The sequence below is a fragment of the Leptonotus elevatus genome, chromosome 15 (genome assembly GCF_054856555.1).
Source record: "Leptonotus elevatus isolate MCC_2025b chromosome 15, RoL_Lele_1.0, whole genome shotgun sequence".
Lineage (NCBI taxonomy): Eukaryota > Metazoa > Chordata > Actinopteri > Syngnathiformes > Syngnathidae > Leptonotus > Leptonotus elevatus.
The window spans coordinates 11,323,160-11,424,616 of record NC_141253.1 but is presented as its reverse complement, the minus strand read 5'-3'; the positions used below and the strand labels follow the sequence as shown (position 1 = coordinate 11,424,616).

At 40.0% G+C, this 101,457-nt stretch overlaps 3 protein-coding genes across 8 annotated transcripts; 1 reads left to right on the top strand and 2 right to left on the bottom strand.

Annotated features, from left to right (window-relative positions):
- Nucleotides 1-27,408: 27,408 nt before the first annotated feature.
- On the top strand, nt 27,409-33,852 carry klf4 (Kruppel like factor 4). The gene is made up of 5 exons (XM_086097613.1): nt 27,409-27,761; nt 27,865-27,973; nt 29,840-30,662; nt 31,030-31,200; nt 33,068-33,852. The coding sequence occupies exons 1-5, from the start codon at nt 27,757-27,759 to the stop codon at nt 33,241-33,243; spliced, it is 1,284 nt and encodes a 427-aa protein (XP_085953739.1). The 5' UTR covers nt 27,409-27,756; the 3' UTR covers nt 33,244-33,852.
- A 509-nt stretch (nt 33,853-34,361) lies between these two features.
- Nucleotides 34,362-43,607, bottom strand: LOC147161916 (lysine-specific demethylase RAD23B-like). Of its 3 annotated transcripts, none has more exons than XM_086097616.1 (10): nt 43,178-43,607; nt 42,514-42,595; nt 40,912-40,991; nt 40,401-40,594; nt 40,281-40,330; nt 37,630-37,757; nt 36,736-36,856; nt 36,532-36,659; nt 35,847-36,023; nt 34,362-34,878 (listed from the first exon to the last, which is right to left on the bottom strand). In XM_086097616.1, the coding sequence occupies exons 1-10, from the start codon at nt 43,241-43,243 to the stop codon at nt 34,765-34,767; spliced, it is 1,140 nt and encodes a 379-aa protein (XP_085953742.1). In that variant the 5' UTR covers nt 43,244-43,607; the 3' UTR covers nt 34,362-34,764. The 3 variants fall into 3 exon arrangements, with proteins under 3 accessions (XP_085953742.1, XP_085953741.1, XP_085953740.1); XM_086097615.1 differs by having other exon boundaries at nt 36,742-36,856; nt 40,401-40,621; nt 43,178-43,603; XM_086097614.1 differs by having other exon boundaries at nt 40,401-40,621; nt 43,178-43,596.
- Nucleotides 43,608-44,840: 1,233 nt separating this feature from the next.
- Nucleotides 44,841-95,223, bottom strand: znf462 (zinc finger protein 462). Of its 4 annotated transcripts, none has more exons than XM_086097610.1 (13): nt 95,076-95,223; nt 67,663-67,958; nt 61,752-66,838; nt 60,897-61,031; nt 57,096-57,466; nt 55,659-55,777; nt 54,311-54,511; nt 51,732-51,960; nt 51,510-51,664; nt 50,897-51,117; nt 49,318-49,690; nt 49,095-49,230; nt 44,841-48,229 (listed from the first exon to the last, which is right to left on the bottom strand). In XM_086097610.1, exons 2-13 carry the CDS (start codon nt 67,916-67,918, stop codon nt 48,013-48,015), a joined length of 7,500 nt encoding a protein of 2,499 aa, XP_085953736.1. In that variant the 5' UTR covers nt 67,919-67,958; nt 95,076-95,223; the 3' UTR covers nt 44,841-48,012. The 4 variants fall into 4 exon arrangements, with proteins under 4 accessions (XP_085953736.1, XP_085953738.1, XP_085953735.1 ...); XM_086097612.1 differs by lacking the exon at nt 95,076-95,223 and adding an exon at nt 90,971-91,430 and having other exon boundaries at nt 57,096-57,463; XM_086097609.1 differs by lacking the exon at nt 95,076-95,223 and adding an exon at nt 90,971-91,429.
- Between the last annotated feature and the right edge of the window lie 6,234 nt (nt 95,224-101,457).

Genomic DNA, 101,457 nt, shown 5'->3' with positions numbered 1-101,457 from the left:
TTTATAGACGTGTAATTGACTTTTATAAGCCCCCGCTTTAGGAGCCCAGCGTCAAAGAAAGAAAAATAACTGCCATTATTGGCGCGGAGCACTAGAACAACGGCTGGGCGGCACCGGCACAATGGTAAAAAGCTCATGTGAGAGTGAGACAGTCTCGCCAGTGTGAGTCTGCAGATTAAAACTTGTGTGTGTGTGTGTGTGTTTTTTTTCTGGAATCTCATGTGCGCCATCAAAAAAAGCAAGAAAGTGATATGTTACAGTAAACGGGACTAGTTTGCTGATACAGTTCAGACTGTATGTATTTGTACAGTGACGGTGATTCCCATTGTTTGGACTGCTCTCCATCACCTGGAATGAAGACTATGAGGGCGAATGTGGATTATGCTCTATGAACCAGGACTAGGAAGGCTAGTAGACGGTTGTAAAGCAAGGCGAAGTACAGTTAACTGCAAGTCTCAAGTTGTAACCTTCAATTCTCAAATCACTGTGGTAAAAAAAAATAAAAAAAATAAAAAATAAAAATAAAAAGTCGAGTCACCGCCAAATTTTATCGGAGTCAAGTCATTAATTGGTTCAATCAAATTAAAGGCCAAGTCAGAAAATCTTAATCATTTTTGACCAATGATAACTTAATGTTTCACACTGTTACTGTGATGACAAATCACGAGGCAGCCGTGGCCAAGCAATTAAGAATGCCACCTGCTATCGTGGGTCCCCACCTTAGCATCCCCCGGACACATAGCTGCAAGTGTCTTTGAGCAACACGCTGATACCCTGTACTTTTACTCCATGATGATTTCATATTGAAATATGTTGAATGTGGCACAGGACATTTATAATGATCCGATTTTAAAACGACATCATTTAAGTTGATTTTGGTGCTAATATGCTTCCCATAATCTAGTGTGTGTAAATGGGAGAAGTTGACGTGCGTTAATTTACGGAGGCACTGTCACATCAAATATGGCGAACCCACTAAAGGCCAAAAAAGTACTCAAAGTGGAGTATTTTTTAAATAATAAACACTTTAACTCATTCACTGCCATTGACGGTTATAGACGTTAAATATTCTATTAGTTTAACATTTTTTTTCCACTTTTGTTAACAAGAGTATGAAAACCTAGAATTTTTTTTTATTGTACATTTAGAACAGATATAATATTTGTGATTAATCGTGAGTTAACTTGTGAGTTAACTCATGCAATTAATGATGATTTTAATTGCCCGACTCTCCTAATTTTTAATTGTAATTAATCGCATTAATCGATTAATCATAAATTTGATATCTGTTCTAAATGTACAATATTTTTTTTTCTAGGTTTTCATACTCATGTTAACAAAAGTGGAAAAAAAAATAATCTTTTCTTTTTTTAAATAATCTTTTTTTCAAAAAAAAAATTCAAAAAAGAAAAGATGATCAAAAATTAGGGCGTCAGACGATAATTTTTTTTATTGGAATTAATCGCATGACTTTAATAGTTAACTCATGATTAATCACAAATGGTTATATCTGGTCTAAATGTACAATCTTTTTTTTGTAGGTTTTCATACTCAACAAAATGTTATAGAAATAGAAAACTAATAGAAATAGTTCAAATGAATTGTTGACGTCAATAGCCGTCAATGGCAGTGAATGAGTTAATAATGGCATAGTTCCAAGATTACACTCTTCATGTTTTCTAATCTATCGTTTTATTGTCTTCTCAATTAAACGCATAACCGACATCAATTTAAGTTAATATTTGACCAGCTGTCGGTGAGCTAAGATGTCGAGGTAACCTCGCTAGCTTCATCAAAGGAGGGATCCAGATGCACCTTAAAATTTTTCAGAAGTACATTGAAGCAAAACGAGGAAGGTCTCAACATATTTTGGGTCAATTTAGGACTTAGCCCAGGAGCTGAAATGAAGCCACTACCAGGGTTCTAATCTGCCGCTCCCTCCCTTTCTGCTTTCCTTCCTGCCAATTCCGATCCAAACTGTGGCCCGTTCCTCAGGTCTTCAAGTCTTCCATTATCATTTAATATTTTTTCTAGAAACCACTGAACTGCACTTGCAGTTTTCAGAATGTGCAGTCGACTGTTAGTTAAGCGAAGTAAAAGTGAGCTCAGAGAAACGTCTGCGAAAACAACACGCTGAAGGTCAAACATCAATTTGAGACGAAAGAGGGGTGAGGGGTGGTGGGGGTCGTGGGTTGCTCAGCCTGTGCTCACATTAAACTGACAATGACAGACTTTTTTAGGCAAGGCGGCAGTGTTGAACCTGTGCCAGACACTAATGAACACACACATCCCTCGCCAGCCGCACGTCAAACCTTTTGGCAATGGCCGCCGCATCCCGCCGCGGCTGGACGGACGGCGTGCTGTCTGGCAGTCCGGTGCCCAGAGCAGTCAGGGAACTTTAACAAGGGCACACGTACTTGAGAGACATTTTGAAGACGGGACGTCGAGGTGAGGTAAAGACATTCGGATATTCAGTATGCGACCTGGCACGATCTTCTACCCCAACTTCCTTGTCGCAGTAATTGCCTTTATGGCTCGACCAAGCCGCACCTCGGCTTTCGGCAGGTAAACAAGACATGCTCGCCAAAGTTACCTGTTTGGCGGCAGTCACAAGGAGTAATTTGAGGTAAGTTGAAAAGCTAGAAGGACGAGGCCAATCAGGGAAACAGAAAGCATAACAACATTTACTTTCACTTCTCTTTGTTTATTGTCTTCCTTTGGACCGACAGAAGGCAATTCACTCGTCAAGCTCTATTTCTGTACCTCGAAGGTAGCCATTGGACATCGATTCTTTTTCTCCAGTTTCTCTCACTAAGACTCTACATTTCCTTGATATACTTCTTCGATGTTCTGATTTCGAGATCATAGCAGAGAAATCACAGCCACCGTCTGCCAGGGACTCAAACCCCAGACTGTTAAGAAAAGCAGATTTCCCCTTCCACTGATTGGTGGAAGAGGATAGATAACATGCGGAGAGGAAGATCACGTAATACTTTGAGGCAGATCAGTTCCGTGGTGGGTTCTCAGGGTTCCCTCAGGAAGTACCTCCAGACGTTAACAAGCACATCAGCTTCCAGTCCCTACAGACTTGAAATAGTGCAGCACCAAACTTGTGTGAACCAGGATCAAACCGTTTTTGACCAAAATCCTAACCACTACAGTATGCAGACTAAGGCCACCACCCTTTAAGACTGCAAGAAACCTTGGATGCAAGTCTTGTGGTGGTTCCTACTACCGCAAGAAGTCCCTCCAGAATGAAAAAATAACCCAGTATCCAATATCAAGTAGCCAATCTACTTACAGTAGCACTAAAGCTAATGTGAAGCGATTCAAACCCGTGTTGTTGCACGACAATCAAGACCTCTACCCATGGGGAATCCAAACTGGGTGACACTTGCCAGATTATCCTTGAACAAGAAAAAGAGTCCAGCATAAAACCCCGTCGTAATATCTGACCTGTGTCCACGAGAAACGTTGGATATGGTGAGGACCGTTCGTTCCACGGCAGGAATTTTCACTTCTTTCAAGAAAACTTTTATTAGCAGAGGTGGACATACCGTCAATATTGATGGAAGGTACACTTCAAATGACGGATGTTTTTTTTTATTTTTTTTTGCTGACATGACAGATTGACGATTATAATACGGTTTGTCTTGAAATATTGACGGTGACAGAAGGGTGTCCCAACTGTCGACGATTGACGGATTCTCAAAACTCAATGACGCGGCCTCCTCTTTTAATTAGTAGCAAGTTACTGCTGCACCACAACCCCCCCCCCCCCCCCCCCAAAAAAACCGCTGAGACAAAAACGCACAGTGCTAATTAAATCAACACTACCTAACAATTAACTTAATGGTGCATGACAACTAAGAAACTGAACTAGACAAATCCATCGTACCCGTTCAGGCAGTGGTCCCCCAATCCCTGGGTTGCAGATCGGTACCCGTCCATGGTCCTTTTGGTATTATATTTTATTGATCATTAAACTCTGAAATAGTGTTAATTTCATTAATGAAAACGAAACAAAAATATTTTTGTCGCCGCACAATTTTCACCAAAACCTATTAATTAATAAACAATAAGTGGGACGAAATCATTATGCATTTTCATCGACGGATGAAGACGAGACGAAAATGTACTTCACTTAATAAAAACTGGACTAAAATCTATGGACATTTTAGTTCATGAACAAAGACGACATGAAAATGATAATGATTTTGGAAAATCCGGTCTCCGCTAATCTGTCACTGACACTGTCATGTGACATAGTGACACACACCCTTTTCAAATCTGCAGCTAACGAGTGCAACATGCACAAACACATGGGACAGAACGCAAGTGGAATCACGGTGAAAGGTATAATTAAAAACAAATAAATAAGTAAACTATAGTTATAATGTAACATTAATCCGACGGCTATAACGTTCCAACAATAATGTTAAACCGACTGCTAACTAATGCTAGCTAATTTACTAGCTTGTAGCATGGAGCCATAGTAGCCACTGTAATTGTGTGTGAAGTTGTTTTTCATTAAAAAGGTGAGGACATTTTATGTGAAATCGTTTTAGAATCAAAATGTTTAACAATAAACGCTGACAAGAAAATATACAGGGGTAAAATGATTGTCCCAACTAAAATGTTGACAGTTTTTGTTGACTAAAACTAGATGAATAAAATTGACAAAAATGCTAGATTTATTGTCTACTAAATAAAAATGGAGTGAGGTTGACTAACTATGATAAAAACTAACAAATATGATTGAAACTGGACTAAAACTGGGACTAAATTTAAAAATGGCGGATAAAATTAACACGACCCTGAAAGCAGTTTTATTCTGAAAATCAGGAGAATTCGCCGGTGCCTCCATACACATCAAAGTGTGATACAAAGATTTTTATTTCACTGCCGGTCCATCAAAATATTCGTTTACGTGAAACCGATCCGCGGTTTAAAAAAGGCTGGGGAGTGCCGCGTCGAGATGCAGGACGCGGTGAAAAGTCAAGAGGCTAAAATAAAACGTGCCAGCGTTCTTATCCGTCGCTCCCTTCCCCTCCGCTTTCCTTCCTGCTAATTCAGATCCGAGCTGCGACCTGTCTAAACAGCCCGCCCTCCCCCGCGAGAGGGAGACGGGGAGATGCGTCTGTCCTCGGCGCTTCCTCGCCAACCGGGGAACCGGCTTACATAACGTCGGTTTTGAAGGGGACGCCGCCCCCTGCGAGGTCACCCAACTCCCGCCTCAATAAGCGGCGTGAGCCGACTGGGCTCAATCTCCAGCCGGCTCCTCCCTTCCTGAGTGCATCCTGTGATACGGAGTGAAAGTAGGTTAACATTTTTTGGGCCCTGGTTTACCTAAAAGTCACAATTTATTTGCTTTTTTTAAACAAATAAACTAAAATGTTTAGGTTCGCGGAGAACAAGCCTCTCTTGACCTATATCTTGAGTCTCTCAAGGTTCAGATGAGAAAGTACAATATAATCCACAAAAGCGGCCTCTATCCCCGGACACGTTTGCCTCTGTTGGAATGGGTGCCAGCAATTACCGAAGATATAAACTCTATCTTTGTGCTTATCACTCAACACAACAGGAAATGGTCGTATAATGAGCACACTGGGCCGGTACGCCACGTAGCGAGTCAATTAGCCGCCACCGCCGACCACGATGATTATGCGCCTGTGTGTATTTTTTCAAGTGGACCTTTACACAGCGGGTACACAAGTTGGCTTTGAGAAGCTACGAAAGGTGCATTTTTTCCTTTTTTTTTGTCACTGTGGCGCTTTTACGAGTTTATCTGATTATCCGTGCGAGCGTCGTGAGGGCCTAGCTGACTAAATGGCCGTGTTTTTGTGACGTCGTTGGAACGAGTGGCGCAGGAACACGGCGATAAACATCTAATTGGTCCCGAGGATGACAAATACTAGTTTTCTTAATGTTTCGAGACACGCGGAAGAAAATAAAAACAGTAACACAGCATTTTTCCAGCTAAGCTAAATTAGGGATTTTGTTGTTGTTGTTGTTGCTTTTAGCTGGGAATGACAATGCTGTGTACTTTTGGAATCAACCTTTTTTATTTTATTTATTTATTATTATTTTTTTTACAAATGTACCTCATTTAAGAAAAAAAAACAAACATGGAACATAAAAATAAAAAAAATAGAATACATTTTGCAATTTAGATTATTTTTACTATATTTTTGTGTATTTTTTTTTCTGTTTTTCCTGAATATTTTTTTCTGTTTTACTAAATATTTTTTTCCCTTGTCATTAAAAAAATATTCCGAAAAATGTGGTGACAAATATTCTGAAAAACAGGAGGAAAAATTACTCAGAAAAACAGAAAAAAAATATCAGAAAACGGGGTGAAATTATTTAAAAAAAACAGGGGGGAAAATTTACACGAAAAACAGAAGCTGGTGCTCTGTTTTTCGAAAAAAAAAGTTTTCCTGTTTTTAAAAAATATTTCTTCCCTGTTTTTCTGAATAATTTTTTCCGCATTTTTCTGAATATTTTTTCAGAATATATTTTTATGACAGAAAAAAATGTGCAGCACACCAAAAATATTAGTAAAAAAACAAATGCTATACGCTTGTGTAAGTTTACAACGGTTTAATAAAGTTGTATAATTTTACCCTTATTAATTTATCAATGTATAATGTGTTACCATTCCTGCCTATATTGGTTTTTATATTGTATTTGATCAAAAATCATCAAAATCACAACTAAGATGTTTATTTGAACAAGTATGGGACGATAGTTAATGGGATGAAAAACTTGAATCTTTTAATGTCCGTTATGTAGGTTTTTTTTGTGGCACTTTTTACATGTTTTTAATACAGATGATTTATCAACTAAAAAGCCACTTTTTACTCAGCATTTGGCCATCGAATGAATAATTATGGGGGACATCGTCGAGCCTGTTGCTTTATATACACAAGTTTAATGTATAAGTGGAGCGTTTTCATTTTTTATTTGTATTGGACTTTGTATTGTAGTTTTTTGTTTTACACTGGGGTTTGAGAATAAATTAGCGTGAAAAAGCATGAAACTCACTTCCTTGTTTTGACAACTTCATCAGTCTCTTTAGTAAAAAGGCAATGAAATGGTACAAAAAAAAAGGCAACTTTGCACCAGCTATCATTAGCGCTACTTGGCTACTAATAAATAAGGAGTTCTTCGAGGTATGATATGATTTCAATGCACTATGGGTGATAAGAGTGACTTTCTAGGTTACTCCGGAAGTGACGGGAAGCGAGTCAAGTGTTCGGAATACTGACGTGTTGACATTTTCGGACTCTTAGCTGAATGTGAGCTCAAACGAAAACATATTCGTCTTTGAAAGTACTTGACCAGCGTCAAATCCCACATTCGGATTTAGAATGCTTTGTCGTACTGTATTGCTGGCACGAGTGCAGCGTGATGTTATAATGGAGCTAACACCCTGTTTGCCGGCTTAATAGGGCTGCAGGGGTGACATAATACTACAGAGACCCAAGCACTCAAGCAGCCCTTCAACCGACGACCAAACGCAACATTATTCGTCTTTCTCCTCCCAACGCATGCTTCTCTTTGGGCCAATGTGCCGATCTTGTTCAAAAAGTAAATGTGAGTCAAGAATCCAAAGTGAGCCAAGCTTTACAGCAGCCTGGCGGCGCGGTGACGATAAATACGCAGCGGCATCATAATGGCACGAGCAGTGGAATACTACTCCGGCTTGCTTACGCACACATCACAATGACTCACGCAGGGAGGGGAGGGTGCACCCCCTTACGCACACGCACACACACAAGGGCTCTCCCGCCCTTCTGCAACTTTGCGGTGACGCATTAAAATAAAATAGGAGAGGAAGAAGAAAAAAAAAAAAGAGGTTCGACAGGCAGTTACACAAGCCGGGTCCAAGCGTGGGATGCATGTGTAAAGTTTCTTTAGATAGAATTGATTAAATGGGCCAAAGAAGCTCTCAGTGTATTTAGCAATACAGCAGAACCTCTAAGATTGCAATCCAGGGTTTTCCCATAGGAAGTTAGGGAAACTGAAATAATACGTCAGTGTGTGAAAATGTTGCCGTCAAAACCTTTAGAAACATTTGTGTAAAAAAAATGACAGAACCGCTGGTTGGAGTCAAAACCACTTGAAATCGGCGGATTTGTCGCATTCGCTCGCCACAGATATTTTAAACAAAATTCCTCACCTACGACATCAAAAATATTCATATCCACAGGAATGATTGCCATTAAAAGGATGCAAATCATGAAACTTTGTTTTGGACACTTAAAAGTTTCAAAATAGTTTGAATTTTTAACTGCCAATAATTTAAATACTCATAACATGAAAAATGAGTTTAAAAAAAGAAATGACTTTTTACTTTTATGCATTAATTATTATTATTTTTTAATGAAATGGCTGAATCGTAACAAAGTCAATTCAAGGTCAAGGGCCATTCAAATACAATTCTAAACAATCGAGTCCTACTGGAATGACAGTCTACTCTTAACTGTTTTGAAAAATAAATCCACTTAAGAGGTTCAATTCTGCGATTTGGGTGCAACGAACTGCAGCGCTTGATCACCTTTTGTTTTTAATCTTGTTTTCAGGGACATCGGGGCATCGAGTAAGCCCCAGTGAGCTAACCAGGACTACAAAATGACACCAAATATGGCGGAACCATCGATGTCTCTGTAAGTTGTAATGAATACAAAAACAAACACAGAGCTACTGCAAGGACACGAATAGCAACCATTTTGATTTGAAGCAGCCACTTCAGAGCTCAAATATGAGCATTGCATCAAAGTTTGACAATTTTGAGTATTCTCTAAAAGTAAAAAAAAAAAAAAAAAAAAAAAAAAAAGCCTGTGACACCGGTTTCACCAAATTGGTGCGTTGATCATAACGGGATAAAAACAAAAGTAGCTTCTGTTTGAAGCCGCAATTTTGGGATGAATTCTTAAACTTGTACAATGAAGAATCGTCTGCTAGGAAATTGATTCAATTGAACCTCACGCAGAAACGACGACGTAGATGGGCAACGCAAATAACTTTTTGCTCACATCTAATGAGGGCGGAGCATGGCGTCAAAGTGAGATGATTATTTTGAGAATTCTCGTAAAGTTACCACAAGGTAACCCCCAACACGAATTTGGGTCTATCATAACAGAATGTACGAAAAAGTCTCAAAGACCCATGCCCAAAATTATACCACGTCAAATTTTGATGATCATTTTGAGGAGTCGCCAGGAAAAAGGGGGTGTGGTCATCACTACTCACAGTTCTAATTATTATTATTATGTATTTTTAAATTCATCATGTGCCAACACTGCAATGTTGAAGGGGGTTGTGTGAAAAGTGTCAAGACTGAGATGACGTATTAAGCAGATTTTTTTTTGTCTAAATATAGCCTTGGAAGGTCTTTGAAGTGGAAGCATACAAGGAAACTGTCATAATTAAGGTGGCACAACACAGGTGGTGAAAACGACACTTTTTTTTTTTTTTACCAGCACACGAATCGTTTGCAATGCCCAAACTCCTGGAGTCAATCACAAGCAAACAAGCCCAAAGACGCTCATTGTGCCCGAATAAAAGGCAGCCGCGAATAAAAGCCTCCATTGATAGCGCGTCCGGTGCTTGAAATAGCCGCCTTCGTTTTTTCTCTGCCCCGAACCCGGTGACAGCGGCACTCGTAGCGTCCAACACAAACAACAAGTTGTATTTTTCCCCTGGCGGCACACAGAGCCAGAGTGTTTTTACGCTAACGCGCCGCTAGCACACATCCCCGCGACGTCACTTTTTCCTCCGAAGACGTCTGACGAGGACGTGAGCTTGCATACGACCGAGTGCAACAAGGTCATGTCGTCACATTTAGAAGTCAGGTGCATTTTTTTTTTTTAATAGTAACATGAGAAAACATTGGATGTGTTCCGTTGTAATTATCCTCATTTATGTGTCACTCCAACTGAAACCTTAATAGGTCTTTAAAAACATATTTTAGGAGTAAAAGCTACAGTGAAGTAGTTTTCAAGCTTATTGCAAAATCACAACTTAAAATCATTTTAATTGTCTGTAATCACCAATGATACTAGTCCTCTTGTTTTGCTTAAGCGCTAATGTGAGAGCTAACGTAACTACAGTCATTTGCTAAAAGGCAAAATTGCTTAAGTATTAGCATCAGAGCTAACATAAGTATTTACAAGCTTTGATGATGGATACTGAAATGAATAAGGTACAGTTTAGGACATTTTCTTAAACAACTTTCAAAAGGTTGCGTAAACTGTCCAATAAAGAAGAATCTAAAAAGCTAATTACAAAGTTACAAAAGGACAACATATGGCGGTTAGTGGTTCTTTTGTGTTGTTTTAGCATTAGCGTTGGAGCTAACGTAACGTTGGCTTTGATCAAACCTTGCAGCATACTGAAATGATCAGTAAACATTAAAGTCATGCATTAAAAAAATAAAATAAAATCAGATAAGTAAATTTCACTTAACAACGATGATTTGTTGGTACAAGTAACAACTGAGTCAACAGAACAACAGAACACATTTTCTTGCTTACTGAAATGACATATGAAATGAATATTTTTTAAATAACTTTTTTAGAAACTAAAAATTCTGAATGTGTTGGTTCAAACAAAACATTTTAAAGGGTAGTAACGGCTTCTTGGAATTCATAAAATGTATTTGATTGCAGTGATTTGTTGGCTCAAATAATAATAATAAAAAAATGTCATTACCACTTCGATGCTAGCAGTCTTCTTGTGTTGCTAACTATTGTGCTCATACAAATTGTGTATAATGACCGGAAACAGGAATTAATAAGCTTTGGCTTCATCCCGTCAGCCCTTTGTCCTTTCGCGTATAATTGTATGTGAAAAGTGAATGTTGTATATTGTTATGATTGTCCGACAAAACAAAAACAAAAACAAAAACAATGACACATACTGTTTTAAACTTTTTGTTACAATGCAACTTTTTTTCATTGCCGGTCCTTCCTATTCCTTTGGAATGACCTTTGGTTAAATGTTAGGCATGCCCCCTCTCGGTCCATTTTTGAGACTCAGCATTGTTCTAGTGTTTATGACCCTTACGGTTTTTGTGTTATTAACGGTCTTTGTTATTCTATGACTCATTTTTACTTATTGTATGCGGTGGACAGTTGTTTTAAAGCACTTTATTAATAAAGTTGACTTGAGATTCAAACGCAGAACCTGAGCACTGTGAGGCAGACGTGCTAACTGTGCTGCACATGTACACTGTTTTTTTCCCTTTATAAATAAGACATCGTCTGTCCTGCAACTGCTCTGATTTTGATTTCAACAAAGGATGCAATAACCGCTCTTGTGTGATGCCTCAGAGCAATAAACTTTATATACTATGACTGAATGTCTACGAATCAAGCCAATTTATTAAAAAAAAAAAAAAAAAACAGTCCAAAAACAAGTTCAATATATTTACACGCCTTGTTCACTTACTGACGTCGTATACACTTGTTGCATCAGTTTCTGTGATCTGAATAATAATTACGAACGTCTCCAATTCTAGTGTGAATAATATATATATATATATATTTTGTACATCTTCCAAGGGTCGTCATGACCTTCCCGCTAAAGATGAATTGGATTATTATTATTTTTTTCATTTTTGCAGTTGGCCAACTAATGGTAGCCTAGGGTTTGTCGTGTTTTATGGACCTTTATGAGCGAGGGAATTTCTACTGTAATTGACTGCTGGATTACACTTCTATTGATTAGTGTTCAGATCCTTCCAACTGTTTGAATTTTGATGGTATTTGCAAATTCAGTGCTAATGATTCCCATGTGAACCTTTTAATTTATTTCATATCCAAAAGTCAGTAGCCCTGGTTTGACGTTTTTTGGCATGAGCGATAGCTCTAAATGAAAAGATTGATGATTTGTTGTTAGCTTAGCCTAGCATCAGCATCGCAAAACATGGCAGCCGCGTAGCAAAAAGCCGTCAAAGCCTCTGAGCACATAAAATGCAGTTTTCCAAATTAGCTACGACAACGCTGGTGACTTTTCTGGGCAGTTTTGGTTTGTTTGTGGTCTGGAGCCGCCGCGCCAAACGCTAAGCTAGGCGACCGAGTTGCTGGCTAGAGTTGGAGATTTAGCATGCAAATGATATAAGAGAGATGTCATGTCACATTTCCCGAAGGCACTGGCCACAAGGCGGTGCATCAGATGCGCCGCTACGACCCATCTTTAATTTATTATCAGCTGCTAACTGCTACCCACAAACCACCTTGGCCTGTTTGCTGAGCTAAAGTTGTTTTTTCGTTTATTTTTTTTATGAAAAAAGAACCCCTGCTTAAAATAGACTACACTGGAACATAAACCTGAGGTTGTGAGTACTCTGGAGCAGGTTTTCATCCAGGATGTCTCTGTACATTGCTACATTCATCTTTTCCTCATTCCTGATTAGTCTTCCACTTTTTACCGCTGAAAATCATCCGCGTGTCATGATGTCGCCACCGCCATGTTTCACTGTAGTGAAGATATTGGTCAGGTGACGGACAGTTCCTGGTTGCCTCCAAAAAAATCACGCCAAAGGGTTAAATTTTAAAGTAAAGGTAGAGCTACTCTTTTGGTGTTGCCGGCGTTAGCTTAGCATAACATTGATCCAGTTGGTAGTCCGTTTATTTGCTACGCTAACAACCAGGTGATGTTAGACTGCTTTGTTCATACACGTACGGTCAATATATTTCTATTTGTGAACATCATCATGTTTAACTTTCTTGCTAATTGTACATGTTATTTTTAGTCATTAATAGCAAAGCTCCAAATGAGTACAATCATTATGAATTGGGTCAACAAATGCCAATTTTATGTAATTTAAGTATTTCTTTGAGCGACGATGCTGCGACATCTGGTTTGAGTAACGACATGTTGGCTTGGCTTTGTTAACTTTTGCTGCATAGCTAAAGTAAGTGATCGTTGAAAATGTTTCATTATCACGCAGTCAAATCATTATTTTGAGGCTGTGCAATGGAAAGCTATCGGCAAATGTTCTTATGCTTTAAAGATGAAATGTACGGCTGACTGCTTTTAGTACATTTGTTAACTTTTGCGCAACAAATATTTTGGTGTTGAATGAAATGGATGCACGTATCACGTGTTTCTGTTAAGAAACGAAAAATTTTATAATCAACAGTGGCTAAATGTGCTTTACCTGGAGCTACATTAAATTGCGATTCACATATTTCACAACGGAAATATGTTTACATTTTGCTGGATTCCAAATCAATTTTTCCCATTCAATACAGCTGCAATTTGATTGATTTATTTATTTTTGTTTTTAAGCTTTATAATCAACATTGACTGAAAAAGACAATACAACCGAGTACTTTGGGCATGGATATGAATGCATATATAAATATATATAAATATAAATAGGCATATACATAATGTCATGGAAAGGATCAGGACGCTTTGACATTGAAACTTTCTCACCAGCTTGACCGTTTTTGCAGCTATTGGAAAGTTACCAAATACTTACAAGCGGTATAAATCGGGCCGCAAAAGGTCTACTTTACGACATTGTATTCCATGTTTAAGTATTTGTTTGAGCCAAAACGCTGCGACACCACGAGTGAGTTCACTAGCTGGTGGCCCATCTGGTTTGAGTAAACCCCCCCCACCCCCAAAACTCCCCTTTCCTCCTCCTCCGCATGATGTCAATAAAACGTCAAAGCGGAGACGCGATCATTTAAATTGGGCCTGTCAAGCGATGGCTTTTTTTGCTCAGCATTCCGGCGGGGACCATCCGTCTTGAGATGATTTGTAGTTTGATTAAGGTTACCACAAAACGCCATGTCCTATTATGAACAAAGTGAGCTCGCTAGCCCTTTACCGAAGGTATACTCGGCTGTAATAAATATGGAGCGGAGGAATGAAAAGTGAAGATTTGGACATCAGATTTATGTCGAAACGTTAAACTTTATACTTTGGCGGTTTGAAGAAATATTGTAGACGTTTCGCCTCTCTTATTGCCCCTCGGATTTATTGCGGAGCTTAAAATGTGGATCTTTCTGCAGCATCAACACATTAAAGGAGACAGAGTATTTATTTCAGCCATTTTTCTACAATTTAAAGCAGTTCCTTCGTGTCGTAATAAAATCTGACTGTGACATGCTTTGGGCTAAATAACCCAACAAGCGAAAGTTATATCCCCCACCGTCCCAGTAAAACACTTCGCCCAATTATCGCAAATGTCAAAAGCTGATAAACGTTGTAGTCGCGCTAATCTGTGCAGCCAACAACAATGCATCTCACATTAGTGTTTTATTTATATACATACATATTTTGTCATATTTTTTTAAGACAGGGATCCTATAGCACAAAAAAAACATGAAGTGATAAGAGAACAACTGAGAACAGTTTTGGATTGCGCACACAAAAATTTGTTTAAAACGGTGGTCAGACCTAACTCAACAAAAATTGTGTTCCCCAGCGTAATTGATGTTTGTCACTACAATACTTATCAGAAACTTTGATCTTTTTCATCTTAAATTGAGTGCAGTCTGAGTAAGAAAAACAGCAGATCAATCTTCACCAAGGTAGCTACAAAGTTCTTGGGTGCCAAAATTTGAGATTTTGCTGTCTGCTGAATGGCTTGCTTATTTATTTATTTAATGAAGGTTTTGGAGAGGCCAAGTCTAAGTCTGGACTTGAGATGCTGTGGTATCATCTTATACCAGAGGTCTGGAGCCACATGCGGCTCGAAAGTCCCTCTCCCGGGGATCTAAACATATTTATTTTACATTTTTAAGTGAATGAATGATTTAGATTAAAAATGAATAAATACATATCCTAATTTGTAAGTTGTCAGAAAAAGAGATGAAAGGTAGTAAAAAACAAAAAAACTGAAAATCTAAAGTCCAAAGAGAAGAAAAAGTCCAAAGAGAAGAAAAAGCTGAAAATTACCATACAATGTCTTTAGAATTACCCCCAAAAAGTCAGACAATTAATTAGAAAATTTATTTTTTAAAGGCAGAAAAAAACATTAAAAAGTAAATAAAAGTAAGTAGCTTATAAAATGTCCAAAATGACTATAAATGATCACAAAATTGCTAAAAATGTCAGAAAATTTATAGCAAAAAAGAGAGGCAAAAACAAATGCCAAAAAATAGTCATAAAATGTCCAAAAAGGAAGAAGAGAGGCAGAAAATGACCACAATATGTCCATAAAATATCAGAAATTTAACAAAAAGGCAGAAACGTTTTTTTTTTTTTTTCTAATTATGAAAAACTAAGCCTAAAAAATTACACACACAAAAAACGGAAAACGAAAGGTAGAAGAAAATGAATCTTAAAGTATTAGATGCTGCATATTTTCTGTTATGGTGCATCTCTAATTCGCTCTTGGCCTCTCACTACATTAGACTAACACTAACAAACTGTTCCGTTCATGTTTAGCGGCTCCAGAGAGATATTTTTTGTGTGTGTTATTTATCTGGCCTAAAATGGCTCTTTTGACAGGAAAGGTTGCTGACCCGTCTTAAACGGACAGTTCATGCATGAGAACCCTAAAATATGACCGAGTTAAATTAATTCCATGAAGGCGAGTTTGCCTAAACTCATCAGCAGTTATTGCAAAGCTTAATTTCTTGATTTCTTGTGGTTGGGTCTCACGTCACAATAGTATTTGTCATCAGAAATATTGACCAGGTTGAACAATTTACACACAAAAAAACCAGAGGAAAAATAACTGTTACAGCCCACAGTCGATAATCACTCCGGATCGAGAACAGAGAAATCCGATAATGCTGACATATGTGCTCACTAAAGACTGACTTCACTGTGTAATTCCAAACCTGATGGGTGGGCAGGCACTCCGGAGACACAACTATTTGTATACAAGCAATTAAGGAGTCACATGTCCCCTTATATGTTTCCACGATTGTTGTTGTTATCGTTAGCAGTTCACCTCGTGGCTAAGAGCGGTTGCCCCCAATCTGCCGGCACGTTTCCAGGCAAACCTGAACCAAAATGGTGGATACATGGAAAAGGTCACACATTCCCAAGCGCTCCCAGTGGGGAAACATGCGAGTCCGCCGCGCCTGCTCTGGAACGTGGAAGGCCGCGTACGCACGCCGCAATCTGACAACAATTACCGCAGGGATGTCAGCATATCATAATGCCACTTGGAGATGGACCGCAGATGATTTGGAGCTGGAAAAGCCATCCAGAATTCCAACGTCTCCGATCCATCAAGCCAAAACGTAACAGCCGAGCCGCATCGGGAGAACGTCGACACCTGATTAGCTCGCCTGTGGATCTGGGAATACTTGTGATCTCTCGCAGAAACACAACTTGAATCCTCGTATGTTTCCATAGGAACCTCGCTAACGTCGTAAAGCTGTGGTCTCGCATTACTGGCAAGCTTTAACATCGCTTTTTTTTTTCTCAAATTAGATTGTTCGTATGTAGCTCTGGAAGAAACTTTTTTTTTTTTTTTTCATGAAAGCATGCAACGCAGGCCCTGGGAATAATAATGGCAACATGTAGGGAACGATAACCGCTTGCTGGCTTCAGGCGCAGCTCATTGAGTTGCCGGCAAGCCAAGTCACATGGCGGGATATGTTATGAGAGGCCTCTTGTGATTGTCTCGTTTTCTGTTTATGTCATTAGCAGATGACTTCAACTGGCCGGAGACGCCATTGACGAGCTTGTGAAGCAGCATTTGTTTAGTGGGTTTAGAGTTTTGTTCACGTGGAGGCGGATGGACCAAGATTTTGCATGGAAATCAGAATGTGCCTCAGTTAAGTTTTTTTTTTTAAGAAACACTTTGTCTATAAATATAAAACAATCCATTAAAAGACTAACTGAGCATACTACGTCTTTATTAGCTCAAAATGAAACAAACGTCTATTACAAACCTACGGTAAACCCAGGAGTAATGTTAATAATTACAATAAATATTTGTATGAAAAACACTTCTAGGTCATAATGATTACAAATAACAAAACAAAATATAGTACAGTAGAGAGAGTGAGAAACATGACTGTACAGTGTTGGGAAAGTTCACATAAAAAGTCATAATACCGAACACAAATGGTCATCTGTGGTTAACAATGTTCAGCTCCAGTCTTGTCGGGAGCGATAATGCACATTGTACATAAATTGGAGTTCTCAAATGATTGACAACATTAAAATACATTATGGTCTTCTTCGGCTTTGTCCTAACTGAAAAAGTAAACAAAATAAATCCTGATTTTCAAAACAGGAGCTAGCATAGGCTAGCTAGATGCGATGCTAGCAAGGCTAAAATCGGTATTGATTTTTACCCAATAGGAGCCAAAATGTATCATGTGCTACTCTAACTATAAAAGGAATTACTACAATTTTTGGATCGCTGATCATGTGACATATAAGTGAAATGACGTCGATACCAGTACATTGGACTTAACTTTTCCTCATGTTAGTCAAAAGTTTTTGCCCAGTGTCCTATGCTAAGTTTGAGTTCGGCTAGCAATGTTTTTTTGGCATCTTTTTTTTTTAGTAGTATATACCGATTTTGTCCAGTACAACTGCATCAAAGTGTCTATCACAGCAATATATTTTTTTATTCATTCCCTTTATACTTAAAGACTACGATACAACATTCTGGCTCCTTTTGGGTAAAAATCAATACCAATTTTAGCCTGAACCAAACAGGTGTTGGTCCTAGTACCTCAAAATAAAAACCGGGACACTTCAATTTCACTGAAAATCAAATATACAATAAAATTATCACCAGGAACTACTTACAACAAATTTAATTGCTTATCAATCTGGTGACCAGTGGAGATTGTTTTATTACTTTCGCTAATGCTAAATGTTACCTTGATTGACAATTCAACAATGCTAAACAAGAAAATTCACTCACCAATATCCAACCTTTTTTGCTCGACCCCGGAAACTATTGGAAGCTGGCCCTGTTCCATATTGTAACATTGGAAACGCGATGCCAGAATCGCTCAGCTGGCGTTTATAAATTCGTACGTAAATGCAGTATTAGGCTAGTAGGACTACATTTCCCATGATTCTTAGACATAGAAGCAGGAAGTAGTTGTAATTCCGGTATGATGAAAACATGCCCGTTAGCGATTAGATGCGGATGAGAATGAGAACACAAATGTGACATCATCAGGTGTAACATCAACTATTGTATAACACGCCACACCACAGGATAATCGCTCAGGGTAATCTTTTAGTGACATCGGACCGCCGCTGGGTTCCACGAGGGCGGAAAAATGCTAAAATTCTGCCCAATTACTGGTGTGCATATACATAGCCTGTTGAAAGAAGCTTATTTATGTAGCAGCGATGTCAGTGCAGAACTGCGCCCAGAATGGCGTGAAACCAGCCAACCTGATGTTTATCTGCACTCCCATAGTTTATCCAAATATTTTTGCACATTTTGGGTCAAAACAGATGCTGATTTGGAAACATTTTCTCATCACTAAAATGTTCTTACTGAATTTCCTCATGAGACGTTAATGGACAGAGATTTTGTAAGATTTTTTTTAAATAAAAGCACTTTTAATGAGATTCTAATTTCACTAAGGCATTTCAGAATATCTCGATTATTAAACAAAGTATAGCAATAAAAAATAATAAGGTCCGCGTTCAGTCAATTCTTTCAGGGTATGTAGATTTACGAGCGCAATGTTTTATGTTTATGTTTAATCGATAGTGTTTGTCATCATTAGAGTTGGGGTGAGCCAGACCCCATCAAAGGTTAACTGAGGCGAGGTATGCCCTGAACTGCATATTGACACTCAGTTAAGAATGTTCAATGAATAGGGGGCGGAGCCAAAACGTTTCTATAATGACTCACTAACGAGTGGCCGTAAGTTATCCACAATTCCAATCATTCTTTTGACTTGGATTAGTTCCTGCTTGCATTAGGAGCGTGCTGGGTAAGATTCTGGATATGTGCGCGTTTTATTTCATGAAACCGTGACTGTGGATCGACACTATGAGAAACCACAACTTCTCGGCCATGTTGATCTGGATGAATGGCAATATCCACAAGCGCGATGGTGGCAGAGCATCCAAGTGCCTCCGTGTGATGTCAAGTCAAGTTTATTTGTATAGCCCTTAATCACACAACAGTCTCAAAGGGCTTCGCATGCCCGCACGCAGTTGACAAACATCAACGACATCCCCCAATCGAACCACAAGAGTGCAAGGAAAAACAAAAGAAACAAAAAAACTGGCAAAAAATGAGAAACCTTGAGAAGGGACTGCAAATGTGGTAATCCCCCTTCCAATGTGACCGAGTTGAAATGACAGCAAGGTGGAACTAAGTACCTGCAGCACAGAATCCCATTTATCCGTTTGGTAATTTTACCGATTTGACATGTCATCATCATTGCTCTTTTATTTTTATTTTATTTTTTTATTTTGTATGTGGGTGAGTATGTGCATGTGCGTGCGTGCGAGTGTGTACTCATTAGTTCACCTAAAACCTATTAAAAATCCCATACCGTTCACCTAAACCGAATCCAGCTAGTCGTGAGGTTGTCAGGAGACCCGAGGAAGGATCAAAGAAAGGAAAGTGAAATCCAGCACCGACCAGACATTACATACTACCCACAGGGTTACCATTTATCCAAATCATAAAACGTGGGGATGGCTGGAAAGCGGCGAGAAAACCACACACAACCACAGGAGCGACATTCAAGCCAACATTCGAACCTGTGACCTCTGAGCTGTGAAGCACACGTGCTAACCACTACCCAAACTATGTTTACATGACCTAAAACATCAGCTGTACTCTTATTGAAGGTTTTAAGAAAGTTGGAGCCTGGAAGGAATGAATTCACTCGACATTACTTCCTACGGGACAAATTGTTTTCATAATTAGAACAACTTGGAAGTTAGCCAGCGTGACGAAACAGATCAGGTTGGAGAAAGAACATTTTTCATGGTTGTTATCATTACTATTGCGGCACATTTCAACTTGAGCGTCCGCAGATTTAGAGAAAGCTCCCTGGCGGATTGCGCTTTGTTTCATCATCATCGTCGGCCTGAAAAGGACGCTAATCAGGCCCAAATGTGAATCGTCAACCCCCGGCACACCTCGAGACCGGCGTGGCAGCAATAGCGAGGAACAGGAAGCGCGTTAGCCTAAAAATGAGCTCGCAGCAAGCTGGAAGTCGTATAAAAATCAATTGTGTGACGTCGGCGAGCCGCGACGGCGTCCAAGTTTGAATCAATAAGGTGAGCTCATGGGAAGTCCCTGACTCTCCCGCGTCCGACAGCCAGCGTTCACTCTGTTGGAGTCGCGCGGGGGCTTTGCTTTTTAGAGGCTTCTAATCCTGGCCACATCCCCTCCCGCCCACCACCATCCACCACTGTCTCCACACACCCCCGCTGTCTGCCGATGTACCCTCAATCCCTCGATGATGCATCACAAACATGCCCGGTGAGAGAGTCCAAGCCTGCAAAAACTTTCTCCTCCAGCTGCCCGGACTGTGTCATGTGACCAGGAAGTGCGGCTCCCCCTTCATTTCCCCTCCTGGCAGAGAGGAAACATTGTAGCAGAGAAAGGGGCAGAGGGGGGAGGCGGTGCCGGGCTCCGTGACGTGGGCAGTTAAAAATAACCGGCATATTTAAGGCTGACGAGGAATCCCGGAGCAGGCAGAGGCCGGACAGCCGGCGGCCCGGCAGGAGCTCCCGCGCTCTGCGACGTCCTGTAATGCCAACGGAAGCCACAGCGCTTAGTCAGTTAGACGTGACAGAACCAGCTTAAACCTCCTTCATAAGGCTCATAAATCAGACACAATACACAACTCCTTCCACATTTTAATTGCACATTTCCGGAAATGTTTGTTTTAGCCACCAAACACGCACCAAGATGACAAAAACGCGATATGAAACATTTTACAGGCATCAGATACGCCAACAAGCTCAAGCATGCGGACGTTAGCGCGCTAACGCTTGAAAAACAAACAGAATCAGAATCATCTTTATTCACTAAAACACACATGCAATTTGTCACTGTTAGTTTGAGTCACTCTAGTGCTAAAGTAAACAATGTACTGTAACAAAATATACTTTTAGGACATAAACACATACTTTAGCTACAGAGAGTCATTGAGCAATGCAGCAGTTGCTAGTATGCTAACTCTGATACAATCCCTTTTTAATGGCAACATTGACTAACTTAACATATTCAAAGGAATAGGCAATAAACAAAACAAAAAAACTTACCAATATAATGTCGGCCATTCCAGTAGTGGCACGAGGGAATTTGCCCAAAATGGCTGCTACAAAGCAAAATGAGCACTTTCAGCACGACATTGGCGCATTACGCACACCAAGTTTAACTAATATAAGAGTTCATGGAGATCCTCAAAAATGATGATCAAATATTGACATTGTGCTCGGCATAGGCAACAAAGCTTGGCAATTTACAGTCACCCATCTGTCCAGCAGCCTACATCTGCTTCCGACTGAGGCTCAAGTCCTGGAATTCGCACAAAATGGGTGCTGCAAAACAAAAATGTTCACCTTCATGTTTCCGTGTTTTTTTGGGGGGTGTTTTCAGTGCCTTGTGCTAGGATCGTAAAGCAAAAAAAACAATAGAACAAAGGTAATGGTTGTTTTTGTATCATGTTTTACAATGATTAACTTATTTATGCCCCGTTTGACACCTGAGGATGTTAAATAATTAAATGCTTCACATAAGGACACAATTTTTTTTTTTTTAACTTAAACTCAACTTCTTTTTAAACATGGAATGAACTTCCAACAACAAAATGTGCACTTTGCTAAGAATTATCTTAACTTTTTATCTTAACTTTTTTTTTTCCTGAGAGAGCTCAGTATTGTTCATTCGGGGAAAAAAAAGAAGAAAAAAAAAAGAATTATCTAACAAGAAATACAAATAAAAAAATCTTTACAATCTGTCTAAACATGGTATTCTGATTATTATTGTCTTAGTAGAATATGAACTAGATGCAAAACCCAGCCATTTTTTATCTATCTTAGGGGGCGGCCATTTTGCCACTTGAAAATGACATCACAGTGCCTAAGGGCTCCGCTTGCGAACGTTACATGACCAAACGCCCAAAAAACAGTTGATCCGTGATTTTACGTCATTTTTTCACTTTAATGAGAGTCAAACTAGCAACATTTAGACCCTGCAATAAATTATTTCCACTTCCATTAATTTCCAAAAAGGTTAAAGTGGTTTTATAATATAAACATAAGTGAGTTTTTACTGAATTCTTCATTCAGTAATGAGACTATTAAAAAACGTTTTGGTCATAGAAAAACAAAACACGTGTGCCCCCCCCCCCCCCCGCGCTTTACATAGTGTGACGGAGGGGGGGGGGGGGGGGGGCTGTGCAAGGTAGCGACTCGACTTTCACGAATTAGTGCAAGAATGACAACTATTTCTAATAATTACTGAGCGGCATCCGGAGCGGAGTGGCCCAACGCTCGCTTGAATATCTTCAGTCCTAATCTGCCGCTACTCAAATTTACTCGGTGACCACCGACTGTTTACAGTTCACCTGCAAAAGCATTAGAGGGGAGCATTAGGATAATGGCTAACACCTGAGCTAACTTCATGTGATAAGACAGCACGCGTGTCACGTCACAGCTAATGAATGGAAAATGTTACACCTCTTAACAGGCTGTTATTCATGCCGCTATAATAATAATAAAACGACGCCCGTATGTCTACGACTTTGTCAAAGCACGAGCCCTAGAATTTGCCTAAAATGGCTTGCTTCAAACCAAAATGGCTTCCTGCTCTATTCTGAGCATGGGTAACTTTTCAGGATCTTGTCCGAAGTTTTCGGGAAAGTCAGCGCCCCCAAAATAAGATTAATTTGTCGTAGCAATAATAAACGCAAGAATTCTAATTTAATAATACAGTAATGACCTCAATCTCTCCACAGCTCGTTCCTGCGCTGCGCCCTGGTCAGAATGGTGGATTTATGGTCGATATTTGGCTTGTTGTGCTCTAAAATATGATTCACGCTGGGTGGGCTGCGGAATTCCAAGAGTTCGACAACAAGGAATGTAAATCATCCTGTTGATGATGTGAGTCGGCATTTGCTCTTTGGGCCAATTGGGATTTGTTGATAGTGTAGTTGTTCCTCTGCCAAGGAACAAAATACTCATTAAAATGGTATCTCATCTTTGATTTGGATTCAGTGTCATTCAAATGGAAGCTGTAATAGTTTCATGTGAACTGACCTTATTGTTGGATCCTGTTAAACAATTTATATATGATCAAACTCGTGGAAAAAGCCTGGTGGGACATTGCAACCACATTATCATTATCATTATTATTATTAAATGTTTGAAGCTATTGTCCCTTACACACTTTATCTGGCCTCTGACTCCACCATTATTCCAAACCTAAAAAGGCAGTCAAAATTCTGCAACTGGTCTTAAAAACCACGGAATAGTTTGGGCCCTGAATACATCAAAGAAATGCTGATTTCATTTAAACCCATTAGAGCCCTGAGGTTTGCATACTCAAGTCAATTAGTGGAGCCCAGAGTTCAATGTAAACATGGTGAAGCAGCATTTAGTTGTTATGCTGCACACAAATGAAATAAGTTGCTATCAGAAGTGAAGTCAACCAGGTTAAAAACAATGCTTTCTTCCCATCCCTTTGATTAAGGTATTTTAAGCATTTTTAACTCATTCACTGCCATTGACGGCTATAGATGTCAAAAATTCATTTGAACTATTTGCATTCGTTTAAAAAAAAATCCCACTTTTGTGAGAAAACCTAGATTTTTTTTATTGTACATTTAGAACAGGTATAAAATTGGTGAATAATCGTCAGTTAACTAGTGAAGTCATGCGATTAATTATGATTAAAAATGAATCTCCCTAATTTTTAATAATCTTTTCTTTTTTTAAATAAAAAAGAAAAGTTTATTAAAAATAAAAAATTGTAATTAATAAAAAAAGAAGAAGAAAATATTACTAAAATTTAGGGGCGTCAGATTTTTTTTTGTAATTAATCGCATGACTTAATTAGTTAACTCACGATTAATCACAAATTTTATATCTGTTCTAAATGTACAATATATATATATATATAAATATATATATATATATTTTTTTAGGTTTTCAAAATGTTAAACTAATATAAATAGTTCAAATTAATTTTTGACGTCTATAGCCGTCAATGCCAATGAATTAGTTAAAATCAATTTCACTCGACGGTCTTTTAGTAATTTTAGAAAACTACTTTTTTATTGCTTTCCTTTGCTTTAAAATGTATTATTTTGGGAGCGCGCGCGGGGGGGGGGGGGGGGGTCTCAAATGTGCTTAAATGGATACTTGACTCATTGAGCCATTTCAGCAGTAAAAAGTTCATATTTTGTCCAGAAAGAATTTGATAACTTTTTTTATTTTTCTTGTACAATTAATAACTTTAAAAACATTATTTTCCACCTGCTGTCGACTGAAGATGCCACAACCTATTCTGAAGAAGTAGGTAACGACCAATCATGGCTCATTTTGCTGACCAAACACAGAAAACAGGTGAGCCACGATTGGTCGTTACCTACTTCCTCAGCACAGGTGATGTCATCTTCAGTTGACAGCAAGTGGAAAAATAAAGTTAAAGTTATTAATTGTACAAGAAAATAAGTTATCAAATTCTTTATGGATAAAAGATGAACTTTTTACAGCTAAAAATGGCTCAGTGAGTCAAGTATCCCTTTAAATGTCAATTAGTAAATTTAATAAGCTACTAATCTCTTTGCTTTGCAAATATCTCCAGTTATTCTGTTTATTTGTACTTTTGATTGTGTGACGCACACTGAACGCCTTGTGTATGAAATGGGCTACATACAGTATATGCAGAAAATAAAGTTGCCTTGCCTTTCCTGTGTAAAAGGAACGGAGATGGCAGGGTGTCCCCCATCTATTCATCTTAAATCAATTTGCAGGTAAACTGGAAGCAGACAAAAGCACCGTGCAAAGACACATTCACACCTGAAGACAACTTAAGAGTTTTCAAATAACATGTTTCCAATTATCTCAATGCGGGGAGTTGCAGCGGCTACGTGCTGATATGAACTGAACCACTCTAAAACATTAAAACACTACTATTGACTCATTCACTGCCATTGACGGTTATAGACGTCAAATATTAAATTTAACTATTTCTATTATATATATTTTTTTCCACTTTTGTTAACAAGAGTATGAAAACCTAGGAAAAAAATTTGTTGTACATTTAGAACAGATATAAAATTTGTGATTAATCGTGAGTTAACTCATGCAATTACGATAAAACATTTTAACCGTCTGACTAATTTTTTCTTTTTAAAATCGCATCAGGCGATTAATTTTTTTTATTGTAATTAATCGCATGACTTCAATAAGTTAACTCACGATTAATCATAACATTTATATCTGTTCTAAATGTACAACATTTTTTTTTCTAGGTTTTCACACTTTTGTTTATAAAAGTGGAAACAAATGTTAATCTAATAGAAATAGTTCAAATTAATTTTTGACGTCAATAGTAGCGAATGAGTTAATAGCTGCTTGACTAAGTTTATGTGTGCAGTTGTTGAAGGAAAAGCCAAACCAAACCTGTGTGACATCACACATGACACCAGGTTTGAACTCTTGACTTTCGGGGGCCTTATTTTCTTCCGGAAAATTGTACTTTTATGTCACAGTTCCGTTGTATTCGCGTGTCATTTTACTCAGTGGGACACACTAAGCTGCCATCATTGTGTCGAAAGGAGGATGGAAACACAGCAAGACAGTGGTGTCATTTTCTCAGCCTTTATCTCTTTTCACTCTTCCCCCTCACTCCTTTGCTTATTATTGCCATATAAAGCATGGATCATTTTCCAAAAAAAAAAGAAAAAAAAGCATTATCTGTCCACATAAAGAAGCGGGCTACAATGGACGTAGCCCAAATTGAGGAGTATTGTCGGGGTTAAAGCTATTGCGGTGTGTTTACAGGAGACATCCTAATGGGATGTTTAGGCAGATTACCTAATAGATCATGTGTATCCCCGCGGGATACGTTTTCTCTTGCACAAAAATGTTTCTTTCCCACCACTGTCTTGTGCGTGTTGGCCAACAAAAAAGTGGCATGCGTTCAGGTAAACTTAAAAAAAAAAAAGAAGAAAAAAAAACCTGCATTGACACTTCCAGTGTGTCTTGTTGGAATGTTTGTTGACATGCCCAACGGACAAGATCCTGATGCAAGCAGGATGAGCGGCGGAGACCTTTGTTTGCTCTCAAAACTTGGCCAATCGTAATTGTCGCAAAGAGAGACTGTATAAGCGAGCGAGCGAAAGAGAGAGCGAGAGAAAGAGGCTTGTGTTAGCTCACTAGCTCTGAGCAAACACAAGCACTTCAAAACCAGTTCAAACGCAGCACTGCAAAGCGCTCGCAGCCATTGTGATAACTCCCCGGGTGAGTTTTTCCCATGTCAGATTTTCATAACAAACGATTGGAGCTAGTCTTGTGTTTTGCAGGTGGTGGGAATTCTGAATTTCTTTTAACATAACCGTGTCGATCGATACCTGAGATATTTGAACTGTCCTGTTGGATGTGTTTGTCACAAAAAAAGAGAGATAGACGTATTGATATGCAGGTGCAATATTGATATTTTTTCTGATAAAGTATGATTTGGATTTGTATGGTGTACATATATGTACCTAAATAGCAACCTATATACGCAGAAATAATAAAAATGTATGTGTCAAATGTTTCTTTTTTTTTTCTAAACCTTGATTCTAAATTTTGTTTCATTAAATTGCATTAATTTCCACCCTCCCAATGTCCCACCATTTCTCAGTTGCACTGATTCCAGTAGAACTATATATGGATGTAAGATTTTTATTGTTTGGTCCAATCAGATTTCAGCTTCTATGTGCTGCCATGTCACTCTAATCTGCTCAAGCCTTCAAGAATCCATAGTGTGGGCCATGCAACTATAATTACAGAGGGGCTGTTTCTTTAACCAATCACAGATCTAATTCACCTCTCAGGGTCAGAGCTGGCCCTCGTCAACATTTTACTGCCCTCTGATTGGTTGATCAGATCACAGAAATCTTTTTGCTTTCAACTCTGGCTGGCAAAATATAACTGTATCTGCATACACCAAAGCATTCATTCCGCATCAGTTTTGAGTTCAATATATTGAAAAACGTATTTCTCATGTTATTAGATTAATATTGATTTTGAGCTGAGTTTTCTAAAATTATGTGAAGGGGTGGATTTGCCTCCACTGTAAGCAAAGGGAACAAATCTTAACATGGCGCCCAAGGTAAAAGTGTAAATACGGCGGCAAGCGACCAGGTGACGCTCCTGACACAATAAACTCCTCTTCCAAGTAATAACTTTTTACAAGTCTTTAATCACTTTTCACAGGGACGAGCGCGCAGTGCGCATGGGTAACTGTTGCTAACACAAACAACGCGCAGCCTCGCGCTGCTGGTGTTTTGTAGCCCGTTGCCTCGGCAACGGGGCGGAGCCTAGCCGGCGCTTTAAGAGCAACGGGTCCGCGCGAAGCTCCCAGTCCACACGCACCAAGACGCGCTGCCACCGCTCCTTTTGCGCGTGGCCAGCGAGGGAATCCCCCCCGACCTCCCCCCAGCCCCCACAAAAAAAACAGCCGGCGCCTTCGTGTCTCCCCACAACAAAAATAAGAAGTAACCCACGCGTGGGGAGCTTCTTCTTTCGCAGCATGTCTTGACACACAGCAGAACGGCTACTTTTTACCCTCCTCACTTCTTCGAGCAGAATTTCTCGTGAATGAGGTGACTTTTTTTCTTTCTTTTTTTTTTTTTTAGGACCACCACCACCAAGGACTTACAACATCAGGACCAGCACTTCATTTGTCGTTTTGTCGTCTATCTTTAGGCAGCCTCCAAATGACGTGGAGATGGCTTTAGGAAGAACCCTGCTGCCATCCATTTCCACCTTCACCAGCCCCGCTGTCAAGACCAAAGCCATAGGAAGTGCCAACCTAGTGAGTACAAGCTTCCCACTTTCTGGGTACAACAATCTATTAAAGAGGCCGGTTTGTACTTTTTTTTGTCTGTAAAGCAACTACAAGATCCATAACGTTTGACAGCTTGTTCAACTATACTATAACATAATGGCTTAAATCTTTTTTTAAGAACACCAATGACAGGTTAGACGGGTCAATAATAGCTCAAATGATTTTGTTGTCATAATTAGTACGCCAGTCTTTAGAAGCGCTTTAACCCAAATGATGTTTTTATGCTATTAAATGTTTCCCTCAAACTCTATCATTTTACATAAAAACGGGAAAAGCACAAACTTGCTTCAATATATATTAGCATATACCAGATTTCAGTGTTATGTAGGCTATATGCTACAGCTGGTCTAAATAAACAATAGATTGGTGGTCCAATAAGATGTTTGGTCCATAAACTAATAGATATTTCTTGACTTAAAAAGTCACTAAATGATGAATATGAACTGGCATGGCCTGTACACAATGAATTTGGAATGAAAACAAGAGCAGACTTTCAGTTTTGATTTCAGAAACTTGATCAAAATAAAACATTTGCCAATTGAATAGAGTCCATCTATTTATTTAGACATGCATTATATCAGCCAAAATTTATTTGAGGGATTATTTAATCATACTTAAGCATAAATACCATCAATTTTTGGGTAGTCATTTTGTTCAAGATTAGACGAAATATTTTGGAAAGAAACCTCTCCTCTGTTCTGCAATCAGATTACTGCGGATAATAACACTGAACAGATTGCAAAGGCACAACTTTTTGAAGACAAATGAATATTGGTCAACTGGTTGAGTCATTACCGTGATCTGGACATCCGTGACAACAAAGGATTTCCGTTGAAATATTTACAAATATGGATTTAACTCATGAATGATTCCATCTTCTCATATTAAAGCTGAAAGTCTGCTTTTCCAGAGTCCAAGGACTTCAAGCCCTAGTTTGCACGCATTTCTTGATTGATTTGCAATGTAGTGGTTCACATAGCTGACCACGAACGGGATAAACGGGAAGACGAAACCAAACCTTTCGGTTGAAAAGGAGGTCATTGTATTGGGGTACTTCTTTTCTACCTTTGACCTTAGGAACATTTTTGGATCTGGAACTGTTACATTACGGACACATTGGATTCAAACTATCAGCCTGATTAAGTTGTAAATTCTACCTTTACGGACAGCAATTGACCCCAAATGAACTCTGGGAGAACTTTCCTAACCCAATCAGATGCATTTCTTGACTTAAGGTACATTGCATTTTTGGGGGGTACAAAGACTGGTTGAACGAATTTCAAACACTATCGACTTCAAGAGATGAACTGTCTCAAAAAGTAGATTGCTGTACCTTAAGGGTAAAATACGGTACAATAGCTTGTCCCATAGTCATAAATGCCATGGCAACTTATCTCTAAAAAGCCCAAGGTGAAACTAATGTAATCTAATCTATTTACAGACCCTAACCCTGCCAATTGGACACCTTAGACTCTTAGAAAAGGTAGATTGACATACTTTAGGTAAAGTTTCTCGTCGACCTACCATTAGCGATAGCTGTCCAAAGCAAATCTGATATATTTCAGTTGTGGAAACTTAAAACCACTTTGGTTTTGTACCTTGGACTCTCAGGAAAAGGTAGATTGTTGTACTTTAGGGGTACGATGGCTAGCCCCTAGCGTAAAAGATTGCTTTTTTGGGGTGGTACAATTGATTGATGAAGCATTTACCTCTCTAGCAATCTGCTCCTAACCACGAGGGACCCCAATTAATCCTGAATCTCGTCAATAGCTTCCAAGCTGATGTAATTGGTTCACTATCCCGGTCATTAATGCCTCTGTAACTTTCTTCTAGAGATGGAAGGAGGAGCTGTTCCATCTTAAGAGACTCAGTGTGCCAACCGGAAGCTCGGACCCAGACCGTCCAACTGCCACCTGCACCACAAGCCCCAGCATGTCCAAGAAAGACACCGAGCCAGACCTGGACTTGGACTATGACTTCATTCTGTCCAACTCCATGCTGCTGCAGCAGCAGCAGCAACAGCAGCAGCAACAGCAGGACGACATCATGGCGTGCGGTTCCGTCCAGGCCCTGCCGCCCAGCTCGCCCGGTTCCTTTTCCTCCTCGTACCCCCTGCTGCCGTCCCCTCAGGGCTCGGCAGAGTTGCTCTACACTATCCCGGACATCAGTGACGTCTCGCCGTCCGGGGGCTTCGTGGCGGAGCTCATGAGACCTGAACTGGACCCGGCGTACCTCCACCCCACCAGCCTGCACGGCAAGTTTGTGGTCAAGGCCACAGTGGACCTGGCGGAGTACAACCCCAAGGCTGCGTCGGACCGTCCCCCTTCACGGGCGTCACCGCCCTTTACGTGCCACCGGATAAAGCAGGAGGCCCCCAGTAACTGTACCATCTCGCAGCCGATGGACCTGCACCGGCAGCGGCCGTGCCACCTGGAGCTGCACGGCTTCCTGGGAAACGGCGGGCGCTCCGCCATGACGGGCGGCGGCCGCCTGTCCTCGTCCTCGTCGCTGTCCCCGGATCACCCCCTGAGCCGCGAGCACCAGGTGTTGGGCCACCCTCACGCTCACATTCCGCTACCTGCCCACGGATACCACCACAGCTCGCCGCAGGGATACACCGCCTACCCTCAGCCCACCGCCATGCAGCAGTACCAAGGTAGCGCCATGTTCAACATCCGTGCATTAGTTGGAAGAAAATAAAAAGGCAGACACTAACAAAGAGCAGATTGTCAAAGAAATCTTTTTTTAAAACAGGGCCGATACAACATGGTGGCTTGTAATTACAGCCTAAAACAAGCGCTTGAAAGGGATTAAAACCGACATCCCACGGCCTTGGACGCAAAAGCGTCTCTTAATCGTAGAGTTGCCGAAACCAGACCAGATGTGAAGCAAATGAAACGTATTGTTTTTCTTGTACGACTTGTTTTCCACTGGATCTCGCTCTCGTTCTTACGCCGCCTTGCATCAAAAATCTCCCAAAAGCATGACGCGTCCCTTATTTTTAATTTTTTTTCTCAACGCAGACCCCCTCATGGTTTCCAGCGGCGACTGCTTGCCAGAGGAGCCCAAGCCCAAGCGTGGGCGGCGCTCGTGGCCCCGGAAGCGCGTGGCCACGCACACGTGCGACTACGTCGGCTGCGGGAAGACGTACACTAAGAGCTCGCACCTCAAAGCGCATCATCGCACGCACACAGGTAACCAATCAAACACGCAACTCGTTAAGTATTTCTCAGGTATGATAAAAATGTCTTTTTCTGACTTAATTAAAAAAAAAAGAAAAGGAGATTCGACCAGGCAAACCGGAAGAAAACATTTTTGCCATCCAGCATAATAAAAATATAATTTGGGTCTACATTATGCATGTTTCCATAAAAATATATATGCAATGTAAACCATCAGGATATGTATTGCCTTAAAGGGCCATGTATTGTGATACGTATTGTATCATGAGGTTGTTGGCAATACCCAGCTCTCGTACCAACAAAAATGTATTTATATTAGGCTCCAAACGCAGCTTGTTATGTTTTGTAAGAGCAGAGACGACAGTAAATGGAAACGTGGATGTTTTTTGGTTGAAAACAAAATTCAAACACTTTAAGCACTTCAAGCTCTGAAAATATGAAAAAAAAGTTATCCTAAATTTCAAAGTATTTTTTGCTGTAATTTGAAATGAATTCATTTGTGCCACTGCCATATAAGTGTAAAAAGAAGGTAAGCTCTGTAGATTCTAGATTTTTATTTTTTTTTAACTGCTACTCCTCACCCCTTGAGGACACCTGTCAGAATGGTTTGGGAACAGGGTAATACTGCCACCTAGTGGTATCTTACAGCTACTGCTACAGTTGTAGCAACATAGTGTATGTGTATTTATTATTATTAATATTTTTAGGTTTTACGGAAAGCAACAACAGCACGTGTATTCTGTAATTTGGGGATGTACAAACCTTTCCCACTGAAGACATTGTAGAGAAAAATGAAGATGCAAGTGCAACATGCTAAAATCAATACATTATGCTGTGAGCATCCCTAAATTCATCCGGATCATCTGTAGATGATAGGGACCGGGCCTGTAATTGCCATCCATGATTAGAAATGCATTTTGAATACAGAGAGATAAACGGAGTTTTTCCACTAAAACGGGGGGAAAAAATACATATGTTTAGATTTTTAAAATATAGATATTTTAATCAGCAAATATGCAAGTCTGTAGGGGAACTAATTGCGAATATGCAGGGGGCCGCTGTATTAGCTCATACAACATTTAACTTATTTTAATTTAAAAAAAATAAAATATAGTCTGACATCTTGTAATATTCAACTTTTTTAGTAAGAAGAATTAAAAGCATAGTGGTATTTTGTAGTATTATTTGTTTTAATATTAAAAAATTGTGCGTTATCAACATTTTGTACTTATATACATATAATGTAAAAAACAAAACAAATATATATATATATATAAAGTGTGATATTTTAAGATTCAATCTTTTAACCCCAAATAACAAAACCATGTGATATCTTTTAACATTCAACATATTTAAATTTGCATGATTAGAAAATGTGTGTGAAGCATTGCAACATTCAACTTAACAAAAATGATCTTGTAACATTTGACTTGTCAGTGAAATACACTGGAAAATTTAACTGTCTTATTTTTTTGTAATTAAAACTTTTTTAAATTGGAAAAACCAATAGTGACAGACCGATATATAATTTTTAAGGCTGATAAGATATTCGAAGCCGATGTTCATTTGTGATCAGTGAAAAGATCAATGTAAAAATGTTAAATAATAGCTACAAACTTCTGGCACTTGACTTTGTGTAAATGCCTTTAAGGATCGGTTTATTAAACAGCTTTTTAGATTACCAACATGTTAAATTTTCTTTTTTCAACTAACATGCTAACTAAATAACAGTGTAAATAAATATATTATTTAGAATACACTGAACAGAAAGCATGCGGTGGGTCACAAATTTTGGACACCACTGAAATAATTCACGTGGGGACATTTACAATCTTCTCTCCACTGACCTCCATTTTGTGTTCCCCCCCGCCCCAACTAGGAGAGAAGCCTTACCATTGCGACTGGGAGGGCTGCGGCTGGAAGTTCGCACGCTCCGACGAGCTGACGCGCCACTACAGAAAGCACACGGGCCACCGACCGTTCCAGTGCCAAAAGTGTGACCGGGCTTTCTCCAGATCGGACCACCTGGCCCTCCATATGAAGAGACACTTATGAGGAGGGACCTGCAACAAAAAAATCAAAACATTCAAATGACATGCTGTGGCGTTCACGGCTAAAGACAATCAAGACGAGACCCGCGAGCGCGGGTCAGAACGGGACCAAAAACTGGAAGTCAACTTTATTTATGTGACCAAACTCAAAGAAGACCAGCAACTGGAATCTCACGTGGAAAATCTCCAGAGGCCTTTCATTAAATCGCCAACGACACTGTATTAACAACGCATAGATATATTTATACATATTCACATTTCACCTGTCACTTCAGGTATAATGTTAATTAATTTATACCGACTGGTGCTCAGTGACTTTTGCCCAAAAAGGTACCAAAGAAGCGGTGACAAAGTGCCATATATCAAGTGTTTCCCCTCTTCCACACTCAAAAATCAGGTTATGGAGCGGTGAAGGCAATCTGAGAATGCACTGCAAGTCGCAAAGTGCAATAATTTATAAGAAAACCTTCTTATTTTTTATAATGGAAAGAGTGACTCTGAACAAAAAAAAAACACTTTTTTGTTTTTATATAACCAAAATGGAAAAAAAATGTAATATAATCTTGATCTTTGTACATTTGTAGATACAAATAAATACTTTGTTATTATTAAATGTTTTGTATTTTATGGTATAATAAAATGTATTTCAAATAAGGAAACAGGATTTTTTTCCCCCCCCCGACACATCCACAGCAAACATTACTTCTATTAAAAAATACAATAATGAGCAGGGTGCCTGAACTTCATTATAGACTGGACTCCCCAAATACAGTTAAAGTAAAAGTTTGAAATAACCTGCAAATATATAATTGTCATGTGTTCTTTTAATTCCTCCCTCTCCCTCCCTCCCTTCAAAAATAACCACGTTCAACATGATTGAAATGCAATATAGTGACTCACCAGCAGGCTGGAGAGCCGCCTCGTGGTCTCTGTTGCCCTCTGGCGGTACCTTCGTGAAAGCACAGCACTGCGGGCTCATGGGAATAATAGTACTCGTGCATTTGGCACACAATGAACATGTTGTAACTTGCTAACAGTTAGGCGGAGCGCCGAGGTGACAGTGAAACACAAGAATAACCTGAAATAGTAACAAAGAGGTTAAATCGTTCCAATGGAGGCATACACAGTAGAGCACATGGCATTTATTTAAGATTCCATGACAAGTCTATTCTTATGTGTGTAAAGCACATAACTTCAGCTTGCTCACATGCTGATAAGGTTTATGTGGTGGTAGGATCAAGAGGTCCAACAACAAAGATCATTAACAAGTTAAAAGTTTTTAAAAATTAGAAAAAAAGTCAGACTTTGGGTATGTGTACAGTTTACAGCCATTTTAAATCATGTGATTTTCCTTAAAAAAAAAAAGGTGTCATATGAAAAGACAAAAAAAGATCACGACTACTAATTAATCAACAGTGGTGAATTAGATCATTTTGGGGGGGGGGTGAGGTGGCGTAAATGGCTTGTATTCAACAGCGGCAATCAAACATAAGAATTCAAACACAAATCAGAAGTCGGTCGTCTCTCAATCGTCATCAAAGTTCTGCTGTAAAAGGAAGTTGGCGGCCAAATTCTCGTTCTTCTCACACGCGAAGTAAGCTTGTATGACCAGTCCCTCTGGAAAGCCTAAGGCTTTTAACTGCAACACACACACACAAGGGATAAGCACAAATGCGAGACATAGCTACCCGCCATGCGCAGCCAAGCAATAGGAATATACAGTACACAAAATGTTTTACAACAATACTTGACCATATTTGTAAATATATTTTAGAATCTGAGCAACCTAACAGCGAGCTGAGTAATTGCACTTGGGATCAAGGAAAGCTGGAGCCTTTTTGGGCAAAAGCTCGAACTTATTTTGTAGTGGATGATGAGGACGATTCAAAAAAGCATTCATCTTCCGAAGGACCTGTCTAGACATCAGCCTAGCTTGCAGATAGTTTTTCTTAAAAAAAAAAAATCATTTCAGAAATTTTCTATTTCTCCACCAAACTTTTTTTTAAACCCCAGAAATTCTTCACAAAACAAAAAATGGGGGATAAATAGTGAACCCTACCAAAATATATATTTTTTATACTAAATCAATTCTTTAAAAAGGGGGGGGGGGATAAATAGTAGAGCCTCTTCAAAATATTCTTCAAAAAAAGAAAAGGAAAATTGGGGATAAATAGTGACCCTCCCAAAATAGGCTTTTTTTTTTATATTAAAGAAATTCTTTAAAAAACAAATAAAGAAAATGGGGGGTAAATAGTGAATCCTCCCAAAATATATATTTTTTTATATTAAAGAAATTCTTTAAAAAAAAAAAAAAAGTAAAATGGGGGTTAAATAGTGAACCCTCCCAAAATATTTTTTTTCTTTTTAGAAATTATTTTAAAAAGAAAAAAAGAAAAATGCGGGGTAAATTTTTTTCAATTTGTGTGAATATTAAAAAACTGCAAAAATTTTGAAAAACAACAATGAAGACAAAATTATAAAGAAAAAGCAACAAAACAGTAAATCACTTTTTATAAATCAGGGATTTTTTGTTGAATTCCAAATGTGGAGGTTCCGCTGAACGGTGTTCCCGAACAAAGGCGCGTGGGGTTTCCCCCGGGTGCTCACCCTCTCGATTGCTTCCTTCTCCTGCGGCGTGACCTGGATGTAGCTCATGTTGCTACCACTCTGCGAGTCACTCTGTGCACTTCCGGAGCCCCCGGAGTCCTGAGCCATAGACCCGGGCGACTCGGGGAGAGGCTCGTTTAGCATCTGAATGAAGTGCTCCTGGTGGTTGCTGATCTCCTGCGGCAGGAAATGACATTCATTTTAAAAGCAGGAAAACCGTAGAACAGGAAATTGATATGGTTGGGACGTAGGTGATGGTTTGTTGTAGTATAAACAGCTGTTTGCATTTTTTCATTTGAATGACACTTTTTTTCTGGCTTTTTTTAAATTATTTTTTTTTATGAGACCATAGACAAGATGAAGGCTGTGATGACAAGGTGTGACCATTAAAGGTGTGCAAAAAAATCGATTCTCATTTAGTACGATTCAGAATCAATTTTAAATGTCCCAAAATCGATTTTATTTAAATTATTTTATACTGTCTGGCCTTTGTCTGTGTGTGCCTTTATTTGGAGCGCTGTTCATGTTGTACCCGATTTAGCCACTTAGGGGCAGTGTGGTTCCACGCGGTCTAATACACTGTAAAGTTGAAGCCACATTAGAGAGTAGAAAGAAAAAGTCACGATCAAAACCAAGCCCTTTTTTGGCACGAGTCAGTGTAGTATGAATCAATGTCTGCGCTTACCTGCAGCAGCTCAGGGTTTTCCCTACCGATCTCTTGCAGCAGAGCAGGAAGCAGAGAGGCGTTCTGCTGGATCAGGTGCCGCATCATGTGGAACTGTGGCTGATTCCTTAAGAAATTCAGCGGATTATCTGCCAGAACAACCACCATGTCAATGCATTATGTTAGGATTTAACATGAAGTCATTGCTGTCGCAACTTGAGCTACCTGTACCCTGTGAGGTATCCATGTTTTCTGGGTCATTTATATCCCCCGTAGGTCCGGCCGGAGCTCCACTCAATGCGGTATCGGACCCTCTGGCCTGGACCTGGTCCCTGCCTGGGATACCCTGCGGAATGAGAATCTAAACTGTACTGTAAAACTGCTTTTAACTATTTTACCGCCAAAAACGTTTAATGACGTTTACTAAAATCCAAATGAATGCTGCCAAAAACGTTAATTGACGTTTACTACAGAGTTTTTTTTCTCAATGGGCTGTGGAAGTTGAAAATCACAAACACACATTAACTATGGCCAGCAGATGGCAGCATTGTATGTCTTTTCAATGTTCTGCCGGTGTATGCAATTGCAGTGAAACATAACCGATATAATGAAATATAACGTTTTCAAGGATGACGTGAGTGATCAAAGGCTTTGTCACATTAGATCTAATTCAGAGCGCCACTAAACCAAAAAATATTTGCGACAAAGTCACTGTTGTGCAGAAAATGTATCTTCACAAAAAGCTCGTTTTCTCCTTTTCTTTTCAAATTTTGCTTAATGTCACTCAAATGACCTATTTTCAAATACCGATTACTAAAGAAGAAGGTAGAAACATACTTTTTTTTCCAATGAAAGAATGGAACGCAATCTTTCATTTGATACGCAGCATGTTTGTGTAGTCAAAGTACACCATATTCCGTTTGCCTTAAAAGAAGAGTTAAAATGCTAAAAATCAACTGGCGCTTTTGGGGTTTGTTTGTGAATACAGCAGTTAAGTGTCTGCTGCTAAAACTTGACACTGAAGATGATTTAAAAGTGACATCGGTACATTTTTGGTATGCATACTCCAACCGAAGGGAACATTCAGTACATTCTTGTTGACGGACTGTCAGTTCTTACCGAGAGCAGGTACTCCACGGCTCGGTCGGGGTTGTTGAAGCTGGCTCTCAGCGCCTCCACAACCTGCTCCCTCTCGTAGCCCATCAGCATCATCTCCGTCACCATGGCGTCATACGATGCGCCCGTCACTACAACGTAAACAAAAGTACGACTTTAGTGGTTGGCTCGAATGTTCAGGAAAACGTGTTTTAAATGCATGGATAAAAGGGGTGGGAATGTTTGAATGTCTCACGATTCGATTCCGATTTTTGGGTCTGCGATTCGATTCAGAATCGATTTTCGGTACAAAATGATTTTATTGACAATATTTTTTGCGTCAATCTATAGATGTGCAAGGAATTGAAATGATCTACTCCAGTCTGACTCACAAATGCTAATTAGCGCGCTACTCGCGGCACTTTTATCACTCAAAAGAACGGCTCCACACTGCAAATAAACAACTTTTATTGGAATAACTTGATTGTGACTTTTTCCTTCTACTCTCTAATGTGGCTACAACTTAGACCGCGTGGAACCACACTGCCCCTCAGTGGCCAAACCGGGTACAACATGAATAGCGCTCCAAATAAAGGCACGAACAAAGACAAGACAGTATAAAATAATTTCAATTAAAACGATTTTGAAACATTTAAAATCGATTTTGAATCGTACTAAATGAGAATCGCGATTCTTATGAGAATCGAGTTTTTGGCACACGCCTAATGGATAATACTTACTGAAGGTCATTTCAGCCAGCATCAACCGATCAACTACGTAACGCTGCTCTTGTGCAGTTGGCGAGCGTTTCGGAGTCATGACATGTTCCAGATCCGGTATTGACCAGCTTTTTTTTGTTAAAACAAACATGACTTGTCTCTTCTGTGACTGGTGTCATGCATTTGAGTCCATCTGTTAGTATTGTTTGGAAAGATAGATCACCGAGTGAAGATGTAGAATTTTTACGCTAGCCACTAGCTAGCTGGCTTGCTTAACTCATCCACTGCCATTGACTGCTATCGACGTCAAAAATTCATTGGAACTATTTCTATTAGTTTAACTTTTTTTTTTCCACTTTTGTTGAGTATAAAAACCTAAAAAAAATTATTGTACATTTAGAGCAGATATAAAATGTGTGATTAATCGTGAGTTAACTATTGAAGTCATGCGATTAATTACAAATAAAAATTGTAATCGCCTGACGCGACTTAGATTATTAAAAATTCGGGGCGTCAGGCGATTAAAAATTTTCATGTAATTAATCGCATGACTTCACTAGTTAACTCTCAATTAATCACACTTTTTGTTTCTGTTCTAAATGTACAATTAAAAAAATCTAGGTTTTCATACTCTTGTTAACAAAAGTAGAAAAAAAATGTTGAACTAATAGAAATAGTTCAAATGATTTTTTGACGTCTAGAGCCGTCAATGGCAGTGAATGAGTTAACAGGACACAGCTAGAGGTGGGACTGACCTACTTTTTGTGATATTTGACAAGTACACCGACTATAAGTCGCGCTAGCTAACTTTGGGAAATACTCGAGCTTGTTACACATATAGGGCGCAAATTGTATCGCTCTCCTTCTGTTTCTCCTAATGTATTTGGGCTCACTTGGTTTGTTTTGCTCTTCTGACTCTCAGGCATTATCGCTAAACAGCTGTCTTTGATTTGCTTTTAAGTCCCATCGGTTGGTGAGGACTGGCAAGGAGGATCAAAGGCTGAAGACGCAGACTGCTCTGTTAGCTGCAACGTGCACGCTTGACAGTTCAAAGTGTACTGTGGAGTGTTAGATTTACTGTTTTACATTAGTGGCTTTTGCGTGGCATTAATGGTGACAGTTTGGACTTGTGGCTTTCACTGGGATTTTTCTAAATTTCACTTCCAAACAAAACCGAGGCCCTCCAGCATCACGGAACAGATTGTGTTCAAATTTAACTCATTCACTGCCATTGACGGCTATAGACGTCAAAAATCAATTGAACTATTTATATTAGTTCAACTTTTTTTGTTTTTTTACTTTTGTTAACAAGAGTATGAAAACCTAGGGGAAACATTTTTACATTTCGAACAGATATAAAATGTGTTGAGTTAACTAGTGAAGTCATGTGATTAATTACGATTACTAATTGTAATTGCCTGACGCCCTATTTTTTAATAATATATATATTTTTGTTTTTCTTTTTTAAACAATAAAAGATTATTAAAAATTAGGGACGTCAGGTGATTAAAAATGTTCATTGTAATTAATCACATGACTTCACTAGTTAACTCAACAAATTTTATATCTGTTCGAAATGTAAAAATGTTTTACCTAGGTTTTCATACTCTTGTTAACAAAAGTAAAAAAATAAAAGTTAAACTAATATAAATAGTTCAAATGATTTTTTGACGTCTATAGCCGTCAATGGCAGTGAATGAGTTAAATTTGAACACAATCTGTTCCGTGATGCTGGAGGACCTCGGTTTTGTTTGGAAGTGAAATTAAAAAAAATCCCAGTGAAAGTCCAAACTGTTTTTAATTTTTTTTTTTATCTGTTCTAAATGTACAATAAAAAAAAAGTTCTAGGTTTTCTTACTCTTGTTAACAAAAGTAGCAAAAAAAACGTTAAACTAATAGAAATAGTTCAAATGAATTTATGGCAGTGAATGAGTTAACAGGATAACATGGCCTTACCAACATTTGAACCAGCCTCGTCCATTAAGTTGCTGAAACTCTCCAGGAGCCTGCGAAAGACAGCAAAATAGTGTGAGATCCACAAAACGCAGGACATTACAGCCATTTTCATGCGGTTACCCAGTTGAGGGAGAAGCCGGGTTGGTAGTGGAGTCCGCAGCTGAAGCCGAAGCCGAAGCCGCCGCAGCAGCAGCAGCAGGAGGTCGCCTTGCTTCTGCTTGGCCGTCCGCAGGAAGTCGCACGGATGGATTGCGCGACGCGGATAATGGTGTCGGAGAAGGCGCCGTGCCGCCCGTCGACGTGGCTGGGGACGGCTGAGATGCAGAAGGGGCCTTTTTAGGCTTCAACACAAAAACACAAATTTTTTTAGAAGTTTCATACATCCATTTCCTACACTGCAGGCGCAGGTGAGCAGGAGCCTATCATAGATGACTTGGGTACATCGTGGCCCGCAAAACAGCTACTCACACAAATGGGAAATCTCAAGCATATTCCATGAACATAAAATGCATGCTTTTGGAATGTGGCAGGAAGCCGGAGCATTAGTGGAGAAAAAACCCACCAAACATGCTGGCCTGTTTGATATTTCATTATTTATTAGAATATTACAAGAAGAGAAAAATAAGCATACCTTTGTCACCATGACGACCACAAAGTTCTTTTCATCAATTTTATATTCTTTGAGCACAGAATCATCGCTGAGGATTTTACCTGGGGGGCAAAAAGTCAAAAGAAATTCACATAAATTCAACCGAATTTGAAAGGGAAAAAAATCCACGATATTGTGTTCTTGGGGACTCTATAAATGTCTATTGTACAGCACAGTGGTGCCTTGAGATACAAGTAACAGCGACCAAACTTATTTTGAGATACAAGCCGTCATTCGGCCAATTTTTTTGCTCTGACTTGTAAGCAAAAAATTCGAGAAACGAACGATGATAGCAGTAAATGAACTCGCCTCACTTTACAACAAGCAACAGTTTGACAAATGTCGCAAAATTTGTTAGAGAAGAGCCTTCAAGCTGTTTATTTGACATCAGGCACGTTGGTTGGACAGCTAAGGGTCTTTCGTGCACCATTTTAAGTCAGGCAGGTAATTGAACAGGCAACGGTCCTAAAAAGGAAAAGTATTGAGTCTGTTGGTTGTGGGCAGCGGTTTTCGCAAAAGTTACGATCGTGTATATATACTTTAAGCGGCGACATTACTGAGGAAAAGAATAGTAACATAACAATGTCAATCGTACTAAATGAGCGCTGAAGCTTTATAAATCGAAGCTGAGCCATGCTACTGCCCCTGGGAGATCCCAGAACTTTTTGGTAGATTTTTAAAACAAAGATGTCTATTGACTAAGATTATTTTTTCCCCCTGATATTTAACGCACTAAAAGTTGTTGAATAACCATATTCTTAACTCTTTGACTGCCAGACGTTTTCAGAAAAGGGATGCTGTGAGTGCCAGCCGATTTAAGCATTTTGACTCATCTTTCAAGGTCGCCATTGTTGCTTCATCAGCCATTGTCCCCGCTACACTCTAGCTCCGCCTCACGTCTTGTACTGATGCCCACCCAATCTTGTGCAAAGAGAGTCATCGCTGCCATCTAGGGGCCAAAACGAGTCATTATACTAACTAGATCTGCTTGATACTTTCAGCACAGCTGCCCAAGGCTTTCATCCACCCGTTTCCCAAAAAAAACAAAAAAAAACATAGTGAACGTCTTTTAACGTCCTCGGCGCCCCTCCGTAGGTTTTTACTAAACGTTATATAACGTTTATGGCAGTCAAAGAGTTAAAAAGTAAAAACAATTAAGAGCTGGAGTTTTTCTAAATTTTGATGCCGATATTTAATAATAATATCGGCTCCAAGTATCGGTTATCGGTGTCCTTTACTACCAATAATCTGTATCGTATCGGTCCTTAAAAAAAAAACATATCAGTCTATCTCTAATGTCTGTATTATACTGACCACAGGTGGCCAATTGAATTGAAGAAAAAAATTATGGCTATTAGCGGGTGCTATTTTTCTTATTAAAGGCGGGTTAATGGCATTTACACAAGAGATCTGAGTGTATTGAATTACAAGCATGGTCAGGGAGCAAATTTAACTCATCTCTCAAAGCACAACCGTATATTGAGAAATAAGAATAGATTGTTTTTAAAGCATAACATCAAAGGATATGTTCTTCTTAAAGACTAAAGTGCGACAAAATGTTCTAGTAAAAATTGAATACTGTACCAGCATAGATTAGCTTCTGCCCGGCAACAGGGAAATTGTCCTTTCCCTTCTCTTGTTCAATCCTCTTTTTTAATGTAGTCACCTTTAAGTGAAACATTACATATTCATTTATCGTTATACTTTTGCACAATGGTATATGCCCAGCCACAACTTTAGGTACAAGTTACAACCGACATTTATTTAACGTCATCCAACAAACGGTCCAAAGTATACTTTGTAGCCATAAACTGAAGATGAAAACTCATTTAACGATGGAGTCGTTGAACCAAAAATTAACCTGAAGTCACTCTGGATCAATGTCTCTTCTCATCTAGCTAGCCCCTTTATTAAGATGTTAATCAAATGTTAAAACAAATCCATTTCATGCAGATCTCCATATAAAAAAAAAAAGTATTTTAAAACTTAACGTTATGTATAAGACTCGTTCATTATAGGGGAGAGTCATTGGGTTTTATTCACATTGGACAAAGTAGTGGGCTATGGCTAAATACGCACAATCGTGACTATCAATTCACGTAAAACGTGAGCTATACAAATTCTGAAAGGCATGACACAAATACTATTAGCTTTTTAAACCATACAAAGAGATGGTTTACGAAAAATGGTGACATAAATAGTCTTGCTCCAGTCCCCCGCATGATACCATGAATGTTTACACTCCTACCGTCTCCTCCTCGTCGATGTCGATTTTGAACGTCTGCTGTTGTAAAGTTTTCAAAGTGATCTGCATTATGGCGGTGTAGTTATATCCACAGACCCGGTGTAAAAGCGATGTGTTAAACTTGCAGGACTCTGTGATCCTTTCGCTGTCACATTACAAACTGTCAGCCGCCATGCCGCTTTTGCGCCACTCTTCTTCGACGGTTAATGCACTCTTCTTCTGTGGTTTTCTGTGTCCAATTTTTTATCTAGTTCATGTATTTACAATTTTTAAAAAAATGCGTGATTAAAATCAGATAAGAACATTTGGCATAAGGAAACTTCATAGTTTTGAAAAAAAATAAAAATAAAACGTTAACGTATTCGTTTTTGTCAGTTATCTGGTTGGTATTTTTTGTTGTGTTTTTAGATGGACTGTTGCATTCGGTTAAACTGGGACATCTAAATACTCGTGTGGTGTGTGCTCATCTTTGTCTGCTTAGGTAAGAATATCACCACGACACGCGGCTTTATACATTATTCTTTGTTTCGTGACGTAACCTGTGCGTCTGCTCTTTATAGGTTCTTGGAGTGTGACGTTCGGCCCGTTGAAACTCTGATTTTTAAGGTAACCTGAACGCAGCATGAAGTCGTCTCTCTCGATCACACACGGAAGTGTATAAACGTACAATTTGGCCCTTCGGCGACAGCTAATCTACATTTACGCCATTAGAAACCAAATAAAGTCAGACTGGGTACAATTTAAGCGTTTTACGCCGCGAAGCATATACAAACAGTTTGGCTTATATCGATGACGCCACACCCAGCACTGATTAAAAAAAAAGAAAAGAAAAAAGAAGTCATTTGAATACAATGTTTGACAGACTAGACTTTCATGTAAACGTGTTAATACATTTAGGGGAATATACTAAATAATAAAACCATGTACGTTATGCTTGCTGCTAATGGAGGACCAAAACTGCCAGAATAAAACAAGTGAAAATAAAAACAAATACAAAAAAAGTACAACAAATATAAATGGAAATTAATATAAATAACATTAAAAATGAATACAAAATAATAAAACAAAGTGGAAATACTATATATATATGACAATGAAAAGTATTAAATACACAATGAAATGTTCAAATGAGGGGGCAGTCCATACGCTGTGCTTGGCTGAGGTGCAGTATATATAGCCACTCTCCAGTACATGTGTGTTGGGGTATAGGAAGCATATTTGATTTTTGAGCGTATGCTATATTTGTTTTATGCCAGAATTAAGTAAGATCAATCGATGTATGATGCATAACTACACATTTATCTTTTGACTGACCTACTTGTAAATATTAAGTGAGGGAATCGCTGATCTGAAGTCACATGGAATGAATACATGAATCTGTCAATCTTCACATAAGCCTCCTTCCATCTGGACTTCTTTTTCTGTGGTAAGACTTCATCTTCGTCCGTCTTGGCACATCCTTGCGTCGTGTCCTCCTTTGCCCCTTGTCTGAAGCAGTAAAGCGGGAGATTAAAAATCTGATCCTCTGCTGCGATCTGGAAATAGTGCTAAGACTTGACATCACACATGTGAGAATGTGTCTCAACAACCCCACACACATCCCCCCAAAAAGCCAGCATGCTAATATTAGATTACATTTGCACAGAACAAAGACGACGTTGACAAATGAGCGTTATCTGATAACTTTATTATCAAGTTAAAAAAAGACAATGAATTACAATATATACAGAATATCCAGAGATAACATGGAATCAAATTGTAAACAATCATCCTAGGCAACGATCACAACCCACCATATCAGGGATTTAGATTGAAAAGAGGGAAAAAAAGGCATATAAGGTCAGATTCTAGTGTCAACTATATGGATCAAAGAAAAAAAAACATATGTACAAAGCATATATCCAGTGTGTTGTCAGCAGGGACTAAACTTTGGGAGAAGTGGGATTGGAAGTTTTTTTCTTTTCTTTTCTTTTTTTTTTACAGTCAGAACCTGACTATGATTACACAGTAAGGGGAGATTCATAGTCACAAACTATTCAAAATCATCACATAAACACACACAAAAAAACTTTCAAGGGCTTCAAATTCCGAGATTGTCTCGGCATCTAGTTTTCACAATGGGAGGAGGTCCAACCGAGCAATGAGAACTCAGCACTGACCTGATCACTACGATAAAGTCGGGGAAAGGAGGAGCACAGACTGACTGATACATTCCCGCCTTCTGCCAACTACGGACGCATGGTTACTGATACAAATGTCAAGGATTAGTGGGAACCAAGTCTCTAGGGATTGTCAGGTTGACTTGTGAAGCAACTATGCTGTATGAATGGGAAGGGTGTACTAAGTCAATCCGGCCATTTTCCACCTTCGGTGGTAGTATGAGAGCCGTAATAGCGGTTAGGACGTGTGTGCCAGTAAAAGTCATTGTATTCCGCTGTTGTTTTCCAGCCCTCACACGTGATGGGGGTACAAAGTCAACCTAGTTATTTTCTAGCTTCAAAGGTTGCGTCATCTGCGTCATCATTTGCTGCTGGCAATATCGCACTTTACTGAAGGGTAACAATAAATGCCGGATGTTCTGTTACGGCTCAAATGCAATGGTTTTGACTCACTGTGTGTGTAAGAGGCTTAATGGAAATATTTAGCTGTTAGTATGTTGTGGATTAAGGCAAGTGTCGACGACTTGCTCAAACATGGTTCCGAATTATTTTCTCATTGTTAACGGAAGCTGTACAGCAAGTCTAGGCTGAGTTCAACGGTCATAATTGTTTTTTCAAGCATAACTAGGACATTGAGAGTAAAACTAAACAAAACCAAAAAAGGGGGATTGAAGCGTATTCTTTTCAAAAGACCACATTTCAAACACAGAACAAATAGTTTTGTTGTCTGTACACAAACATCAGCTGGAGTTTTGACATCGTAAGCGCAAATGTCCCTTTTTCCGCTAATGGAAATGGCAATCAACAGCAGCGCAACAGCTGGCTTGACAGCTAGTAGGATGACGCACAATATAACTGAATTAAATGCGCTCATTTTTATTTTAATAACATCAATAATTTGGGCATTTGGCAAAAGTCTGATTGCTATATTCTGTTTCCTCTTAATAAGGCTTTAGGGCATTCGAGCAGCAACTTTCAACACAAATACAATCTATGCCATTTTTTTGTTTTCTTTGTTAATCGTATTACTAAAAAGAAGCACATAAATGCAGACGACAATGACACAAGAAAAAGAAGACGCGGGAGAAACGATCATTTGAGGTTAGTTAGTATCAAGGTTGCACTTGTCTTTTTACTGTATTTAAGAACTATGAAGAGGTTCTCGGATGACAACAGTTCCCACGTTCAAAGTTACTAACAAAGAATATGTGCTAAACCGCTCACGTGGCTCAGTAACCAGTTAGTAGGTACAATTAAAAAAGGTTTGTCAATCGTGATGACTACAGCACTTGGTACAAATTCAAATCTGTCAACAGGGGACCCCTTGCTGGACTGACAAGCAGTCAAATGCGTCTCGATTTCATTAGCATTGAATTTAATGGGGATTTTTTATTGTCTAATAAACATCGTAATTTCAGAGCGCTAACTTCATGTAGCAGCGGTCGGCTTGATGTACAATACAATACTTGATGTACAATAAAGATTTACGAAAAAGGAATGGGCTGCATGGAGTATGAGCGTTGGAAATGTATGTAATTTGCTAATAAGCACAATAAAAAAAAAAAAAGGTTTTTGACTTTTAGTTTGCTACAAAGTTTTCCTGAATGTTTTTAGCATTTACAAAAATAGGAAATCTTTGAGGTCTGTTTAAAAAAAAAAATGCTGCACTCATGGAGGCTAACTGAAAAAATAAACAAACACGTTTTTATAACATTAGGTTTTCTGCACACAGCAAACTAGTTGAGTGAATCAACAGTGGCTTTACTAGTTGCAGCCAAGTTGTATATTTCCATTTTGGAGTAAATTATTTCAAGGGATCATCATTGAACAATTGATTCAGTCATTACCAATTTAGACAAGTGCAACCTTAAGCGCATTAAATGAAGATGCTAACCTGCAGTCCAGCTAGGAACCCTAAGTCTTCTCATCTTAAACACACTCGTAATCAAATAGCTGTGTGGAGTGTTTGTGAAACCTCAATATGTCATCATTGTGTGCATCCACCGAGCTTCGATGGTGATACGGGTAACTGGGTTGGAACGAAAACAGTGGAGAAATTACTGAACAATCATTATAAATAGTACAGTCCAAACAGTTAAGGACTGAAGGCTTATACTTAGTATATTATATCATAAAGGATCTAAAGATAGCAATTTGCTACAAAACATGGGGAGGTCAATTGTTTCTACCAATGAGGATTAGTAGTAAACTAGATAAGGTGCGAGCCTTACTACACGTTTTATAACACAAGGCTTGAATGGGAAAAAGATAAGGTAGCTCTCTACATTGTTGACTTATTTTTTCATGTAAGTGTCAAAGGTGCTTCAAATACGCTCAATTTTGATAATCATGTTGGGGCAACATTCTCTATAAATAATTTGTATATAGATAGGTGGCATCTTTCACTGTACTTTTTGACCAGAATGTCAGCAATAAAGTTCACTATTGGTTACCAATATATTAAAATCTGTCCTAGGGGACCGCCAGCTTTTTATCCCATGTTTTCTTTTAAAGCAGCACAACCTAATACTTGTATATATGTATAGATATTTATAACACCTACAATCTACAGATGCGCAAACTCATAAAAAGTTTTCACTTGTATCTTTTTTTTGTTTTTGTTTTTTGTTTTTCCTTAAACGTCCTATTTTAACCTAACCTTTAAAAGTCCCAATCGGTTCAACCCGACTGTTGATCCTTTTTGGCATCAAGCGGCTCCTCATCGTCCGCGTGCTGGCCCGGCGAAATAAAATTTGAAGTGTTCTGATCTTCATCTCGGTTGGTGGAAAGTTCCAGTCCGGTGTCATTAGAAGTAGAAGAGAGAGAAGATGTGGCAGAGGCTTCCATGTTGGAGTTTGTGCTGGTGTCCAGTTGACTATTGTTGTTGTTCACCGTCCTATAAGAGATCATATATATATAAATGGACACTAGAATCGTATGGTGGTAGAAGACTAGGGTACAATGAATCCCACGTGATATGTTAAATGTGCCATTTTACGAGAATAAAGTTGTAATACTGTACTCGGGGAAAAAAATTGAGAAAAAAAAAGAGGAAAATCATGTATTCCTATAGAACTATAGCAAGAGAACAAAGTTTTCATAGTACAAGAAAAAAAACTGAGTAACGTGAAATCGCAGGGTAATTCAGAAACTGTCAAAATATAAGATTTTTTTTTCATTTAAAAAATCATGTAATTATACCAAAAGATATAACATGGGAAAAAAATCATCTTTTGTTAAAAAAATCCCAAATATTACGCTTAAAAACATTTTCGAATATACTGTAGATTTAATTACAAATAGGTAATTTTATGAGAATAAATTTGAAATATTACAAAAATAATTTTAAAAATAATAAGAAAAAAATCCTTTTATGAGAATCAATCTATCAATTTGCAAGTATAATATTGCCAGAAAACCAACATTTTAAAAATCCCTTAGTAGTCAAATTATATTAATAAACCATATTCTGATAATAAGATTGCAATATGAGAAAAACTCGAGATAATACGAGAAAAACACATTCATTTGAAAAAACAAAAACAATTTTGAAAAATAAAATAACTGCACTATTTCATGAAAGTAATATTTGAAATATCAGTGTTAAGTAATAGTACATGAAAAAACGATAAAAATATATATATATTTAGTATGCTTTTAACAATGGTAGAGTCATTGGTCACCATGTATTTTTCAAAATGTAAATAGGCAGGAAATAAAAAGAACAATGAAATAATGAATGTATAAATGATAATACTTACATGCCATGGCGAAGGACATGGCGTTCCCACTCAAAATTGTTAGTGAAGCAGCGTCCACAGAATTCGCAGGGAAAACGCTTCTCTGCTGAGCTGCTGCTACTGCTGCTGCTGCTGCTCGTTGGAGAAGCAAGGACTTCTGGGAAATGAGGGTTTAATAGATGCATCAGTTTCATATTGGTATGACTTATTTGGATTTACTGAGAAATATGCTTTGATAAACAACCTTGCAGTGGAGGCCTCTCTTCTTGCACCTCGTTGAACTCCTCATCCTCATCCTCTTTGATGTTCTCATTCTCCTCATCCTCTTTGATGTTGTCCTCCTGCTCGTCCTCCTCCACATCTCCCTCTTCGTCTCCTGGGTTCTCTGCCACCTCCATGCCTTCGTCCTCCTCCGCCACAGCCATGCTTTCGTCTACCGCCATCTCCATCTTGTCGCCCTGTTCCTGTTGGTCTTCCTCCTCCCCCTCCCCCTCCCCCATCTCCAGCTGCTGCTGCAGCTCCTGCTGCTCCTCGTCACTGCTGCTGTTTTCCTGGTCCTCCATCATCTCCAGCTGGTCTAAATTGACGCGGCCCATCAGCTCGAAGTTCCGGATGACCTGATCGCAGCAACAATGCCTCGTTGAGTTTGACATGTCAATGGAAAATACTACTTTTCACCACCAAGAGTGAATAATCGATACATTCAGAAATAAACAGGAAATTAGTTTGGGGGGGGGTTGATGTATGTGGAGGTACTCTTATTAAAATAAATAAATACATAAATAAATAATGGTAATTTCATGAGGATATTTTTTTTTATTGATTATCAGAAATGTGATTTTCAGAAAATTATATGTAATTTTGTAAGTTATCAGTATTTTTTAGTATGTATTTTTTAATAGTAGTAATAATAGTACTGTATCACAAAAAAATTAAATGTGTAATATTAACATTTGTAATAAAATGGAAAAAATAAATTTATGACTAAGAAATTAAACTACAAATTTAGTACTGCAAGAATAGAGTATGAATATGATTTTTTAAGAAGAATGAAATATGAAAAACTTGTAATTTTAGGAAAAGAAAGGAGTAAATAAAGGGAAGAAAAAAAATTAGACTGATGTAAGGAGATTCAAGTCAGAATATTAAGATTGTAATCAATCATAAAACAATTATTTAAAAAAATGTTGTGATACTTTGCAAACACGAGAAAGGATCCTAAAAGCCTTTTAGGGTGGTGGCCCCCTGCCGGAACCAGTACTTGGTCCGGTATATTCATGATCTAATACGATTGGTTGCAATTATTATTATATATTTAGCATCTTCATTCTGTATTATTTAAGCGTGCAAGAAAAAATCTTTATTAATAATTACTTCTGTGTAGCCACTTTTTTTGCAGTATAAAAATCTAACTATTTAACAATGACATTTTCTGGGCTTTACATCTCATTCAAATCATTCCTTTTGAAAGGATTTAACCTGACGCACAGAAAGGCCTGTGCAGCGTAGTAAGAAGATCAACGATGATTGATCAATTTAAGTGGATTTAAAAAAAGCAAGAGCGTGTTATTTCAGCGTATGTGCCAGCATCAGTGAACTTCGAATGGCCCGACAAAGTCACGTAATGGGCTAATGGGCCCCGGGCCACCATTAATGTAGAATTAATTTTGAAATATTACAAGAGTAAGAACATTAGGAGAACAAAGCACCATAAACGTCATATGTGCATATACTGTATTCTCAGTAAGAGTCTCCTTTCCATCCAACTTGCATGTAGAAGAACGCAACGCTACAGCATAGGCGTGGATTCTCACGGTTCGCACCTTGTGCTCAAGGCGAAGGTGCTCCTCCAACTGGCTGCGGCGGCGGCTGTCATAGTAGCACAGCTGGCAACGGTAGGGCTTGAGCTCGTGCTTGTGCAGGTGCAGCTGCAGGGCGTGGTCGCTGGAGCACGTGAATGTGCACTTGTGGCAACGGAACACGACACCCTGGAGGTGACGCGACAGCTTGGAGCGATTCACCTCCAGCGGACCCACGCGCTCCTCTGGTGGAAATAAAAGGAAAGGACATAACATTAGGTCAATGACACCCATCCTTCAATTTTCTTTAGCACTTGGCTTCTTAAGGGTCACTGGGTGAGCTGGAACTTATTCAAGAACTTCAGGCAAGAGGCGGACCTAAGCTTGAATGGCACCCTGTGCGACCCCCCCCCTTGATGATTGACTCTTAATGGACCCCTGTGCGAGGCCCATGTGAATGTGTTATTGAATGGCAAGACAATTAAATAGTGTTGATTTGTACAAGCTATTTATTAATGACCAATTGTTGTAGAGCTTTCATGTTAAGTCCCTGCTAAGTTCAAGAGTAAAAATGTTTTAACGACTAGCTTCTTTTAAAAACGACACACTTGGAAGTGTGTTGAGACAGCTTGTGTACCTCTGTGCAGGACAATGTGGTCGATCATACTGCTCTTGTATTTGGTGTGGTAGAGACAAAGAGGGCAGCGAAGATCTTTCAGGACATCCTCTGACACATTATTGCTGCTGCTATTGTTGTTGTGGCCCGCCTCCACATGCAGGGTGAACGTATTCCTAAGAACATTACAGTTCTGTTAATATCATCTCCAAACTTTCTTTACTTATTTTAGTGTTGTCTCACTTGTAGCAGGTGAAAAAGGAGCAGTCCTTGCACTTAAAGAGCTTCTTGCCACCATGGCGGTCCCTGTAGTGTCGCCGCAGGCTCTGCATGTAGCCTGAGCTGAACTCACAGAACTCGCAGGTGAGGATGCTGTCGGGCCGATGGTCGCCCGGGGACGTGTGACTGCGAGAGGCGGTCTGGTAGTGGCTGAGCTGCTTGCGGACGTCAACCGGCTCCCAGTATGAGGCATCTGAAAGAGGAGCACAGTCTGATATTAATTGATGTACTGTACAGAAGTTTTTTTTAACTGAATTGATATGAAATAATGAGTGGGAAAATGTACACTAAAAAGAAAAAATGCAAGCTAACGAGACTAAAAATTTAATACTATTACAGGAAAATATGTCCTGTATTTAATAGTTGTGCAATGTAACAAGGGAAAACAAAAACAAAATACAGCTGTAATTAGAAATGATTTGAGGAAAAAGTGGGTTAAAAAAATAAATAAATAGGTATGTGGTCAGAACAGGCTACGTTCACACTACAGTGCATGCTGTCCAATTCAGAATTTGATAAAAATCGGATCTAATTACGTATAGTACCGTAGTTGTTTGCATTACAATAACAGATCCAACTTGTAATACAGTACGTAGTATGTAGGTCTCAATACTGATGCAACAGTTGCAATTTCAATTATTTTGTGCTTGAATTGACCGGTCCCCAGTCCCATCATGTGTTTATCAATTCCGATTGAGTCTTCAGTTCACCGTTGACTGTTTTCTTCTCCTCTGTTTTGTTTAACAACTGTGACGTTTGTCGCCTTCTGATGACGTAGTATAACGTCGGATGAGCACAACTTGAATGATCATACTGCGGTCGCATCGGATACAAAACCAATTTGTATCCACATAGGAAGAAGGCCTGGGTCAGATTTGAAAAAATATATATCTTATTTCTACGGTTCACATTGAATTGAAAATACATGTTACGTATGTGGAAAACAATGAGAAGTGACCTGTACTATGAACATAGGCTACATGCTGTGAGGAAGAAAAGAAAAAAAGGGGGGAAAAAACACAAAATATTACAAAAATAGTTTCATTTACCAGTCAAAAATGAGGGGAAAAAATGTAATATTAAAAGAAAAATAAATTGTTTATTGTTTGTCATTTTAAGAGAACACACTGTCATTATTGAGTAAAAACAATTTACAAGCCATATGATGACAAAACAAATGTTTCACAAGAATAAATGCTAAATATTCTCCCATAATATAACAATTTTTTCAAAAGACTAGTGAAATCCCAAGTTTTCATTCATGTATGGTAACTTACCTACTTACCTAAATCAAACAAGCATTAATTTCCTGAATTTTTTAAAATTTGTTCCCCCACTCACTGTCTCACCAACACATTGGATTACAATACATGTAAATGACAGGTGAGTAGTTTGCCTTTATTTCCTAATTTTGTGGGACTTTTGATTGGCAGGCATTTGGTTTTACTCTATAACGTATTGTGGCAAATTAACAACTGTCGAGCCACATAATCGCTCCTCATACTCATTTTAAATATCAATCGCGTGCATACATCCCACTTGGGATGTCAATCGATCATAGTCCGGGAGCAGCATAGCAAACGTGCACAAGCTTCATTCGTTCTCAAAAGAGACCTAATGTGAGTGAGCAAGCTCGTCTCGCCCTACTTTGAGGCTCAGACACATCAATAAATAAACCACCGTGACACTAATAGAATATCTATCTACCTGAAAAATGCACCATTCTGCACTCAGACGTTTGCAGAGACATGCGGGACAAATACATTGCGGTTCATTCAGCTTCACTACAATGCTTCCTTGCTTTGCAGTAAAGGTGGAGGAATTCAACACATGAATCAAGCATGCTTTATAGAGGAGATATGAGATAAGGATATCTGCTAACTTGATACATTTAAAAACAAAACGCTTCTGCCACCTGTTAAGTACAAAGACATATTGCGAAAAGAATCAAATCATATTTTTACAAAAATATGCAAGTTTCTAAGGAAAAATGTTTGAATGTAAAAAAAATCCTACATAGGCTCACTAGAGACTTAACGCACCCTGCTAATATTGTGTATGTAGGGGCTGCTTGGTATCTCCAATGTAGAGGTCATTGCACCACATTGTACTACATAAATAACATTGCTGAGTTTGCTCAGAGGGATTTTGTCCTTGAGGTGTCTTTGTCAGATGCTGTTGCTAGATTTGAAGTGCATCTGTATGTTACATTTAAAGAGTTTCACTGACAAACCAGCCACATAGAGGACCACCACATTCTGCCTTATTTTCTGCATGGTGATGTATAGTGAAGATAAAGGAGACTAAGGAAAATGGCCACTACTGAGTTATTTTGCCACCAGGCAGGTGAACGACTCGTTTTTAAGCAAAAACCGTGGTTCATCTGGCAATGATGTGAACACCCCAGAAACATATGGTAACATTACTCCTACAATTTAGAATTTAAGAAGCCTTTTAGATTAAAAAATAAGAACTTCAACTTCTGCTTTTATTGCTTATGTTTTCATGACTATATTTATAAACCAGTCTCAAGAATGCCATACCTTCCGGAGTCAAGGGGCTGTGCTCCACGCTGGTGGTCGATCGGGTGGGGGTCCTGAGGGCGGCGTGAGCTGCCTGCGTGGCGGCCCGCAGTTTGGTGAGGGTGAGGGCCTCGCCGTGATCTTGCAATGAATGATCCTTCAGCAGGCTGATGGTCATGGAGGTGAAGGGGCAAGACAAGCACTTGTACGTGTGCTGCTCTCCTAATGGGATCAAATGCAATGTGAAATATTACAATATGCAGAGTCGTATTCTCATTGTTGTGTGCGAGTAGATATGGAATCTCCGCAAATAGTTACATTAGTTTACTCAACTACAGATAGGGTAGGCATTTATTAGAAGGTTTTTGTGAACAGCATTAAACATTCCATCTTATAATTTATGCCAAGTAAAAATGGTTTAAAATGAACCGAGAAACAGCAAAAAAGGGGTTGAAAAAATAGTGTCGTTTTCTGGAGCATTAACTCGCACAACCCTGTGGAGTGACCTTGTTATTCTGGAGCATTAACACGCAAAACGTGTGGAGTGACTTTGTTAGTCTACAGAAATGCTAATCGACATTAAAAAAAAAAAGTTTACATAACACAAGATCATCTTTAATCATTCCCTGCATCCCACCAAGATAAATGCATTATTTGACAACTGTAGCCGCCAATGGCAGTGATTGAGTTAATTCTGTGAAGTGAGGTCTCATGACTCATCAATCAATCAACAATCTTTAATTCAGCTGAGAGACTGTTTATGTGCTGCTGTTTTAGTTAGCAGCAGTGTTCAAATGGGCTCAACAATTTACTCTGTCCGACTATGGAAAAATAGCATCTATGAACGGAGGTTGTCTATGGAAAAATAGCATCTATTAAACCAACTTCTGTTTTATTTTCAAAATGGAAAACGGGCTGAAAAACGGGAGGTAAAAAGGAGTCCTAGCGTTTAGCACATCTGCCTCACAGTTCTAAGGTTCCTGACCTTTCTGTGTGGAGTTTCGCATTGTCTCCCTATGATACCATGCATGTTAGGTTATTGAAAATGCCCTGCAATTGATTGGTCATCAGTGCAGGTTGTCCTCTCGGACAGGCTCCACCTCACACGCAATCTTAATAAGGACAAGCTCTATACAAAGTGGATGTTTGGCTTGTAAAAGGTGGTGTTGATTTGAGGGAACAGTTTATTAGGTGGATCGACACATGATGGTTATGAGTAGTGCAAATAATACAGTACTTTAAAATGAGCACATTAAATATAAAACCCTCTGTCATAACAACACTCTCTCTCTTCTATATCGATATTATTTCTGTCTATTATTTATATAATACATGTGACTATAGTGGGTCTGAGGGTGTACTTATTTACCAGAGTGTGCCTTGTGCAGGTGGCTCTTCAAGCGGCTCACGTAGGCAGACTTAAAGGGGCATAGTTTGCACTTGAAGGGTTTGTGGTGGCCGTGGTGAGACTGCATGTGTCTGTCCAGACTGGTCATGAGGGAGAGAGACAAGACATAAACATGTTAAAACTACAACAAAAGGGATGGAAGATAAAACAACCGGAATCAAGCACTACTATGGTTTTGAAGTGCATTTTCCAGAGCAGGGAGCCACGGTGGAGGAGGAACTCATATTCCCACAATCCCCTGGAGGGGGGGGGGGGGTGCCTGTGGGGAAGCTGGCTGTGTTTTGAATGCCAGCCTGCCTAGGTGGCATGGGAGTGCAGCCTGTTTCTAGGTCAGGGCGCACGGTATACAGTGGAGATTACACCTGACTCTCAGTCCTACTCGCTCCGTGTCTGATGGATCAAAAACAAATCGTCTGTCCTCGAACAGACAGGACTTGCACATTACATTTATTTATTTTTAATGGGGACATGAACAGATGTGTAAATGTGTTTTGCGTGCAAAGAACCCCCCAAAAACAACAATCAGTTAAAGTTTAAAATTAATATGAATTAACAATAAGAACGAATACAGTAATTTCTGGACTATAAGGCGCACCTGACTACCTGACTATTAGCCGCGCTAACTAAATTTGGGGAATACTCAAGTTTGTTACACATAAGCCGCACCCAACTGTAAGCCGCAGGTGTTTTAGTGTTACCGCACCAAGTTCCTGCTACTTGCTTTTCCATAATGAGGGCGCAAATTTTCTCGCTCTCGTTCTGTCTTTTTTTTTTTTGGAATTATTTAATAAACAATGTATTTGTAAATATATATGACATGTTATGGACCAAACCATTAATTAAATCATAAACAAAGTATTTGTGCATTTTTTACATTGTCAATTTGAAATACAGTAATGTCCTGTTTTAAATAGAGCAATGGATTATTTTTATTTTTTTTAAAGTACAGTATATAAAAATTAGGGGTGCACCAATCGATTGGTCAGGATCTCCTTAATTTTGTGGAAGTGGTGATCGGTCGATCACGGACAATAAAACTGATGTTATCTCCCCAAAGCCCATTAGCCACTGTCCTCTTCTGCTGTGAGATGACTAATAAGCGTTTTATTTTTATTTGAGAGAACTGCTTCATATGCAAATAAAGCAATATATTTGGCATTGTTTCACAGATATTGTGAAACCGATCCCCAAATTGTGATCCGTTCACCCCTAATAAAAATGCATTAGATAATTGTTTTTAGAATTGGATTAATCAATAGTTGCAGCCCTAAAAATGTCATGAACGTAAATAAATCTAATTTTAAAAAGAACGATCAAGGAATATTTTTGAAATGTCAGGTACAAAAATATACCATTAATAAAAATGTCATAAATCTTACAGGTACTGCTCCCACTCACTTGTGTCTGAAGGGTGAGACAAACTGACAATACTGGCAGCTATACTTGTCCTCCCTGATTATCATGGCCATGGCCGAGTGGCTCCTCTCGTGGGAACGGAGGCCCTGCATGGACATGAAGACCCGGTCGCACTGGGCGCATGGGTGGCCCCCCGTCACCAGCCGTTGCTTCAGTGTTGAGGACCTCCCTTCGACGGCATCTAAGTCTGGTTCCAGTGTTTCTGTAGCAACGGCGGAAATGGCGGTGGGGAGCGAGGTGAGGCGCTTCGTGGCATCTTCGGGTCTCTCGAGGTTTCCCGTTTCATCCTCCTCCAAATCACCATTAACCAGTTTCTCAGACGGCATGGTGAGAGCCACCTCACTGACTTCCTGCTGAAAAATGAAGATTTACTCCAGTTTATTATTTGTCTGACAAAATGTTTACTCACTTTGATGATGATAAAAAACACAAGACACACACACACACACAAGGCTTGAGGTCCTAACTGAGGCCATCAATTATGTATAACCTGCCGTATTCAGTTTAAGTTGAATAACTATCGCAATTTTTTGCATGCGTCATCTAATGTTAGCAGAGCACAGTTCACTTTGAGGATACTGAGTGACACAAAATTGGGTGGATATACTATACATCTACCCAACAGGACGCATGGAAATGTCTCAAGGATGCCATTTAATAAACGGTGGGCACATGGCATCAAAATTTGACAATCATTCCAAGGAGTCGCCGGGGGTGGGGGGGGTCGTTTTATTTGTCAAAAAGGAATTATAATGGGGGCAGCGTGGCTCAGTGATATGGTGGTTGTCTCCCAACCCAGAGGTCGTGGGTTCGATCCCATGCCATTGTGACCATGTCGAAGTATCCTTGAGCAAGATACTGAACCCCCACCACAGTTGCTCCTGATGCTGCGTCATCAGTAGTCGAATGTAAAGCGCTTTGAGGGCCTCGTAAAGGTGGAAAAGCGCTATATAAATGAAGTACCATTTACTTATACCATTTAATGGTATCTTCCATTCCATTTTATTTGACAGTCAAAATTAGAGGGCAAACTTGGGGTGCCTATGCCTTTGAGCAGGCTAGCATAATTTAACTGCCCAATTCAAAGTATGCTTCAAGCATAAACATTTTTTTTATAGTTTTTTTAATTTATTTTTTTAACGCAAAACAGAAGAGATACCTTGGTTCACTACGGTACCAACATATTACATTTCGCGGTTCCGAACAGAGCACAATTAACATGTTTACGCGGCGGTGTAAGATATATGTCATAAAGCAGCACAGTAACTGCAGTACTTAGCGTTGTTCATACAAATATTTGTAATTATAAGATCTGCATCAACATAGGTAACTTCAACACAATTTCAGGTGACAAACAAGCACAGGAACGGAACTGTCAAACAGAGTTTCCCTGTACGCACTTTACACTCAACAGGGAGAAGCAGGACAAGCATTCAGCAAAAGCTTGAGCTTCTGTGGATACTACATCTGAAACCACTTTGTCTCTTAATCCTTATTCTAGTGTTGTGCGCTGAACTTCTTTTAATTTCAGCCTACTGGCAAGAGGGCCTGTTTTTCCATCTATTTCTATCTCTCCTCATCTTTTGCAGAGGCTTTCTGTGGCTGTCACAAGTCGGCGGACAATCACCATAACTTCTTTTACAGCCTCAAGGAGGCTCATACATGCTTGTGGAAGCCCTGCACTTCATGCAGCTATAATGTAAGATGTGACATCTCTACAGTGAACCTCTCCAGAGTGTCTCTAAAAAGAATCACCTGATACGGTTCTATAAAACGCATAAATAAAACTGTAGCTATGGTGAAGTGTGCTGGTTGACTATCAAGTCCATTAATGTCCTCCGTTTGGTTAAGGCCTTGTTTCCACAGGCCTGTTCCCAGTCTCCCCAGAATACTAATGCTCCTCCAACAGATACAAGCCCCTATCCTACAAGTAATAGCTCACCGCTCTCTCTGTTCTCCCCACTCCCTCTCTTGTGCTGTCTCGAGTGGAAGCTGGCAGACGCCTCTGTCGCTAGCGAAAGCCAATGGGAAAGAACAAGATGCACGCGTCAAGAGAAACCGATCACAGGGAACAGATAAGGATGCTGCGGTGGTGAAGTCAGAAAGGCTGTCACGGCTTTAAAATGACAGTTGCACCAAATACACAAAAACTAGAGTCAACAGCAATATGCTTGTATAATTTTTCAAGAACAATCTATCAAGACACTGGACAATCTCATCAAACACAACTGAGTGAGCATGGCGAAGTGTTTTCCTTTTGGCTTTTTTGTGTGACCCCAGCACAGAAATGTTGGACATCTCTATATTGTCCACAGGCATGAATGGGACTGTGAATGGCTGTTTGCATTACATTTTTTTGGGGTGTGTGTGTGGGGGTTTGGCACACTTCTTCAACCTAAATATAATGTTCTTCAGGTTGAACAGTGGCGTTGTGACTACTGCAAAAGTGCTCAGAAATATTTTCTGTCACTTAAAAGCGGCAGTTCATCATGAAATCTAAGACAAAAGAAAAACAATGGTGTAGTTCTGTGTGCATTTATTCAACTCAAAAGTTGATTAGCAACGAAGGCGCAACCCATTTCCGTAGACAATTATGTCCGAAGGAGTGACCCAGCCCCTTTTATCTGCGAGTGGCGAGCAGTTGCCTTCCTTCGCTGGTTGGATTTAAGGCTGTACACGATATGGACAAAATTTCATATCTCGTGGTTTTTGTCAGACATCTCTATTCTTTGGTCTTTGACTCAGCATGAGACTGCATCGTTTCAATTTTTTATGGCGTCTGCATGGTTCATTGATACTTACTTATTCTTTAAGATGGATGGATGGACTTTCCTACTTATTGTTATTAATGTACTAATATTAATTTTATTTTGTGTTATTTCGTTTAATTTGCCTCTACAGCAAGACTTATACAAGAACAATATTACATGGGTTCAGTGAAAACTAAGCAAAATATAAATTTAAAAGGATCATGTGTAAAGTGCATTGTTTATTAGAATTTGGTGACAGTTATCAACATTAACAAGCTTGGCAAAAAAAAACTGAATTGAACTCACATTGTACTGCAGTGTGATAAATAATTTTATCCTGCAACATAAGTTGTCGTGTTTGTGTGCCTGCATGCGTTTGTAGGTCTGTTTAACCTCAACTGTCTCGTTTAACTGCATCACTCTGTGTGTGTGTGTGTGTGTGTGTGCGTGCGTGTGGTGATTAAAATAAAAGTTTGCCACTCGTGAACATTGCAACGTGAGAACTTAAAGGAATTCTAGCGATGTCAACTGTGTCAGCCTGGATTGAGGTTTGACGTTTGGTGGCTCCCATTCCAATGAGTTGCTTTGCATCACTTTTTTTAAAATCCACTGCTACATAAATACGACGTGGGCGGTCATTCGGCCGGCGGACGACTGTGCGCTGGCCGCGTACATCAGCTTCCCTCCCCCTTGCCTGCCTCGAGTCTCAGTCGCAAATTGACCCATCGCCCACTCGCCCCTCACCCTTGCCTTCCGATTTGAGTCTCATCAGCAAGTTGACGTGACGATGAGGGCGCCCCAGCACTCACTCCACTAACTCGACGTGGAAATGTGCGGTAGTCTAGCGAGTAAACTAGCGAGTCTTGTTTAGATTTTTTGAGCGCCTGTGCGCCACTGCGCTTTCGAATATATTGCGCCCTGGGCGGTCGTCCAGATTGCCCATAGCAAAAACCGCCACTGCTTTGGACAATGAAACACAAGTGGAAAGATAAATGGGGAAAACATACAACAGTATGCGTCAAACAACATTTACCTTGACATGTCCCTCTTTGACCTCTCCATACTGGACATGCTTCCTCAGGTGATTGCAGATGGCTCGGATGGTAGTGTGCACCTCAACACAAAAGTTACACCTGAAGCCTATGGGAGCTTTGTTTGCACAGCTTTCCTGTCAAGGACCCACAGAAAAGGTGTGATACATTTTATTTGGCATCTGTTAGGCAACTTTACAAAACCTATTTCAGATTTGCATTTTTTGTTTTTAATTGACTATAAGTAGAAAAGTCATCACCTTGTGTATTTATTTGAGCATAAGTTACTTTTCTATGGCATTTAAACCTAGAAACTATTGTCAAATATGCATTAACCATCGTGCGGTCTTAACATTCTGTTTACTCCCGTTGTTCTACGGGTTATTGCCATTATCCTCTATATAGAATTTGTTCTTATCATGTCTGAGAATGTTTTTGGCAGCTTTGGAGGGGTTAGGTTGGAGGAATTTAGATGGAGGAAAAATGCAACTTCAATTCGTACAACAGTCCATATTCTTTGATGTGTGCATGTGCTAGAGTGAGTTTGTGATGGCCTTTGAACTTTTGTTTGGTGTTTAAATGCTTTTGAAATTCATGGCTCAGAAATGACCCATAAGACAATCTTTGTACCCTAGTGGTGTACTGCCCACATGGAAAGATAAACAAAAACAACGTGTCACTTTTTCTGATGATGGGGTCCATTTAGAAAAAGTCAAAGTTTCAAGTTGGAAAACTGTAGTTTTAGATATTTTTTCTACAGCTAAACATGGTAGTGGGTCACTTTTGACCCGCAAGACAACACAAGGGCTAACCCTTGTGATTATGACGGATAATTACTAAGACACTCATTCTCTCACCTTCTCAGACTTGCTGTCTGGTGCGGCTGCTGCTTTGTGTTTGCTGAGAAGCTGACGTCTCCTCTCATGCCTCGTGGCCCTCTTCTGAAATTCGTCGTTGTGATTGAGCAGATGCGTGGCGAGCGTGGGGAGTGACAGGAACTTCAGCTCGCAATGGGAACACTGGAAGGACTCACAGGCATTGTCGTCATCATCCTCAGGGTCCGGTGACACTGAAAAGTCCCTCTTGAAGTCTGCCCTGTGGTGGTCGTTGTAGTGCATAGACAGCAGCAGGCCAGTGTTAAAGGACAACCGGAAACATTTGAGACACTTGAATGGCAGCCAGTCCCCATCTTGCTCTGAATCGGGGACATCCTCCAACACCCCCTTGTCGTCCTCTTCCACAGGACAATCCTCGGGTTTCTCGGGTTCTTTGGCATAAATGACAGTAAAGTAGCGACTGAGCTTACTAGCGTGCTGCTTCTTGGGGAAGACACCTGGATGACGTTTAATATAGTGTGACACAATGCTCTTCCTGCTGAATGCCTGGAAGGGACAAAGAGAACACTTTCGCCTCTCTACAGCTAAGCGGACTTCTTCACTCATCTCTGAATTCTCATGATCGGATGGAGGCGGTAATATTACTTTGCTGGGTTTCTCAGTCATTGTCTTGGAAGCAGCAAGACAGTGGGTATAGTATGCATCGATATCATGGCGCTTCTGGTAGTGCGCCGCCAGGCCCTTGCGAATAGGGTTAGTGTATGAACACAGCGCACATTTGAAGACGTTGTTTTTACCCTCAGGCTGAGCACGGACATTGTTGTGCTTGATACGGTAGTGGCGAGCAATGCCTTTGCGGGTGGAGCAGAAGTATTTGCAAAGCTGACACTTAAACACGGCATGCTTCTCTGGCTTATTGATGGGTAACTGTGAGAGGGTGAAGTCCACATCACTGACCTCCTGGACTTTTCCTGCGCTTGATGTATGACTGGAGCTGCATTCCGCTACTGGCTCTGTGTCTTGGCTGATTGAAAAACTTGTCAAACCAGGAGTGAAAATCTCAGTGGCCGACTGATTGTGGTACTTCTCATAGTGGATTTTGAGCTTTTCCAGTGTCCCGTGTGTATACGAGCACATTTTGCACCTGTACGCACCGTAGCCCTGCCTTTGAGTCTTGTTCTTGTCCTCTGCCTCATTTGCGTCTGCGATTTGCTCAATGTCATTTGCAAAGTCCTCCGCCGTGACTTTCACCAATGGGTGTCTTTTCTGGTAGTGGGTGAGGACACCATGGATGCGGGAGTTCACATAGGGACAGTGGCGACACTTGTACACAGAGCTGGGGTTGATGTCCGCCTCCTGTGCAAAGTCTGCCGCTTTGACTTTCATACCGGGGTGCTTCTTGCCATAGTGGGTGAGGAGGCCATGGAGGCTGTTGTACTCAGACAGACACACAGTACATTGATAGGGATTATTCGAAATAGATAAACGTGAGTGAGCGGGATGTGGGTTGCTCTCTCGAGGTGGTGTGGCAATGTAGAGAGCACCATCATCTTCGACAGACTGGCAATTGAAAGATGCATGTTCTTTGGGCATCTTCTCCACTGAAGGTGTTCCTTTAATAATATCTAAAATAACAGATTCGTCCCCTTGGATCGCCCAGGGGTGCACTGCCTTATAGTGACTAGTTATGTCATATACTGTGCAAGCCTCAAAGGCACAGTCCCTACATTTGTAATGTTTTGTTTCAAGGTTCCCCCCTTGTTGAGTGGTCTCTGGCCCAGCCCAAAGCTTGCTGGCCATGTAGGCGTAGTCCACATTATGCTCAGGGTGGCGTCTTTGGTAATGGAGAAGCAGGCCTTGGGGTTCAGTGTGGGAGTAAATGCACCACTCACAGTGATAGCCCGCCTCCAGAATGCTATCTTGGTAAGCCCAGTGTAAAATGGTCAAGGCCGTGGCCTTTACAGTTGGGTGATCCTTCTTGAGATGCTTCTTGAGGGCGTAGACATAAGGGGATGTGTATGCACAGTGTCTGCACTTCAGCGAACGTAGGGGTGCAGTGTTTTCAGGGTCTGGGATAGCGGCAGAAGCGACGCTGCTCGACTGTGCACGTTCACGTTGACTCCGAACGACGGCGGTATGACGACGCACTAAGTCAGCGTTAGCTTTAGTTTCCTTGTGCTTTTTCTGGTAATGAATGAGCACTCCTTTGACAGTCCTATTACCGTAATCACAGTGCTGACAGAAGAACAGCTCATCCTCACACTTCTCTCCACTTCCAGGTTTAGGGCTTGAGTTGTTGGAGCCGTCATGACCATTGTTTGGGAACTGCGTCATAAACTGCTTGGGCGCTGCAATTTGTAATTCATCAATTAGTTTCAGCAAGCCTGGGGTGGGGGCACCATGTTTGATGTATTTGGCTGTCACCTTTACTTCGGGGTGCCTCTTTTGATAATGCACCAACACTCCCACAACAGATTTGTTGCTGTATATACAGTGTTTACAGTAGAACATATCCTCGTCTGATCCATATAATGCTGCGCTTGATTTTTTGGGGGTAGATGACGTGTGTAAATTAAACGAGGAGTTAGCGACGGGTTGATCTGCGGAGATAACTTTCATAGATTTCTGTATACGGAAATATGATGCCTTTTGCTCAGGGTGTTTCTTTTGATAGTGGACCAAAACAGAGTGCATGTTGGGGCTAGAAAAAGCACATACGTCACAATCATACACAACGACACTTCCGGCGTCCTTGAGTGGATCCATCTCTGTGCCTGATTCAGGGGTCTTGGACACCGTTTTAAGCAGTGGGCTTGAGGAGGAGCTTGGAGTGGATGTGGCTGAGTTTAACGTTTTGGGGCCAGAGTTTAATATCTCCCTCAGAGTCTGTGATTCGCCAGACTTATGCGACTGCTCCACGACATAGCTGGAGAAGATCATTGCATTGTTGATCTTCACTGTGGGATGCATTCTTTGGTAGTGAGGCATTAGGCTTCGCACATTGGGGCTTGTGTACGAGCAGAAGCGACACATGTAAACCAAATTGGGCTGGTTAAAGTTGAGCACATTGCTGGCTTCTGGGTGGTGATCCATGTAGTGTTGGTGTAGGTCGTTGTAGTTCGTGTACTCAATGTAGCACTCCAAGCAGCGAAAGACGGCGCTTTGGTCCTCAGGGTCCAGGATGTATTTAAAGCTAAATTTGATGTAAGGGTGCATCCTCTGGTAATGGGTGCTGACGCTACGAGCAGACTTGTTGTGGTAATCACAGTGTTTACAGTAGAAACGCGCCATTCCAGGATCCCCGGAATACTCACTGTTCTCTTGGGTAGCCTCTCGACTATCAGTCAGATCACCTGAAATGTTTTCACTGTCATCAGAAAGAGTCAGGGATAGAGGAAGGCTGCTGGATTTTGATTTAGGGTTGCTTTTTCTTTTCCCTATCCTGCCTCCCTTGTAAGATGAATCCCTTGTGTGAGGTTGCAGTATGTTGTAGGTAAAGACCGCATTTTTGCCATCATGGTTTCTTCCAACATGGCTCTTATCGTCTGCCATGTCCTCGTCATCAATGTCATCCAGATTTATGATCAGGTCCTGCTGGCTTTGGCTTATTTTGCTTTGAAGGTTGCTTGCAATTTCATCAATTCTCGTTCTCTTTTTGACCGAGGACAAATCCAAAGGCAAGTCGTTGATGGACTTCCTCGCGCGTTTACCGCTGACTAAGGGTTTCTTGGTGGCGAGCCCTAATATGGAGGTCTGGGTTTTTTGTAGACAGGTTGGTGAGGATGCTACATCCGTGTCCAGTTGGTCGGCCAACTGACTTTCAAAGACGGTCGGATCCATGTCATCACAGTAGGAGTGCTTGTGCTGTTGGTGAACCCTCAGTCCTTTCAGAGTGGTGGTGGAGTAGTTGCAGAGCGTGCAGCGATGTGGATTCTGCTGGTCGTTCAACACGCTGGTTGACTTTTTTCCATTCATCTTGGGCATACTTACATTTCCCCCGTTAACGGGCTCCCCAGGGCTGTCATTGTGAGGTTCTGGGCTGTCGCTTGTAAGGTCCATGGTCTCCACATCAGAGGAACTGTGGCTCTGTTTGTGCGTGCCTAATTTAAGAGGGCTGGTGCAAATAAATGGGCATTCATCACATTTATATACTGTTGTTTTACCAGAGAGGTGAATGTTTTCAATGTGGCGCGAGATGCTACGCCTGTGCATGGTAAGGAAGGAGCAAAAGGGGCACTGGAAACGGTTTTGGTACTTCCTGAAAGGTATTCCTTTTGTCTCCAGCAACTTATTGTCCTCATCTGTTAATAGCTGCTTCGCGTCTGCCGACAATATTCCAGTGTAGTTGGGATCATCTATATCACCTAGCTCTTCATCTTCACCCTCTAAGCTGCTCCTTGAGTCCTCTTCATTTATTAAGTTGGCATCTATCTCACTGCCACTGTTGGGCCTCTTAGGCGAAACAGAGCATTCTGCACTGAGGGGAGTGACTGCACCAATCTGCTCCGATGCCTTTTCAAGCATTTCTCCCATTGACTCCTTTTCTTCAGTCAACGCTGTCTTTGATCTAGTGGGGCTTTGGGATGGGGAATCTGGTTTAGGTTTAGGTGAGTTTGCATCTGCATCCCCTTCCGGTGTAGGAATACTTGACACTATATTGACCTTGTTGCTGTGTTCCTTGACCACGTGACTGGTCCAGTTGGCCTCCTGGTCAGTCTGATAGTCGCACCATTCGCAGGCTAACGTCCCTCTCACGAGGCTGCTGGATGAGCACGACTCCTCGTCAGGTTCGGCGTTCTCTGAGCCAACCCTGCAGACCCCAGAGGGAACTTGCCTATGATACATAACGTGGTGTTTCATCATTCTTGCTTTGCGCGGAGTCTTGTAGGCGCAATGCTGGCAGGAATACACCTTGCAAATGTCCGTCTGAGATGATATCTGTGCGACCACATCCTCCTCGACAACATTGTGCACCTTTTTGTTGTGGTTCCTTAGGAACGACTTGGATCTGAAGTAACGGACGCAGAACTTGCATTGGTAAAACAGCAGATGCGTCTCTGCACTTTGCTTCGGCGATGCCTTGCTGGAGCTGTCAGCAGAGTTGGGACCTGAACAAAAGATTAGTAAATGCATTAGACATCTGCTATATAAGGCTGGATTTTAACATCAAGTCAAGTGACACCATATACCCCGTTTTCTTTTGGCTCCCAGATGGCATCATAATGAACAAGAGGGAATTGGGGCAGTTCCGGCATACAAAATATAATTTTATGTGATAATTGCATATATTGTGTTTTACACCTGTGTGTTTAAATACATATAGACTAGTTAAGAAATGGAACAAGAGACAAAATGAGGGGGAAAAAGACATTTTTTAGGGCTGGGCTAAAATATTGATATTACAGCATCAAAATCGCTCACCATGCAAAATCGAAACAGCAACATCAGATATCATCAATGCTGTTCAATCTTGCATTTTCCACCTAATATACCAAGTTTGACTTTTTAAAGTGATCGCCAAATTTTAATAATCACCATTGAATCTAAGAACAGTGAGTTACAACAATGTCAAGAATGTTGCCAATAGTTATTTTGTTTTAATTAACTAATTGCCAGGGTGAGTAAATATCACCATTAAGCGTTTAATTAACCAATTGCTGGGGAGTAAATGTCACCTTTAAGATATGAATTGTCTTAATCTGTCCAATAAGTATCATTTGAGGCATTTTATTTAATGACACACTACCACTGTATTATTATGATAGTATCTTTGGCCATATTTCAGTTAACCTGCGATTCCCATTTTGAAGCTGTTGTGCATCACTGAGTAAATCCATATTCATGAACCTCTATTAAAACAAACAATGATCCTTTTATGCAGAACTGTGTGTCTAAATGCTGGATAAATTAACTGTTTATAATGGAGGCTTACTCATTCCAGCTTTAGGAGGTGTGTGATTCTTGTCATCTTTGTCTCTGGTTTCCTGCGTTCCTGCTTCCTCCACCACCTGGTTGACGTCATCGTCGTCATCTTCTTCCTCCTCCTCCTCCTCCTCGTCTTTCAGCGAGTCCGAATCGTCTGCGTCGGCGGGCTGCAAGAAGACTGTGTGCACTTCCTGAATGTGGTTCTTCAAGTCATCGTATGAGTCTGCGCGGAAGTCACAGCCGTCACACTGCAGTACCTCCATCACTAAACGGAGGGAGCACTCCCTGGAAAATCAGGGAAACCTGGGAAGAAAACAGACAAACGTATTCAGATTAAAAAAAAAATAATACAACATAACCTGTTAGTGTTGCCTCCAAGGAATCAAGTGCATTCCTTCTTCATATACTGCAGGGATGGCGAGATCTGGTCCTCGAAGGCTGGACTACTGCAGGTCTTGGATATTTCCCTTCAAAACAACTGATTCCTGATCAGGTCAACAAGCAAGCTCTGCATAAGCCTGATAACAATTGTGTTAATTGGAATCAGCTGCAGTTCGAGTAGGAAAACCTCTACAACCTGCAGGACTCCGGCCCTTGAGGACCGCAGTTTGCAATGCGGCCAAAACAAAACTTTTACCCATAACAAAACTTTTACAAACAAAGATTAATAACGACCCTTTATTTAAAGCTAGTGTAAACGAGAATCTTTGTATTCTGTTTCAAGATGGCGCTGCAAAAAAAGGGGATCATATTGTCAATAAAAGGAATCGCACAATCCATTTATTTTTTGTTTGTTCATCATCTTGATCATGTGCTGATAATATAAACACCATTCTCCCCTCCCTGCAGCATCTTTTTAAAAAAATCAAGAATAATGCAGGTAGATTTTAGTGGTGCTAAGCTGGTTGGAAAAGGCAAAAATGTATGAGGGGGAAAAAAAAACTGGACTATGGGGAAAATGCCTTACTATATACTACTAACCTTAACCCTCAACTCTTGTTGATGAAATTCCATTTTTTTAAATATTAAATAAAACACAAACACATTCTAAATGCAATTATGATCAGTGTTGGGTTGAGTGTCTTGACAGTATAATTTTAAACAATTTTTTTCTTTAAACAAAATCCCTTGTTATGCCAAAATGGACAAAACAATACTGCAACAATGACCACCACCACAGCAATAAGTAACTATAATCAAGTGTAAAATGTCTAGTTCCTTGAGGAAAGCCCACTGTCCTACAGACCTCAATAAGTATCAAATAAAGCCTATGGCTGCCTGGAAGTCATCTATTTGGCTAGCAGCAGACACTTGAAGAGAGAGCTCTGAATTCAATTTGTAAACCTCTAATGGTGACCAAATCACTCGGATGATGTTTGTTGTAATAGTAGTGGTAAGAGTCCCCTTTTTTTAGCGTAGCATCATTCCAGAAACAATGGAGGGACCAAAGAGGGATTATGGCCTGATTCATCCCATTTTTATTACCTTGGGATAAGCAACAGCTGGACAGCAGCTCCACAAAGCATTTAGAGCAGAACATTCCATCAAATTGTATCAACTGTGTTTATAAAAAAAAAAAAAGATTGAGGGATGATGGCTTTTACAGCTCCTTCAGCCTTGTCTGTAGTTTGGATTGTCATAGTCTAGAATCATTTCACAGATAAATTGTTTGAAATCCCTGTAACATTGCACCTTTATGAGTACAGCACAATTAACAGTGTTTCCCCACACCATGTTAATACTATCTTTAAACTACACAACCCGCGACCCACCCACAAGGATTGCTACAGAATGTTAGTGTTTTTTTCGCGGAACAATTATTTTCCATAATCGTTCAGCCCTATAGCACACAATACTCTGTTTGCCTTGAAAGATGAGTGAAAATGTTCGAAATGGCTGGCACTGTAGGTGTTGTCTTTTTAGATAACGTTTGGCAGTAAAAGAGTTTACTTTGAAAATCACGATAGTCTGATCCAATCCACTGGATCAGAATCGATTCTGATCCGGTATCGAATTATGTTTGTTAGAACCAATCCAATTCCATCCATAAACCCAAACTATATATCTTTCAATTTCACTTTGCGCGACATGCCATAGCACAGACAACCTGTCGCCATAGTTGCCATGTGCCTGTGTTTTTGTCAGGTGAGTAGAAGCCGACAGACCCACAGACATATTTTGGCGGCATTTATGTCTGCCGTTTTAATAAAGCCACAGTAGTTACATGTGATTTCAGTGTGTTTTCCTTCTTTCTTTAGGGGACCAGAATATTTGTTGTACACGTACACGTGTACATGTCAATATGAAGCAAATTACATCCACGTATTATTTACAACTTTTAGAGTGACATTAAGAATCGGATAGGTATAGAATCGGTATCGGCCGATTTTTGAGGCTGGTATTGGTATTGGTATTGAATATGAAAAAGTGCTATCAAGCCATCCCTAGTTTAGCTACAGACCTAACAAGCCAATGTTCCGGATTAATACTGACAACAGCAGGAAAGAAGGGGCAGCAGAATCTCTCCTTTTCTCTCCATTTTTATTGTTTTCAAGGACAGCCAGTGGGAAAGAAACGATGAATTTATCAGTCGAGGTAATTTTTGTTCAGCTATTTTCTGCTACAGAAGCGTAAAATAAATAGTATGTTTAGTTAGCTCTAAAATAGGATGTTTAGTTAGCTTTTTTACAAACGGAAAAAAGGAGCCTCCATTTGCTATTATCATATGTGATTGGCTTTTGGTATGAATCGGACTGTAACGAAATTTCTTTACTTTTTTTGTGTCACGGTGACAAATGCATAAAACGTTTTTAAAGCCATCAAGATCATCTGCTTTGTTCGTGTGGACCAGTGGTTAATGTTTTAAAAGGTTGAATGATTCTTTAGAAGCTATACACCTTTTCCTATTCCAACTTTGATGTGAATTGTGAACGATAGCCCTTGAGCAACAATATAAGCCTTTGTACTAAAGCAGTCAGCCCACTGACTTAAATACTAGAAAATCCAGACTCCACAGACTGAGGCAGAATCCAACCAGCTTTCCACGTGCGACTGGTCGACCAGGGAAGAGGTCCACGTGAGCCACAATGGCCCTGAGCAAGCAGGGGATCCATTGTTAGGAGTCATGTTACAACCACACCCTGCTCTCTTGGCATTTCAACACAGTTTTCCACCAAGTGGCCTCCAAATGCCAGTATTCTTGACATGGGTATCAAGAGGGGGGAAAGAAAAACACCATCTGCCAAGAGTTGGTGGAGCCTACACTTTGCCACACCAGTTAATGGGGGCGATAATACATCTGCTTTCATCTAGTCTGCTGGAGCTCTGACAGGCGGTGACTGAGCTGCTCAGATCCTCCTCTGAGCTGAGCTTCAAGGGCAGCCATTTTAAGAGCTGACTACATGCACTTAGGTGTTCAGCCAGCCAGCAGCACAACATGGACACAGGGACCTGATCCTCTGCCTCAACGAAAAAAAAAAAGGGCTGGGCGGCCTGTCACGGAGGAAGTGCTGACAGAAATCTATCAGCCAGATGTACAACACAAGCTCAGCAGAAAGCATCTCACACTCTCACCAGCCCGACTCCGCCTTTCGTTTCTCAGGACATTATCTGTAGCATCAGGTTATTCTCTGAGAAATGCCAGGGTTTGCGCTCTGAGGAGAGTTGTAGCAACCCTTTGCGGAAAAAGACGGGAGAAGTGCAGCCTCTCCTCTGCTTCCACTCGTTTTGTGGAAGCCGCCAACGACATTCCACAAGGGGGTCTAAAAATGCAAGGCATGTTTGAACTTCTTTATCTGGGAGTTCTGCAGGCCCTCAGGAGAGCAAGGGAAGGGGCAGAAGGGGGATATAGCAGGCCTGAAGGGGAAGGGTGGGAGGAGCAGGGAGCGTGACGGAGCAACCTGGAAGACCTTTTTGTGGAGATCAGCGCAGGACAAAGCAATCAGACTGGGCTCCCCAGATTCCAAAGTCTACAGACATTTGTTAATCACCAACCGGTCTCGCTGCATCGGCCAGCTATGCCAGTAGTCACACCCTCCACTCTGCAGCTGCATCGCATGAAAGAGGGCCTTTGAGTAAGCCAACATTAAGCTGATTAGAAGTGCTGAGGCATCGTCCCCAACTGCTGGCTGTTGCTACTGTCTCATGTTGTCAAGAAAGGGGTCAATGTGTTTATAATATGCAGACTGATAGCACATCTGGAAATAAGTCATTCTCCAACTGTCCGGTGTGGGTAGGTAGAAAAATCTCTGTCCAAAACTATAACCCTGAACTTTCAAACCTTTACAGCCAATAAGAAACATGAATAAAGTATTTGCCACAAAATGCACAATAACTAGAATAGAATATCAGCAGATCTTCAAACTACAAAATGTTTTAAGGAATAAAAAGAGCACCTCATTTGTGTTTGTTTCAAAGCAGTCAACAAGCTACTTCATGTCCTCTACATTTTTCTGAACATCTGTGGGTCTGAAGCAGGCAGGGTTCTTTGTGTCATGGTCCCTTGCAGCTATCATTTTCTCTGTTTTGGATATTGGCCTTTATGGTCTTTGAAGTTCCACCTACAGTGCGGATTGTTGTTTACTTCCCATCTTCTATTCACATATGTTTTGCCTACCCCACCCTGTATCATGAGTCTTGCAACCATTACATGGCCAATGTGCAGTCAGAAAATTCCTGACCTTCGACCAGTCAATCGGAACAGCTCACATTCTTGTCAGTGTGTGCATATAATCCATACATTTTCTCTGCATGAAGCTACAACACAATAGACAATTTCAAAAGCCAAAAAGACTAGTTCTGCTGTCAATTTTGGAGTGCTTCAAATGATCAAATGATGAAAATAAAATTTCGTTTTTTGCAGTCATTCAAAACGATTTTAATCTAATAAACCCAACAAACATTTAAAGGTTTCATTTATTCAAAATTAATTCCTGTGCAAAATGTTAAGACAACTATAATGTATACTGATTCTAAATTAGTTTTAACATTCATAGTTTGTGCTTAAATGCCACAATTAAGTAGATGGTAGCTATTGTAAACATGTCTTGTAAATCCAGCATTCTGCCACTTGTGCAAAATTGCAACTCACAAAAACATTTGAACGTAACAGAACATAAGAACATCTTTGATAATCCAGAAGACAAAATTCAATTTTACGATTCACGCAAATTTTCAATTATTTGATTTTTTAAATGACGATGTATCGAATTAATTCGATTTATTGCCCAGCCCTACAGCAAATATACTACAAACGACAACTGAAGGCATCAACTGTAATAGCTATTAGCTGTAATTAGTTAATAAGATACCTAAATACAGTCATCATTGGAAAATGCCTGATATGAACTAGAATGACATTATTAGAGTGCAGACATGTGCAAACAATCAACACCACATGTGCTTCATCCATCGCCTTAGTAAAAGCTTATACTAATGGTCGTCGCCAATAGTCACAAGTGACTCTGTTAGTAAAAGGTAAACCCTCGGCATGCGCTAGTGTAATTTTCCAGTGCTTTAAGCACCAATAGAGTAAAACATTTTAACAAAATATGGAATTGTACAGTCATGCCAATGTGCCTCAAATTACATAATGTAAATGCCATAATGTAACAATAAATTCCTTGCCTTTATTCGAAGCCAAGCGAAGATGTAACAGGTTATTCCCAATCTGTTAAATAGCATAATAGCATCACAGTACTCTTGAATATAACAACCAATAAAAGCTATGGAGTCAAATCAGCACTCTGTGACATCGTAAAAGGAGTCAGTGAGCGGAAAAAAGTTGTTTGACTTTCATCTTAGTCCCTAACTGTCATACTACTGAATTATAGAAAAAAAATTGAAGCGATAAAAACAGCTTGGGTGGTACCTCGTCTGTCTTGGAAAGTGTTCACCCTGGATAGAATTCTCCAGAAATAGTGACCCAAAACAGAGTTCATGAAAAGACAAAAATAAAAAAATAAAAAAGGAAATACCTATGATCTATTGGAAGAGGCAAGACAAGATCAAGTCAACCGATCTACAATTAATGAGTAATGGACTGTGAATGGCAATCTGTAAGACCAGGTACATACAAAAACAATCGGGGCTGTTTTTCCTCCTGATTGTGCCCCTTCTCAACAAGGACGTAAAACGCCTAACTATATTATGTCTTATAAGATTGTCTTATAAGAATATTCTTATCTCTGAGGTGTATTAAGAGTGGATTTGTCTCAGGTAGGGTCCAAAATGAGTTAGGGCCAATAATCTTAAAGCTGAAGTCTCGTCCAAAATGTTCTTAATATGTTCTATGCGCCCCCACTAGTCTAAAAATGGCACTCTGCTTAATACAGTGTTTGTGGACTATGAATTAAGATGCAAAATCAGCCAATTTGCCACTGACTTGCTGTTGACTGAAATACATCACAGTACCTAAAGGCTCAGGTAACAACCAATCACAGCTCACCTATTTTCTGGGTTTAGACATTAGATATTAAATATGTTCAATATTTATGACGCTGGTGTCGAGCCAAAACCTTGTACCTCCAAAATTGTCACTTTTCCCCCAAAACGACATGCTTTTTCAACCATTAACATTGCATTATCAAAGACAACAAGCCATTTTCAACATTTTAGATTGGTCAATAATTTGTAAAAATGACAACCACACGTGTGGACTGACCAAAAGTGTATATTAAAATAAAAAATAAAAAAATGAAATTAGCCAAACTGTGATTTATGAGGTTTTGGCCCATTTCATGGTTGCGAGGCAGAGATGGCGCGCTCCAGCCACCGCCAAACTCATTAAAACACAGTAATAACATAACAGTGTTTTACAACAACGCTGAACTATATTTACAATTTAATTGGTACTAGTGGATTAATTTGCAATAATTGTAGTTAAAAAAAAAGGCAAAAAAATTATGGCAACTTTGTATTCATTCATTTCTCATTTCTAGTTATTGATCGTAAAATGGCTGCAGGACGGCGGCTGATAATGGTATAGGTTACTGCCGCGAGAACCGATACCTTAAAATAAGACAGGTATTGGCACCGATACCAGTACCTGATATCGGTAGTCACCCATAGTCAGGATGATACCATCTCTGCCTCATTTTGAGCCAGGAAAAACCCTGTTTGTGTTTGTTGCAAGTTTGTTTAGGACTTGACCATGCAGTATGACCACACAGACTGTAATTTACCTTTTGCTCATTCAGGCACGCAGGCCTTTGGTGGGTGTACAGGAGGACTCCAAATATGGCTACGGGACAAAATGAGCATTTCAGACCCTCAAAATCAGGCCACTGGTTGGCCATGTGGGCACATGAGGATCGGAATGAGCTTTTTACCAATAAAACCTTTGATTATCCAACTCCTTCACTATGAAATAAGGCTTCGCGTGTGGTACTATTTTGGGATATTTTCTGAAAAATCCAAAGTCCAGAAAGTAGGTCAACTGTTTTTGACTGCCTATTCATGTTTCTGGCAGTAAAAGCAGACCCACATAATTAAATACAGATTAAAACAAGGATGGTAATATCAATGTAAAACACTTTATTCCATGTGTTTACATGCAAATTAACCATTTGTACATTGCACATAGCACCAGCAGTCCATTATACACTACTAGGCTTACTATATCCTATGGTGTCCACTAGCAATGTATACCCCAAACAACATCCCAGTTAGAAAAGGGTGTGCATACTTGTGCAACCATATTACCTGATTTGCTACTACCCTATAGAGAAGACTCTTTTTTTTATTATTGAGTGCCATAGTTTTTTAAGTCACAATGGTGGCAAACGTGTTGTAATGATTGCTCGTATGTTACTTTTGGCCCACCGACAAGAATCATACCTGACCAACTTGCTTATCTTGTCACTCTCTGAATGCCGTGTAGGTTTCTCAACACACATTAAAGCAAGTACTAAAGACATCACCTCCCTAAAACAATAGTTTCAGATGCCTAGCTACCTCGCTGGCTCAGAGTCTGCTTTTTTTTTATCAGTTGGCATGTTGCAGATAACAACAGTGGTTAAAAAAAAAGAAGAAAAAAAAAAAGAGGAAAACTTGGCCCGACCTGACTGACCTTCATATTCCACTAGGCCTTACTTGCAACAGGCAGTGATAAAAAAGCACTACAGTGACAGTTCATGAGTGAGGACAGGGTGGAATTACAGACAGTAAGTATGCCAACTTGTCATTCAAAATGTTTGGGATTTTTACAAATGTATAGTTAAAAATAGATGTTATAGACTGGTGTTGGGTTTTCTTTCACAAGAAGGCCCTCTTAGCCCACGTTGACAGTAAACAAAAGACTTCATGGAACAAGAGCGGCTTGGGATAAGGGTCAAGTGTATGGAGACAGCAGCTTTTTTTATAATAGTGGTAATTGTCAAGTATATTCCAAGCCATGTTTCAACCAATCCATGCCATAATTTTTTAAGGCCATGTTCCTCCACCACATAAGCACCTGCTACTACATACCATATACTTAATTTTGTGACTTTTACTGTAACAGCATATGACCCACGATTCATCGGTTGGACGATTTTATTGACGGATAATAGCCCTTTCTATAATCAAGTTTTACCAAAGGAATGCTAATATATAGTTATTTTTGGATGAAACAGTAAAAGCTGTTAAATGTTGGGAGTTACACAGAATATGCGCTTGCGTCGTTTATCCACTTCATTGAGCTCTGGCTCCATTCAAACCAATAAGCGCCTTTCCTGAGGTAATGAGTTTTCACCTATGCGAACACTGCCAACATTTACAACTACAATGGGAGATTATTATGTTACCATCGTTCATCAGAAGCTCCTGAGCCTGATACTGCTTTTTCAGCAAAAATGTCAAGTTATAACAGTTACCATCAGCAACACTAGAGATGAAGAAGAGTTGACACATGTTCTTAAAACTAATACACATACCAGAAAGTTAAATACTAGGAGAAAGTTTTAGCCAAGTTTCAGCATTTAGTTGACTCTGGACACACATTGCATGAAAATTTGAAAAGACTGGTTCTCGTTTAAGTTTAACTCAATCTCTTTACATATAATCACTAACCTACTAAATCAATAAGCAAGAAAATGCATGTGTTCTAATGTAAAAAAATCTTATTTTATGTACGGTACCCATTCATCATAATTATTAACACCACCAAGCAGGTCATGCAATGTTTGGTATTAGTAGGGTGGGCATCATATCAATTTATTGGTCAACAACCGTTAAATCTTGTTTTAAAGCAATTGAGACAAAAAGCAGTGCACGACTAGTTTTCTAGCCTCCTACTGCGACAGCAGCATTACAGCTTTTTTCATTATAATCAATTTCCAAAACTACACAGTCCTGAAATCTAACAAAGTTACTCTCGTCTTTATGATCATATCACTTTTAATCACAATCACATTTCAGCACTTGTGAAAAGACAAAGCAGTGAGCTAGCTCACTGTCCTCATCTGAGGCATCTGCGCTAAGAACTGAGGTTCCTGAAATGATGCGATCACATGATGCCGCACATTTGAGGAAGTCTGAATACACTTGAGATGAGACATCGATTTCCACCAGCCGATCAATGAACTCCTGCGCCTTCTCAGACGTGAGATGGAACTAGTCCATCATGTTCAGCCATGAGCAGTTTGTCATAAAGAGTCATACAATGGAACGCAATCAAATAAATGTGGGGACAAATACACAGTACGTCAGTAGCATAGCTTTTTGAAAGACTTTGATTATTACAACTTTTTAAAACTCGAATTAGGCCAAAACCTCATTAGTCTACACTTGGACTACACAAGTTCAAAATTAAAACAACCAACTCATGACCAGATGTCCATTACCAGTGTTCTAGCAGCTGCACAAATAAATCCAAATAAGAGAAAAAGTTGAGTTTCTCCACCCCTAAATGTAGAGTTTCTTTTAATTAGCATGACAGCCCAAGTTAGTTTTTAGTAGCTAAAAGTGTGTGTGCACGTGTGTGTTTTTAGAAAATAATTTGTTATTTGCAGCCGTGGTATAAAAAAAAAACTGTAATTGACAAGTAGTTGCATCTGAAGCAGCTTCAGAAGTGCAAATAGGGGTGTTAAAAAAATCTATTTGGCAATATAGCGCGCAATTCTTGAATCGATTCAATATGCGGACGAATCAATGTTTAAACATAAATTTTTTATGGAAATATTCAACAAAACATCCTACTTAAGGGTTAGGGTTCACACTTTAAGCATGGAAGAATGTTATACTAATGGAACATTAATTAAGCCTTAATATTTTATTTCATAGCTGTTCAAACATGAAACAAATTGGAACAAATTGTTTGTTAAATTCAGTGACTCACAGTTAAAAGCCTGACGTTTCAGATAAATACACTTTCATACAAGTCTTACAGTGTACATGTACAAGTTTACTGATTAGTATCTTCTAAATTTGAGTAAAAAAAAAAGAAAAAAGAAGATCGCAATAATAAATTTATAGATTCCCATCGGGATTAATCGATATCGAATTTAATCGTGACACGGATCGCCATGTACTAGGCAATTCACACCCCTACGTGCAAATCAAAATAGTATCCCAAAAAATAGCTGTTTCAAAAAGGTGTACGTCACACCCTCGAGTGGTATTGACGTTTATTTTACCATCAACAATATTTAATAAACAATAATCGGTTAATATACAATAATAATACAAATATTTTGTACTAAACTGTAAAATACGTTTTTATCAAATTATTCAAATAATCAATAGAATGGATTCTGAAAATATCTGATCGTGACAAGCTGACAGCCCAAATTAATAGTCCATTCCACATAATTGACGGAATTCTTAATGCTCAATAAATGTAAAAACATTCTCATTATTTCATGCAACAACAGCATGTTTCTGACTTTGTTCTCATAAAATTATTTGTCTTAAATAACAGAGTAGTAACTTATTTGCTCGTGCTATTCAGATTGAACTTCTCGAAGTGCACCGTTGCAAAACACAACCCTTGCTTTATTAATATAATTAGATGAATGGCAACATCAGCTCCACGGCAACAGTTCTTTCAACGCAAAAGGGGACAAGCAAGGACACTCACTCAATGTTAGTCCAGTGATACATCAGAAGCAAATTTCTGGGATGACTTCATGAAACTGCACATCTTACAGAATAATTATACAAGAAAGGCAGCTCAAAAGGATGGTTTAGATGGCTAGTGTGAAAGATGATACTTTTTAGTGGTCCACCAACTTTCAATGCTAACAGCAGCATCACAGATGCCCTATGTTTCACAGAATATTAAATTCCATTATCAGTTTACGCTAACTTGATTGAAATCGGTTTTAGTGGACTTGAATGCAGTGGACATAGATAAATCTGGCCTGAAGAAACAACTTCTGCTGTTACCCAGCGAAAACAAGAATGGTTGTCTTTTGTATTCAAGTGTCCGGGAAAGGGGGAGGAAAATCAGGTTTTTGTGAGGACAAGCAAGCAAGCAAAACAGTGAGTCTCAAGAGGCGGTGGAAAATGGAGGTGCAGAGCTGCTTGGGCACTGCAATCCAGAGAGCTTTGCTGATCTGTCTGCAGCCTGACCTTCACTGGTGTCACATTCACAGGACATAAAAAAAGGAAGCACTGCAGAGCGCCACATTAGGGCTCAAAGACCATCCTCCTCAAGGACCGCGTTTACAACCACCGACATCCCATTCAGTTGACTGCTTTGACTGGCAGACCAGCAGAATTAAAGGGGTTTAGCATCTGAAATTGAAGCTAAATCGTGACATGGCTAACAGAATGTATGACCTAGAGTATTTTTTGAGGCAATAGCAAAAGCAATGCCACAAACAGCAAACTGCTAATCCCATATTTTATGTCTAGGTCCTCCATACTGCAAGGTCAGACCGTCTCCATGTGACAGATGGCTACCTGACATCAGCCACCCATCCAGACAGACAGACAAATTATCTCTTTGCATCTTTATTCGCAAGCCCTCTCAATTAACGACTCGCTGAGGCCACGTTTGCTCTCCAAAGCCGCATGAAAAATTGGTGGAGAAGCGGCCGTTGTGGTAACCTTGCTCCAAGGGTAGCCTTCTGTTTTGCAAGAGCTCAGCTTGCTGAAAAAAAAAAAGTAGCAGGGGTGGGAGGATGTGGGGTGTGTTACACAGAGCATTAAGTAGCAACATTTGGCCTATTTTGCTCAAGATAGCAACCAAGCAGATTAGGAGGAGCACTAATGACCATCTCCTTGTGTCTTTAAGGCACCCATTTCATGACATCTCCTAGACTGGCACCATGAGATTGTGGGGGGATTTTTGGTACCTTTGGGCCTGTAATTGTCACTAGGCCCCCCGATTATATCACTTCTAACATCTGCAAAAATCATCGGCAAATTGGCCAATGTTGGACGATTGTTTTTCTCTTTATGTACAGACATAATACAGATAGTAACCATAATCTCACATCAACACGTGCACATATACGATATATCGTGCACATATACGATATATCAAGTATATACAGTAATTGTAGGTCTTGCGTACTCTACGACCAATATGATCACAAAGGCAGGTCCAAAAACTTAGTACGTACTCTATGGTGTGGTGGGGGAAAAAAACGTGCAAATAATATTGCTGATATATTTAATATACTTTTGGCCTTAATTGCTAGCAGAGGTGGCAAATCCAGGTCCAGAAAGTAAAAACCCTGCCACAGTTTGGCTTTAGCCATTGATGCTAGCTAGCTAGCTAGCTCCCTAACAGGTAAACGAGCACTATGGGAGCTAGCTAAGGAGGTAGCTAGGTAGCACCTGGAGCTAAAGCCAAACTGTGGCAACGTGTTTATTATTATTCAAAGCAGTACATCTGTGGTGACTCCAAACAGCCTTGTCGCTTCTGTAAGAGAGACGGTGGGTCCTGTACCACTACCTGCTGACGCACTGTGTCGTAATGTCGGCTTGTTGAGAGAGGCACATCGAGTCTTGAATGCTGTTTGATTTAATCAGTGTCTTTCACGATCACACACACATTGGATGGATTGACGATCACGTTCAGTGGAGCAATGCCATGCGGATCAACATGCGTCATGCGGTCAACAACAAATATGGCTACCCAGCTCGACTCACTAACTCATACTACCGGAAAGCATGTCTACGGTAATTGAAGTTCCCGACATTCACCACCAGTCGGTAATGTGACCTAAACACCCACGCATTACCATAGCAACCACACACACACCAAGTGAACATAATAAAAAATGCAAGCTTGTATTTCATTTGTGCGGTTCTAGCACCCTTTGGTGGTTAATTTATTAGTGCAGTTTAATTTTAATTAGGAACATTTTGTAGCGGTTATCCCTCCCTTAAATCTGTCATACCGGCAAATATTTATTTATATTTATATTTTGTCTTTGCATCATGTTTAGCCACATTAGCTATCCTGCCGCAGCTTCTAAGTAGTGGAGGCAAAATAGTGTGCAACAAGCATTCCCCAATATGAACAGTGGAAAAGAGTTTGAGCATTTCTGTCACACTTAACAGTGTGCACGTAAGGGGATACAAAAATAGTCAACATGCATTACCACGATTTGCCAGTAGGGTCCAAATCTCTAAATTCATCCTTATATTAAATATACCTTCTATACCGCATACCCCTAACTGGTGGCTTACCAAACATCATGTTAAAGTGTACAAGTTCTTGGTTCGCATTTTGGTACATTGGTCTGGTTCACTGGTTCAACTAGGGATGGATTAGCTTAGAGTTATTTGATTACCTTGATCAATTCTGAGAAGAAGCTCTCTCTGCAATGTCCTCCTTTAACCAGAAACCTAGTTGAGACTGAATCAACAGCACCTGTGCTGGTTGCAGCTAAGTAGTGCTCACAATCGCTTTAGGTGTAATCAATCAATTCTACTTCTCAATTAATATGCCCATTGGTCCCGCCAACTGATTCAGACCGAAGGAACAAACTGTAGCTGTGATAATGTAAGCCTTTATGATATCATCCTTCAATCTTTGTTGATGTAAGAACTTTTCTTCGCTTTTTTTTTAAAAGCTAATGCACAAACAATAAAGGAAGTCCAGGGGATTTAGAAGAGCGATAAGAGGAAGCTGACGTGCATGGCCGCAGTTGTCTGGAAGTCTGCTCAATCTTTCTTCGGTACAGTCACTTCACTTGGCTGCTTCCTCATCTCTCTCTTGGGGCAGCCAGAATTATCTTCTGCATCACAGGCGAAGCTCGGGCCAATGCTCTACACCAAGGGCTCTATTACACACTGCAGCCGCTCTACGGCCAAGGACACGCAGACTGTCACGGTGGAGTATCGATGGCACACAACAGTCCACCATTTTGTGCTCCTAGAGGTCTTTGGCTGGCTCTTTGAGACCATAGAGAAGAGCTGCTGCCTCTGCTCGAGCTATCTTGTTACACAGATGGAAATGTTTAAACTCTCCTGCTGGTTCCTCTGCAGACCGTCATAGCTGGCGGTCAGCAGAAGTTAAAAGAAGATGGCCGCTGAGAGAGCGCTGGAAACTAGAGGCTCTAAATTTGGAGATTTGAATCACCCTGTCACACAAGCCTGCGAGACATGTGTCCAAGTTACTGTGGACATCAAATACGGGTGCCCTCACATTCAGAATATCAGAGCAACATAATCCATGTTGTAGATCATAATTAAACATTCCATCTTAACATGATTGGTTATCCGTACAATGCTTGAATTAATAGACAGAGGGGTCATTATTTTTACAATTATATGTACCAAGGGGGTCACTAGTTAGTTGGCTTCCTCCAGAGAGCTCTCCCTCAAACTTAAAGAGGACATTGCTCAAAAACATCAAGCAAACAAATTAAAGGTTTTAAATGTATTGGAGGAACAAACCATCACAAAGTATACCATTGTTATTACTTTCAGTTGCTATAACAGCATCTAGTAAGCTGTCCAATTAAACAAATCCAGGTCCAAAAAATAAAAACCCTGCCCGTCCTGCTTTGATGAATTCTACGTGAAAAGATGCAGATAGATAAATGCAGAGTGTACCATTGCGACAACTATTTAAAAAGTCTGTGTAAAAGTGGCTTTCACAATCGCAGTCTTTTGATACTCAGGGTTTCCCCCAGTGCTGTATAGCCCTGGCAGCGGTTTGCCATGCTTTTCTTGCCCACCCCACGCCAGGCTAAGCATTAGTCGAATAGTAATCACTGACCACCGTGCACAGTTGGCACACGCCCTCGAACCAGTCGACCATAGATGAATACGATTCAGCAACTGTCATTAGCCCCCCGCGCATCCGCCCCACCCCGTATCCTTGATATATATATATATATATATATATTCCTGGCAAATTATAATATCGTGAGATATTCTATGATTGATATTCTATGATTGCTGTCGTAAACACTTTTCTGTTCTACATAGCTTTTGCATCGACGTACAAAGGATATAGGAAAAGTCATGCAGTGAGTGATTTCTCCATTGGCCCATCCAATAAAATACCACATTCGGTGTTTTAGCATAGCCCTGCTAAGAGACAGATGGTTAATAAAAATCATTAGTGGTGGTTTTGATGACAATAGGTTGATAATTTATTTGGTTGAACAAAACAAGTAATTCTTGTAAATACTCAATGAGCTGTCCCATTGTCAACAACAACAACAACCAATCCAGTTACTGTAAATGTGATTCACTCAGTCATCCAAGAGCAGACACACAACATAACACTTAAGTCTCGAGCTTGTGTAGAATGTCCAAGGACAGGTCGTGAAGAGAAACCAGGAAGTGTTTTTTCACAAGGACAATCACGCCAGGAAACCTTGCATTCCAGACAGCCATCTCCCAAAGAAACCATTTCCTGACATAAATCAATCCAACATTGTCATTTATTATTTCAAAATAAAGGACAAACTATTACATGGTCCAACAGTACATTATTATTATTAGCTCTGTATTTGCACCCAATAGGTACAATGCCATAAAAGTATTAAAAGTAAAGCTTGTGAGCCACACAAAAGGGTTACTTGTAAGTGGTCCTGAATGGACAAATGCCAGTAAACACTGTCAGGCATACAAGAAAGTCAGAGTTGCAAACACTCCAGCTCACAGTCACTGGGAGAGGTTCAGCAGCATGTCTGGATGGAGTATTCCAGACACAGCCACGAAAGAGCGGAAGAGGACGCGGGATGCAATTAGGATGGTGGGAAAGCTTTAAAAAGCTAGGGATAAGTTTAGAAGAGGTTCCTCCCCAGGTTGGGACCTCTTGAGGTAACTCAACAAGTTAAGAGATGGGGGTGGGAAAGATGAGAGAGCTATCAATATTAACTTACCACGGAGACCTCCTTTCCAAACTCTTAAATATTTAATCGTCCTTGGACAGCTCTGTTGCTTCCAGCCAGTGGATCTTTTCTACAAGACTACTCCTGTTCCAGCTCAATGAAGGCCTTGTCCCGTGGCACCACACTGCCCAAGGAACGGGCGTCTCCAAAGAATTCAGGGATTTTTTTTCCCTGTTTCCCTCTCCACCACAGGCAGCTTTGGTCTGACAGAGCTTGGCTTCACTGTATCTTACTAGAAGAAGGAGCATAAATCCAGAATTAAGGGCAGGAAACCTGAACTGGTGGGCTTCATTTATCAACCACAGCACGCTCTCTTCATCTAAACCAGAGATGCATAGTGCTCAGGGTGTTAATAAGCCTACTGATAAAGACACTGAGCTGCTTTTTTTTTCCTTCACAAGAGAGAAGGCAATGTTGAGACTGTTGATGTTCTGATGGAACAGAGAAGAGGAACCAGTTTGGCGGTGGTGTAACGTGGCAACTGACAACAGAAACTGGAAAGTCACCTCTCTCACTCTGTCTCTTTAGCGATGCATGCACACACGCACACACGCACGGCGCGCACGCACGCACGCACGCACGCACACACTTCCTTGTTGAAGTTTAACCTAACATGAAGCTGCAGCACTTTAGGTTCAACCAGGGATTGGAATTTGAACCAATACTAAAATACCTCACGTATTGCCATAACATCAACATATACAGTACATAAACTAATGACGAAGAACCCATAATACATTTACTCCGTGTGGACCTGTGGAACTGGAAGCTACCGACTAAGTACAATTTTTCTACTTGACAATTGGGTTCTCTTGAGCAAACACAACGAGAAGGAAGCAAATGGCGCAACAAGAGCAGTAGCAGCGGCAGCAGAGGGGCCGGCCTGCATCTCGTGAACCGTGCATCACGCCAAGAAAGCATTCACTGGAGCATTTCAATTTGCTTTTGTCTGAGACTCTCTTCGCTGCCCCAGGTGGAGAAAAATAGGCGAGTGCAATGAGAGCGACCAGTAGAAAGAGTGATGGGTTGGCAGCACACACACACACATCCTTGCTATATCAAAGCCATTACTCGTTTTTAATAATATTGAACTACAGCGAAACATCTAACTTGAACCAACAATTTCTTGCTGTTTAAGATCACTTTTTATAGGACATAATGGAAAATTTATCTGTTCCTCAATAAACCTGTAGTAACCATGGAGTCAATAATATAAAAATAAGTTAATAAGCTATTGAGCGTTCACAGTGCAGACACGTTGCATACATATCCGATTTACAAACCTAAATCCCAAAAAGTTGGGGCACTAAACAAATTGTGAATAAAAACTGAATGCAAATATGTGGAAGTGCCAAATTTGAATATTTTATTCAGAAAAAGAACATAGAGAACAGGTCAAAAGTTTAAACTGAGAAAATGCATAATTTTAAGGGAAAACTACATTGATTTTAAATTCCATGGTGTCAATAAATCAAAAAAAAAAAAAGTTGGTACAAGGCCATTTTCACCGCTGTGAGGCATCCCCCTCTTCTTCTTATAACAGTCTGCAAACGTCTGGGGATCGAGGAGACAAGTTTCTCAAGTTTAGAAATAAGAATGCTGTCCCGTTCTTCTCTAACACGCGTGCGTCTCTCTAACTGTTCAACTGTCTTGGGCTTTCTTGCACCTTCCCCTTTATGATGCACCAAATGTGCTCTAGAAGTGAAAGAAATGGACCGCAGGCTGGCCATTTCAATACCCGGATCCTTTTCTTACGCAGCCATGATGTTGTAATTGGTGCTGCATGTGGTCTGGCATTATCGTGTTGAGGAAAAAAAAGATCTTCTCTGAAAGTGATGGTGCCTGGATGGGAGCATATGTTGTTCTCCAATCTGAATATACCTTTCTGCATTGACGATGCTTTTCCGTATGTGGAAGCTGCCCATGCCACACGCACTCATGCAACCCTATACCATCACAGATGCAGGCTTATAAAGGGAGTGCTGATAACAACTTGGGTTGTCCTTGTCCTCTTTAGTCAGTATAATATAGCGCCCCAGTTTTCCACAAAGAACTTTGAATTGTGATTCGTCTGACCACAAAACAGGTTTCCACTTTGTCACACTCCATTTTAAATGACCCCTGACTCAGAGAAACGCCTGCGCTTCTTGGTCTGCTTTAGAAATGGCTTCTTCTTTGTACTGTAGAGTTTCATCTGGCAACGGCGGCTGGCACGGTGAATTGTCTTCACCCACAATGTTTTCTGTTAGTATTGCTGACCCCTTTCTGTGATTTCCTTTACAGCGAGCATTCCTGTTTGCGTTGCAGTGCCGTTTAAGGGCCCGAAAGATCATGGGCATCTAGTATGATTTTTCGGCCTTGGTTTCTTTAGAACAAAAAAATACCAGTACAAATAAACATAAGCAATTGCATGTAAATGTCTCGTCTATACAATGATAATTAGCTGAGGTCATAATTACAGAAATAGTTCAAATAGCACAGGTAAGGCAACATTCACCTCAATGTACATAAACGACCTACAATCATGAAGAACACTTAATATTATTGTTGCACCCCTAAGGTCAATAGAGAATTGGATTATCACAATTAAAGAGCACCCTGATCACAAGTCAGTTTACATGAAGGCGTATGTATGCAAGAAAATAAAGACTAGCGTGTTTGGAAAATTCACTTTATAATCTGATGACACTTGCATAATTAAATTACATTACATTTAAAAATAAAAATAAATAAGAATCTCAATTAAACATTAAGTCATTAATGTGTGAAAGGGCATGTCTTATCCAAACTAGCCATAATCTTTAAGGTTTATTCAGTCTTATGCTTCAATCATATTAAAAGATAACAAAAACAAGTGCATGATGTTCTGGTTGCACGATAACATAGTGTTTGTCAGTACCATAGCAGTTGCTTCCGCCATTCATCAGGAAACAGCAATTCATTTTTATCGCAAAAGACAATTTCACTTACATTCAGACCGTGAAATCCAATTTTAGGTGCGAAGATGTCAGTGTTTGCCACAAATCATATAAATCGTCGGCTTCATCGCACTACGCTAACGATCCCAACAACAAGCCATTAAATGAGATAGCTTGCACCACTTAGATTAACTTTAAAATTGCACCACTTAGATTAACTTTAAAAAAAAAAATAAGATACTCAAATATGAATGATTAAAGTCGACACCCGGAGGCAATTCCACACTGTATTCTAAAATGAATTATACTGATTTCAACACTTTGTACTGCAGAGTGATTGTTCATCAATGCTCATCATCTTAAGTCGAACAGTATTGTTAATTAACATTGTGCTACCTAGTAGCTAGTTCATTAGTGTTTTATAGACGTGCTATAACTCTTCAGCCCTAGAACTGATTTTTTTTTTAATTTATTATTTCCTATTGGGAAATTGCTTTGAAATCGTAACATTACCAGTGACGGACAAAGTACTTACAGGAAATGCCAGTCAACTCAACACAAGTATAAAAGCATAGCAAAAGTGTTGAAAGTTAACAACAGCTCCTAGTGAGGCCATCACACCACCCAGAGTTGGGAACTTGGGAGAGCACAGTGCTCGTCCACCAACACAACAGCGGCCTGCCAGAGAAATGTGTCGAGCGCAGCAGATTCCTGCCAGGCTCCTCCTTGAGGAACCTGCCACGCCAGTGGAAGAGAAGGAGCATCGCCACCATTTTGATTTGGATGGCTCTCCTCAGCCTGGGTGCTGTCGCAGCAAGCACACCACGTGTCAAAATCTCGCACACACAAACACACCCTGCTCGTCAGCAACATTGCACACTACAATCACCACTGCAGAACATCAATGCACACGCACACCTCCTGATAGGATGAACACCTTCAGAGTATTTTCTGTGCAAAGTCATTTAAGTTGAAGTGGCCGCAAGTTACAACATGAGATGCATCTTGAGAACTTCCTGAGACGGACTGTGCATTATTACGTCACACATATCTGAGCATTAACCACACTGACATGGTCAAAACGCTGCAATGGTCAGCATATGTAATCACCAGTCACCACATATCCACACTGTTGCAATAGTGTCATTCAATTCCTCATTTAAGCAATATAAGATTAAAAAAAATAGTAAATGAGGAGGACTTGATATGGTGGAGAATGTTATTTATACAAAAGAGCCTCCAAGTTTGACCATTTTGACATTCTTTTATTAGCAATCCAAACAAAAGTAGCAAACCACTGCTAACATGGAAAAACAATAAAACAGTCTTATGATGATTGACAATGACATAGCTCAGGGGTGAACACTTCTGTTTGGTCTTCGTTCATCATTAATGACGCACTATTGTACTAAGAAGTGAGAAACCAAGATGTCAACTTCCGTTTCTATGATCACATTTTTTTACCATTACTGTACTAGTAGAGTTTCAGTCAAAAGAAAACAAAAAAAGTCCCTACACGAGCAAGCACTATGGTCATGGAAAATCTCCCAACAAGAAGAAACCACGACTCAATGTGAACATCTGTCAGCTTTGAATTGAATTGAAAGAGTACTTTGGCGTTTGAATGACGGGGAAAAAAACAATACAATGGAGCTGAAAACTTGCAGGGTTCATCTGGTGAATTTTCAGGCTTGTCCAGTGCCATGCTGATTAGATAAATGGCTTGTTTTTTTTATTATATATATATATATGTAATATATACTCAAAGTAGAGTGGTTGCTACTCTTGATGTTAAAATATTAGAATGTGTTGTGTTACAAATTATGTTTCCAAAATTAACGCTTGTCTGTCTTCAGTGAGCATTTTTCAAAAGTTTCAATCCGTTGCGGGAAGCCTGTCGCAGTATACACTATATACAATGATGTGAAATTAAGATTGTAATGCTCCTATAATTGGAGCTGGTAATATTAAGTCAGTAAAGTGCAGATCCTGGTCAAGACCAAACAATGACCGCTTCATTCATCGAAGTGTCAAACAATTTAAGAAACTTCAAACCTCACAATGAGTACCTTATCTTGGTATAATGGTGGCAACAGGAGCATAAATTAGTAGCAACACATTTTTATTACAACATTAAGATTACGCTGCAGACCTCTGCCAAGGCTGAACTATCATTCAAAATAGTTGTACGTTACTTTTAATCCTGAGCATTTAACAAAAAAGGATTGGGGGAAATCTAAACAGCCTAGCCTAGTCAATGCTGTTCTAGTCCAGTCTTGCAGGTGGCAGTAATTCACTTCAAGGCACTGTGTTGTTACTGTTGCAATATTTCGTTCCAAATACATGAATGAATAAAATCTAAATTGAAAAAGTTGTAGCTTCTGTAGGCAGTTAGCAAAGTAAAAAATGGAGGAAAGTGTGAATTTATTCTGCAAGTCAATTTAATATGTGCACCTCTAAATTTCCTTGTGGAGCTTCTAAAACTTGACATTATGAGATAGTAATAATAATGATAACTTGATACTTTTGTTAATAAAGAATCTATATATATTTATAAATGGAAATCTACAACATTTCACAGCTGATCCCACGTTCTTCTTCTTGAGGCCACGAAACAGTTCACTGAAAGACAACAACAGTACCTCTGCTGGTTACAGCTGAGAAGTACACTCCATTCTGATTATTACTACTTAATGATTATTATTATGTCATCAACCGAACTGGATGCTCACCAACATTTAGGATATAGGGAAAGTGGATTCAAGATTTTTACATTACTTAAAACTATCAATGTGCTTGCTAAAACTTGTATTATTTTTACCTGTGTAGATTCTCAGTCATCCAGATGATGGTAATCCATAAAGGTTGACTAGAATACTTTGTGTTTTCTTCTTGTTTTCCACAAATACCCAGATATGACTTGGGCAACTAAATGCAATCAAGGACAACACTGCTAATGGTAAAGAATAAGATACAACGTCTTACAGCAGATGTCATGTTGTACCATAGTTCTTCTTCTTCAGGCCACAAACTAGTTGAGGCCAAACAAGAACAACAGTGCCTCTGCTGGCCACTGCGTAGTAGTGCACAGCAGTTTTTGCCTCAACTGTTCCAACGTTGACATTTCCAAATTCCAATGTTTGTTGATTTAAAGTTTGATGGAAGTCAATCAAGTTGTGTGTAAGTAAGTTATTAATAATGACAAGTATTTATTTATTCATTTATTATATAAAAGATAAAAGTTCCTGTAATCCAACTGCAGAGGGCAGCCTGACTTCTTCTTCTTCTTCTTCTACTACTACTAGTACTACATCCTCGTCCATCTGTCTAGCCCTGCAGCTCCATGTCAAACACCACCTTTGTTCTGCACCCCCCCCCCCCCCTCCCATTGGAAGACTCATCTGCCAGCCTCCATTTTATGCTTGGAGCTCCACTGTAAAAAACACACACACACACACACACACAAGCACCTGACCCAAGACCAGTGACAGGCAGCCAGGAGCCGCATCAACACAATGACAGCACATTCGCAACACCATCATCCAGTCAAATATGGTGGTGGGGGGTGGGGGGTGTAAAAATGGCCGCCAGATTTAGGAAAGAGGGAGGGGAGGGGTAACAATCCTCATGCTGGACACTTGCATGGCTGTTCCTAATGGAGGACACAGAAGAGGACAACCATCCGTGCTGTAGCTTCTCCTCCCGATTCAACTCACTATCCCCTCCACGATTGATTTATTTTTAGTGAGGAAGAGGGTCATAAAACAAGCTTCACATCTTAGCGTCAACGTTCATTTCCTTGAATGAAGTGACAGACTCGAGCGCGAACGAACCGGGAAGCGAGGAGAAGACACTTGACTTTGGGCTTACATGGTGGCCATTAAAACATGAAGAAAAGAATCCTCCCCGTGGAGGAGGAGTACGAGGAGGGAAAGGGGTCAAGCTCTTTCCAGGTCACGCATGAGGCGAAAAGCTATCCCATGATCCACCAATGGCGACGTTCTCGCAAGTCCTTGAAAGCCCCAACGAAAGCGCCCCCTCCATGAAAGTGGAATCGCGTCGCCGCCGTTAAAGCGTGACAAAATAGAGCGAATAAACGTTCAAAACTCACCGCTACAATCTTCTCCTTCTCCTCCAGAGTTGTCGGTCTCATGCGTGCGCCTGCTCTGACTAGTGGGTGATCGCCATCTTTCCTCCTGCTTCTCCTTCTCCTTCTTCTTCTTCTTCTTCTTCTCCTTCTTCTTCTTCTTCTTCGCCGCCGCAGCTGCAGATGACCTGAGCTCCTCCGCCGAGCGGCTCGCAGTCACACGCGGGGAGGAGGAAGAGCAGGAAGACGAGCACCACCACCACAACAATGATAATGTGACGAACGGGCCACACAAAGGAGGAGAAGGAGAAGGACAAGAAGTTCGGCAGGCGGCGAGCGAGCACCAGAGGGTGCGCGAGAGTTGGCCACAGGACGAGTGAGGATCGGTGGAATGGTCGCCCGAGAAGCTCATCCTTCATCGGCACTCCAAGCCAACACCGAGCCGCTAACCACAGAGCCCCCTCAGCCGGCGCGCACCCGCGCACGCACATACAGACACGCGCACGCAGCCCAGGCGACATTTTTGTGTATCGTATACGTATATGATTTCTATACGCGTTTGCGTGCGCGTGTTACGTCACGGGGTTATCTGCAGGTCACGGTGGTGGCGGATGATGAAGATGCTCCATATATTACACTCTTTTTTAAAAACCATTTATTTCCACTATTATAACAAATCAAATTTGTAGAATATTGTAGCTACTACAGTTTACATTTTCCTTTTATATGTAATAATTCAAATATATGTGACAATATATTACTTAAAAAAAAATACATTAACCACAGCGATAAAACATTTAAAATACACTAATAAAATGTTCAATAATTCAATGTATGCATATAATATGCTCTTGTTCTCAATTTGTTATTAAACAATTAGATAGATAGATGATTTATTTTATCAAAAGTGAGCACAAAAAAAGCGGTGCGGTTATTTGCATGAGTCAAGCATTGACAGGCTGGCAGCAATACACTCTTTTAACTCAGCGTCCAATCGGATTACAGCGATGTCACGCTGATCCTGACCACAGCCACTGGGGGGCATATTTGGATACAACCCTGAGGTTGCCATAATAGGTTGTGATGTTCTTGCAATGTACAGTATGTATAATGTTGCTTTAATAGTCCTTTAAATGTTATGTCAGCTCAAACGTGTCTTAAAGAAAGAATACTGTTGCAGTGTGAGCGGCACAGTAGAAACGTCGACGCTGCCTCTGTGGCTGCTGCAAACTCTGCTTTCACCAACAAAGAGGAGCCCCAAACAAAAGGTGTTCACATCCATGTTGTCAGCAGCGCAAAGATGGCTTGGTGGGTGGTGGGGGCCATGGGGGTGGTTGAGCTTGGGGCAGCAATGAGGGGAGGTGGCGCCAAGGGAAAAACCCGCGTGATGGGACATTTATCTGTCTTTGATGGCTTTGTGTCATTTGTGAGGATTTTCACAGTAAATCTTCATGTCATGTGACAACAGTCATGTTCTTCCAGGAGGAACATTTTGAGACATGCTTTCTTGTGGCTTCCGGTTCCCCCATTACGATCTTAAATTACATCCATTTGTTTTTAATGTTTTACCTATCACATACATATATTAGCGTATGCTATCTCTAAGTGTTTCGCCACCATGCTAGAATTGTTCTTCACCTCATTGAGCATTCTGCTATGTGCTCTTGCTGTCATCTTCACAGGACGGCCGTTCCTTAGAAGGGAAGTTTCTCCATTTGCATTACAGTATACACAATCTGTCTTACACTGGACTGACAAACACAAAGCTTTTTTGAGATACTTTTGTCACCAATCTTCTGAGAGCTCTTTTGTGTGAAGCATGGTTCACATAAGGCAGGGCAGCTTTGACCAACATCTCCAATCTCGTCCCATTGATTGGACTCCAGGTTTTCTGACCCTATCCCACTTTCATACAAAAAAAAAAGTGTTGCTACCTTGTTTGGCAGTCAGGTTGCTTCTTTTTTTGTTACATTATGTTTACATTTTGTTTTGGCTTTAGCCAAACTGGCAGGAGTTTTTTTTTTTTTTCTGAATCTGGATTTCACATCCCTTTATTTAACATTGATTGTCCTAACCCGAATGTTAGACTTAGATCTCATTTTATGACAAATAGAGAAGTTTATTCCAATTGTTGTTGAAGGCCTAGTTTTGAAATACAGTACATTGGTTTATTTTTACACTTACATGATGGTTAATAATAATAAACATTACTAAAACATTGCCTCTATTGTTAATAAATGTTTTATATTGGCAACAGTTGGCAACACTTTCCTATAGGAAAAGGAGGTGAAAAATACACATTGTGAGCAGTGTGAAACATGATGGGCTGTTGAGACAACAGATGGAATGCCTTCATATGTTGTGTTGTAGTGACGCACTTAGCCCCGTGTATTTCCCCAAACTACTACACCAGCACACATTATTGTTGATAGAGTGCCCCGTGGGTGCCAGGTAGCAGCCGGGGGTTTATCACACTGCTCGGACATATGGCTGCTGCAGCAAATCTGATTAATATGGGATGGCCTCAAGTCCAAAGCACGAGACTGCACCAAGAGCATCCGGGCTAAACCACCACCACATGCAACCCCAAACGGGGGTCACACAGTTTAAAAAGGTGTTCATTTTATATTTATTTATTTCATATTCAGACTACGATTGGTTGGTGACTAGTCAGGGCGTGTGTACCCCACCTCTTAAAGGGGGTTGTCGATAGGATTGGTGCCAACAAATGGATGGGTGGGTGGATAATGTAGTTTTATTTTTCATTATATTATTACAATAAAATTCTTGTCATATTTTATGCCATTAAAATGTAACTACATTTTAACTCATTCACTGCCATTGATAGCTATAAACGTCAAAAATTAATTTGAACTATTTCTATTAGTTTAGTTTTTTCCATTTTTGTTAACAAGAGTATGAAAACCTAGATTATTTTTTTTTTACATTTAGAACAGATATAACATTTGTGATTAATCGTGAGTTAACCATTGAAGTCATGCGAATAATTCCGATTACAAATTTTAATTGCCAGATGCCACACATTTTTTAATAATCTTTTCTTCTTCTTTTTTTTTAAAAGAAAATATTATAAAAAATTAGGGGGCGTCAGGCGAGTAATATTTTTAATTGTAATTAATCGCATGACTTCACTAGTTAACTCACGATTAATCACAAATTTTATATCTGTTCTATAACAATATTAAAAAAAACACTAGGTTTTCATACTCTTGTTAACAAAAGTGGGGAAAAAATGTTAAACTAATAAAAATTGTTAAAATGAATTTTTGACGTCAATGGCAGTGAATGAGTTAAATGTAGATACTAGATATTACTTAATTTTAACTATGATTATTTAAACGTTTATTATCTTACATATGCAGTATTATTGTCAGGGCTTGGGTGCTTGAGGACCCAAAGTGCAGGGAGGCATAACAGGAGTAAAAGGGAGAGGAAAAGGGAATTCAATTTCAAATGAACAAAAGGACAAACAAGGTATTTGGCTATACCAGAGGTGGGCAATCTCGGTCCTCGAGGGCCGGAGTCCTGCAGGTTATGGAGGTTTCTCACTTCCAACACAAGATGATTCCAATTAAAATAATTGTTATCAGGCTTATGCAGAGCTTGCTGATGAGCTGATCATATATCAGCTGTGTTGGAGAAGGGCAACATGCAAAACCTGCAGGACTCCGGCCCTCGATGCCGACCTCTGGGCTATACTGTATCAAAAATACAAAATTAACAAAAGCTTATATATATATATATATACAAACAAGATTTGTCAAAAAAACTCTTAAGCAAGGCAAGACATGCAACACAAGAAAGCAAGGCACAACATGAGACAAAACCCAATCTAAGCAAACACAGATCATGACAATTATCAAACTTTTATTATATATTAGTTTTTATTTTATATATGTTACTGTATTTACTTACAGATGAATTTACAAGTAGGATCTTGGTAAGTCCGGTGTCAAAAACGTATTTCCCAAGCACGCATATCTTGCTGGCGTAATTCCGTAATTAATCGCACTTTTATCATGTGACTAGCTTTTAATGAATTTGTACTAGTATTTCAATGTTTCAAAATGTGTTTGTACAACATACATTGGTTAAAAACCTTACTTACGTTCTTGTGATTTCGTGAGGCGTCATCAATGGCGGCCCAAGTTGTTCCAATCAAAAGTATGCGTAAGCCAAGACCACACGGAATTCACGGATTTTGTTCTTTTTTTGCTAGCTTAAACCAAGGATGCATCGGTTGTTGCTTGATGAAGGCTTGGCTGGAAAAAATATCCCAAGATGCATTTCGTACTTCAAGGAACGAATGGCAGCGGGGGAGCATTGAGTTTGTTCTTCTTTCATTTCCGGCAGACTAGGAACGGCATGTGCATTGCAGACGCGCTTAACATAAGATGGGTCATACATAGCCTATGTGAGTATTATACCACATACGTATATGATCATTACCTCTTACATTACAACAAGGATACACACTTTGAAGTGTCTATGAACTGAACTTTTGATCCCATTTGAACTCTGTTGCTAACAATCAGCCGCAGTCAGTCATCAATGTCACTCATGAACTGAAGTGTTGGAAAGATAATTTTACATTATGTGGAGACAATGTTTATTTATTTTTATTTTTTTAACAACAATTAGTGTTTCAGTATGCTTGGACACGTGGTGGCTCCACAATGTTTTGTGCATCCATGATCATGTTCTATTCCTCCCAGTCTGTCTCAGCTCTTGTTGTTACTCTACATTTGTCCATAATGGTCCTTTTATGTGGTTGGTAAAAATCCCACTATCGAAAGTACCTGCCCCATCTGCAGTTGAGTTAGCAAGTACCCAGCCATTTGCTGAAAAACGCATTTCATCATGTCAGTGTGTACGTCTCTCCTCTTCCTCCCTCTTCAGTACAAGTAGATACAATGATGATGGCCTTGATTAAGAATTTTTTCACCGCCCACTATATCTTCAGGTTGAGCCTCATTTCATCTCACCTTGACTCCTCTCTGACACCTCACGTGTGACAATCTGCATGAAAGATATTCGTGAAATATAATGGCATGCACTTAAGTATCATGAATGATTAATTCTTTGATTATTAATAGTTTGTGTTGATTTTTGTTAGGGTAAATTAATGTGTGTTTGTGGGGGAAATATGCGGGCTCCCACTTTAGTGGTCCATAGTTTTCTTTATTAGCAAACAGGAGGGAGAAGAAGAACATAAAGTGATGTGTCTCGGTTGTCCCAGTGTTACCAACTTGTTAAATAATGTCAATAATGTCATGCCTGTTTGCAATTCACAAGGTCTATGATATAGGCTGCCTGTTAGGTACAGTTACAATGATAGCCAGGCAAGACATTCATCAGTGTAATGATCTGAACATGCCTTCCTTCAACCGTTTGAACACACCTTACATGCCTCATTTACCTGAGTTATTCTAAAGTCGGAATTCTCGGCTTAGATTCTTGTCACTGGTTACGTCTGCAAAAAAGATGGAAGATCCCACTCCAGCTGACATTATAGGTGTTGTCTGACATTTTTCTAATGCTGTTTGTAAACACAACATTCAAAACCGACGCTTGAGGAAGCCGAGGACAGCAGCCAACCAGGAACGAGCATGAAACAAGCCCACCAATCAGAAGCGGGGGGTTTAAACAGCCGAATTTGCATTTTCAGGCAAGACACAGGAATCAAACTCCTCTAGCACGTCTGTGGAAACAGTCCACCAATCAGGAGCGGGCGTTCACACTGCAAAATTTGCATATGCCACTGATAGTAGCTTGCCTCCACGGCTTGGCTGGAAGGAAAACGTTGAGTCTCCGCCCAGAGACGTCCATCAAAACCAAATGGGTTTTGATTTAAAAGATGTGCGTGCATTGAATCGAACTGAATATATACTGTACACATACAATATATAACATCTACTGACAAGTTCCTTCATATTGTGACAAGAAACTCATTGCATCATACGTTCTCAAATTGAGACTTACCATGCCAAATCAAACCATAATCTCACTCAGTTGAATTGAATCGCATTGCTCTACTTTAAAATGAAACATCCTTGAATCGTATCACACCCTATATGTATCAAGATATGTGTCATATCATATTTTATTGGAGGGATGCACACCCCTAGTATTTATACCAGTCGTCATCTTTGCGGTTGAATGTGCTCATGCTCCCAGTGGAGGGCAAGAACAAACGCTGACATTGAACCTCCAGCCATTCCCAACAATACTTCACTTCCTGGGCTAAAAGAAGAAGAAAAACGATTGCCTGACTTCCCTATGAGCAACGGATGACTAACCCCCAAAGAAGCAGATGCGCAATGTGCGTCAAGAGATGACAAATAACACACATCACGCAAAAGACCCTTCACTTACATCCACGTTTCATCTCCCTTGAAGATCCTTATTTACTGTTGCTATGGCGATAAAGCGTTTGCAGTCTGCGGTGCCTCATCTTTGTCCCCTACCATCATCTGCAATAAATCTGCTCCCTGAACTGAAATGTCCCCCCTAGGTGAGAGGGAACAAGCAAACACTGGACAGTCCCTGGGATTAAAAACTGCTGCATCTACTCTTCCTGGCGCCCTTTGACGGATGGATAAAGCCTTGGATGGCATCTTCTGAGAGGCAGGGAGAGAGAGAGGCACACACAGAGACACACAGACAGACAGATAGAAAAGAGAGCCTGGGGACCCTTGGAATCCATAGACCCTTCTTCAAATGGCTTTGCGCTGAGCACGGCGTAGTTGAAAGGGGCTATTAAGGTAAAGCCGGGGTCCTCAATGTGGATCTGGGGCAGATTCATCACACAGACCTAGGCTAAGATAATGGCGGCTTGCGGCCAGGATGTGACAGGTTATCAGGTGGGACTCGGTCAAAACAACAGCAAAAGCGTCTCTTTTTCACACATTCCTTTGTTGTCTGCCTACTGGGAATGAGTCTTGCACACACACTATTCCCAAACAGCTTCACACTATTTCAGAACATATCAAACAGCACGTCTGAAAGCCTTATTTCCACCAGTCGATACGGTTCGGCGAAATTTGGTATGGTATGCATTAGCGTTACAAACTGTTCAATCTGTACCATTCCACTTTTTAACTGCAGATTCTAGATAACTGGTTGCAATAGTTTTGTTACCAAAGAAAACCAAAGTTAATTGTAAAGGGTCACAAAATATGAGACCAGTATCAGTACCTGTTGTGATGAAGTCCATAGTGGAATCATGTTTTGGATCAGGATTTATTGTTTCAAACTGCACCAGTATGGACCAAACAGAACTTGACTACTAGATGGAAATGTGTCTAAACCACATTTTCGCTCAGTTTGATACAGGATGGATTTTTTTTTTTTTTGCCTTTCCCCTTTTGTTAGGGGTATTGATGACAATAGGACTAAGATTTTGTTTGTAAAAAGTGGTACATTTGGCTTCCATTTAGAATTTTTATTTTAAAGGATTTTTATTTGAAAGGATTTTTATTTTAAAGGATTTTTATTTTAAAGGATTTTTATTTTAAAGGATTTTTATTTTAAAGGATTTTAAAAATTCAATGTGACATGCGACTTTTTCGGGATACCCGTTCATTCAATTGCCGTTTAAAGTATTCTAGCCATGCGACAAAATCACCCTAAAAGCAGTTTTAAGAACGTGTTCGAATAATAATAAGTACGAATAATATGTTTCCAATGATTGCATTGGTAAAAACGTGATGAAAAAGCCTTGTAAAAATGAGATGTATTCGTGAATGACAGCTCACTGGTGACTCTGAAGATGGCAATGACGAGAGGTCAGCAAGTTGGTCGCTCTGTTTTTATTGTTTAATTGAGGCAGTCTCACAGTACGTAAAAGCAAAGTCCGTATTTTGCTATTGAAATCACCAAACACTGCCGCGTTACGCCTGGCGCTTGGGTGACAGAATGCGTCACTGCTCATTCATTAGCAGTGAGGCTAGCGAGCAGTATATGACTTCAATAGGCTAACGTTTTGATGCTAACCCCGATCGCTATGCTATTCATATCAAGGCAGCATTACGCCCAGTGTCCGGTGAAACAATGCGTCACTGTTCATTTATTAGCAGTGAAGCTAGTGGGTGGTAGGTATACGAGTCCTTTTGGCTAACATCTTGATGCTAACCCCAATCGACGTTATTCATATCAGAATGCAGAAGAGAAGGAAAGTGAGAAGTTATAAGGACCTATACAGCAACCGAGCACATTTTTCTGCCAACAGAGTGCCAAAGCAATTTGTTTGCTGCTAAAATAATATGTAATAAGCAATATGATGATCTTTTGGTCATTGGCGCTGCTAAAGTTACCGGTAAGGGTAGTATTTGACTTGTCTGTGTGTTAACATATATTAGTTATTACCTGTTTGTTTTCTCTTTTCTGAATGGCTTTCGATTAGTAGCAGGTGCCATTCCATGTCCTTTTTCGTGTAAACACATCTCTGGGGAACCCAAACAGGCTCATGCAGTCCTCTTGTCAGTTCGAACAAAAACCGGCAACGCAACGGGGTGGTATAATGACAAATAATTAAATAATGAGAAGAAACAGGAGGAGTATCAGTTGCCATGTGAATAAAATTTTGATTTCTTGTCTAAGCCATGCTAGAATAGGTTCAAGCTCACCCACGACCCTAGTGAGGATAAGCAGCATAGAAAATGGATGGTTGGAACATACAGTAACAATGTGAACCGAATTCAGCTGTATTACTTTGTAAGACGCATTGTGAAACAATGTGAAACCCTCTGTTGTCTTCAATAGACCTTTGTAGCAACAGCCGATTAGAATGTGGTCCGACTGGATGAGAAGGGAACAATGAAGGCCGAAGGGGAAGGGAATAGGGGTTTTGTGTTGCTGAACTGGTTGTGTATTTGAGACACATTTGTCATTTGCTCTTCCTTCCACCTGCTCGCTCCCTCCCTCCCCCTGTCATGCATCCTGCCAAAGGGGGAAATGCAGCCTGATTTCTGAGGACAACAGCAGGACAGGGAAGTGAATGCTTGGATGTGAATGAGAAAGAGGAGATGTTAAAAATATGCGTGCCGTTGGTGCAGAACCTCTATGTAAATGGGCGTCAGATTACTCCCGCTTCATTTGCTATTCATATATTTGCAAGGTGACTCACTCCAGACAAAGCAGGTGATCAAGAGCTCTCCTTTCTCCCTTTTTCTCCTTCAGCCTCCCTCCGGGCGAGAGGGCGGAAAGTCGTAAGCCCTCGGAAGCACCGCAAGATTCCGTACGATATGTATTCCATCAACAAGCTTCATTTAATCCATTTTGCCTGTTAGAAGCATCTCGGAGTGCAGAGCAGAGGGAAAAACAAGAGGCACACACGACACATTCACACGCACACAATAAGAAAAACAATGTGCTTTGAGATGTTTTTCCATCACGCAAGACGCTAAGCAGGTGTCAGTGCTCGTCCAAGGTCGCTCTTCTTATTACTTTTCTTCTTCTTCTTTTTGTCTCCACCAGGGCTTGTCATGTCATCACAGAAACATGGCGAGAACACAGCAGCCTCAGAGGAGGGAGTCGGCTCTTGTCTTCTGATGGCTGACAAGAGGGAATTTGTTTGGTTTGGACTAAATTCCTTTTAGAGAAATTCTTCTTATACTATATTTTAGGCTCTCCATAAACTGAATTCTGTGGTGAATCCAACATCTTACCATTTTAAACTGCCGTACAACTATTAAGTGAAATTAATCAATAATCACTATGTAATAAATAAAAAAAAGTACAAAGTTCCATGGTTGTCAATCATAAAAACAAACCCATCATCATATGTGATATCTGCAAATTTTACAGGGCTTCAATTTAGTTCATGTCTAAAAGATAATTGACTTGCGAGAGCAAACTTCAGATTGTGCGCTGTAGGTCATTTCACAATAAGCACAATAAAATATTGAACAAATTCATTAAAAAAGAGGCTTCAAGCTGTTCACTGCCTCTCCAAGTTTAGGGTTACTGTTGCACAAAATAAAAAAACAAAAGACAATTACAAGCTCTGCATTTCAAACAACGTCCGCTTAGCTTAATGCTAACAAAAAAATGCAAAATGCCACTGAAATGCTAATGTTAGCACCGCTAGTCGCGGTTTTGGAAGCAACAGATATTTGAACATACTCACAGACATATATTCTTTATCGTCTATGAAAAATAACGAATATTACAGCATGGGTAGAAGAAGTAATTCTTTGTTTGTTTCTGCATGACGGTATAATATTATACTGCCACCTGGTGGCCAAGAAAAGCACGCCAGATGGAGTTGCACAATGAATTGGATTCATTAAATCACAAAGACTTTTTTTTTGTAAAGTACAATATTATACAATACATGCTACCTACCTAATCTGACCAGGGCCTTCAGAGTCAATAGTGGTGTCCAATGTAATTACAACTATAGAACTAGTCACTAGTGGGACTGTTTCAATTCTGAAATTCATCTCAAGAGCCCAAAAAAACGTTAACATTTTTCTGTACTCTGATTT

Excerpts from the sequence above, each read along its gene's own strand:
- klf4 (XM_086097613.1), top strand. Across the intron at positions 27,974-29,839 it reads CCATAGGAAGTGCCAACCTA|AGATGGAAGGAGGAGCTGTT; the intron begins GTGAGTACAAGC and ends ACTTTCTTCTAG. Across the intron at positions 31,201-33,067 it reads GCATCATCGCACGCACACAG|GAGAGAAGCCTTACCATTGC; the intron begins GTAACCAATCAA and ends CGCCCCAACTAG.
- znf462 (XM_086097610.1), bottom strand. The coding sequence starts at position 67,918 with ATGGAGGTACTGCAGTGTGACGGCTGTGACTTCCGCGCAGACTCATAC. Across the intron at positions 66,839-67,662 it reads ACCTCCTAAAGCTGGAATGA|GTCCCAACTCTGCTGACAGC; the intron begins GTAAGCCTCCAT and ends TCTTTTGTTCAG. Across the intron at positions 51,961-54,310 it reads CAGCCCCTTGACTCCGGAAG|ATGCCTCATACTGGGAGCCG; the intron begins GTATGGCATTCT and ends CTCCTCTTTCAG.
- LOC147161916 (XM_086097614.1), bottom strand. The coding sequence starts at position 43,243 with ATGCAGATCACTTTGAAAACTTTACAACAGCAGACGTTCAAAATCGAC. Across the intron at positions 42,596-43,177 it reads ACATCGACGAGGAGGAGACG|GTGACTACATTAAAAAAGAG; the intron begins GTAGGAGTGTAA and ends TTTCACTTAAAG. Across the intron at positions 40,331-40,400 it reads CCGGCTTCTCCCTCAACTGG|GCTCCTGGAGAGTTTCAGCA; the intron begins GTAACCGCATGA and ends TGTCTTTCGCAG.